This window comes from Tauraco erythrolophus, chromosome 8 (genome assembly GCF_009769465.1).
Source record: "Tauraco erythrolophus isolate bTauEry1 chromosome 8, bTauEry1.pri, whole genome shotgun sequence".
Classification (NCBI taxonomy): domain Eukaryota; kingdom Metazoa; phylum Chordata; class Aves; order Musophagiformes; family Musophagidae; genus Tauraco; species Tauraco erythrolophus.
In genome coordinates this window covers 9,257,131-9,401,309 of record NC_141472.1, presented here as the reverse complement: position 1 = coordinate 9,401,309, position 144,179 = coordinate 9,257,131, and the positions used below count along the sequence as shown (strand labels likewise).

The 144,179-nt window shown below is 38.6% G+C and overlaps 1 protein-coding gene across 1 annotated transcript; it reads left to right on the top strand.

Moving 5' to 3' along the window:
• The first annotated feature begins 68,830 nt into the window (after nt 1–68,830).
• On the top strand, nt 68,831–132,245 carry COL5A2 (collagen type V alpha 2 chain). Its single transcript, XM_086615872.1, is given in 58 exon segments — nt 68,831–69,033; nt 69,951–70,012; nt 77,595–77,839; nt 79,325–79,336; nt 81,734–81,766; nt 82,414–82,446; nt 83,103–83,156; nt 86,946–87,056; nt 88,783–88,860; nt 90,517–90,524; nt 90,875–90,911; nt 91,432–91,447; nt 91,450–91,467; nt 91,470–91,483; nt 92,080–92,133; nt 93,595–93,648; nt 96,088–96,141; nt 96,871–96,924; nt 98,042–98,086; nt 99,236–99,289; nt 100,157–100,201; nt 102,940–102,993; nt 104,653–104,751; nt 105,222–105,266; nt 105,372–105,470; nt 105,882–105,935; nt 107,018–107,125; nt 107,588–107,641; nt 108,366–108,464; nt 109,171–109,224; nt 109,693–109,791; nt 109,901–109,954; nt 110,050–110,103; nt 110,603–110,656; nt 111,239–111,292; nt 111,620–111,664; nt 112,113–112,211; nt 113,080–113,187; nt 113,312–113,365; nt 115,243–115,296; nt 115,415–115,468; nt 116,511–116,564; nt 117,390–117,497; nt 117,605–117,658; nt 117,856–117,909; nt 119,086–119,247; nt 119,349–119,456; nt 120,449–120,556; nt 120,708–120,761; nt 121,075–121,182; nt 121,281–121,334; nt 122,653–122,760; nt 123,664–123,717; nt 124,418–124,525; nt 126,560–126,851; nt 128,983–129,170; nt 130,991–131,215; nt 132,099–132,245. Coding segments are annotated over 58 exon segments (4,665 nt in total).
• Nucleotides 132,246–144,179: the final 11,934 nt, after the last annotated feature.

The following is a 144,179-nucleotide window of genomic DNA, read 5'->3' as shown; positions in this document are numbered from 1 at the left end:
ACCTTCTTGCTTACTCTTTTACTTACATCTAACCCGGGATAGTGCCTATGGCTTTCATCTGATTACCAAGGAATGGTGTTAGGATGCTGAATTTCCTGGCTCCAAGTCTTCTTCCATCACTAGCTCAAATAAAAGTGAATTGCTTCTACATTATAAAGAGTATAGTATGTGGGCTTTTTTATTTCTTTTTCAAGACGTGTAACCAATAGTGCTAGTCATACAAAAATGTTTCTACACATTTTGAGCTTGCACATTCAGGAATGATAGTGTACCTAATGTAATAAATGGTGTTGGCTTTGCTTTTTGCCTACTGCTGGCCAGTTCTTTTATGCTTTGCCTGGTTTGTGTTGTTTTTCAGTGTAATGGTTTGACTTTGCTTCTGGACTATCAAGTGCATTTATCATGCAAATGTAAGTATTTGAACTTTTCTACACAGGTGAACTGATGAAACTCTCTTACCTCATCTGTTTACATTGGCAAGCTTCAGTCAAAGTATTGCTGATATTCCATCTGGTTTGTTATGATCTGTCATGATATCTCATAATGTGATTTTTCCACTGTTTTCCAGCATGTCATCTGTGACTTCTTATATGCAGGTCTTAGTTATTGCTTGCTTTCTCTTTAGGTAATTGCTGATCAGTGAAGTCCATATTTTTGGATGTTACATTATGCTCGAAGCTATCTCCACATTGTAACTAAAGTAATTTTAAAAGATTGAGGATTGTTATCACTGGCAATAATCTGAGAATCTTTTGACTACATCTAAATCAAACTTTATTATGGATATTGATAAGTGGATTGTAAGTCTGTTTATTTTTTGAAAAGCTCTTCATTCCAAAGAAACTTTGCCTTTTGAAAAGAAAGCTTCATTTTTACATGTTTTGTGGCTCAGTTTTACTAGAACTAATTGAGGTTATAGTAATAGCTGACTTAATTTCTATAGTAATGGAGTTGATAATTAAGAACTTGGATATAAAGAGGAAACTGAAAGTAAGGCGTCATTGAGCATCAAGTGTAGATTATCGGCTTGGTTGGGCTTCTTGTAATACCAAACTGCATTAACAAAACTGAATTAGGATCAAGGGGAGAGAGACTTATCCCTACTAATGTGTGTCTGAGTTTCCCTACTGCAAAGCAGGTGGCTGACTAGTCCACATGGATTGGTAACAACGCAGTACTATTCTAGATACTGTCAGACACCGATGGATTCAAGGTCGTGAAATTGCTGGGACAAAGCTTTTTTTTGTGGAATCTGTGCCGTAAATGTGTAAAGTGACTAGTTCTGGGCACCATACAAATGTAAGGAATTGTTATTTAAATCAGTACATTTGTTACTAGTTTTCTCTGCTCCTGCAATACTTTACTTCCAGGAGAGAAGTACTGAGAAAAAGGGGATGCAAGACAGGCATTTCTGAGTTGTCTCCCTTTTTTTTCCCTTCCTCCTCCTCCCTTACCTTTTTGAAAAAAAAAAAAAAAAACCACAAAAACCAAAGAACAAACCACAACAAAAAAACACTTGTAGTGAAGTTTGGAGCTCACTGTACGTTCACCATACTCTCTGTAGTGAAGTGTGGCCCTTTTTCCCCACAGTCTCATTTTTCTGGAAAATGTGACTAAAGTCACGTTAGAGAGTTCTCTTTGGAGAGGGAAACTTCAGTAGGGAGGTAAGGAGAGAAGGAGGATGAGATAAGAGTAGATTAAAACAATACAGTGTAGAAATAAAAAGCGTATAGATTGGAAATCCTGGTTAGGAGGCTAAATGTATGTTCTTTTTGTGAGTATATGCAGTAGCATTAGGTGAAACCATAGGCATAACAAAACCATTGCTATTGCTGTCAGTAAGGATTTTCCCTCTTCAGTGTCTTCCTTTCCTGTTGAAAGTGAGATTCTGTTATCTTTTTGTCCTTTCCCCTGCCTTTGTCCTAATAAGCTTTTTTAACTGTAGTGTTTCAGTGTGTAGGTATATGGTAAACTGATATATGAGTACCAGTTCAGTGCACAGGGTCGAGACTTTTAGGAAGGATAAAAAAATCAAGGAAAAAGTGTTGGACTGGGAAAGCTGGAGTTTTTAGTATGCATCCGCTTGACAGCTGTGGGCAGAAAACAAGAAATCCTTGCCTGTTTTCCAGGCTATTCTGCTGATTTATGTGTGTGTGTTGGGAGAAGCTGAAACACTTTTATCCTAGATTCGAGGTGCAGATACCAAAGCATGAAAATTAGGGAATAAAGTAATTAGCGAATACATAAGCATTGCATGGAATAAATAGCATTGCGCAGTATTATAAGAGCAAGCTACAGAATTGGCCCAGGTATGCAAATATATTCAAAAGTAATTTTGGTTAGGTAAAAAAATATATTGTGCTCTAAATACAGTATTTTTTTTCCCCCTCAAACATGTTCAACGCTCCTGAACTTGGAGGCAAATAGGACATCTTTTAAAAAAAAAAATATATATATAAAGGAGCGTGACCATGCACTAGGAGTCTCCACGTAAATCATGTTTTCTTTCAATTTGGGTAGTTTTACATAATCTTGTGCTTAAGCAACATCATCTTTATGCCAAATCACTTTAGTTGACTTTTCTTGAATTACCCATGGAAACTGCACGGTTCAACAAGAGCAACTGTGTCGTAGTCTTTGAGGTGACATGATGCATCTCAGATTGACATATTTGTCAAGGCAACAGGTTTGCAATTACTTCAGTTGCTTTAAAAAAATATTATTTGTATATTATCTTTTGCATGTCCTCCGAAGATGAAAAGCTTTGAAATCTCATTTTTAGCCATTGTTAATTCCTTGCCTTTAAACCATGCTGCTTTACTCTGGAACTGTCTCCTCACTGAATGTTAATAAAAACAATTGCAAAAATGGAAAGCAGGCTGTAGTTTTCTCTCTTGTTTGCTTTTTCTCTCATTTTCACTCTCTTTTTTTTCTTTTCATATAACATATATCTACCGGGTTAATTAAAAATAAGGATTACTTTTCTGGCCAAGTAGTAGACCATGTGTTAAATTTGAGAAATATATTGGACGTGCTTTTACAAGGTTTGTGTCATTATTTCTGCAAATTACAAAAGGTACCATTATTTTTTCAGAGCTTTCTTGAAGTCAGGAATACCTAGCCAATGAGTCAGAACCTGTTCACATTTCGCCTCTTAATAATTTTCCAGTTGCAATGGTTGTCTGTGGTGTTTTTTCTAAACCCCATAAATCAAAAAAAAAAAAAAAAAATCTAATTAAGTGAAAACAGACTGAAATATGACTCATCCTACTTGTCAGGGATTGGTTTGCTGATGTCATTTCGCTTTCTGTAGCCAAAACCAGGGAATAATTGCAACTAGTCTAAAATGATATTATGTTTCTATTCAACTAAATCAAATCTCAATACTCTTAAAAAAAAAAAAGCTTTCATAGGAATTACTTTCATTCAGTCCTTCTATTATTAAGTAAATTTGAGCACTCCCCAAATCAGTCCTGCACTCCTACATGTCACATGAACCTCTTATTAGAATTTACAAATCCAGTGGGGAATTTTCAAGTGAAACAGCAGCTTTTATGCTCCATCAAGAGGGATTCCTAGTAGATGACTGTGCAGCTGTAGTAATCTCATTGTTCAGGGCAAAGCGAGATTCTGCTTAGCATAATGCTGGATTTCCAACTTCCCTCTGTATTTTCTGGGGAACTTGGTTAAGAGACAGAAAAAAAATATTTTTAATGTTGCATTGCTTAAGAAATACTCAGGAAGTTAATTTTTTAAAAGTTATAATTTCTTTGGTTCCAAAATGCCTTAGCTCAAAGTCTCCTTGCTTGCTTTATTATTTTATTAGCCTTGCTGGGAAAATGGAATTTTAAGTTCTTATGGAAAAGGGGAGGAGCAAATACATTAACATCTGAGAGAGAATTACAAAGCTGTGAAATAAAAACAGTTTTTGAGACACCACTGTGAAGTCAGTCATGCATTTGGTTAGGGACTCATTGGAGTAGGACTCTGTAAAGGAGACAGCAGGCTGCTGAGAGATGGCCTGAAGGGGAAAGGAAGGGAGAATGATTGGCCCTCTGATGAAAAGAGGAAACCTCGGGTGTGTCTGTTGCTTGAAGAAGACGGGATGTTAAAATGGGATGATGTATTTCGCGTTTCTCACCTCTCCTAACCTGGCCACAATTGTCTTCCTTAGAATTTGTAGACTTTCTAATGTCCTAAGCTGGATTCCTTCACTTAGCCTGCACGGGGAACCTGTCTTTGGAGCAGTAAACCTTGACTCTGTGCTAGCTCAGGTACATTCACAAGGGAGGCACATGTCTCCATTCTCTTTTTTCCTTAGCCTACCTTCTGCACATCTCCAAGGTGAAATCTTACTCCTGTGTGTTCATTTATACATGCCTTACTCTCATGATCCAGTACCCTTCTCAGCCAGGACATTAATCCGTGTCCTGCTATTTCTCTGGTCCTTTACCATGCAACCCCATCTGGCACAGAATACAAGTTGAAGTCACTTGTACAGCATTAGTTGTAGAAATAAAAAACACAGTTTAGGAATCCTCTTTAGCGAAGTTGAGAAGTTGTGTTGCTGTGTCGCAGCCACCTTTGTCAACTGCAGTACTCTTTAAGTGCCCGACTAGCCAGAAATTGGGACACATCTCTGCCTTTCTTTTTAGCTGCCACTGTTGCTGCAAGCCAGAACGCTGATACAGCTGGAAAGGAGTGGGTGGAAAGTGGAAGTTGAAAGGGAGATACACAGTGGAAGACAAGGTATGTGTGTGGCAAATACGGATTGCAGGTACTTTGCAGATATATACCATCTCCTTGCTATCGTCTCATGTGTTGCTAAACAAAATGTCTTAAGATTCAACTTATGTATTTGCAGAAATGGCAAATTAGCACAAAGTTGTGAAATTGAATTTTCTGTTCAGGTGATGACTTTCAAAATATTATTACATGATACAGCATTGCTTACTAGAGAACAGGCAAATGTTAATTGCTATTCATTAAAGTTACTTAGCTGTCCATACACTCTCATAACTCTGCAGATCCTGTCAGCTGCCCAGTTCATAAAATGGAACACATCTTTTATTCACAGAAATAATTATCTTTCTTGACATATTCCACTGTGACAGAAAATTTAGGCATGACTTAATATGACCTGAGATTATATTAAGTAATGTTACTGTATTCTTAATAAATGGTATAAAAAAAGCAATACCACACATTCAACACCTATTTTCTTTACAAAATAACGATATAGCTCACTTTTGGCAAATGTTCAAATACTGCAAGATGGAGCAGGTGGTAAAGGAATGTGAACAGAAATATTATGGCTGAACATGTAACGTATGATGTGCAGTCGAGCAGGGCAGTAGAGCAGGATGGACAGGCAGGAGATGGACTATTGATTCCTTGGTAGCTGACTCCTCAGCCTTGTGGGAGTGATGTATTCCTGTGTCTGAGATCAGCCTGTGACCAATTCCCAGGACTGTGCAGAGGAACTAGTCATGGTTCCCCCTGTTCTCTGCTTGGCTGTGTCCTAGCCCTGACCTGCTATGAAAGCCCTAGCAGCTTTCACAGCAATTTAAACTGGCGCATTTGAAACCCTAGCCAGAGGTAAAAATGAGTCCCAAGGAACATCTGCTAAACAAGGGATCAATTGTGTCCAACCCCTTATGTTGCTGCATGAGCCCTTCCTGGATTTCATCAATAGCTGCAGACAGGAGAGCAGGTATGCTCATGCCCAGGTCTCCTCTTTCTGAGCAAGTGGGCAAGCTCAGAGAGCAGGAGACTGAGCTGCTCAAACGCCCCCTCCTTCAAATTGGTGCATGTTGAAACTACTCGCCTGAATCCCTCGCTGTCCCCCTGGCAGCATGTAGACAACTGGAGGAGCTGCGATGTTGTTAGCCACAGCTGTTTGCAGCTCCATATCTCATAGCCAGAGCTAAGCCTCAAGCTAACACAAGCCCAAAGCCAAAAAAGTTGATTAGTCTGCTGAAACATACTACAGTTTTTGCCATTTTAAAATGTAATCTGGCCTACAGTCATAAAAAGCCATGAAAATCCACAGTCATGGAAGAAGAGCTGCAGCTGTAGGAAAGTGTGTTTTGCCCTCAACAAATGTGTCTAATGTCTGTTAAGTTTAATGAGACTTACACAGATGCATTGATGACCTTGGGATTTCAAAATATTTTATGGTTTTTGTTTGAACACTAGTGACTGAATTTTTCTAAGCCTGGCACGCAGCTGGTTTTCCTACAAAAATATGTATCTCTGGCTAACTGTTTAAACCCTTCCTCATTTCCACAATGGGGACAGAGGATTGCACAGATGAAGAATTGCACTGATTTTACCTGATTTGCATGCACAATTTCTGTAATTAATTCTTAAGTTCCTGAGTATACACATAATTATAATGCTGACCCATTTTACAGAAGTTCTGCATTCATCAGTTTAAATGTGAAAAAGTGATATTTACATGAATACTTTGCTAGCTCTTGCCTTAAAAGTACATTTGCTTTTAAAGGGATACTGCGGCAGGGCTATAAGGATACAAAAAGATATCTTTTTTGCTCTTATTTGTTCCAGCGCTAAGCAAGGGAAGGGCTCAATCAACGCAACACTCTACACATCAGACTTACTCTCACAAATATTAAATATTCTCAATTTTCAGTGGGAACTTTGAGCTCTCAATTTTCAGTGGGAACTTTGAGCTGGATTGCTAAATGACAAATTACTGAAGGGCCTTAGCCTTAAGTTTTGCTTTCAGAGATGGAGGGAATAGGTTAATTCTGAGAATTCCAGGACCAACAGAGATAATTTGCAGAAGGTCCAAGTTTCATAGGCCTGCTGTAGCTCATAAATGTTTGCTAAAGAAGCAGAAGATTAAAATTTAGTTATATCTGTCCTCAATACATAGATAAACTCACTCCTAAATAAAAGTAAGACAAAACATTGAGAGCTCACCTATCAAGATAAATGTTGGGGACCTGTAGACAAGCCAAGCTGGAGGATTAAAGCATTCCAGTAGCCCCTGCATAAATGTGAGTAAACAAAAGACAGAACTATATTCTAGAATATCGTTTTATAGACAGTGGAGAATGATTTCGATGAAGACTGGTAAGTATCAGAGACTTAAGTTTCAATATCACTTAAAGTATTCATTTCTGCGGTTTCTTTGAATCATTTCTCACCATCATTAGAAAAGCAGCTTTGGCTTTGGCTTTTCTGACATTCACTGACCTCTGTGTTCAGAAAGGCCACTGAGTGCTGGCTTGAATCTGACTGTGAAAATGTGACACTAAATGAAGCTTGGAAATAAAAAATTGCAAACGGCCTTTAGATGGATCAAAGGATTTTACTGAAACATCCGCTTTTGTAGAAACTGGTGGCCCTTTGGGTACAACACATGATATCTATCTAGTTTCAAAAACTTTACAATAAACGCTGAAGGAGCATGCTGTTGAAAATGATTCAACTTCATGAAAATAATCATTCTAAATTATGTATCTGTTCTTTTCTTTTTATGTAGTATAACTTGGAGTAATGGTTTTGGGGTGTTTTTTGAGTTTAGATACTTTAGGTCCTGTAAAAAGTGCAAGATTCAACTGTGTTCCTGTTTATACAGACTTATTCTCTGTCAAAGAAAATATTCATTTGTGTGCCACCTTAAGTAAGTACTTCCCCTAGTCTATGTGTGTGTTAAGATCAGCTTGGTCTTCTGATGGTCTGCTGTAGCCTATATGTAAGGTGATAGGCTTTTGAAATTCTTTGGTTTAGATATAGCAGGAAACATTCAAATAGCCATTACGAGACTATTATAACAACAGTGTATTGTGGTCTCAGCCTCAGTCTGTGTTATGGAGAATGTAAAAGGCTCCATCTGCCTTATTTTTTGTCCACAGAATCTGTATTTCTTTATTTCACTGTTGACACACAGGTTGGTTGTCTTTGACCATGGTGGAAGTCCTTTTCGAGGACATGCTTTAGCAGGTCAGCAGGCTGAGTTTCTTCTCCTACTGATGTTGAAGCTGCAGTGCAACAGCCCTCTGTGATTTTGTGTATTTGAGAAACAAGTAAGTTATGCTACTGAGGAAATGTAAAATGATCTTTAAGCATTAATAACTCTCCTATAAAACATCTCAGGCTCATCTAAGCTATCATTCTTTAAAAAGGGTAAGAGACTGGTTTCCATACGCTGTGGAAGCAATCAGTTGAGGCAAAATAAAACATGCTGGTGAATATGGAGGGAAGGTATTCCTAGAACAATCTGTTTCAGCCCATTAACCAGATGAAAATCCACTTGCTGATGGGCCATAGCTTTGAAAATAAGCCTACCTCATCAAGAGTTCTGAAATAAAATTTTTAAAAAGGCTCAGTTAACACATTTTTTAACAGCAAAAATTAAATGTAAACTTGATGGATTGTTTCTGAATAAACTATGTTTTCAATTAGCACTTTATCTTTAAAGGCAGTGGGAAACGTGCTCCACACGTATTCAAATCATAGTGCAATGCACCTCATAAAAGCTATAAAATGTTGGAAAGAAGAGAGCATGGAAAGGAAATGGAAAAGTAAAGGGGCAGAATGAACTTTTCTCCTTAAAAAATCTGTTTGGCATTCTGTATTTCAATCTAGCAGAAGTAACCAGGCAACTGTACGGACATTTATCTAGTGCTGTCCTGGGCTTATAGTTCTAATAGTGACATCAAGACCCACAGTGCTAGAGTTATAGCTCTCTTAGACAAAATTTTTCTTGTTTTATCTTTGTGCGAGTGTTTTGCATAAATTCAAATGTGATATCCTTGGCTTACACAAATGCTGATTTCTTTCTTGCTCTTTTTTCTCTGTTACTTCCTTCTGCTGTTGTTGCTCTCCCCCTTTCTTCTGTTAATCATCCATAATTTGGTCAATTTTGACAGTTTTTCCCTTATTGTTTCCAAGAGAGAGATAGAATGTCCATGTCATATTTTAGTATTTTCCATGTTGACATGTTTCCCTTCTTCATGACTTTTTAAAAATGCTTTTAAATTGGGTTTTATTCATTCCCTGGTTTTCCATTTATCCAACCTTATTATCTGATAGAAGTGGATCCTATTTTCCAGGAGAGGACTCACTTTTGAGAGAGTATATAGTCAGTTTATAAGTCATGTTTTCCTGCTGGAAGAAAAGTAATGCTGGAAAGAATCTAAAAAGATCACCTAGACTATTCCCATCCTTTAAAGCAGGATAAACCCTATCCATATTATTCCTGATGGGTGTTTATCTAACTTTTTCTGATAGACCTCTCATGGTGGAGCAAATGCAAGCTGCCTGTCACTGTTTGTCCCTCTGGCACTGGGGAGCTGGTCCGTGCATCGAGAGAAGTGCTCCAGATTCTGCGTGTACAGAGAAAGACCACACTTCATACAAAAGAAACCAAGATGCACATGGAACAGAAAGGCCTACAAGTAGCAGAAGTAGCCATGACTTGGCTTGCTTGGGCTGCCAATATGCTGATGAGGCAAATTTATAGTTTCTTGTATTTATTAGTCTGCTTTTGTTCCTCACCTCAAAAAAAAATTATATGATTCTATATTCTCATTCTTTTGAGCGCTCAAAAGGGACAGAGTAGTGTAGTAAAGGATGACCAGGGACACCAAAGTACTATGAATGTGTGCTCGTGCTGAGGGTTTGAACCATAGTTGTGTCTACTGCTTTGATACGGTGCCAAGGATACCTGCCCCAAAATTATTAAATCTCTTTCTTCTTTCTTATTCTTACAAAATACTAATTAGAGATATTAAGTAATGTATTTTAAGAAGATTATCTTATGAAAAGCACAGCAGCTCCAGTAAGATGCTCTGACCAAGCTAAGTTCCTTTTGTCAGTGGAGCTGAGGCCTTTCCCAATTTTAGAGAGCAAGTAAAATCAAATCCAGGACAAAACCAGTATGACTAAAAATGGAGATTTTCTGGTGAATGTACATTTAATGTATGACGTTATATTAAACATTCACTAAACATCTGCCAAGGTTTTTTTTACATGGGAAACAATATCCTGTGTAAATGGATCCCTTCAGTCCTACTTCATAGTGTGTGTAAATTCACAGGCACTTTGTTTCACATGGATGTAGTAATGAGTATGGTTTTTGGGCGGGAGTGTGTGTGGGGAATATTCTTTAGTTCAGCGGCCCTTTCCCTTGTGAGAGGGGGAATTCTCCTTGGACCCATCTCCACTTTTGGCTTGCACAGTGCCTCATCTGCTCAAGATACTCCCTTCTGCAGACCACCCAGGGTGGTTACCCTGTAGCTCCTGGCAGCCAGCAAGCTGAGGCCAAGAGCAACTGTTGAGAAAGTCTCATGTTTAAGCTAACAGACAAATTTCAGTCCGTTTGGTTACCTTAAGGGTCTATCTCATTTGGCAACTTAGTCTGTACAGCTTGATCAGTAACTAGCTTTCCTTGGACTATTGTATGTATTTTTTCCTCTAAGATTAATTTTAACATACATACTGTGAGTAGCCTGGTGATTCTAAAGTCCTTCCTTGAGTTCTGCTGCTGCTTTAGACATTCTCAATTCAAACTCTTAACTGGCATGCTGTGTGTACAGGTTTTTTCAGCATTTTTATTTCACTGGGAAATAAGATTAACTTGGGAGCAGTGTGATGTGTAAGGCTGAATCCTGAACTTCTTACTCTTGTGAGAATTTTAGTAAGAATGTTTGGTAAGAATATTGCTACGGACTTAAATGCTCTATTCCTCAGGCCTGTCTCAAGTAAATGATTCTGTCAGCTCTGGATATTCCACAGAATTAACTATAATGCTGAAGATTAATGCTTTAAAATAACAAACAAAAAAAAAAGGTGTAATGATAGGGAAAAGAAAACAAATGGCTAGTTTATTTACAATACTTTGGTCAAATAATATGCAGTCTTATTTACAGCTGATGTTATATTAGTCCATGAGACCAAAATGGAAACCATGTGCTCTTTTCTTACCCAAACTGAAATGATTATACAGTAAGGAGAGCTGAACATAGGTCTAGGCAGTATGTTGTGATAATACGGCTATTTTACTTCTGGTAGTTGAGGACACATACTCTTAGGTCCTTAGCTTGCAAATAAATACTGGGGAATATAGGGTTCCATCTGCATGCAGCTTTTGATAAGGGTATGGGCAGTAAGGGTTTAACTGATGCCCACATCATCTTCCTGTCTTTTCGATGGTGTCATTAGTGCTCCTTACATTTTGTGAGAATCAATTCTGTAATATTTTTGAATATGTGAAACCTGCAGTAATTGCATCCATTTAAGTAACAGCAACAGATTAAAAAAAATTCAACAACCATGGATAAAATAAATATATAAGACTTTAATCATGCCCTTAGTTAACACAATTGAAGGTCTAAATGAAAGATGTAGTATTTTGTTTCTCAAAGGCATGATATGTTATACAAGGACATGATGACAAGTTACCAAAGGGCTCGGTTTGTGTTTGGGGTTGCACAGAGCATGTTAAAGCACAGTTCAGTGATCTGATATCTGTGGCAATAAGACAAAATAGATCTACGTAGTCTGAGACACAGGTTTTTAAATAAAGGAATGCCAGTGAAATGAGTATAAAACAAACACTGTAGTATTCTTTTAAAACTGTGGATAAAGCTTTGAGGTGGTGATTAGGTAACCCTGAGCCTCAATACAGCTTATAATGAGCCTTTTCCTAAAACAGAAGAGGGCTGAAAATGAACTTTTAGCCATATTCCCTGTTTACAGTCCCATTGATTTCACTGATTCCCTGGGTCAGAAAAATGATTGGACTTTAACTCTGCTTTTGCATGGACCTTCAATGAAAAAGTACAAAGTAAACTATCTGAAGGTCCCAAGGTAAATGAATTTAATATTTAAAAAAAAGAAAAAAGTGGAAGCCTATCATCAATTGGGGCCTATTTGAATTACAGATTAGCATTTGCCCTTGCCATCTAAGTGGGTAGCTTGCTGTGACCCTTTTATGTTTTCACTTAATCAGTTTAAGTTCTTAGGCAGATGAAAACTCACTTGACAACGAACTTGTAATAAGCAATGAAACAATGATGCTGTTTTTCTTGTTCTAGGTAAAGAATAAATGTAATTTACAGAAGGACTTCATGCAAGACTTTCCCTAATTATTCTTGATTTTTTGCTTAGACTAATGTTGAGTTTAATTTAATTGAGGCGCTCTGAAGGAAAGGCTGCCAGTGCTAACAACCTTACTGAGCTTATTGGGTTTGGAATTGCCCATAGCACAAGCAGATTTATGGTGACGGACATAATCCAAGACCCCGCACTAGCAGTTTAAGAGCAAAGTACCATCCTGCTTCCCCAAATTAAAACTAACTGAAACAACATTACAAAGTTTGAACGTAACTAAGAAAGGTATGTTTCCTCCCTTTTCTCTATAAGGACTAAAATTAATTTCTTAAACCTTCCTAACTGAGAGTTGATGGGGAAAATTCTGCAAATGGGCAGTAGCATTGTTTAAATTTGTAGCCAATCCTAGTATTTTGGTGGATTTCTCAGCAGGAAGATTAGGATTTTGAGATGACGCAATTTGGATTCTAGGCCATTAAAAATGTCATTTAAAATAGTGTCATTTCTTCTCTTTATATTCTCGCCAATCTCTGTAGCTTCCTATTACATTTTCTTATTTTAAATAACGGAATTTTCTGTCCTTTTACTATGTGAAAGACCTGTATAAAATAAGAAAACTGATTCCTTGTGCAGTAAAAGGTCTTAAAAGTGCAAAGTGAACACACTTCAAAGGAAAAGAACTATTTTTCTCTTGTATATTATTTCAGTCGTGTTCATTTTAATGGTTAATTCTAAGAAATAAGAGTAAACATTTTATGTGGACTATATTTTTGAGAGTTTAAAATGTCATGTCCATTTGTTGCCTTTTTTTAAGCTAAGTGTGTGATTGAAGAACTTATACAAGGTGGAAATTTCAAACAGCACTTAACCACCGATTTAACTGCCTACATAAAATTTGATAGCAACTCTCACATTGACTTAAGCTCACTTTGGTGAAACCGCACTGCTTTTGAAAATCTTGCTTGTTTTTGAACAGATACTTTGTAAATTCAAGTACAGCTTCTTATCAATTTTCATGATTCCACTGATTTCCTATTGCTGCTAAAAGACTGGTCCAGAATCTTTTTTGTAGCAGATAGCTTGGTCATTTATGTGAAGGCATTTTTTTGTCAGCTTGGTACAAATTAGTTTAAAAGAGGGGCACTGTCACACTGTATGTAACAGCGTGAAAGGTCATTAAACTCTTGAATAGAGACCCTTATGAATGTTGGAATTTTATTTACTCATATGTATGCATGCTTTGAAGCATCCTAAGCTAAGAATTGTTGGTTTATTTTCTGGCCTAATTTGGAGATTTTGAAAGGTGTAAGCTTGTGAATTATAGTTTCATGTATTTCTGAGTCCGCACAATCACCTAATTGTTTTCCCTAGCTTCATCTATTACTCAAAATGCTTTTGGACTTTTGAGCAACTTTGGATTTCACATGTAATTTTTAGGTCAAATAACGTACAGTCCCTAAAAATTGGCTAAAACATAGGAATGGATATCGACAGACTGGACTTTAGGGAGTATTTAGATACATTTTTTTTCCAGAGTACTGTATCCTACGTTTCTAGGAGTGTCCTAGTTTTGAGAACAGCTGTCATTTCATGAAGACTTTTTAGAGCATATCATAAAGGAGCACACACTGCTTTCCTGTGAAGATTTTCCTCTTGTTTTATTATTTCCCTTCGTTTGATATAAAGATTCTTCAAACTTAAAAGTGTCTGGTTGCTCTAGTGTGAAGCATTGAGCATTAGAAAGTGATCTTTTAATCATGGTATCACTTTTTCATCTCCTGGGAGTCAGAGATCAGCCTCATATTGGTAGCTGAGACCGTCCCAATTTAAAAGAATCTCCTGCTGGTAGAAAGAGACAGGTTTTGTGTCTTGCATTTCCAGATCTGTTCATCTGCTGAGATGGACTAGAGAAAGAGAAAAATATTCAGTCCTACCGCTCCTGCAGTGGCTCTGTCTACTAAACTTTGATCGTTATGTGCTATAAGTTTAGTGTATAACAATGAGTAGACTGAAGGTGCGTTGGAAGGGAATCACCTCCAGGAGTCAGGGCTCTGGATTCTCCTCCTAAGGAATGTTGATCTTGTGTAAGTTTTCCTTGGCACAGAACAGAAACGAGCTCCAAAAAGTCTGTATCTGGCGTTACTTCTACTGAATGTACGATCTTAGGCTAGTTTGCTAAATTCCACATTCCTCTGTTCTTAAAGAATTCTAAAATCTATGGAAAAAGTGAAAAACGGTTGGAGAGAAGTTACTGCATAAATATACAGTATTATTCTATGCAATGTTGGTTCCTCCCCTATTGAGAGGAGGAGGTGACACTGAGCATACTTGGAATTATTTATCTGCCCACTCTTAATTGCTTAGTCTGACTGTTTACAGTGGTGCTAACTAAAGAATTTCTCTCACTGGTATCCGATGTGATGCTATCAAACAGCTCAGGCCTAGAATTTAATTTGTTTAAATGAAAAATGATCGACTTAATGACTACTTATGATGCTTGTAGTAAAATTGAAAACCTCTTTACGTGCAGATCCATGGTGAAAGGAAGCATTTATGAGGAGACATAAGAGGATGGATTCACTAAGCAATTTATATCCTTTTCTATTCTGTCGTTCATCTGTTTTAGTAATGTGGCATGATTTGTTGGTGAGACCAAGGCAGAAATAGATTTGAAGGGCAACTGTTAGATACTGCTGTAGGAATCCCTCCAAAGGAGAGAGTAGGCTTGAAATGGCAGAAGGTACCTTTGAAAATCTGAGTCCTCAGAAAAAAGTTCCATTGAAAATGGTAAAAGAGGTCCTTCTGATTTTTTTTTTTTTTCATTTTCTTCTCTCCTTAATGAGCTGTTGAGGGGAAAAATGCATCACTGTAATTCCATACTGTTCTTGTTCTGGTGTTTGTCTCAGAGGCTGTAAGAGATAACGATTGTAGGGCTCATTCTTCCTGTGAATACCCTAGGAATATACCAACCTGTTGCAGAATTAAGACTTGGGGAAATAAGTGTGAGCACTTGTTATCTAATTTTGAGGACAAAGTTAGCAACTATAAAGGCAAGTTTTACCAATGTGTGGCCATTTCTATGATTCTGTGGTAGAATTTGAGTCCCTGTGGTTTCATTGTAGCTTTCCCCAAGCTGCACGGAGGACTTTCAGCTGTGAGTTTTCTGAGCAGTAGTCAGCTTTGTTATAAGCAATTTCACATAAATCCCCTCTGGTTAGTAGCATATAGTTCAGAAACGCCTACATGTCTGGGGTAATGGTTTTTCATCAGTGAGCACAGGAGACTTTTCAAAACACTGTCCACATTCTCAGCCTTTCTCCTCTCAAATTATTAGTAGTTCTGTACTTAATACTGTAAGTGACAGGTTACCTCCAACTGTGTGAAACTTGGAGTGGCAGGGTTCTTAAAATGTGTTACTTTCCTTTTCTAATGTATACAGTGGTTTTGCATGGTGTAATTTCATGTGACGATTTAGCAATGGCAGTGTGCTGGGTTATGGCTGTAAGCTTGCTTTCTTGCTGCTTTCTCATGACTGTCGTGGGTTAGGCCGATCCGGCAACTAAACCCCATGCAGCTCGCTCATTTTTAGAGATCGGGTCGTCATTATCTCATCTACGCCCTCACTTCTCTGGGGCAAAACAGAACGTTCCCGCTTCATCTCTCGTGATGGGCCTGGTTGCTCTCCATCACTAGCTAATGTGTGTACAGAACGGTGCAAATGGCAAAGGTCAGATCCGGTTCTAAACTAGCTGCTCATCTAAAGCACCTGACACTTCCAGCCAGCGGCATGTAACGTCTGCTTTCCAAGGGAGATTTCCTGGGGTTCTGCTAAAGTATGATATCTAAGACATACGACTTTTGAGACTAACAAACCAGTGCAAGTACTTGTGAACCTGTCAAAACAGAATTTCACCTATGACTGGGCAGGTTAACAAACATTAACTTTCGTTTTTCCAGTTCTGAGTTTCTCAGCTGATACCTACCAATGATTATGATTGCTTTTCAGAATTAAATTGCAGTGGCTTGCACAGCTTCAGTATTTCTATTCTTTCTCATAGTTACCACTGTTGAGCAACAGGGGCTGTGGGATATTATGCTCCTGCAGTGAAACCCTGCAAGGGTTTAAGACTGCTTGGTGCAAGGGAGCAGGGAATTTTGTTTTTGTTCTCTTTCAGCATATCTTTACTGTTAATCTCTGATTTTGCCACTAGTAGGTATGATGTACCATTGCAGTGCTATACAGCTTTTTGGGTTACCTTTCTTCTTCTGGGCGTGCTGCTCTTTTGAAGAGACAGAAGAAAACTTCACAGGCTTTAGGATTCTGCATCACTGAGAAATGCTAAATCATGCTGTGATGATGAGAGCATTTCCAATCTGCATGAATCCAGGCAGAGACATTTACTTGTCACCATATTCACTTTGAATGAGATTGTTCTCAAGCTTGAAATGGCTGAAGATAGAAAACCTTCCAACAGATGAACCTGTGTTTCCCTGAAACATGTATAGGTGACCTCATTCTTAGCAAACGAGGGGATTAATGATTGAGCTTCCTTTGCACAGACCATAAATGCTGTGGGAAGAAAAAAAAATCTAGCCAGTTGCAAGCGATCCACAAAAGACAGATTTGCTTAGTGCTCATAGTAGAATGCTAATTAAGGCGCATTGTTAAGGGCTAAATACAAGGCTGGGGCTTAGGTAGTTTCCAGTTTTCAGGGAACAGGGATGGAGAGCCTCGGAGAAAAGCAGGTAATTGGGTAGTTTGGATCATCATTCTGATGTTAGAAGTGTAGAGCGTCTTCCAGAGATTTGCAATAGTTTTCCCAACTGCTAGGATTGACATACAGAGCACGCTAAACATTCTTCAGAAGATAATTTGATAAAGATTATTCCCCTTTGGCGAGAAAGACGGTTATTTACAGGTTCCTGAAACAAGCTGTGTTGGGAGCCCTGCGGCCCCTCCTAAGGGACTGGAGTCATGTTTGATAATGCAGCTACAGCGCGAGGCAGGCGGCAGTTGTCGAGGGAGAGGAAGAAATCCTCCTCTCCGCAAGCTGGAAGGGATCAAGTTCCTAATAAGGGAATCGGCTCCAAATGGGGCTATACTCTCCATTCCCAGGAAGTGTGGGCTGGGTGAGTTAAAAGCAGAGCTTTCTCTCCCTGACAGCTTCTTACGGAACTATGCTTTTGCTTTCTTAACAAATGGTCCTGGCACAGCACATCCACTGCACAGCAGCAGGAAAATATCCTGCAAGTGTACTCGTAAGAGAAAAGTTTAAGGAAGAGCGAAGCCAGCTCTGATTCGGTTCTTTACCATCAATCAGACTGTTGCTTGGCGGGGAGTGGATGATTAGGAGCCTGAACGAGCTGAAAAGGGCAGGAAGAAAAGTGGAGGCAGCATTCTTCCTATTTAAAGCTGCATCCCGTGAAAGGAGTGTTTGCAGACTGCGCTGGAGCTGGTGCTGAAAAAAAGGGCTCGCAGACTTTGTCCTGGAACTGATGCTGAAAGGCAGAAAGACTCCCCAGCTGGCTTCATGGTGCTAAAATAACCTTGCCTTCCTGCACTTTTTGCTGCCCAGGAGGATATATGTCTAATATCTAGGCATGATGGCAATCTGGGTACAAACGCGAACTTTTTTCATCCTTGCTGCTTTAGTAGGGCGATTTGTAATTGTAAAGGCGCAAGAGGAAGAAGAATATGACGGTGGTGAGTTTCTCTCTCTCCCTCTAAAAAAAAAAAAAAAAAGTAATTCCCCCTCCTTGTATGCAGTGTGCTTATTGCGTGATTGGGATAGTAAGTGGAACGGAAACCTCTGGGGTGCGAGAGTGACGAGACTTTTGCTTTCGGGCAGCGAGGCTGTGCTTTGGGCTGAGGCGGAGGAGGCGGAGGGAGGGAGGGAGGCTTGACCGGCGGGGCCACCCGGCGCCGAGCGCTGCCGCGGAGCCCGCGGGCCGGGCCGCGCTGCCCGGCGGGCTGGGACGGCGGCCGGGCCGGGGCTGAGGGCAGGCGGCCGGCGGGCGAGCCGGGCCGGGAGAAGTCAGCACCCAAAGCTCGCGGGGCGGAGTCGTTTGCGCCGAGCTACATCTGCCTTCTCACATTCTTTGTTTTAGAGAAATACAGAAGCGTTAATTTCCCTTTTTCCTCCTTTTTTTTTTTTTTTTTTTGCCCCCTCTTCCTTTCTTTCTTTCTTTCTTTCTCCGTCTCGTTCCCCGCTCTGGCTCCCGCTGGAGGGGAGCGCCCTGACGCCCCGGGGCAGGCTGCGGTGGCCCGCAGCCCTCCCCTCCGCCCCGCTCTGCCACCCCCGGGCTCGCTCAGCGGGGCAGCGGCGGTTTGCAGCGAGCGCCGCGAAGGCGGGAGGGCTGGCAGAGCTGCCTACCTGCCCCGTGCAACCTGAGCTTCCTCAGGCTGCCTTATACCCGGTTTTATTGAATATCGTTTCAATGCCTGAGAAAGAGAGAGAGTGATGGTCAGGAGAATGCGTGGTGACTGTCTGCTTTCACCAGTCTGGATGGATGTCGTGCTGTATGTTGGTTTCCTGAAATATGAGAACACTGGTCGTGGGACAGTCTGCAGCTATTGTAGTCCTGAACGTACTTCCTAGGCTTCTCATGGGTGACATCGGCTTCTTTTCCAAATATGCCCGACAAAGGGACTAGTACGTTACCTTACAATACAGTTTGCAATTATTTTATGGTGTGTTTTCAAGAGTTTGATTTTTCTTGTAGCTGAACTTCTCTGGTAATGTGCTGCATTACACAAGTGAGGAGGAGTCAAAGCCTAATGAATAAAACAGTGCAATAATTCTGAAACTTTTGTTCTACAAAGCAAAATGAGACTGTCCAGACTATGTACGGCTGTGTAAGGAGTCCCATAGAGGGGGCACTTTGTATGATCTTGGGAGTACAATTCATATACTTTCCATAAAGGGAGGCATATAGTATGCATTTTTCAGCTACATGTCATACCAAAGAAGACACTTGTGAAAGTACTGATTTCAGTTTTTGGTATCGGTTTAGTAAAAATGATCACTTTTTTGTGATTAAAAAACCGGCAAATTTTATATGAGATTTTTGTGAGGTTATTACGTGTCACTTACTAGTTTGTTGCTATTATGGAAATTATGGGATGAGCCAGTAATATAGCAACACCTTCTGGAATGTGTTTCCCGTACCCTGATGGCTGAGGAAACTGAGCTGTACGTGGTAAGTCAGAGAGTAAAATACCTTGTAACAAATTAGTGTCATCTGTTTGTGCTTACTTCACTTATTCATCTTCCTATTTGAGAATGTAATAGATTTTTGCACCATACATAAGAGGAAGTTCCTTTTCCAATGTTCATTATATAAAAAAAACCCCAACACAAAACAAAACAAAAAACAACAACCGAAAAACAAACCCCGAAGCTATTTGAATGTGTTGTGAGGGATGGTGCACAGTGAGGAAGAAGGGAGGGTACATCCCACACATTGGTCTGATTTAATTGCATAAACGAAGGGTTTGAATTTTTACTTAGTTCCTGACTGAAGCCCACAAATGCAGCAGAATGGGCAGATTTTTACTCTTAGTTTGTCTTGGGTTTAGTACTTGAGCAGAGGTCTAACATTGGTGTGCACTGTATTGTACTGCAGGTGATTTTGTCCATAAAGCTGCTTCACTTCTCCCCATTCAGTTGAGCAAATATGTCACTTGAATATAGGTAAACAAATATTAGAGGTATCTGAGGAAGCAAAGAAGGCACTTCAGGAAGCTTAGATTAGAAAAAACTAGCAAACTTTCAGAAAGTATGTAAAACAATGTTTTACCAGTCATTCTTTCATGCCAATCCTAGAAAAATTGAGAAGGATTAAACACTAGTTGTCAACCTCAACTCCAGTGGAAGAAAGAAATAGCTTTTGCGGAAGTATGTTACAGAATTTATCATTATAAGGGTAAGTGATATTGATAAATAAGTTGAATCTAATAAAGTAGGTAAAATGGTTTAAAAAACAATTAATGAAAGAACTGGCATACTTCTTCAAACCAAACATAGTGCTTAAAAATATTATTCTTTTTTTGGCACTTACCATTGCTGTGCTTTTAAGTAATGCCAGTTACTATATTCATTTTTTTTTTTCTCTTGGAGCCATTGCAGATTGATTTGTTTTGCTCAAGAACATTTGACTGGTAGTGCTATATAGTACACACACTTAAAATGCATGTAAAAACACGAAAAACAGACGCTTTCAAGCCTGGTGCAGCAAAACTGGTCATTTTGAGACTAGTTGTTTTAAATGTGCTCATTTAAAAGTTACTTAGGAATAAAGTCAGCACTGCAAAATCCTACAGACTGAAAGATCTTGGGTTCAATTTCTGTTTAGGGGCCCAGACTAGTTCAGAAATGCAGTAGGGCCAAAAAGTGCCCAGGACATGGCTGAAATTATGTGCTGTTTAAGCACTGGATACTTTGAAGCCCCCAACGTTTGGTGTAAGGATTTTCACACACTGTGTAATCTTTCCTTCGGACTCTGGATAGAGAAAACTACTAACAGAAGAGAAGCAGTGCTGGGATCCTTTCTCATCCACTTGTAAGTGTAGATGTCATTGCTTTCTTCAAAAAAGTTAGTTAAGGAAACTAGAAACTCATCTTCAGTGGAAAATTACTCAGTAAACTTGAATCAGAGCTAAAATTGTGGGAATCACCTCCTTCAAGAGGATTTGTCTGTGCAAATTCCACGTGGACATGGCAGTGATGATCTATTGGCACCATCTCCCATATTTCTCACTGCAATCCTATACTTGCCTTTAGGTTCTTATCAGTTTCTGCAACATGCCCTTGTCTGTGAATTTTGTGGTAATTTGTCCTTCCCTGTCCCAGTCTTGTGATGTCAGCCCTACTTCAGCTGAGATCAGTGTGAGCCCTGGTATTAATTCAAAATTATCTAATTTGCTGTGTTTGACAGCGTAAGCAAGCGAAATCCAAACAATGGTCATTCCATTTGAATTCATGATCTGATTCTTTTAATTCTGGAGGTCTTTCACTTTATTTGGAAACCATACAAAGGAGAGAGGAGAATGGACTGGCCTTAACGAAGACAGAAACAGCTCAGGTGAATGGGGGCTATTAAATATGTCCCTTATCCTTGCACTGATACTAGAGATAGTAGAGATACTTTAGGGAGAAAAGAGGTTACTGCATTGCACAGTCTCTTTACTGGGGCAAGTGTTGGGGAGTATGACGGTGAGGGAAAGTCTGCTGTGGCTATGAGGAGGTAAGAGAATTATTGAGTGTTTGTGTGGGATGCTTCTTTGGTTTTTATGAGTAATCTTTGTAAAGAGTCCTCAAAGCTCCTAAGAGAATGATATGAAAGGGGGGGAAAAAAAAATCTGTCTTGCTAACTCTCACAATTCTAGCGAGGATCTTTGATACTTACAATCGTAGAATCGTTTAGGTTGGAAAAGACCTTGAAGATCATCAAGTCCAACTGTTAACCTAGCACTGCCAAGTCCGCCACTATACCATGGCCCTGAGCACCACATCTACATGCCCTTTAAGCACCTCCAGGGATGGTGACTCAACCACTTCCCTGGGCAGCCTGTTCCAATGCTTGACAGCCCTTTTTGGTGAAGAAATTTTTCCTAATGTCTAATCTAAACCTCCACTTGTGCAACTTGAGGCCATCTCTTCTTGAACTATCACTTGTTACTTGGGAGAAGAGATCGACACCTTACTACAAACTTCTTTCACGTAGCTGTAGAGAGTGATAAGGTCTCCCTTCAGCCTTCTTTTCTGCAGGCTGAACAACCCCAGTTCCCTCAGCCACTCCTCATAAGACTTGTGCTCCAGACCTTTCATCAGCTTCGTTGTCCTTTGGACTCGCTCCAGCATCTCAATGTCTTTCTTGCAGTGAACTGAACATGATATTCCAGGTGCAGCCTCACCAGTGCCGCATACAGGAGGACAATCACTTCCCTTAATCTTGCTGGCCGTGCTATTTCTGATACAAGCCAGGATGCCTTCTTGGCCACCTGGGCATACTGCTGGCTCATACACAGCCAGCTGTGAAACAATGCCCCCAGGTCTTTTTCTGCCGGGCAGCTTTGCAGCTGCTCTTCCCCAAGCCTGTAACATTGCATGGGTTGTTGTGACTCAAGTGCAGGACCCAACACTTGGCCTTGTTGAACCTCACACAATTGGCTTTGGCCCATAGATCCAGCCTGTCCAGATCCCTCTGTAGAGCCTTCCTACCCTCAAGCAGATCAACACTCCTGTTCAACATGGTGTCATCTGCAAACTTCCTGAGGTTGCACTCGATCCCCTTGTCCAGATAATTGATAAAGATACTAAGCAGAACTGGCCCCAATACTAAGCCCTGGGGAACACCACTTGTGACCAGCCACCAACTGGATTTAACTCTCCTCCCTACAATTCTTTGGGCCTGGCCATCCGGCCAGTTTTTTGCCCAGCAAAGAGTACACCCAACCAAGCCATGAGCTGCCAGTTCCTCCAGGAGAATGCTATGGGAAATAGTGTCAAAGGCTTTACTAAAGTCTAGGTAGACAGCATCCACCACCTTTCCCTCATCTGCTAAGTGGGTCACTTTGTCATAGGAGATCAGGTTAGTCAAGCAGGACTTGCCTTTCATAAACCCATGCTGACTGGGCCTGCTCACGTGGTTGTCCTGTACTTAATTCTTTTTTTACCCCCAAAGTTCCAGATCCGAAGATCATTTGCTTATATGTGTACCACTACTTTTTTAGTGAGAAAGCGTGCATGTGTGTGCGTGAGCACGCGTAGGTATCTATGTTTGTGGGTCTAATCACAGCAAGTAACTCAAAAATAGAAGTGATTATAGCTCTAAACAAGCAGAAAATGAGAATCCGTTATTTATAAAAAAAATATGTCACAGTTCTTTGGAGACTGACTCATGACTTCTGAATATTTGTGGTTGGCTTCCCTGCTTGTAAAAGTGTGGGAAGGAGATTCTACACAGAAGTTTCCAGCAAAAGAGTCCTCAAGAAGATTCCTCCTGCTCAGACTGAGCAAACTTTTGCTCAAAATTATGGAATACATAGAATTGAGGGTCATGTTAAGCTATCCGTATTAGCTTGGTTTTTTTTAGAAAATACCTTATGGTTGAAGAATAATTGTGTGCTGTGGTTATTAGTGCAGGCATTTTTTTGCCATAGCGTTTACAAATATAGATTATTGCCATAGAAACCAAATGGTCATTTCATGCTCTCATTCACGTTTTGGCATGATCACACTTTGTTTCTTGGTGAAATACTTTCATCTTTGCCATTTGTTTCAATATGATAATGTTCTATCGGGTTGATTTGTTCATGTGAAATGTTGCAGGATTGATCCTGATTAACCGTACTGTATATTAACATAAAAATAGGCCTTTTTCAGTTTGCTAACTCTTTCGAAGTTTTCAGAAAAAATAAATGTCCACCAAAACCTTGAATTTATTATAAATTTACCTAGGAAACCCTGCTTAGGAACGTGATGTTTAAGTAGTAGTTACTATTTCTATCTGGGTTAACTGGAAGTTACATGATTTTTCTGTAGTTACAATTAGAACTGGTCAACTCACCACATTACTTGGTTTTTGGTGTTTTGTGAGAAAAGAAACGGGGATTCTTGTGTGTACGTGTGGGGAAGCAGAAACTCTGAAGGCAGACCATGCAACACTGTGATCCTTTAAAAAAACCCAAGCAGATGTTCATGGCCTGGGTGCAATTATTTTTCCATATACAGAGAAAGGCAACGAACTCAGTGCCAAAAAAAAAAATTAAGTAATAATAAAAAATAGTCAAAATTCCAACTGAAGGCATGTGATCTATCCTTATATGTACACTGATTGTGTCATCCATGTTTGTCTTTGTGACCCTGCACATTTTTGTGTGTGAAGTCCTGATGATATAATTTTTTTTTTCTCAGAAATTCTTCTTAGAAAGAATAAATGAAATTGCCAATGCAGTGGATTCTCAGATGAGCCCGGGGAGAGAGACTGGGCTTCCACTTCAACTCATTTTATAGACAAAAGAACCTATTCTTAATCTAATGCACAAGGCGAAAACAAGTATCCGTTAGTGTAAAATGAATAAATTAATCAGATTAACTTGGAGTTTCGGTTTTTGACAAAGGCTTCTTGGAGTTTGAACTTTCAGAGCACGAGGAAAGATCATTGCACTTGCTGCCCGAGGTCTCTAACTGCAACAGACCCACCTTGTTAGACGGCCCCGGTGGGACTGTCACGTGTAGAAATTCAGGTATAATTTCAACTGGAATGTCTGCATTAATTCAAAACATAATGAGAAGGGAATGAGGAAAATGTGTTTGTTTCGGTAGCATAAAGTAAGTGTTCTTCAGTTATTTAAGAAATGAGGTATTTCAAGCTGAAGGAAAGTAGCTTGTAAGCCACGTAAGACTTTTGAGGATGAGAGGTACCTCAGAGGTGACATAGTGTACTGTTTACATCTTCAATGTAATCAGTACGTTATGTGTGTACTCTACAGTTTTTGTCATGTTCTGTTCTATGATTTCTGCTTTTCCTGACTTAAATTCTGAGAAATTTGAAGTGTTAGTGCTGTCGCTGAACTACTAGAAAGGATAAAACAGTGTCTGTAGGAAGGGACACAACAATTTGTTAATGTAAATTCTTGGTTTATAGGTTGATTTATAGTTATAAAACAATAGCATGCAGGAAGCTTTGGATGCTGATAAGCACTCAATGCTGTGGTAATTAAAATATCCAAACCGTTACTTACAATTATCTTGTCTTAGTAAGCAACGTACATTTTTCATAGCCTGCTGTGCCGTCTTTTATTCTTGTAGTGAGAAACAATTCCATTATTCTGCTATCCCACCCGCGTTTGCTGTGGAAAGGTCATGTGTTATATAAGCACGAAGACTAAGAATGATTGTCAGAGGGCCAGCGATGGGATGCTCTCTGTACAGGGAACCTCTATTCATGCAGACCCTTGGGATTCTGTTTTTATTAGCTGCTGAAGACAGGTCTTGTCTTTGGAGAGCTGATCTAAGGTTGTTCCTTGGCCATGCTGCTGCCAGCTGAAACTTGATTGGAGTTTTGGAGAATTTGTATTTTTCTGAAGCTTTGTGTAAATGGTACAGTTGGGAGAATGATATAATGGAGTTAGTTTTATACTGAAAAACTTCCACGGTGTTTTGTGTCTTCACTAGTGTTCATTTATAGCCTTTGGACTATGTAATGGTAGCATGGGAGGACTAAAGAATTAATTTGAATCTCTCCGCCCCTGTTCTGTGGATAATTTGACTGAATAGAAACACAAGCAGCGACTCCGATACTGCTGGCAGGAATTCAGAGTTTTGGACATGAACTCATTTAGAGTAGGAACAGAAGAGTAAACTGTCTCACTGAGGCCTGTTCCCTGCTGTGAAGTAGATGTCTGGCTGAGAAGGTTTGTACAATATCTTCTCCAAATACTCTTTGGTCATGAAATGCTTGCCAGCATCCTTCAGCAAGCTGACCGTCTGAGGTGAAGGATTAAAGGCACGGTGATAGTGTAGTGCAGGAAGAGATGGAGATTAAAGGTGTCATCATGAGTCTGTCCTGGTCCAATTGCTCCAAGATTAATACTGCGTGTTAGAAAGGTAATGAAAATACAGGCTAAAAGCCAGGAAGAAGCTTCCTCATTTGCAGAGAACTTCTGTCACCTGTCCCTGGATAGCTGTATTGCTACAGGTAATCTCGGAGGTTATGCTGAGAGTTTTGTTTAAAGCAGTCCTCTCTCTCTCAGAGATCATAGAAGACCTTGATTGATTTTTATTTTTTTTTAATTATTTTTAACAACTTCCTAGTCTGAGGTCTCATGTCTCCTGTCTTGTTAAATATCGCAATAGCCCAAGAGAAAAATATTAAAGGAAAAAATTAAAGCAGAAACCATGAACAGAAGCTTGATTGCCTCTTTTCCACTGACTTTCTTGTAAATATTTTCTTTACAGGGTTCTGCCAAATCTTTTGATGTAATGAAAATGTGATGTAATACTGTAGTGATTGCTGTCCCATGATTATTTTTGTCTCATTTTCTATCTTGAAGTTGTTCTTTTCCTCAACTGCAGTGCTTTAAGTTTTCCAAATACTGAACCTCATATGTTCAGTGATTGAATAACAGCATCCTATAGCACATTGTTGGGATCAATAATTGAAATCTCACTGGCAAGAGGAACTTCCTTTATACTAGGATATAGGATTAGGTTTATTAGGCATAGGGACAACTTAGCTATCTTTAAGCTATCAATGATATTTTAGGGAAACCAAGTTATCATGAACTATGAATATTCAGTTATATTGTTATATTATTCTTATAATTATAAATTATAATTTTTAACAAATAATGTAATCAATAAAACATGTATTCCTTTTAAAATAAAGTATGATCTATCTTTGGTTTTCTCATTTACATTAATGATGAGCCTCCTGGTAGGGAGGATACCATTGAGTAGCTGGGTCATCTCACTCTTCCTGTAAAACTTCTGAAGGTTTCCTGAAACTCCTCTTCCAATCAGAACAAGAGGAAGTGGGTATAAGCTTAGTCAGGGGAGATTCAGGTTGGATGTTAGAAAGTATTTCTTCTCTGAAAGGGTTGTCAGCCACTGGAACAGGCTGCCCAGGGAGGTGGTTGAGTCCCCATCCCTGGATGTGTTTAAGAATAGGGTGGATGATCTACTTAGGGATATGGTTTAATGGGGATTAGGGACGGTTGGACTCGATGATCTCTAAGGTCTTTTCCAACCTAGAAATCTATGAATCTATGAATTTATGAATCTTCACATGTCCCAAAGGTAGCGATGTTTTGCACAAGAAGTTAAGGTCAAGAAAAGAGAGCGTTCTCCATGGTAGCTATGACCAGGCCCACAGAAACCTGCCAACCAAATCGACTGAAATAGAGATTAACCACTGATGGTTCCAGCGAGCAAAGCATGTTGTGGTTCTGGGGTTGTCCTGGCCTAGTGCTGCCTAACAGCGTGGCTGCTGATACTGATCTGGCTGGAGGATTCTTAAGCTGTCAGGTATTATTTCTACAGGGAAAGGTCATTTCTTTTAGTTCTGGAAAATTTGTCAATCAGGAAGTTTGAAAATCTAGTAGACTTCAGGTCTTTGGAGATATGGACGCATCTTTCCAAAATATTGAGGGGTCAAACTTGCAGATGGTACTGTTGTGTCTCTGTGTCCCTTAAGGGAGAACTTTAGCCTCATTCATTGTGTGTACTGTTGAATTGTAATTTTCATGGCTGTTGTTACGGGCCAAAGACACTGCAGAGTCCCCCCACTGTGAATTTTAAAAAGTTATTACCTGGTGGCTTTATGCTGTGTTGATGTAAAAGCGTTTGACTGCTAGTGAAGTATTTGGTTCACTGCCTTATGCAATCTTAAAGCTAGTATTGGCTTGAATGTTGCTGTTGAGTGGTGGGAAAATTAAAGTACATGATTAAGAGTGATATATCTTTATTGTGGATGAAATCTCATAGTTTCACAGTCGTCTTTAACATTCTAGATCAGGAAACAAGCAGGATGTCAACAAAATCCACAGGTGATAATGAGGAATTAAATAGTTGCCATCTATGCAAAAATATGGGTAAGAAATGCAAAGAAGAGAATTATCTTTAGAAAAGTGTAGGCTGGAGTGATGATAACAACAGAGTTTGATTCGTGCTCTGTGATCAGAGGAGGCTAAAACTACAGGATGTGTTTCTTTGTCCCATAGTAGGACTTTATGAAGAAAAATAGAGTTCTCATGATCCATTAGGCAGAAAAGCACGAGGAAAAGAATGAGAGGCTTTTGTTCATCCTTCAGTGATCAAGTCCAATGTCTGCCTAAGTGGTAATTTATGGGGGAAAAAAAAGGGATGTTAAAATGGAAATTTAGGGGACCTAGACTTGAATAGGATAGATATTCTGAAGATTGAATCTCATATTCAAGGTGTTTGCTATGTGCGTACCTGCTAGACTGAGTAATCCTCTGTGTGTCCAGAGCTCTGAGAAAGGAACATGAAAGGAAGCAAAAAAGGCAGGAGCTTCCACAGAAGTGTTGGCTGTGAGGTGGGCCTCATAACTCGAGGAGCGCTTGACTCGGTATGACTGAGGCATTATTGCCTTATTGTGACTTCAGGCTGTGGAAAAGTGGAAATAGTTTGCATTTTTCACTCCTTCAGAGGCATAGGCAGAAAGCAGTATCTCTTTTCCTCTGCATTAATTATCCATTGAAGGAGTGGCTTTTTTTGTGATTAAAAAACCCCCCGACAACAAACCAACAAAAACCAAACAAAAAGACACACCCTAATGCATGCATTGAAAATCTGTTGTCTTCTAAAAGAAAAGGTAATCATCATCTTGGCTTCATGATGCAGTTAAAGAACTTCCGATGTTGAAGATGTATTTTCTTTAACTTATGCAGAACATGGAAAAGCTTTTCACATGCGATGTGTCAGTCTTGACAGTGTTTCTTTAGGCATGTGAGGTTTTAAGATAATGTTTTTGACAAAGGGCTTACAAGACAGAATTGTTGCATTATGCATCCTTCATATCTATGACATACACATAGTATTTGAGTTGTTACCCATCCTTTGTTTTATAAAACTGAACCTTTAAAAATAACTTGATTTGTCTGAGTAGTGAAGGGGAATGCACATAGCAGCTTCTGAAGAACACAGTTAAGATTTTCATAGGCCCATCATTTAAGTCATAGCACTTTGATGTCCTCTATGCAGGCAGATCATACAAAAGACTTCCAGTTTTACATGTGGAATCTTATTTTGTCCATTAAGGCTTTTTTTTTTTCAGGAAATCTTAGTGAAAATGTTATAGATTTCAATTTCAAATTGCATGCACCAGAAAAAGAACACATTTCTGAATGTAATGTATTGCTCCATATTTACTTTAATTATCTGTAATTTAGAACTCTCTCAAATCAGAACTCTTTTGGGCTGTAAAGCTACCAGTATACATGCTTAAATTTAAAAAAGAAGTAATGTGTGTTTATAACTTACTGCATATTAAATAGTGTAACATATGTGTTAGATATATGTAGTGCATCTTATATATATATTAAAAAAATGTGATGTCTTAAGACATCAGACATTCCCACTGTATGGAAACTACATTGCAAGGCAGACGCATCTCACTGGTGAAAGTAATGGAGGATGACTTCCAGATGTTTAAAAGCTTGCTTTGGCAAGAGTCAGAAAATACTGGAACATGCTTTGGCAACAAAAGAAGGAAAGAACCTGATGTAAGAGACATCGAGCCTGGTGACAAGCAAAGCAGAACATGGAAAATGGAGCCATGGGGGGAAGGAGGAGCCAACACGACAGTATGGCTGCTATGACCGCACTGAATATTGGAATTACACCAATGACAGGCAGAGTGCCAGAAGCCTACTCCAAAAATTAAGACTGTGGTTTGACAAATTGTCCTCTACTCGTTTTTCATTGTTGTTTTTTTTTTTTTTTTTCTGGTCAAAACACATGCTGTAGTGATAGAAAATTTTATCTAAACCTGGATACTGAGATCGGGTAGCTTGGGCATGGCTTGATTTTGTTGTTACTGTATAGTGCAGGGCCTTCTTATGAATTTTTGCAGTGCTGAGCACAAAGCATCCTTGATCTCAAACGAAGCCTTAGGGTACTACTGTAATATACATACTGAGTCATTGTGCTAATAATATATTTCTTGAATTGCGTGGGGTTTTTATTTCAAATAGCTGACTAGTTTCAGAAGTGGAATCTGGCTCTGGAATCTTCCGTCTAGAAAGAAATCTCTAGACAGTGAATCACATAAACTGTTGCTTGCTGTAAGGTTTCAGTAAGCGCACCCCTCTGTGGCGTTGGCCTTCCTTTTACTGCACAGACCAAAAGTTTGCAGCTTTCCCACATTGTATCATAAATTTCACACTTCTTGGGGTTATTTTTTTTAGGTTTTTCTTTTTTTTTTGAGAGGGGGGAGGGGGCAGGGTGAGATGATGAGGAGAGAAGAGTTATGTCTTGATCTCTTCAGGTTGTGCATGTTTGCCCTTATGAAGTATGCCAGGGCCAACCAGTGTGAATTACACTGTTCTAGTTTTTATTAGTGATATCTTCCTAGTGGTTTTAAAATTTTCTAATGGCTTTAAAATTGAGGATATGGAGCACTTAGTTTTTTGGTGCATGGTGGCATTTTCTTTCTGTCTTTCTGTCTGTCTTTCTGTCTTTCTGTCTGTCTTTCTGTCTTTCGTTCTGTCTTTCTTTCGTTCTGTCTTTCTTTCGTTCTGTCTTTCTTTCGTTCTGTCTTTCTTTCGTTCTGTCTTTCTTTCGTTCTGTCTTTCTTTCGTTCTGTCTTTCTCCAGCTGTTCTCTGTTTCTTTGACCCTTCCTGGGTTTCCTAGGAAACCTCTACAGGATGGAATTTGTCTATTTTACAGGCTCTGTGCAAGATAGGCAGTTTATTTTGTTTGTGTTTGAATGTAGTGAACACAGAAAAGTAAATATTTGGTGATTTAAATCTTCCATTCAGGAGAGTACTTTAGAACCTAACTTGAAGCACATAAATAGCCTATTTCTTCTAATGAGATGACTTATACCTAGTTTGTTTGCCCCTTAATGAATGAAAACTTATTTCAGTTTTTAATTTAAAAGAGGGCAACAAATATCAGGATCTATTCACCTGGAGTAGGAATTAATTAGGAAAAATAACGTAGCAGTGAGTTGCTTGTGATAAAAGAATAGTTTTCTTAGAAATCTTTTAGCAATTATACTGAAAAATGTTAAGTGCACATAGAGATTATTTTCATATGAGCAGGGTTTTTAAAATCTATCACTGGAGTATTAGAGCTATGCAAACTTTTTGTAATCATCCCCTAGATTAAACCATGCTGAAGTTTGCTATCTTTTTGCACAACTTAATGTGATTTTGGCTGAAGATTACTTCCAGTCATGAGTAAACGTCAGCACACAAACACAGCTTGGTTTCTGGTTTCAGGGGAACCAAAGGAATCTCAGCATCTTCGATTTGTTTAAGTTTGCTCCGTACTCAAATCTGACACAGAAAAGATTTTTGTGTAATCTCAGTGCAGAAAAACAAGCAAGTTAAGGCTTTCAGGGTTCTGAAGATGATCTGTGTGCTTACTCTGATAGACAAACTTCTGGTAGATTTTATGTGAAGCTACAAAATATTCACTAAAGACTAAAGTTTGGGACAGAATTAAGCATACCTAATCTGGACAGCGATGTGGTGTTTGGTGTGTGCAATATCCTAATCTGTAGCTCTGCCTGGAAGAATGCTTCGGGAGCCCTGGGCTGGAGCGATGGTAATAGGAGGGAATGTGACTGCGCCTGGAAAGGGGAGGCTCCTATGGTCCTGTTTTCTAACAGGATGCAGCTGTGGCTTAGTCTAAGTCCCATAAATGTCAGTGAGTGTTGACTCAATGCCATGAGAAGAAACTTTTTGGTATGATAGTTCCCTGTCTTTCTCTTACTGGGACAGGAATCACAACTAAGCAGTTCATGACACGCATACAATTTCGAAATGCCACGCAAGAGAGAGAGATCCTGCTGCTGCTCTTCATGTCAGCATCAAATGTCCCTGCTTTCAAAGCCCTGGTTACTTCATTGGTATTACTTGGCAAGTAGAGTTCTCTTGAGAGAACGAGTAAGATTTTTGCTTTTATTCTATTTATCTCATAAGTTAAACATTTAAACTGAAAAAATGATCCTGAAAATATAGCTAAAATACATCACTGCTTTTGAGGTAAAGCTGGTCTATGGACTGAAAGATGATGAGTTGAAGTGAAAGCAGAAGCTGTTGGACAGTATTGTTATCCTAACTTACTAGCCACCGATGCTCAGATCAGCTGGAACAGTCTTAGGATCCAGGAGTGTAGAGCTACATGAAATCAGTACTTAAGGGCTTTCTTCTTGGCATTATTTTAATGAATTACAGTATAAGTATAGGCTGTTTTGAGCCCATGTGTAAAGGCCGTTCTCTAGTTTGTCGTTTTGTTTCCACCCTCACACAAGAAAATTGTAGCTTTTATAGGTCCCTATTATCTCCTAGTATGATCATATAAAATTGAATCTGGTTAGGATTAATGGAGTCGTTCATTCTTATGAGCCCTTTTGATACCTAACAAACTATAAAGTTTGAGGCTAGATCTTGCTTAGGCCTGGTTCTGTTAGTTGTCTCATTATGTAGAAGGTGAGGGTATTTTTTCAGGGCTGGTGGTGGTGTAGGTTTTGTTTGGTTTGGGGGGAGGGCATGGTACTGTTTGTGGTTTTTTTTTTTCTTTTCTTTCTTTTCTTCCCCCTGGAGTTATCTAGTTTAAGTAACATGGGGATTTGGCAAATGATTTTAGAGCTAATGCAAGAGAAGCTTCTTTTGCACCTTCATGTGTCTCATAAAAGCAATTCTTCTAGTACTGCTAGCCTTGCTCTGAGAAGACAACAAATAATGGTACCACAGAACTCTGGTTAAGGCAAGTTTACTAAAAGGAATTGCATATGGTTCTGGCTAACAATAGCCTCTGTCATACTGAAAAACTTTGCTAATGTCTTTGGTTTGATTAGGTATAGCAAAGTCAATTTTTCAGGAATACAGATATTGAAAAGAAAAAAGCAACTGCTCTGTTACCTGTAGGTCATTACATATGCTACATGATTATACCAATTATATTAATATTTTTTGTGAAACGCATCACCATCTCTTCAGGCATCCGAAATGTTTCTTTCAAGTCTTAATGAACTAAACATATCCCTTGTTCCTAAGGGTGTTGTAGGCGTTTACCATTCTTCATGTCTAGCTATACGTTTTCGTAGCCAGGTAGTAGATTTGGAGTTGAGACAAATTGCAGATCTGGCCATTATCACTACTGATGTGCTACTGAAGAACACAAAGAATTTCCTCCAAATCTCTTTCCTCTGTTCTGACTTACACTAGTTTTCTTGGGTTTTATTCTTTTTTTTTTTTTTTAATCTTCTCATCCTGTGGGAAACATGTAGGAACCTGCTACTAGACAGCCCTGGTTTTGGAAATGGAATTGTCTTCATGCAACGTGCCTGAAGGGCGATGTTTTTATTTCAGTCTAACTAAATGCATAAAAAGTTTTCCAGCACCTGTGTTAATACTTAACTGCTGTATTATGAAGAGTCTGGCATGCTTGCAAAAATTCAGGTTTTTGTAGCCTGTGAAATTTCTGGTGTGTCATATAGAATCATAGAATCATAGAATGGTTAGGGTTGGAAGGGACCTCAAAGATCATCTAGTTCCACCCTCCCTGCCATGGGCAGGGAAACCCTCCAATACAACAGGTTGCCCAAAGCCTCATCCAACCTGGCCTTGAACACTTCCAGGGATGGGGCATCTGCAACTTCCCTGGGCAACCTGTTCCAGTGCCTCACCACCCTCTGAGAGAAACATTTTTTCCTTAGATCTAATCTAAATCTGCCCTCTATCAATTTAAAGACATTTCTCCTAGTCCTATCACTACATGCCCTTCTAAAAATTTCCTCTCCAGCTTTCCTGTAGGCCCCCTTTAAGTACTGGAAGGCTGCAATAAGATCACCCCAGAGCCTTCTCTTCTCCAGGCTGAACAGCCTCAACTCTCTCAGCCTGTCTTCGTAGCAGAGGTGCTCTAGCCCTCGGATCATCTTTGTGGCCCTCCTCTGGACCCGCTCCATGTTCTTCTTGTGTTGGGGACTCCAGAGCTGAATGCAGTATTCCAGGTGGGGTCTCACCAGAGCAGAGTAGAGGGGCAGAATTGCCTCCCTTGACCTGCTGGCCACGCTTCTTTTGAGGCAGCCCAGGATACGGTTGGCTTTGTGGGCTGCCAGTGCACATTGCCAGCTCATGTTGAGCTTCTCATCCAACAGCACTCCCAAGTCCTTTTCCTCAGGGCTGCTCTCAATCCATTCTCTGCCCAGCCTGTACTTGTGCATGGGATTGCCCCGACCCACGTGCAGGACCTTGCACTTGGCCTTGCTGAACTTCATGAGGTTCTCACAGTCCCACCTCTCCAGTCTGTCAAGGTCCCTCTGGATGGCATCCCTTCCCTCCAGCGTGTCCAACACAACGTCTCAAGTGAAAAGGAAAGATTTGGTGAAAGCTTGAACAGGCTGGTGTATATGTTACTCAGGCTGCATAAGAATGTTAAGAACAGAACAGAGAGTAGAAAAAATGTAACCATACTACAACTCCCTTTGATTCAAACTGACTTCGCATTTTGATTAAGGAGTATTCTCTCTGAGTCATCGTGCATTTGAATTCTCTATTTTTATGACATGTGAGTAGTCCAGCAAGTATCTGAATAATTTCAGTTCGTTGGTTGTGTAGGAAAGTTTTCCACTCAGTTTAAGATGTTACATACCTTCATAAGAAGTTAACATTAAAAAAGATAATACCGAGACTTCTGGTGCTTGAGGTCTGATTGAAAGGGAGTAAGTTTCTAAAGCAAGTTTTGGAGCTTATGTGAAGCATAGTCTAGCTCCTATGCAATGCTGAGTCAGTATTGCAAGCTCTGCTGTGTGACTTGGCACTAAAATGTCAAGGCAGCAACACCGTTTTTGTTCTTCAATCACTGATAGAGTTTTAAAACAGGAAATAGAAAGCTGAAGAGAAATTTTTCTCAAGACTTATCAAAGTGCCTCATTAATCATATTTTAATATTTCTGTATTAGCTGGGCTTTGAAATGGATTTTATTTCTGGATCGTTTTGGAAGTATCATATTGCTACATCATAGTAAAATGGCATCCCCTTTCAAAACATACCAATGCGTTGTGCCGAAATTCTTCATGCATTAAGGATGTTGCACTGCTTATAGGTAGGGAAATAGAAACACAGAGTGATGAGACACCTATTTCTAGCTGTCTGCTGATTCTGAATGTTCCCTTCGGATACTGAAGGGGAACACTCAGTAGGGAAGGCTCTCCCTGCAGATTTATTCATACAGTGACCACCTTTTGGATAAAGGTGTTTTCCAGTGAGCTCTAGACACCTATCTCAGGTCAGGAATGTTTAACTGCATAGCTCAGTTATAGGAGGATGTCTTGGAAAAGACTGTTATACGTTTTCATATGCTGTCCTGTTTGGAAGAAGATTCTTCTTTTACCAGAGCGATGATTTACATGGATGCTATTCTGTTCTTTCATTGTTTAGTACCAGATGTACATCTGGGATTTAATTGATTGCCCTTGAGATATTCTGAAGAGTAATTATGTTCTGAATGAAGCAATCGCAGGCTTTGTACCTTAGCAGTTGACTCTTCTGCCTCTGTGCCTGATCGCTGGGCTCCTCAGAGTGTATTCTTTTTGGAGAGAGCTTGCCAGTAATGAATGAGGCCTGTTTTCCATATCGACCTCAACTGTACATAATTATGTAAATCCAGCCAACCATAACAATGAGGTGCGCATAGAAAGTATACTTCATAGAAGGATTTTTTAGAGCTTACAGTGCAGTTAAGTTGAAATTACATGGCTCTTTATGGGAAATGTATGGTTAGTTACGCCCTCCGCTACGCCTTCCCTCAATTCTGCGCCACGCAAGAAACATCATCTGTATCAGCACTGTTGTGAGGTTGGCTGCTTCCACCTTTTGGCTAGAAACTATATTCTTGAACAACAGCAATGGCTTTGTTGCTCTTTAATAGGTTTACAATAATGTTCATTTTCCAATTACAGAAATTTTTGCACAAAATGAATTTATTCTTTGATATTTTTAGTTGAGTCAATCAAGAAATTAACTACTCTATTTTAAACATCTGCCCATTCCAAGCTTGATCGGGAGCCTGTTACTTAGCCCTCAGTTAAGGGCAGGGTGTTAGGAGACTTCAGAAGGTGCAGTTTCTCTCTGGCAATCTGACATTTACTTAGGGCAGCGGAGCAGGATTTGGACTTGCATTTGACTGGAAAGCCGCGCTGCTGAGCTGTCCCCTTCTTAGGGTGAGAAACATGTTTTGGGCAGGGAATTCACTTTTATTTGACTAAGACATTGAATTTCTTCATTTCTCATGCCAGTTTTCCTTGCTCTGAGCAAGATGAACAGTGACCATTACGCTCCTGCGCCTTCCTCGCACCCCGCCTGGCCTCAGCCTTGTCTCTCTGGTTGTCGCCTTCCAGCACTGCTTCAAACTGGGAATTCCTAAATTCTTAATTTCTTATTCACTGCAAAATTCTTTTCATTGTAGGTGAATTACTTTGAGGGTGAGAAGGGAGAATTGGTTTATTTGACATATACTGATTCCCATTTGTGAAACAAACAGAAAAAATTTGAAAAGTTGAATAACACGTCTCTTTTTCTTGTTATTCTTGATAGATTATCATGAAAGTAAACAAATTGATTAATTTCAAATGAATGTTTCAAACAGTGGAATGTTATTCTCACAACTAATCTGATTGTGAAGTGGAAACTTAACTATGTTTGATTCTCGTACGACTCAGTACTGAGCTAGCAACCTCAGATATTTTATGTGTAGTGGAAATATATTTCATGCAGTAGATGATGAAATAACTTGAGGGAGAGACACCTGTGTGAATCTTGTGTATAACTGAGATGATAAACACTTCATTTGAACGTGTTGTTAGAAAGTTTATTTGCACAAGAAAAAATTGGACTGAGAAAAAGAGGACCAAAACGTGTCTTTTGGGTGGTTTTAATGCAGCTCTCAGAAGGTTCACGTTTTATTGATTTTTCCTCTGGTCTGCAGTATTTAATGTAAGTTCAGAGTTTGGGAATGGTCTTAGGAAAATTGCTTGGAGATCAAAATCCCTTTCACGTGAAGAGATTGTTCCTGGAGTCAGTGCTGAGACCCAGGAGCAGTTACTGATTCAGGGGTGGCAGCCAGACTGCTGCTGCCTGTAATGATCCTGCTCCATTCTTTTAGGCTGGTACTTTTAAATGCTAAGCGAGACTTTAGTATTTCTGAAATCAGCACAGAACCAGTGAAATAAAGGCAAGCCACCGTTTATTTACTTCAGCTTTCATGAAGGAGGCCTATCCCAGGCTCTAGGCAACCTGCCATCAATTATCTACACAATTCATAATAATAAAAGCAAAAAAGCAGCAAAGCATACCCACGTTTGCCAACTGCCTTAGCTTAGGGGAAATGAAATCATCCAGCCCCTCACGTTCCCTTAGGCCCTGCAACTCGGCCACTATCAGACTTTTGCTCCAGAAACAAGCTATGTCTCTGTTGGGAGTTAAAAATGTACATGTTAATATATTCAAATGGATCATGAAATTTCCTAGCTTAGAAAGCTGGCTGCGCCAAGCTCCTCTTCTGTAGACTATAATTTCCTTTCTGAAGACAGAAGAAGCATCTGGACCTACTCAGTCCCCAGCGCAGTATTCCTCCTCCACGTCAGCAAGCTGGAGCTCCAGTGTGACTAGCCAGGGTCAGCTGTGGACTGCCTGGAATCTTCTTATTAAACAAGACCGAGTTTTGGATCTGGACCAAACCCCCAGAACTGAACACACTGGGACATTTGAAAAGTCCTATTTCTAAACCAGAACTCAGTTGCAAAAGGTCATCGATGCAGGCTGGAGACACTTGCCTGTGTTCTCTGAGTCTCAGACCTCAAGTGCAAAACTTCGTTTCAGTATAGCTAGGATTAAAAACCTTATTAATGGAGGACTCTGCTTTCATTCATCCATGCAATGGACAAGGGAATAAGATACATTTAACTTTTTGAGATCAGGATCGAACTGGCATTTTAGGATTAGCTCTGTTTACTTAGAAAAATTTGTTTAAAACTTATGTGCTCAGCCACTGTCCCTTGGTAGAAATTTTCCAGGAAATAAACTCCTGTCAGAGGCCATATGTGAATAGTGATAGTATAAAATTATAATGTAATTGAGATGATTGGTAGGTTATTAATTTAGGGGAGAGAATGGTGTGACATCTCATTTCAGTCCTAGTTCTTACTAGAGTACTATTCTTCTGACGTCGCTAAGAGAAAATACAGTAACATTATTCTTGGCACCAGATTAACCTGCAGATTGTTGGCTACTAGCATGCTAGGGTAGATGGAGATATAAAAATGGGACTCTCAGTGCACATTAATCAGGGAGATAGGAACAAGATGCTTCCAGTGGAGAGGAGATGTCTCCTGACCTTATTGCCTTAAAAAAAACCACAAACCACAAGCTAAAAACCCCACGCTAAAACCAGTACCCACACCCCTCCATCCCCAAAAAACACCAACACCAAACTGAGTTTTCTGTTTTTCTAGATGCTGTGAAGCCAACTCCCACCCAACACTTTTCTGAAAGGCTTAGTTGAAAACTAGTGAAACTGGTCACATCTGTAGTGAATCCTTTGGGGTTATTTTTCAACACTGAATAATTTTGCAGTACGTTTTTCCTTTGATTGCAAAGTGATGCTTAGGTAACTAATGGATGAAAAAATGCACTGTCAAGTCAGATCCTTTTACTTACTGTCATGACGTTTCTGTTTGGAAGAGACAGATCTTGGAACGTATCTTCCTCTGGTGTAAATTACAGTGGTTCCATTACTTCAGTGGAATAACTTACGCAAGCCAAAGGTCTGCAACATTATCCAGAGACCAGGTGTGCCACATGGGTGGTTTTTTTTTCCCCATTGTATGAAAAAATCATAATTCCCACCTGGAATACTGCATACAGCTCTGGAGTCCCCAACACAAGAAGGACATGGAGCTGCTGGAGCAGGTCCAGAGGAGGGCCACAAAGATGATCCGAGGGCTGGAGCACCTCTGCTATGAAGACAGGCTGAGAGAGTTGGGGCTGTTCAGCCTGGAGAAGAGAAGGCTCTGGGGTGATCTTATTGCAGCCTTCCAGTACTTAAAGGGGGCCTACAGGAAAGCTGGAGAGGGACTTTTTACAAGGGCGTGTAGTGATAGGATAAGGGGCAATAGCTTTAAACTGAAAGAGGGCAGATTTAGATTGGATATAAGGAAGAAATTTTTCACTCAGAGGGTAGTGAGGCACTGGAGTGGGTTGCCCAGAGAAGTTGCAAATGCCCCATCCCTGGAAGTGTTCAAGGCCAGGTTGGATGAGGCTTTGGGCAACCTGTTGTAGTGGAGGGTTTCCCTGCCCATGGCAGGGGGATTGGAACTAGATGATCTTTAAGGTCTCTTCCAACCCTAACCATTCTATGATTCTATGTATTAACAATGAGAGGGTTTCTAGCGTGATGCTGATCTGTTCGTTGTGGTGTGTGTAGCTAACACTAATCATAGTCAGCAATTGTGCATTGAAAATGTTATCCTTACTAAGCTTAGCTTGCATATAAAGCACATCCATAAATTTGGAAATATTCCCTAACCTCTGGGCTATAATTTGGGGATAGGAGAAACTCCTGTAATGCACACACTTTTAAACTGGAAAAACAACAAATAAAAATGTAACAATTCATTGTTTGCTACTTTTTGGGCCCTCATCCAAGGCAGCCCAAAATGTCTGAATTAAGGCTTGGATTAGGGCCCCGTTCAGTTGTTGGGTTGTTGTTACTGAGCAGTTTCACAGTTCTTTATGTCCTAACTGGAGAACGTGAAAGAGACCTTTTTTTCTCTCCTGGATGAGAAGCTGGGCCCAGTTTTGACCTTATGAGTGGTCAGTTGATGGCATTTCAGATATCATTTTAATGTTACACTTGAAAATGGCTGGGTTTAGAGTCCTGTGAAGCTTATGTCAGAGATAAAGACTACAGGCAATGAAAGAGGCAGGTTTCAGTGTATTAATTCCCAATCTGTAGTAGATTACTTGGTATTTCCACTGACATCACTGTAAGCTTTCGGGGAGAGGACCAGGTAATTTTTGCCTGATTCCTCAGGAGTTGGGTAAGTCCTCTTTGGGGCTCCAAGTGTTGCTGTAAAGTAGATTATGATGATACTAATAAAGCTACTAATAATACTACCTAAAAATAGCCGTAGGAGGCTGGTTTGTCTCCTCCTGGCTGGAACGTGTATCGTCAAGCTTGTGGTCCAGTAAAATGGATAAAATTAAGCAAATTATTTATGTCCACGAATAACCATGTCGTTATTTCCCATATTTTATGTCCGGCAGAAATTCTGATAAGAGTAGCATCCAGATAAGCTAACTGTATTTATCCGCACTTCTTGAGATCATGTCATCTCCTGGAAGCACAGAAATTCCCTGACTGCTGTGTGGCACTCCTTAATACAGAAGTGTGAGGGAAACTATAAAGCACATATAAAGGAATCTCTGTATACATATGTGGGACAAAAGTAAAAAATGTTTATTATGTTGATGAATGAGTATTAGGGTGTATCATTTAAAAAGAAAAACAAGACATTTGTGAATGTTGGCATAGTGAGATGTTGTTTCTTTTCTTTCCCAACTTTTATGGGAACATTTAGGAATAATTTATGCTTTAAAAATTCTTTCTCTTGTGGTCAAATTACTGTATTTCCAAACAAGAGGCAGAAAATAATATAAAATGAATTTAACTTGTCTTGAAAAATTAAGCTTTTAATTTCAGCAAACTTTATTTACTAGAAAAAAAAAGTTACTTAGACATCAGGCTTTTTACCACTGGGAAATTTCTTTTCCATGTCTGAGTATTCCTTAAAGCAATGAGATAAACTACCCCCAACTCTACTGCACACTCTGTATCTGCTGTCCCCCAAAGCCAGGACGAAGTGTCCTTGTGTGAGCATTACCATGGATGTGTCCAGTATTGCTAGCTTGATTTGACATTTGTGTAGACTGGAGAAAATGGACACAGGGCCAAAGAATTCACAAATCATGAAACTGGAGCGGGGGAAGAGACAAGTCCCATGTTGGGAGGAGACAGTTGTTGTTTTGCTGGTTCCTTGCTCTGCAGGATCATGGGCCAGAACTGAAATGAGGACGGAGGGAGGGAGAAAAAAATACAGGGTAGAGAGAAGTATACCTTTCTTTCAGCCTTGCTCTCAATCAGCGTGCATTTGCATTAAAGCTTAGGGGATTTTTTGGTTTGTTTTTTAAGATCTTCGATTTCTGTGTTATTTAGTGTGCTCTAGAATTGACTCGAAGCTAAGTGATTTGACTGAATGTAAGTTATTGTTTAATATTATGTATTAGTTAATAATATACCTTGTGTTCCAGAACAAAAATAATCAAGGAAATGTACATAACAAAGTGAATTAATAGCATGACCTACTTCTGCAGTTAATGGATTATCATAATGAGATGAGATATGATTTGGTTTTTTTCTTTAAATCATTCTCTTCAGGTTCGGTTCCTCCCACCCTGGCTTAATAAACATAACTGAAAAAGCCTGGATTAGTTTGGGAAAACGGCAGTACAAAGTATGACACTGACATCAGCTTTCTAAAATTCCATTCTGACAAGCATTTTCTTTAGTTGCATTAGATATGGACACAAGTGCAATCAAAATATTTTGTAGCCAGTATGAAGACGCAGGAAACGGTGTTAATCTTTGTGGTCTGTGGTGTTTATTTTTATAGCTATGGATTAAAGCAGTCTCATATAGTTGGTATGTCGAAGCTGAGGAGACATCTGTTTGATAATACCTAATAGCTTGACATCACATCAGTTTCCATAATTGCCTTTTCTTGTATTATGCTGCTGCTTTTTCTTTTCCACTGAATTAGATATTGCACATGAGGACATCAGTTATGTGAGGAAATGGGACTGTTGCACAGTGGGTGTAACGGTGGCAAGTCTCCTTCAAGCAAAACAAAGAGTTGAATTTCACTTTCTGTATATTTATAAATGAACTCAAAGTACAAAGTTTCATTTATTTGCTTATTTATTGTTAGAGCTAATTAGGACGTTCTTTGACTCCAGTGCTATAGAGTTCTAAATCTGAATGTAAAGAGTGTAGCTCTTCACTTACAAATGCTTCTGAATTTACGTATGTTTGTCACTATGGTGTAAGGAAAAAGGATGCAGGTTCTGGCTTATATTGCTGGAGAATCAAGATAAATGCTTAATTAAAAAAATATTTGTGCTTTCTTATTGTAAGTGATCTTTGGTTGTGATCAAGGCAGTGTAAGTAACTGTGTGTAGCGGTTGATTCCCTTTCCTGACTATGCTGACAAAGGTTTAATGTGGAGGAATCCCATTTCTCTTAGAGATATGGAGGGGGACTAATGATAATCAGACAAAAGTTTATAGAGTAGAAGAAATAAGAAAAACTTACTATGTAGTGTTTAAGAGTAAAATCTGTTCAAAAAGTGTGTATAGCAAGTTTAAAAACCACCTGTGGAGTACGTGCTTAAGTATGAAAACCATTGTTTCCACCTAGACTAAAACTAAGCAGCTTTGATGCAACAAGAAGCTGTTTTTTTTCCAGCTGAAACAAACATGCCGAAGGATGAAATGTCCTTGCAAAAGAACTGGTTTAAAGAAAAGACAAGGAACCAAAACCATGGGGACTGGACGTCTTTATTTGGACTCGACAATGGCATTGCCAGCTCGTAAGAAGAAATCAAACTGAAGTAGTACATTGCTTAGCTGTTTTCCTCTGGCAGTCTCAGCTTCAGTTCGTTGAGCGTGACAAAGCGTGACATGCAGTGTATTAGAGACTTTTGGCTGTGAAGGCCATGTATTGGGTGCTTTCAGGTAAAACTGAAAAAAAAACCCCAGATACTTGTGGAGTGTATTAGAAAAGAACTGATGGATTTTTTTTTCCAGTGGATGAAAGGTTAGTTCATCCACTGGATGCATTCTTTCAGTAGTACTAGTGTTGTTAATGTTGCATGAGATGTAGCTGTATTTGTAAGTAATAGATATCTCACTTAAAAATCTTTAAAATGCTTTTAAAAATGATTAGCAAAATGTACTCAGCGAATTTAATTTTGTCATTCATTCTTGCAGTATAATTAATCTTTTTGTAGCCCATTTCATTTTTATTATAGTTCTTTAATTTTTATTTTTTTTTTAGTAAAAGTGACATGAAAGTCAGATTAGTGCAAGAGATAAACTGGAACTAAAATGAGTGATTATAAAACAGCCAGATGAGCCTGAGAGCTCTAAAATGGCCTGCTTCTCCAATGGAGTAGGAAAGACTTTTCTGAGGAATATAGGAGTGGGCTCTATTCAGCTTGCTGTCTCAGATGGACTCACTTTACTTCAAAAGCAGAGGAAAATGAGCCCAGTTCCCTCAGATGTTTTGAAGCTGTAGCCAGAGAGGCAGGCAAAACACAGTATCACCCTTGGCAAATTCCAGGAGCAAATTCTTTTTCATGGAACTGAACTGCATGTCTTCTCACAGTATATGGTTAGGAAAGCAATGCTGAAAGAATCATAGAATATGGCGAGTTGGAAGAGACCCGTAAAGATTGTCAAGTCCAAGTCTCACATTAACATATTAATGTTAACATCAAAATCAGTATTGCTAGTGAGAAACGAGTAAACTGAGCAAAGTAATAGATTTCAGTTTGATATTGAAAATGCTATCCAATTTTATAAAAGCCATTAATTTGCACAAATTAGGTGTTAAATAGAATCTAGTTTAAAAAAAAAAAAAGTGATCTTATCTTTCCAACTTAGTGCAAACAAGGGTCAAATTTCTGAAGAGTGACCTCTAGTTGGCCAGCTAAAAAATAAAGGAAGGAATGTACTTGGTGAGTAGCTGTCCTCAGACTATCTCAAGATGAATAGGCCTACTATTTCAGAGGGGTAAAGATTTCAGTGTTCTAAATTGGGAGACTTTTAGGCCTGAATTTGAAAGGAGCAATTTATTTGCCCTTTTTACTTCAGGTTGAGTGGTAGTTGTACATCATTTCATTAGAAAACAACAATAAAAGAAATTTTTCCAGCTCAACAACCAGAAACAAGGGACAACTTTCAAATATTACACATTCCTCAACTGTAAAAGAGGAACAAAGTAATATTATATAACCTAGTTTTTTTTTTTTTAAACTTAAAGGCCTTTATAATTCCATTAATATGGAATTAATTGTCTTTAAAATATTTATGTAAATTGAATGCCATCTTAAAATATTTCTTTTTCGTGATATGATGGGATAAGATCTCCTTAAATTAACAATTTCACAAATAATTCTCTTGCATAATATTAATCACAACTCTAAAAATATAGCATCTTCGAACTATATGTACACACTTCAAATACTTTAGAATAAATACATAATATATGTATAATATAGAATTTATGTAATGCAAAGGTAAGCATCCTAATATCCTTAAGAAGAGATTGTACAGATTGTACATCAAACATAGCAGAGTCTATCTTCTCTGGATTCATTCAATGAACAGAAAAAGAAATCAGCAGGAAAAAATAAATTTCAAAAGAGGTATCTGAGTATTATTAGTATCAGTAATTTTTAAGCATGTTATCTGCAAATTGCGCCCCTGATTGCATTATGTGTGATGCTACAGCAGAGGTTTTAAGCACTTCAGAATTAGCTAACAAACTCTGTCCGTTCTCCTGAAGGAACTACATATCAGCAAAATATTTCCTGCTTCATTAAAATTTGCAGCAAATGGTTTATGTTAATTATGCAACCTAAATACCTGGTAAATGATTTTAATGTTCCTAATACAACAAAAGACAAAGCATGGCTTAAGGGTCTAAATAATTTTACAACTAGAAGATTACTTAATAATTCGATTTGAATTCAAACATCATGTTTTTGCAAAGCCAGACATGTGCAAGCTGAAACTGGAGTTGAGTCAAACCAAAACACAAGTTACTCTACAAATATTAAAAAACTTCCAGCCCTGTGCGTAGGTTATTCAAAAGTAGCATCAAGCTTGTAAACTGGTGCCAACTGTGATCCTGAATATAAGAGCGTGACCGAACCTGCCAGGGAAACTACGTGACAACATGTTGGATGCACACAGGCATTTGCACTCCTCCTCCTTGCAAAAGACGTTTTCTGTAAGTCAAGACAGAACTCTAAATACTGCAAGTAAATTGAGGGTCAATAAATACACCCACAAGTGAATTCCTGCTTCTCCTTACCTGACTCGAAGTGGTTATGCAAACATATATATGTTTATAGTGGATTTATCTCACTTTAGTTATTTTGACCTTTGTAACTGTTCAGTAAATTTATAATATGCAAAGAAGCATAATTCCCACCAGCTTACTATTTTGTGGATGCAGAAAACAAATATGATCTGGTAAGGTGAGGCAATTAAATAACATGAATATGTAAAATTAAATGGACCATTACTCACTTTAGGTATGCTGTATGGACTCAGTCCCAGAAGTGCTGAATTGGTTTTCCCAGTCAGAGCAACCTACTTATTTTTATTCCATCCAGCAAAATATTCAAGGGTATGGTTTAGTTCAGGGTCATACTGATATGCTGTGCTGGGTCTGGGGACACAACAGTCGCCTAAACATAGGCATCTAGGGCCATTTGAGAAGCTGTAACAGGTCCTGCTTTGCCTTCAGTTGCTAGTCCAGAAGAGCATGGGTCCTCCTCTGTTCTGCATCGTATCTGCTAGTCCTACTTAGACGTCTTGCACACTTTGACATCTAAAATATCACTAGATGGTCTATATTTAAGTGACTGAATCAAGCCCAATATGCGTGTGCCTGCACTAAGTTTTTCTTCTGCACTGCCTGTATATGTTTTTGTGACTGTCTTGCACTCAAAGTAATATTCAGACTTTAGTTTTGTCATGTGCAACCCTGCAATTGTTTTTGGAGGGGTAATTCACGGACTCATTTAAGTTACTAATGCATTTAGTGAAATATTTTAAATCTTACAAAATGGCAAGAAATTCCTTGGCTGAAGCATATATTTTACCCGAAATTTTGAGTGTAAAGAGTTAATTAGAAAATTAGGCAGCTAGTAACAGCGGTGCAACTACAGAATGAAACCAAGCACGCTAATACTTGCACATGCTAAATCAATATTGAGAGGGTAACAGTGAGCCTATAGAAGGTTGTAAAACGTCATGAAAAATGCAGCCCAGAGCAAGGCACTCCTGAGAGCTAAGGTCATTGAAGGAAACCAGGGTTATACCAGTCCAAAGGACCAAGGAAGAGGAGTCCAGGTTACAAGGCCGATGTCTAGAGCAGGAGAGCAAGAAGCCAGAGCAGGAGCAGGAACGAGGGCTCAGGAATCCAGAGTTCAGCTGTACCAGGATGTGTATCAAGCAGAAAGTAAAACCATTAGCCTTCCCTTATATAAATAGTGTATCTGACATGTCAGGATTTCAGTTTGAGGAAAATTGACTCTGAGTATTGCAGACCTGCCAGAACCTGACAGTAAACATGTGACCGGTGGCAGGCTGGGGCTCATCAGTGAGGTTCTCCATACTCATGACCTGGAAAGGATTTTACAGCAAAACACTTGAGCTCCCTTTTATTTATAATTGAGTTGTTTTCTACAAGGTGGGAAGGTAAACTAAGTTCAGACTTCTTGATAATGCAAAAAAGGAGTGTCCTCTCTGATGTTTTTCAATCAATGAATATGATGAATGCTTGGTACTCTTGAAGCTGAGTAAACGTGAATTTATTAGCTGTGGGTTGCTTTTATGTTGTTTTGCATGAGTATGTAGATGTTTTGTGGGAGGAGGATGTAGGAGCAAAGATAGGATTTGGAAAATGTTTACATGCTTTCTGATACATATAATGCTGATGTCAGGCTTTTCTTGGAAATGGGAACGCATATGTGATTAATTAAAGCTTGGTTACTAATAAAGCATTTTGAAACGGAAAACTAGAGCTAAACAAAAGAAGGAACAATCTGATGCTGATAACAGTAGATGCAGTTAATGTCATGAAACTGAAATGCAGTTAGTGGTGTGTTGCTCATGAAGATCTCATCTAATTTTATGAGAAGTTAGCTGTTCCAAATCTAAAACGTGACTGGATAGTACACTTGTTGCCAAAGATGACCGCTATTAAGCCTGTATTTTATATGTAGAAGACTGTAACCTCTCAGAAACAAGAGATTAAATGTAGCCGAAATGTGGGAGGATGTTTTCTGTTTACGTGCAGGGCAGATGAGGCAGACTGGATTATAAACACGTGTGCAGTTAGTGCACTGACGCTCCCTTCCCTCCGCGAAATCTGCGTTTGAGTGTACAGCTGCGACCTCCGCTCAGCACCGTGGTTTGTATGGATTTGGGCCTGTTCGGACAACTGATCTGTGTGCCCAAAAGGGATGTGTGTGCAGCTTCTCAGAGGAAAAATGTGTTAGCCCATATGGAAATCTGTACTGCAAGGCCTTGCTTATGCGTGCGGAGTTGATTAGCTGGGATTTCCCAGTATGCTGAAAATGGCAATGGTACGCAAATCTGGGAGGATTTAGCTGTACCAGTTATGTTGAAGCAGGAAGCTATAATAGCTTGTGATGCCTCCACTTGCTTTTATTGTTTTTGTTTTAAAACTTTAGAGGGACTGGGTACTCTGTGCGAAATGCTCGCAGGAGGGCTGTGGCAGCTGTCGTGTCTGCCGAGACTGTGAAACGCTGCCACTGAGGTAGAGTCATCCTGTACTCACAAATGAAATGGCATCGCAGCAGCTGCTTCACATCTTTCAGCAAGTGAAACTCAATGGGAGCTGGCTGGAGTTTGGTGATCTGATTTTTCATCCCTTGCGGGCTATGGAGGGGCCCTGGATCTACTGAGACAGGTTATCCAGCCACATCACACCTGTTTAAGATGTAAGTCTTGAACTCTGGGTGGCTCAGACCTTGCTGGGAGGTATGATCCAGTCACCACAGCCTTAAAAGCTGCAGGACATAAAATGAAGCAGGGAAGATTCAAGATAGGTAGAGTAAAAAAGCCTCTCACACAGGGATGGCTCACATGAAGGAGGAGGAATTCAGAGTTTCGAAAATTTTACTTCATGCTTCGTTCTTCTGCTCTGCACAGCTACCACTGTGGTGGCAGCAGGCCAGCGTACTTGGTCTTCCTTATGGCTTGTTGGCACATGCAATCAGCTAACTACAGTGTTAGTGCACAAGTTCTGGGTACTGGATGTCTTTTACTCCAATAATAAGGTATGGCACATATTGTTTACAGTTTGCCTCATGCATTATTTTTTTCTTGCACAAAAACTGTCAGTGTGTTGGGCTGCAGTGGTGGGAACGTAAGAAAGGTCTCTTTTTCAGAAGGTCAAGATAATAAACCAAAGCAGAGTCTTCCTGAATGTTAGGAAATGAAGAAATATAGAGTTAAGGACACACTTCTATCAAGGGATAGCTATAATTCAGGAACACCTTGATAGACTACTTCAACTTTAGAAGAACTTTTCTATAAATTGGCCTGAAATTTTTAAAATCGAGATGACTTTTTTCTAGACTTTAGATTTGAGTGGAAGCCCATTGAGTTTATGGTAAAAGGCAAATATATGCTTGTCTATGAACAATTGCACTTTTTCCTTAATTTCTAGATTTTAGATTGATATTCTTTTCTGCTTTAGTCTTTGTCATAAAATAAAATTTTATGAGGGGAAATTAATGAATAAACTTGTGTATAATGGTAGTGAGGCTATTTTTATAGATGTCCTTTGTCTATTTAGTTTCAGCTGCTTAAAACCGCAGTGCTTTAATGGTTAGCAGGTGTATTGATAATTAAATAATTCAGCACTAATTAACCAAAGGTGCTTTTGGATTGTTATCAGCCACCAAAATGAGAGTTTGCATATTCTAAATGAATCTATGACTGTTTCAATAATATGAGATGAAATCAATTCGGAAACTGATTTTGTGCCAAAGCGAACAAAAAAAGATAGCTTTGTCCTCAGTGCCAAGAAGATGTGTTTTCACCACGAGATAATTAATATGCATTTACTCATGCCAATGTAGAAAACAAGCCTGGATTTTACTGTAAAGTAACTGAGTGTTACTACAGTGATGGTTGATCTTGTCTCCACTGGGATTTTACAGTGTGTTTTCTATATTAGTTTTCCCACTGTAAAAAAACAAACAAATCCACCGGCGCAAAACCTAAAAATAACTGTCCTGCTCCCAATAAAAGAAATCGAATTTGTATTTATATATATATATATGTTTTTAGTAAGAATTATCTCTTTATCTAGATTTATTCTTTTCCAACCAACCACAATTATATCAGGTAAGGAACACGAATAGAGCAGGAGCAGTTTGAAACCTCGTAGAGATAGAGAGGGAGAGAGCAGCAGAGCTTGAGGTGATCCTTTCCTTTTTGAAAGGTCAATAGAGAATTTAGGAGACCATAAAGGAATATTTTAGGAAATGAATGGGACTGAAATTTAAGAGACAGAAGAACATACTAAGATTTGGTAGAAAGGGTATGCAGTCCTGAATACACACTCCTAAAGGAATTACTGGAACAGAAACGTATCAGATTTCTAATCTAAAACATTATAAAATCATTAGTCATGTTAAAAATAATTTTAAAAAATCATAAGCTTATTTTTTCAGTTACTTTCTGCATTTGTTTAGGTCTTTAGGCTCCTTCCTCCCCCCTGTTTTTTAAAAAAAAAAAAGTTAATTTCTGTTTTAAAGCTTTCTTCTGCAAGCTTGGGGCTAGAATTATCTCTTTCTTTTAATGACAGCTTAAATCCTCATAAATTATATGACCCAGAATCTATAGTTTTAAGAAAAATGCCATCATGAAATCATGGGGATAGATAGGGTAACACATCTCCTATGCATGACTTCTTGGTACTGACATGTGATTATGTTTGGATCATATGTAAGGTAGAAATATGTAGAATTATATTCATATTCCATTTAATAATGGAATAATAATAGTCTTTGGAAGGGGTATTATTATTGTTATAATTACAACAAATGTGTTCTCGTTAATAGCAGGAGAAATAGACGATTTCCTGAGTCATGGTGAAAGCTATGAATGTCTAGACTAGTCATTTATTAACTCTATATAAATTAAACTTGAATTCTAAGTGAAGATTTTAAAACTTTGACTTTATTTGTAATGTACACACTTTATTTGGTGTTTTGAATTAGACAGGATACATATTTACTCAAATAGGAAGGATTTAAAACATATAATGCATTTCTTTGGTATTCCTGGAAAGGTTCAACCAGACTAGAACTAAATACAACATGATGTAATACATTTTTTTAATGAGTTTTGTACCATTGCTCTTCGAAATCTCAAAATCTGTTCAGTTATGCTATTTCCATAATGGAAGATGATATTGACCCATCTTCAGAAGTAAATGATAGCTGAGAAATAAGATTCAATAGTTTGTGAAATAACTGGTCTGAAACACTCTCTGAAAAAGATACTTGGTACTGCACTATACCTTAAATTGATTTTGTGTGAGAGAGAGAGACATGGTCTAACAGATATTTGTCTAAATCAATTCTAAGAGACTATTCTCAATCTGTGGCTCTATCTCAGAAGTAAGCTTGTCTGCTGTTCCTAACCACGCTCATAGATCAGATAAAAGAGCTCTTCCTACAAGCTGCCCCAGGGTGTCCTTGCTTCTGTGCTCAGACCATGTTAGCTAAAACAATATAGCTGCCTTTTCCTTTTTGGTAACGTGGTGGATTTCTGAAAGCTGCCATGGTGGTACAGAGATGAGGAGTATGTGATAACCTTTCCCTTGGTGTAAAGCTAATGCAGATAGGAACGGATAGAACAATAAGCATTGGAACAATGATTTCTGATAGCATTTTATAATACTATATTATTTTATAATACTATATTATCATAGTATTATATGATATAGTATTAAATATATAATATAGTATATAATATAATATAGTGTTATAATACTATTATATATTATTTATACTATAGTATTTTATAATACTATATTATCATCCTTTGTATATGAAACTAAGTCCATGGTGAATAGGGGATTAATACTGATTTGCCCCAGTGGGCTTAGAAGTTTCAGCTCATGGGCTGAGTGCTGTGGCTGGTGGTGTTGGGCTTCTTGGATGCACATCTTTCATTAATGTGAAATAATGTGTCTTCACAGGAAAAACTTTGTAGGAATCTCTAAACCAGTGTAAAGACACAATTATTAGAATTGTGTGGATCTGTCTCCTTTTATTGTCATTGCTACCAATGTATTGATTTGTGCTTTAATGCAAGCTAGGTGCAATTTTTGTTTGTTCCTACCTCCAAGTATAATATACATTTTATTGTTACAAGCTGAAAGAAGAGGAGGGAACTGATGTGATCTTAGTTGTGCTACTTCATTTCCAGTGGAAAGAATTACTTTTATAGAAAAAATGCTTTTCAGAAAGCCCTAGTCCATTTGCAAGGGACCATTTTTGAGAATTTTGCCACTCAACGACCCCACTGACTTGAGTAAGCTCTGTGACTAGTAACATGTACGATTCTGTGTCAGCGAGCGCCATGTCTCAATAAACATGAGCATTTTACATCTAGTCTATAGTGATTAGTGACACTGGAAGACTCAATGTGCGAAGATCAAGTCCTAAACGTTTTTAAAAATTTAAAACCTGAAGTAGTTGAAATTTAACAGGCAGCAGGAGACATTGCTGAATGTTACTGAAAAGAAAGTGCTCCACACGTGCTCGCTTTTCATTTTCCAAACACGCTGCGTGGTGAGCATGCAGACACCTCATTTAGGAAACACTGGAGTACACTTGATTTAAAGGCTCTTTGGAGCTCCCTCCTGCAGAACCAACGGGGTGGGCAGTTTATACTCCAGCGTGGGTTTCTACAGATATCTGGCATTTCTGTGCGTTTTCCCATGATGCACATTTAATTGGCTTTATAAATTAGGTGTCAGTTAATGCCCTATATGCCTGTGAAAGTGATGTCCTCTCACCAACTGTTTGGTAGTGCTTGCTAGCCATAAACTCTGCTCCCCATAAACTCCACTCTGGTGATATGTTGGAGATTAAAACAGAACAGTGCCAAGCAAGCAGCTGAAGTATTGCTGAGCTGAATGATGCGTCTCTGCTGGATTATGCTTTTCTCTTGTGATGAATGGCACCATTTCAGGTGCCATAGCCTAGATCAGGACTTCTTCTTTATTTTGAGTAAGTCAGGGTAATAACATGAAACAGAAAGAAAGAAATGCGCAAGCAGTGATTTGTTGAGTGAAAATGGGAAGGAAAATAAACTCTGGCCAAGGTCTGAAAATGAATCTCATCAAGCTTTGCACTAACCTGGGCCTTCAGCCTGATTTTTATTGCACATTTTTGGATGTAATCTGTCTTGGGATTTGGGAGATATTTTTAAAGAAATCGAGTAGTTTTCTGAACTCTGGAAGACTGAAGGTTTTTCCGTATGAAATAGCCTCCCTGACTATGTCTTAGGTTATTTAAATACTGGAAAATATGCTTTTGGTCTTTTGTACTATGATGGGATGTAATCAATTCTAAGACACATGCCATGTAGATTTTTTTTTTTTTTTTTTTTCCCATGCTTGTGTTAGTAACTGTCACTGTCAGGAATTTTAACCTTATCAATCTCTTGTTACATTTATCTAGTTCTCTGCATACAAAATATATCTAGGGTACAAAATACATGGGTACTGCAGCGGAGGGGGCACAGTGACTACCAGAAAAGAAACCCAGGGAGATTTGCTAAGAGCAGCTGGATCCTTAGGATAATGGCTTTTCAGCCTTTTTAATATGTGAGCCCTTAAGAACATTGGGGGTGCAGTGTACTGTAGAGCACTATAAGTCTACTAATGACATACTTGCTTTTCCTCCATCTTTCTTTAAACCGAGGGCTGAGGTGCATATCCTAACTACATCCTAGTTCCATGGTGGCAGCAAAAGGACAATTTCCACAATCCTGGCCTGCCTGTTTCTTTTTGTGCCCTGGTTTTGTCAGTAAGAAACGTTGAAGGACGGCTTAGAAGGGAACTCTGATGCCCTCTAGTCAGGGCTCAGGTTTGGAATATCAGGACACTTGGGACAGCTGGAGCACACTGCTGCATCTTCATTTTATGCACTTCATACATAGTTGTAGTTATCTTCGTGGGCCCTTTTTTTTTTTCCTAACCCAGAGACCACAGATTCAAAACTACTTCACTGAACTGTGCTAGGGATGCTATTTTGAGAGAATTGCCAGCATCTCTGCCAAATAAACTAGGAGAAAGCCTATAACCTATTCATCATAGAGAGTTTATCACACAGAGAAAGTAAAATACTGGAGGAGACTGAGTGAAACTATACTGAACTATAAAATCTAAGATTGGGCAGGGTGCTTAGTCGTCTATGTGGAATAAATTTTTCTAGTACTTCTTGCATCCTGTCATGGTTTGATTGGGGGGGGGGGGGGGGGGGGGGGGCAGGCAGTTCTGGTGGCAGCAGAGGGGATTTACTCCCTGTGACCTCCCTGGTTTTGGAACCGGGTCAGACCTGGTTCTGGCCACCAGATCGGACTCCCATCCCCTTGGGTTGAGCCAATCAGCGCCTCTGCGAATTGCCCTATTTAAGTCGGGACAAAAGAACTGGAAGGTGCTTTGCCCAGGAGCGAGGAGAGAAGAGGGGAGGGCACTGCACTGGCTGGGGAACCTCGGGGAGTGCCCCGCTCCCGGGGTGCCCACTGGGCCAAGTTCACCAGAGAGGACTGAGATATCTGAGAGAAACAGCCGCACCGACACCAGGTCATGAGGATGGAGCGGGAGAGGTGTGCCGGAGCTGAGTTTCCCCTGCAGCCAGTGGCAAGACGGCAGGTTGGCCCCTGCAGCCAGGACGGCCTCGGTGGAGCAGAGACCCACTCGCAGCCCATGGAGAGAAGATGCCTGAGCTGAGGACGGTGTGTTGGGACACACGACAAGGTAGAGAGGCATCTGGAGTCTGCGTGACGACCCACGCTGGAGTGAGTGGCAACAACTCCCTAAGAATCCGAGACTGTGGTAAAAGCCCGCACTGGAGCAATCCGATGGGTAAGGATTGCATCCTGCGGTAGGACTCATGCTGGAGAAGTTTGTGGATTTTCCTCGTGAGTAGAGGATCCACTGGAGCAGGGGAAAAGGGTGTAAGGACTCCTCCTCCTTTAAGAAAGAAGCAGCAGTAACAGCATGGAATGAACTGACCTGCACTCCCCAGTCCCTGCCCCCTGTGCTGCTGGGGGGAGGAGGTAGAGCCGGGAGGAAAAGGAAAGGGGGGGAAAGGTGTTGGTTTTAAGATCTGGCGTTGTTTCTTTTACCCTCTCAAGTAACTGGTTTTGTTTCCCTTTGTCCTTTAAGTAACGGTTAATAAATTGTTTTGTTTTGAGAAAGCCAAGTCTGTTTTAACCTGAGACCATGGTTGTGGGTGCTCCCTCTGTTCTTGTCTCGACCCTCAGTCCCTTATTACATTTTTTTTTTTTTCTCCTCTCCAATTTACTGTAGAAGGAATGAGAGAGTGGCTATGTGGAGTTTAGTTGCCGGATAGGCCTAAACCACGACACATCCTAACGAGCTTGTTTGTTGCTGAGCTCTTACTAGGTCCAGGCTAACTGCAGACAGCTCAAGGGAATGCTGTAATTTTGAGCATTAGACCCTTATACTCTTACCTCACTGAGAAAGCAGAACCAGATATTTATCCATGTTTCAGATGACTGGATGGATATCTCCTGGCACGAAGGAAATAGTTCAAAATACATCTGGTTCTTTGAGCTGGAGCTACCTGGCTGGGAAAATTAATACTGAGGCACAGTAGAAATGGAGACTTTTATAAGATAATATTTACCATTACTACTCATATAGAGATATTCTGTGATTACTGTGCAGTTTAGTAATGTTACCATGAGCGGCTGTATATTATTTCTGTGCGCTATACATTAACATTGATTACATGAAATCCATTTGGAAATATATTTAAGGAACTATGTAGATATTTGAATTTAAATATCTTCATAATATCTTCATATTGATTTATATGTAATTTACAGTATATATTTAATATACACCATGATTGATAGGCAATTCATATGCAGTGCTATATAGATGATTTTGTGAATTCAGGTTTGGTAGACACATTTGTAATGGCTGTAGAGATTACAGTGGAAAACTGATTGGAAGGGATTGCATGATTACATTAAGAAATGTGTTTGGACTTGAGTATTGGTAGAAATTGATGGCCATGATAGCAACACCATCCAAACACAGGAAAAAAATATATTTTCTAAGAATCCCCCCAACATCCTTGTTTTCTCTTTCTTGGAGGGATGTTTCCAGCCTGCTATACATTAATCACAATGTATCCGAGATTTTTTTCCTTGTACAGCAGTCTCAAATATGTTTTATCCTTGTGACATACAAACAACTGATTTCACACAGCTAAATGATTGCCTCTGTATTAATGCCTCTTTGTATTGCTACACTTTAATAAATAAATAAATAAAAGGACAGAGAATGATTAACAATAATGTTGTCTAGTTCTAATCAAACATTTTGAAGCCTACTCTCGAATCAGTTTGAATTTTTTTTAGAATGTAGACCTACCATCCTAAGCTGGTATGGTCTGCTACTTTATTACAATGTCCATGTTTTAACTGGTAAGAACATATACTAAATATCTGTTAAGTGTAGTATGTTGAACCTGGTGCATTTCCAGACTGGACTATTTGAAAGATAGAAAGAAATTCCAGACGTATAAGTCCATCAAAATTCAGAATGAATGAAGTCCCAGAGTGATTGTGTCTGTTTTCCATTCATTGTGTATACTATCCAGCACAGAGCAGGATGTTATAAAATAATGCAATGCATAAGACATAACTAAATTTTTGGGAGGGATTTTAATTAATGAAAGTAAAAAGGAAACTAGTATTTCAGACTGTGGCTCACATTCCTTGAAGTCGCAGACTCCTGAACATGCCAGAAACTGAATCCTCACCTAGGACAATCAGAACAGCAACGTTTGTCGTAATGTGGTGGTGAACTGGCTACTCCAAGTGAGTAAGTACCTAGAAGAGATTTTGCAGCTTTCAATAGTCTGGCCATGTTTATATCTTTTGGTAAACAGTTAAATAATGTACTATGTCCAGTAATTTAGATTTTCAGTGTTCAGCTTGCCAACAGAAGTTAGTATTTCAGGTTATTCAAAACTGAGTAGTTAGGCTCAGATCCGTATTTTCAGAATTTCTTGTAAATGTGAGATAATACTTGATTTAGTTCAAAATAGGAAGAGAAAAGAAATCTTTTGTTACTTTATGCTGTTTACCATTGAGACAGATGTCTAAAGAACTAAACTGACTTTTAAAAAGCAGTTGAGAGAAAACTTCCTAACAGATAATAGATCTTGAGCAATGTGCTTGTTAAGTGCAAGTGTGTGTCTTGCTCAAAACCATTGAGCAATGGAAAAGAGTGCTATAGGGTCGAGTCTCTGGTTCCCTGCAGCAGGATTGTCACCATCCTCTGGGCTGACCAGAGTCCTGAGATGGAATGACAGAATCTGTAGCCTGGCTGTGATCAGCAGCTAGTGTCAAAAGGCAGTAAATAGCAGCAGGACGTATTTCAGCTCACCATGTGAGAGACAGCAGTTGAAAGGCAGTGCTGCTAGTAAACTGTAAATAGAAGAGTCTGGAAGATAATTTCTGCAGCGTCGTTTTGATTTTGCTGTGTGTCTAAGAGCTTTGAAGTTGTTCTGGCAAGTGATGGTTTAGTTGTTGTTGTTAAATATCTCAACATGTATTCATTATGCTTTCCCAGCAGAGATGAAGATTGCAAAATAAATTGAAATAAACTATTTAAAAATATGCTATGTGCTGTAGTCAGTAGAAATTTGAGGAATGCATATAATTTAAGGACTTGCCACCTGTTTGCAGCTGATAGATGCTGCTTCCTTTTTGACTCTAAGTTATAGCTTACTTCTGAGGAAGGATTCCTCTAACGTAGAAGTTGTCTATGTCTTGGGGCAGATATTTTCAAAGTGATATTTCCATCTCCTTCATACAAAAATAAAGGTAAACGTTGCTTGCTGTAGTCAACTTCTTAAATTTTGCTTCCAAATATTTGGTATCAGCGAGAGAGTTTTGCTAGATATATTTATTGCACTTAGTGATGAGTTAACTGAATCAATCCAAACCTATAGGCAGAGCAAGGAAAATGTAGATAAAAATGTTGTTAATAGTTTGGTTTCTTACCCATCAGCTTCTGGCAATATGCCATTACAAGGAATTCTCTTGTTTTAAAAAAAAAAGAAAATCCAAGACTAAGCAGTAGTAATGGTCTGCAGAGGTATATTTTCATGTATGTTACTATGAACAGCTGATGTAGAAGCAGAAAATGGGATCGTGCTAAAACTTGAGGCTGCAAAACTTAGATCAAGGGTTTCTTAGGTAGAGAGCTTGATATTTGTTAAACCATAATTCCTCCTCTGGTTGTTTTGAAGTGTTCACCATGAGAACTGCAGTATGAGTGGGTGGATCTGGCAGGAAACTACCACTTACAGCCTAGAAAAATGAGCTCCTAAGATATAAAAATAGATATAAAACGTGGCACAGAAGCTCTTTTGTCTCTTGAGATTGGCAGGCTTTCTGTGAGAATGGAAATTCATGTGAAAGTGCTTACTGGAGGTATTGATCAGAGTTTTACTAGTCATTTGGTGAAGGAAAAGAAACAATAACTGTACAGTGCTTTTGAACCAGTGGATATTTGGGAGTCAAAAGACACATCTGCAACAATGGAATAGAAGTCTAATCATGCTGTAAATTGAGCTAATCTCACCTTAAACAACACAATTATGCTATTTTGAACAAAGCTTCGTTACTTCTCAGAAATACTTTGTTAGAGGATTCAATTTTAGTTTAAAGCTTCAGAACAGATCTTTATGAAGCTCGAGAGAATCATTGAAGAATAATTAAGACAGATTTAGGGTCTGGTTGAAAATGGACTCATCTGTTATTTCATTAGAGCAGTTTAGAGGACAATACATGGCCTTGTTTTGTATTGGAAAGTCATTAGTTATCTGTGTCTCATTCTTGTCAGTTTCTTTCAGACTGCTTTGTGAGATCTGGAGTTTCTGATGGATCTTAGTAACCACATGACGGTGTTTTGGTTTTGGATTTCTGTGTACCTCTATGTTTCAGAGTTTCATTAACTCAATGCTTTTGAGATGAAAATATCCTACAAAGCATATGATGACAGTCTAATCAATGTAACTTTTCTTGAAAATCACCATTTTCTGTATAATGAAGCTTTTGCAAACTGAAGTGGTAATAGGCATCTGGGGCAGGGGGAAGTACTCAGTCTAATTTAGTCATTAAATACTAGTTAATTTATGAAGCTTAGTGAGCTGACTCTTCCAACTGCTCCATTGATGCAGGCATCCCAGCAGTTTCCAGAGTGAGTGCTGACTTCAGCAGCTCCTGGATGCTCGCTGTCCAGGGTGACAGCAGGGCTCAGCGTCCTGCTGGCTCTGTACCCTTCTGGTCTTGTTGGAGGATCTGCACTTGAACTGCCCCTAGGCTCAAGAGCTCAGCCTGTGAACACAGCGAAGGTGTGTTTGAAGATGTCTATGGAGAAGCTCCATCCGACTGACCAGGCAGAACCTTCTTCTGCAGTCCTTGAAATACCCTCCTCTGCTGCTCTCTTTTGACTCATCAGGAGATGAGGCTTTATTGTTTAGGACTGTTTCTTTAGCCACGATGAATTAGGTTCAAGTTAGGTATCCCATAGTGTCCTGTGTGCTAAAAAATGCATAGAAATGAAGAAATAAGAAATGCACAACTTAAGAAAATGCGTAAGAGTATCACTCATGGCTTTTTTGTCAATAGCCTGTAATGTCCCCAAACCTTACCTCGATTTCAAATCTTGGAGGATGTGCTCTCACAGTCTATTGTGATTTAGTAAAGTTTTATTTCCTTGTGTTATTATCTGAGATGGAATCGCTGGTGCTGAATTAAAGTATTTTCCCCCTTTGTGGAGACTGGAAAGTTCTCACATGTTGAAAGGAGCATTATAACATAGATATAATAAGGCTGGTTCCTACACTATTTGAATGACTGCTTAATATCAGACTGTGCTAGATATGTTGAGTTCAGGATGAAGCAGAGGTTTCAGAAGGGCAAACATGGAATAAACCTTGCTCAGTTCTATATATGGTAATAAACATATAGGGCATACACACTGAAAGCAAAAAATTATGAGAGTCCTTGTGTATTTACTTCTTTTAAACCTAAACGTTCGTTCTGTCTTGAAGAGGGATTTCACCACTATGAAGAAAGAAATATGATGTTAGTCTGCAAGCCACGAATTTCACCCCACAACTTTTCTCTGGTATTTAGAGAATAATTCTTCCAAAGTATTTAAGTGATCTACTTATTCTGTAGCACCAGTATAGGTCCCTATAAAATTATATAGTTTGGAATAAAAATAAGTAAATCATGTTGTCCAAATGTAAATATGGATATATTGATAATAATTTCTGTAGCACCTTGTTAAGTTTGTGAAAGATTATTTACTGGATTCTTGTATTTGGAGGTGAGAGTGACTGTTAGACTGTCTATTCTCTGGCTCTCTGTATATCGTACTTTGTTCATTCTCATCACTCTACCCTTGAGCCCATATTCTGTGTTCGACCAAACTATGCTTTTATTGATTACATCATTATTAAAAACTTAGTGTGCCTCATTCTTCTGGTTTCTCAAGAGTAGTTAAGATACCTTTTTTTTTCTTTCTTTTTTTTTTTTTTTTTTAAATAGTTCTTCATCTATCTAATTGGAAAATGCAGTCTCTTAGACCCAGGTGAGGTTCTTGTGGACATTTGGTTCTCATCTGTGCTTCTTGATAATGTCAGTGAGGTCTAGTATGTCTTGTGAGGTCTAACATCTTGTCTAAACATCTAAATAAAGATATTTAATATATATCTTGTCTGTTTGCGTATTGTTGGCAGTCTTGGAATCTCAGCATTTGCTTAGTATTTAAAAAGATGTATATTGAAATTTATCATCTTTGTTATCCATTGTTCCATTCCTACCATGACATAATCTTTGTTATTCTTTCAAGAGATAAAAGCATTGAAGCTCAACAGTTATTTTTACCACTTAGAGTTTGAAAATTGTTACGTTATATCAATATTCATATGTACTAGAAATTTAGTCCTAGTGTTGTTGGATTTTTTTGAAGGCTGACTGTAATGTAGTTATTGCAAAATATTGGCCAGGGATCTGGAGCTGACCCCAGTACAACTTAGCGGATTGCAGTGCCTCTTACAGAGGATGAGAGGATTCCAGTTAGTTTCAGTATGATCTAGTGAATCTCCTTCAGTAATATTTAGCTGGGTCTGGGAAAAGAGCTGTATCTGTAATGGTGGTCAGACTGGTGGGTTTTTTAGGTTTTGGGGTTGTTTTTGTTTGCTTTCATGTACACAGATAAACTCTATTACAAATAACTTTCTTTGCCTGTGTAAAAGTCCCGGAACTGCTGCTAAACCAAGTGCAATGAGACACGAATGTGCAGGTCTCACAAGAGATCTATCTCCAGAGATCGACCTCTGCCTCTGCCTTCTGTAATTTTTGTAACTTTTCTTCACTCTAATTGCATATAATGAAGATAATTTCCGATGGGGCAAACAAGTCCTCAGGCAGATTTGTAGAAGGGTTCAAGTAAATTACATTAAATCATAGATGCAATATACGAAAGTATGTACGTAAGTTTAATAAGCAAGCCAACTAAGAAATTAGAAGGTTGAAATTATTTCTGAGACAAATAATTTAATATGTCCAGAATCCAATCAGTACACTTAGTTTTAATTACCTATTTAATATTGCTTCTTTAAAAATGAGCAATATTTGGCCTACTAACATAATAAAGAAAAGACTAGATTAGCACTATTAACTGAAATATCACTTGAATCAGATCTTGAAATGTAATTACAAAATGCTGTATAGTCCTTGTGGAGAAAATTATTTCTGTGGCTGTTTCTAATATTGTACAGAGCTGATATGCCAAAACAAAGCTTTAGTCCTTGTGGCAGGTTGTAAAGTAAAATCAATAAATGCCAGTGTCTAAGAATGATTTTACAGTGTAATAATTTCAGTTTGATAATTTGCAACCATCTCCATGAAATCATATTTTTTTTGTATTTAGAGATTGTATACTTTACTGATGAACAAATAGCAACTAACAAGTGGAAGTGTTTCTGGATTTTGCATTCAAAATTGAAGAATATTAAGATTTTTCAAGAGTTTCAATGGCTCAGCAGATACAGAAGATTATTTTTTAGAATTGACTATTCATATTTGTTTATTATTACTCTTTTATTAGTGTCATAACTGTATCTCACTTGGTGGTCACCTTTCTGATTTGTTGGAAAGATTCTGTAAAGTACAACGAGCAGTCTCTGAGCTATGTGCTTTTTAAGTTGTTATGTTTGAATTATAGACAGTATTGAGTGTAAACTACACTGCTCTGCTTAATATCAAGAGTTTAAGGGGCCTTGAAACAAAAAGGCTGTTTATATTCAATGGTTGATATCCAAGGAATGCCTCAAAGTGAGGTTTGCTTCTGAACACAATTTATTTATAGCTTTCTGTTTGTTAAAATGTTGCAGCCAAACGTGTGGAACCCTGCTTTGTGGGTCAGCCTTGAAGCTGTAAATCTCGTATTGTTCTTCTAATACATGGATAGGATATTTTGTATCCAAACCTTATTGATGTAGGTCTATTGAATCACTGTCTTCTGAAATACAACTAGATAGTTAAAAAAAAAAGAAGCTATACATTGTAGTGTCCAAGGAATAGTCTCTCTTTTGGCTTAACATGTTTTTAGCACTAAGTCAGACTTACGTTTTCACCTCATGTGTTTTCTTCTTGTAGAAGAAAATTAAATCAGAAAAACTGCAAAATATACTCTATAGTTTTAAATTACTGGATATCTAAATCGGTGACTATTGTATTTAAATTAAATCATAGCCATTTCTATACGAGATAGTAGTTAATCAGCTGTGCGCGGTGGGTGCATCTCATCTTGGAAGTAAACTTCTCTCCATTTGACCTACAGTATATGAACTGGGAAGATTCACTCTGTGCCCCAAAGGAAACACAAATTTATGTCAGTTTCTTATGTTCACACTAGTACAGAATTGTACAGGAGGCTCCGCCCCTGCCAAAATACCACAGAGCTCAATGCTCAGCTTGATTACTCATTTACTGAAAAACAAAGCCACAGTCTTCAAGTTTCTAAAAATTGCCTCTTTGAGGGATTTTCCAGACACTTAAAAGCTCTGTTTTTATATCTATATATATATATGCACACACATATATATTCTATTTATATAATATTATATAGTATTTATATATATAAAGCTATTACCTGGGTTTAGGTGGGCGTAACCTTTGTTGCACTTTGTGCATTCTCATGTTTTATGTATGAGAGTAACTGCAGTAGCTCGCAGCATCTGATAGAAATTTAATCTGTCACGTTCGCAGTGTTTAATTTATTATTCATTTCAGTGCCTTCCACAACAGTAAAAAAAACGAAACACAGCATCAACCACAAATAAACCCTGTCAAAAAGTCCCCTGTCAAGCAGTGAGCCAATTCTTTGTCAAGAAAGGATTTGTGGTCCAAATATAGGAGGAAATTTGAATACCCTAAAGATTCTAGGACAAGAACAATGGAGAGGTGGTCAATGTGAAGTGAATTGTGTAAGCGTACAAAGGACAGCCTGATCCAAGTTTAATGAAGTTAAAAAATGTTTTTGCGATGCTTAAATCTAAACTATGATGTTAAATTCTGGGTTGGATCCAGAACTGAGTGGTAAGAGAAGCATTGTTATATTTTCTTTTTGCATAGGTCTTAAAAAAAATCTGTTCATTTTCAATAGATACAGTTAGCACACATGCATTAAATTATCCTAGATAATCAGTTCTAGATCAAAGCAGTTAAACGCTTTTCGGAAGGGCAAAACTGAACTAATGTTTTCTGAAATGTATCTGAATGTTGTTTGTTAATTTGGGGGTTGCTTCAGCAGTAATGAAATCTGTGATAGCTCATCCATTAGACAAAGACTACTATTTTTTTTAGGACCTAACCTTTTCCATCTATCACAAATAACTATTTTATCTGTGTTATTTTAGTTTCTAACAGGTCTTATCCTTGGTTTACAGCTATTCATAAAAATATATATTGTATATACGTATTTGTACATATATGACACAATATTTGTACCTATCTGACTGAGATGACATGTGCCATGATTATCCTGCATCAGTGAAGTCACTGGGGTTGTGCCACGAACATCCACAGAGGCAGACTGAGATATGACCTTGTGGAGTGACTCGTTTCTGGTAGAAATCAGTAAACTGCTGGGATACTATCACTTTCTCTGTCAATCTGCCCTCACAAACACCTCCCTTCTCTCTTTTCCAGTGTTAGCTCAAGAATATCTTTTCCTCCAATTTTTCCAGGTTGCTCCTGAGATTGTATCTTGTTAGTTGATATAGAAATGTTGCCTGCCAGCTTGAAAACTGCTGGAAACAGGGAGGCCTTTTATGGAAATGCTGACACAACTTTATCTATAGCATAGCAGTGTAAACCATCTGTTTCCAATCAGGTGGTGGTTATCTTTTGTTGTCAAACTTATCACTATAAAAATATTTTGCTCTCTTCTTCGATGTCTGTAATATACAGGAACGCAGTTACTGACATGATAAGAATGAGCTTTATGAAGGATAGTTTTCCCTTTTGATACCATGCAATTAATATATCAACTTATGCATATATCCTTGCCAGAGGCAAAAAGCTATATTCATTTTTATATTCTCACAGTTCATCAGTTTTGGTAGTTCTTCAGGGATACAACACAGAGGACCACACTTAGACATACTTCTCATTCTGCAGCTCTTAAAATTGCTACACATCCACTTGTTTAAAAAATGGTGCAGCCGATGACAGAAGCTAAGGGTGAGGTTTTGTACTTTTAGCCTGTGAAAATTTGTCTGCTTTTCTCTTTTGCTCATTTAGTGCAATTGTCTTTTGTCTTTGTTGCATGTAGTAGTCAGATTCATGACAACAGGTAGGTGTTAGGAGACTGTAAGCCTTGGAGGGTTTTGCTTTATACTCTAAGTAAGGGCCTTGTGAGTAAAAGTGAAGAATGAATTCATGCTGTGTTGCCCAGTTAGTGCTGAAGGCCTGCTGAAGGTATGAAAAAGTCTTGTGGGTGGTCTAGGAGTCTAAAATAAATTTGTTTTATTACATGCATCTAGCATTCTTTGCAACATTACTGAAAGTCTGACCTCTTACATGAATTTTTGAAAACAGCCAGGCAGCAAAGCACTCTATCGAAATGTGCATTGGTGTGTTAGCAGTTAATTTTTAGATCCCTCTTTTCTGTAAGGGGAAGTTATGTTACTCGAAGACAGTTAGAAAGCTGCTCTTGAGTACTGGCTGTTCGTGGAGTATTCGGAAGGTCTGGGCGCAGCACACATGCATGACCTTTCTGCCTGGCAGGAGATACAGAGCTTGGTCTTGCTGCACGTACGATACAGAGTCTGACTTGTGGTTCCTGTCTTGCCTCCATGTATGTGCAGCTCAGTCGTGCGGCTTGTGCATTGTAGGTCTGCTCTTGGACACCATCCCCAAGGGCGCTCTGTCTGTCTTAGAAAAGCACTAGTGTGCATCTTCAGTGTCTGAAATAATCTCTCCTTATTTCTTGTAGTGCATTTTATTTCAGAAAAATTATATCATGTTGAGAGACTATTAGTGAATTTGATTCTAGGTACAGCCTACTAACCTGGTAGGATTAACAATATTTTAAAAATAATATAGTGATGACATATTTGGCCTTATTTGCATGAAAGATTGTTGGGAGTAGCTACATGAGCACAGACCACTGGTGGAGAAGGCGTTAGTGAGGAAGGACACTGGCAATATTACATTTCTTCACTAGCGTGAATTAGTTTAGCAATAGGACATTTTGTTCTGGAAATTATCACAAACCGCTGGTGTACTTAGTAGATAGATGCTAGCTGTTTGTAATCCCGTGGGAACTCTCTTAGAACAGAATGATAGATATCTATGTAAAAAACAGATACTGACTGAGGGACTGAAAGTCAAATCTTTAGTTGACGTAAACTGGAGAAGATCCAGTTTACTGACAGCTACTGATTTTTCAGAGCTGTGACTCTTTGAATCAGCTGAGAATGCAGCACCATACGTCCAGTCTGGACTTGTATCGTCTTTGTGTGACAAGCTGCTTCTTCAGTCACAGAATATTGTTTAAATGCAAAACCTGCAATAATTCCCTGTTCAAGTAGAGCCCACAGGGCCCTAAAGGGAGGACCTTCAGGCCCTTTATGAAAAGTCCTAAACTGTAAGGTTGAAATAAGTATTTGGGCTGTTCTTATTGTTGCTTGTATTGTGGTCTTAAATAGTGTGAAAGATGTGATTGTTGATGCATTTCATGTACTACAAATAGTTAATTCTAACAATCTACTGCATTGGAGAGGAGAAAAATGTACTGAAAGGGTTTATAAGGAGCTGAAGCATGCGATGTATCATGAAATTTCAGTGCCTCTAAATGTAACACAATAACACCGTGCATGGGATTGGAGGCAACTGATGTTAATGTGTGTCTTTTGGTGCCAGTGGCTCTGTCCCCAAAGGCTCATAATTTAATAGCACTGAAGACTAAGTAATAGTAAAAAAGGCAGTCTGCCCCCCCCCCAGCTGGGTGTGTACTACTATCATGTAATTTTGGATATAGGTAAACTAGGACACGTATTTGCACTGCTACTGAGTTGAAGGTGATGTTCAGGATCCCTGGCTTCCTGTTGATGATTTCCACTTCAAAGACCAAACTGGCTTTGGTCACATAAGAGCCCAATTCTTAGTCAGGGTTCCCTACTTTGTTTACAATATATTTATTATATTATAATATTATATATTATTTATTTATAGTACAGATTTCTTAGTACAATGAAAGATTGAACATTTACACCAGCAGTGGGGCATAGTCACACCAGAGTGCCCACGTACCCTGAATTGTTCCCTAAAAGTTGTCTTGAGTCTAATATCTAAGCATGGACACTTCTCTCAACCGCACACAGGTTTTCATTCTTCTACAAATGGGAAAAAAAAACAGCGTTTCTTTATTTTATGCATTGACGTGCACCTGATGGCAGCTCCTAATGCTGCTGTGAGAGTTAACTGCTGCGGAAAGATGTCAGTGTTCACAGAGCTTTTGCTTTGGAAAAAAATGTTCTTGTAACTTGGATGCTGCCTTCTTGGACTTTTAAAGGCTCATATCAAAGAAACAATAGTAGGATAAAATTAAAAAGATCTGGAAAATGATAAAGTAGTTTTGAAAGGAGGAACTGAGGGAAATAAAAAGTAGATTAAGTTCAAAGCAAACAGTAGCTGGAGGTGATGACGGCTGGTTTGTTTTAAACTATGCATCCCTACTTGAATTTTAATTCATTCAAAACCTTTTTAGTATGGACTATTTGCCTGACAAAATTTCATAATGCTTCATCCCTGAAGTATGGAAGGATATCCAGTGAATAAGAGCAGGAGAGCCTGCAGGAAAGCCTTTCATTTCCTCTGTCCCAGAAACCATAATCCTGCAGGAGAGCAAAGTAATGGATGGTATGTATCCTTTTAAAGAACATTTATCAATGTTATGCATTTAAATGACAGGGTGGATAGAAGTTCTGCTTTGCTGACTTCTTTTTTAACATTCATTTTCTTTTTTCAACATTCATTTTCTTTTTCATGTTCATTTTTAATATGTGTGGACCAAGAAGTGGGAAAATACCAAAGCCAAGTTAAAAATGAAATTAATATTAAAATATTTAACTTCATTTAAATGCAGAATGCAGCAACAGAGAGTCTCCAGATAGGCAAAGATACCTCTAATTCTCCGTTCACACTGGATTTTTCTTACAATGCCTTATTAACATTACTGTTATCATTTCCCACTGGTGCATAAAGGTAAAATAAGAAACTGGGTTTTGTTTAAACATCCTTCTTAAATTTCTTGAAGTTATGCAACACTCTGAAAACGGAGTAAGGATATTCTTCCTCTGGCCTAGCTCTGTTGTTCTAGTAGGAATTAAATGAAAGTACGTTGGTCTGCAAATGTGAGAGCCTACTTGAAGACATCTTGGGAGTTGCAGTATACAACCACCAGCCTGTGCCAGAGAGGAAGCCACTTACAAATATCTGGGTTTTCACTAGCCGGTCAGGGTGAATTGAGGCAACTTTGAAGAGGTCTCATGCCTCAGTAGTAATGAAAAAGATAGAATTGGGTCAGGTCAGTGAAAACGTTTTTCCTCAATTTGGATGTCTGTTTTCTACAAGGCTTTTTTGGTATAAAGATCACTCTAGCAGACCTCAATGTTTTCTTGACTGAAACAGGGAATTTCAAACATCCTGAAAATGAAAGGAAAAGTTTTCAAGTGGATGTAACTAATAAAAGCACCTTCCTTGGTATTTCAGAAATTCAATATTTTCCAATAAAAAAAAAAAATTGTAGAAAAATTCCTGACCAGTGCTAATTGTCTTTTACGTTCAGGCTTGAGGATTTTTCATCCCTATCCTTTATTGAAATGAACTGAGCTCTGCTTGCTTGTTACTTACTGGCATTGTTATTTTTAGGAACCGAAGTCCTGTATCTGTAAGTAAAAATAAGTTTAACTTGTGTAGAAGTTGAGCTCTCTCTTGGGCATGAGACACACCTAAGTCACTGTCTTTTCCTCACGCACGTGAGTGTGATTGACTTTACATTACACCTAAAACTAGGCTGCACCTCATGACCTTCATCCCTGATGCTGTGCAGAAAGCAGCTAGGACGTCCTGAGGGCTGCCAAAGCCTGTTCCATGTCATCTTAAAACCAGAAATGCTGACTGAGCTGTCCGAAATGTGGTAAAGGTACTAGTAACAGAAAAGAAACAGAGGCTTTGTTCCTGGAATTTTTGCAGACTTTCTTGCTTACCATTCTTCTTTTTTAATTTGTCAAAGGCCTAAAGTTTCAGCAAATGAATAGCTTTGCTGTACAAACAGCATATTATGAGTATAGCTTTCCAGCAGTACCTTCCTACTCCACCCAAACACTGGGTAGTTTTCACTTCAGTTTGAAATGCTGAGCCTGTTGGAAGGCAAGGATTTTTAATTATGGAATTGAATTTTCTTACTAATTACAAATCTTTATTTTTAGTTGAAAAAGCAGATTATATTAGCCACCAAGGGTGCATTTAGGAGATTACACGAGTCCACTTTGCAAACCACGATGTAGAGAAGCTTTGTGGAAAAGGCAGTGTGTAATGATAGGTTTCTCTTGAACTTTGATGTGTATGGCTTCAAAGAATGAGGCTGTTTGGGCAGCAGCAAGTGTGTTTCTCTTAGACGCAATAAGAAAAGACAGCCATACACATTTTGTCTGACATCGAAGGAGCTGAATCCTACAAAACAAGGAAGGCGAACCAGTTGTGTTGCAGTGCATGGTTATCAGTTAGACTTGTATTATAGTGCATGTGAAACTAGAACAGTGGAACTTGTGAAAGTCTGGATAGATGGGTACAGAGAAGATCAGATCATACTGCAGTTAGGGATTAACTATTTAATGAATATTCTCTTTGCCATTAAATTGGTTAAATCTGGTTGACTTCTACAATGAGATAACTGGCTTGGTGTACAAAGGGAGAGCAGTGGATGCTGTTTGCTTTAGTTTAGCAAGGCTTTTGATGCCATCTCCCATAGCATCCATAGGCAAATTAGAGAATTGTGGGCTCAATGGGTGGACAACAAGGTGAATGGAAACCTGGTGGGGCTATCGAGTTCAATGAGTAATGGCTGGCGGTCAAAGTCCAGCTGGTGGCTAGTTCACAATGACATTCCTCAAAGGTCAATTCTGGGATGGTTATTTCAGAACCTGGCTGACACAGTGCAATCTCACCCTGCACAGCTTGTTGCTTGGGCAATTGTTTTCTGGCTGGCTGTACAGCCAAGATGGCTTCTTGTGAATCACAGATAGATTTACTACAGGAATCCAAATGTACTGTGAGTGGAAACCATGTCCTGCTGATACTGGCAAAGGAAGAGGCTGAGAGAATATTCTTCGCAGCCAAAATGCATTATTTTTTACTGATGCACAACAGTCCAAGACTGGACTTTGGAACAACCAAAATCAAACATTCATGGATTCCAGAACGGTGAGCCAAAGTAGACGGTAGAAGAATATTACATTTTCATTGTAATGTTGCTATTTTAGACTTAAGTTTCAATACATTAAGACACAGTTCCTTATGTCCTGATCAGATTTGCTTAAATTTATAGTAGCTGCAGGTTGGGCAGAATTCTCACTGTCAGGACATGTTTACTTCCAGAATGAAGCCTCTTACCTTTTAGGAAATGAGCTAATTGCAGTTTCAATTCTATTTTAATTTTAAAGACAATGCCTATATTGCCAAACTTGTGAGTGTTCAGTAGTGCTGAGCCCTGGCTCTGTTCTGCCACCACTGCTCTTGCAGCACATCGTTCTCTTTGTATGCTCCCCACCAAAAGAATCTGCTGTTTCAATGGGACTAGCCTGTCTTCATGCAAATGAAAGTGATTCCGCTTAAAAATGTCATCCCAGAGTCAAGAATGTGTTCCAACACTTTGCTTAGAAAAACAAATGATCTCTGTTGCCTCAAGCCTCTTCTGAAATAATAAAACATAATAATTGACCATGATAAGAACACTTTTTGGGCTTTTTCTGCCCTGAGTCAGGACCAAAACTGTGGTGCAGGCAGCTATAGCTGAATGGACTTCACTGTAACTACCTTGAATGACAAAGTCCAAGCAGGGCGTTTGCGACCATGTGGGCTCCAGCAGAGACCAGGCACCCAGCTACAGACAGCAGCTTTGGACTGATTCGCTCCAACTGCTGAAATCTGTGACAGTGTTTTCTCAGGCATGCCCTGAATGCCTCCTCATTACAATCTATGCGCAGCCTTAGACATTTGGAAGTGATTTCATTTCCCACTGTATGCTTCAGGCTTGATTGCTGTCATATGAGAGTATTTGTATAAGCACTGCTGGCAGATCAGACTCTTCAAACTCCCTCTTTCACTCTCTTCTCCTACAGGCACCAAGCAACATGTCCAGATATCCTACTTGTGAACCAGAGTAAAAACAGAGAAAACCAAAGTAAAAACATGTTTACATCCAACCTTTTTCATGGGATAACTCTTGTAAGTTAGTTTAACTAAGTGCTTTCGAAGTACGCAAATCCAAGACTGTGGAGTAACCATCAGAAAGGAACCAGCCTGACCAATCTTTCAGCCAAGTGTCGCTGCTGCACAGTTCCCTGCCGTGTCCGTAGCGTAAGACGGGGTGTTTAGAAGGGCTGAGTCTTGTTCAGGAGCTCAGGAGCAGTGCGGTTAACATGTAGATACGACTTCAACAGATTGAAGGGAATTGAATGGTGTAATAAACACTGGATAGTGCTGTGGGACCAGCGTGGTAAATCTTTTTTACTGGAAGGGGTCTCAGCATATTCTGCCTTTGTTTCGAGCATATATTGAATCTTGTAATAAAAACATTGTTCTTGATGGTTCTGTGTTGGAAACTAGCTTTATCTATAAAAAGACAAGCAAAACTTCTATTTGCACTGATGGAGACATAAATGCATGAACTTGTGAGCTGGGGAAATATGGACTACCAAACCAAATGTAGGCTACTATTGTTTCCATCCAGTTAAGGAAACAGTGGAGAAGCAGTTGTATGCTTTGGATGTTAATTTAGAATTCATTCAGAGCAGTCTAACGGTATCCTAAGCATAGTTTTTCCTTTTCGGTTTTCCCTATTCAGCCAAATCTAGAATCACAGTGCTGAGTGGAAAACAGACCTATTTATTTTGGCACAATTTCCTGGAAGAGACAAAACCTAGTTGCCAGATCACACTCAGAGCCCTTTACCTGGGAGATTACCTCTTCTGAGTCAGGGTATATTGTTTTGCTGTTGCTTTCTGCCTCTGGATTGTCATTTAGAGCTTGAAGGTTGGATTTTTTGGTTGATAAATCTCAGAGGGTGAACTTCCACCCCTCAGTGCCCGCCAGAAGCGACTGCCCAGCCATAAAGTATATGTTTTTAGTAAGGCTTTGGTTAACTGCTATAGCAATTAAGTCTCTGCTTGGGAGCTGACTTCCACCTTGATACTTAGCAGTGTTTATTCATACTTAACATTGTTTGTGGACTCTGCAGGAAAAACAGTTGGGTCTGTAATTTTCCAGTCCTAAAATACGTGTTTTAAAATTATCTACATCATTTAGGAGAACACCCTGGGACTTTTCTACTTCTGAAACAAGGCACAAAGAGTTGCAGCTCCCTGTCTAGAGGGTTGACCCCCTCGATCACATTGAAACTCATTTGGAATTAAGACTGTTTACCATCTTTTAATCTGTGGAATGCTTTTAAAAACATTTTTTATTGTCAACTTTGCAAATTATCCTCTGGGAGTTTTTGAAGCAGGAACTCTGCAGGATGGATTAAAAAACTTCACCTCTTTTCCTAAGAAACAGTACTGATGAAACCTGGTTTGCTACAGGTTTGTGTTTTAAACTGTGTGCCTGTGGGTGTTCCCAAAAGTATAATGAAAGGGATTTGTTGTTATCCACTTGTTTTACAAGGGAGCCTTGATGGGGCACTAACGTGGAACTTCCTTCTCTTCCTAACTGTGCCTGTTCACAAAATTTGCAGGAGCACAATTGTCTTAGTGACCTGGTCTCTCACAAGGTCTCTGTTAAATTTGGCTGAAATCAGCCACTGGAATCAAATGGGCTTGGGGACACAGATGTCACAGTGCAGCCAGTATGATCACATAAGCCTAATTTCATTAGGAAACCATAGGGAAAAGGCAAAATTAAATGTTCATCTGGACCTTCAGCTGGCAGAAAACAGCACAGAGCCACAAGACTTTGATAAAGTCATCTTCTTTCAGACCAATGAATGTCTGTGCTAGTTATTCATCTACACAATCCTGTAATGAATAAATCCTCTCCATGATACTCATGATGAATCTGTACACGTCATTCATTGCTTGTTCTCTTGGCTATGCAGGGATACTTAAACTACATTTGAAGCCACCAAGGGAACATTCATCTTCTGTAACCCTTGGTGAATTAACAATGTGTTTCAGACCTTGTTAGTGGTCGGTGTTTCCAAAAGAATGCGAGTTACTTGGGTTTAAGTGCATTGTTGTATTGTAGCTGTTAACTAAAGTTCAATGAGATGTATGATGTGTCTGAATGGAAATGTCTGAATGCAAATTTGATTTCAATTTGACAATCAAATATTTCACATTAAGTGAATTGATTGAGTGAATCAGTTCAGCCTTTGTTGGTAAGGGATTTCAGGTTCATCCTCGTGTATGTATCTCTAAAATACTTACATAAACTGCATGTTCTTATCTTTATTAACAAAAATTGTTTCTGTGCAATAAATGCAAAATAGGTTTTGTATTTATCAGCACTCCTGGAAAGTATCTAATTTTCAAAATAATTGGTGTTTACATTATAATTTGCATGGCACAATAATTTGGATAATACTTTATTTACACTTCAAAAAAAGTTATCAAAAGGTAAACAAAACAGGCAGTCTGATTCTTAGTGGAGTAAATGAGAGTTTTTTTCCATTGATTTAATGGGAACTGGATCAAGCCCTGTATTATTGTTGCAACAGTCTGACAATCAGAGATTATTAACACCAAGCTCCTCTTGTCCCTCTCTTGGCAGTCTGTACACATGCACAACAGTACATCTGCAAAATGGTTGCTAGCGCATATCGTCTTTCGCTTTGATTTACTTCTGCACCTCTGCTTTGTGAGTCAGCAGGATTAAATTTGGGAATTCATAACTTGAAACTCAGGATTTCATACTCTAGAATTTTTTTTTAAACGTAAGAACTGCCATATCTATGTGATCTCGTATTTCTTTGCACTTTTCACAAACTAACGTCAGGATGAGAAAGAGAAGTTGAGAAGCTACCTGCACTAGTAGTTGGTTTTGTTTCCAACCCTTCTTCGTTACATACCTCTTCTGTTCCAGTCTTTTTATGTTAAGCAATGTAAAAGCATTGGAGTTTAGTTACAATATGCATCAAGAAGTCCCTCTTGGCAGGAGAAAGAATAAAACTGGCAGACTGTGCCCTCAATACCAGTTGCCATCTTTTCTGCCTTTAGTGGACTGTGTTCTGTCCTGCTGTAGGTCTCTCAGCCTTTAGGCTCCTTTAGTTATCGTGTTGGTAGGACTAGTGAAAATGCCATCAAATGGAGCTGCTTTACTGTCAAATCCCTTGCTTTCCCTTACTGTTTCATCTATGAACCGAAGTAGTTAATGTCTGCAGAAAACCTGCTTGCCTGCAAATTTTGCTCAGGCCATTTTTTTTCCCAAGTAGGGCATGGAGAGATGTATTCCCTTCCATCGTATACCTGTCTTCTCTTCAGCTGAGGTAATGGCGGTTGACTGCTTCCATATTAGGTTGTCCGTAAGCAGAGACGGGGAGCCGGAGAATATAGTTTGGGGCTTTGGGGACATTTCTGCAAGGAAAAATAAGACCTTAGGATGACAGCTTCAGCAAGCCTCCCTGTTTGTACGTGTGGAGTCATCTTTCTTTTCTCCCCCTTCTTATCATTTTCTTTTAAAATCCTTTAGCTCAAGACACTGTTATACCCTGCTCTGCTTAATATTCTCTTTTTATGGTGTCATTTTTCTTCTTTCTTTCTTTTTGTTCTACCTCGTTCCTTGTCCACACCTTTCCTTGTTCACATGCAAGGTGTGAACCAGAAGTCTGGGAAAGCAGTAGGAGTATAATAATGAGGAGTAACTTTAAACAGTGAACGAAGCAGCAGTGAATTTCCAGGTGTGGATTTCAAAACTATGTATATCTAGTGGTGCCAGATTGACACGGTTTCATATGCTGTCTTTTAAAATGCTTGTCCTGTTGGTGGCTTGTTGAGGAGTGGAATTAACCTTGAGGCAAATTTACTTGAAAGGAAAATGAGCTCAGCACAAAATGCCCAAAGCAGGGTGTGCCCTGCACACCTTTACGCTGCAGGAACTTCTTTGAGGTTTGATTGTGATGACTGACGGGCTTTGACAGCCATCTAGTGGCTGGGCTGGCGTGTGTTCCGCTCCTCCCAGTAATTAGTTCGATATCAGTGTCGTCACGAAACTGGGCCTGAATATGTCAGTGCTTGATGTGATTTTTACTTCCAAACTGTTGATGCATAGTCTCTGAGTATGATGGTTTAGTATATTAGCTATAATCGACTGTTTGACTTCTGACCAAATAGTTCCTTAAAGCAAAACTGATGCCCTAACAGGTCAATTATAGCAGAAAAATAATTGCATTATACTCACTGTGCTTTTCATTGAAATCCTCTTTCACGAAGGTCCTTTGTACAAGCTCACGAATGAATGAGTCCTTAATATATCATAGGACATTTCTTCTCCCTTGCCTTTTATATTTGCAAACTGCTTTGAAACTCATTCTCACCAACTTCAATGGATTCGCAGCCCTGTAGGTTCTCTGGTCAGGTCCAATGCCAATTAGATTTGTACCTTTTGTTGGTAAGAAAGGAATTGGTAAATGGGCCAGCAGATCCTTTTGCCACATTAAGAATTTCCAAAGCTGCTTCTAAAGCTGCTCAGCACCCTGTGTTACAACTGCAGAGGTAGAAAGAACATGCGACATGTAGAGTTTGCGACTTGGTCTCTGTAATCAGAAAAACTTGCATCCAAACCAGGGAGTAAATGGTGGAACGGTTTCCTTTGTTGCCTTTCCTGGTCTGGGTGTAGATGGATAACATGCGTGCAGTTCAGGTCTGAGAGTAAAATGTCAAGATGTGCTTGTGGGATGAGTTGGCTTTGAAATAGCTGCTCTTTTCAGATTGCTCGCTGAGTGTGATGCAGTCACAGCAGAAAGGAAAACTAGAAGCACCAAACGTAATCAAAAGATTTAAAATTAAAAATGTGTTTTCCAGAAGTATTGTGAGGTGGAGTTTTTGTTTGCTTGGATTTTTTGTTTTGTTTTGTTATCAGCATAACTGCGATCTGATAGGAAAACAGACTTCTTAGTACATTTCCAGAAGTTGGTATGTGCTTTTTTCCCCTGCCTTTGTCTACCTCTTTCTCAGCGGCTGAGCAGGACCCAGGCAGAAGCTAGTCACCATCTGGCTCAGCTCTGATTTGCCAAAGCAGTTGCTATGTGGTTTATTTGAAGTTATGACAGAATACTGACTTTGGGCTCAGGAACTTAGAAGTTTCATTTATGCAAACTGCTGCTCTTCTGAACAGCACGATGAGTTCTGCGGGTGATACACTAAGGAAGACATAGACCATATGCCAGACATCTGGGGGGAAAAGGCTAAATATGTCAGACAGCACGTTATGTCATGCACACAAGGGAGAGGTGGGAAGAGTGCTTTCCAAAATACGATCTGCAGTTTGGAAAATGATTCTCACAGTGTCATAAATGGACTGTGCAGTACACTCGGTTGATGTCTTTACTTCACACAGAAAACATTTCCTCCTGAGCTTCTGCAGCACCCCTTCAAGTCATTTCGTGGTTGGTGTGATAAACTGATTGAAGAGAGGAGCTGACCTGGTATAAATTTAGATTTCAGTTTCTGTTAGAAAGCTGCAGAAGTCAGTGATGGCAGGCAACAGTTAATGACACATCTGCTCCATTTCTCTGGGCTTTGACATTGATGGAGTAACTGGCCTTGAGTTAAGGCATGAAACTGAAATTCCAAATCTGGTCATACTTATTACTTTGTGATTTTCTGTTTACATCTGGTTTAAATTTGGACAGAAATGCATAGAACAGTGATACTGTCCCTGTGCTTAGAGCTGTTAATTTTTACGCTAATAACAGGTTTTCTTAAAAAAATAGTGGTCATGATCTTTGACTAGTGGGATATGTCCCCTCTCTCTGTCTATATATACACATATAAATTGCCCCTATTCCTAGTCTTGTATCAGTTAGAAATCAGGGTTGTTGGGAATTTTCAGATCATGGTTTTGACTGAATTGTGCAGCTTCAAAGACGTTTTTGATAGGAAGGTTTCTGTGATGAGAGGGAGCTACCACCCAGGTAAGCTTAATCCTCTCCACAGCATCCCAGGGGTTAGGAGAATCACTTTGGACTGCATGTGACAGCTTTGCTGGTTGTGACTCAGAGGGCATCTTGGTACTGGGGTTCTTGGTTTGCGGGTTTGTGACCCGTGTGTAGGGGCAGCCTGGGGACAGTTTATTGCTTTTGCGGGCTCTTCTGTTCCTTTAGAGGATGAAATATTCATTAGGCCAAAGTGAAAAAACCTTCTTTTTGCTGATAAGGCGTTCTGTAAAATGTTGGATACCCAAAGAAAAGTTTTCACTTTATTTGATTTTTTAATTCTCTATGAGACATATTTTTAGGGGAAGATACTGAGATATACTTACCTCATGATTAAAAAATAATCCAGATATTTGGCATATTTGCCTACAGAATAGGAAGAAAACAAAGGTAGAGACTTAATTATGGATAAGACAGTACCTAAACAGATGGTTATGTCCCCTTAAATGCTGCTGTCAGTCAAATGGGGAAATTTTTGAAATTTCTAAGTTATGGATTCAACCCAGAGAAGTTCCACCTTGGTGACAGTAGATTGGTTGGTGAGGAGAGAGCAAAAACTGTACTGAATGGATTTATAAATAAAAGAAGAAATCAATTCTAAATTGGAATTCAGGGAAAAAGAGAAAAGTGATAGTTTCAAGACAAGAAAGAACGTAAACCTTCTGTAAATGGAGTAGATTAAGTTAAAAATGACATATGCAACATCAATAAAATAGAATGACCTCCGTACAAATGTGTGAATATGTCCATAGACAGGACATACGTATAGTCAGTCAACGCAGTTCCTATATAAATAGCCACATAGGAGAAATATATATAGGCAAAATATTTAAGAGATATTTTGTATGTAGTTAATATATCCATAGCAATAATTTATGTGTGTGCTGGAGTAATTGTGTAGGGCCATGACCAGCTGGATTATAAAACATGAGCAAAATAAATAATTTGAGGATCCTCTCTTCACTCAGCTGGAAATGCTGCTGCAAGTACCTTTGCGATGGAGATTGCTGTTGCCACTGGACAGTGACTGACTGTCCTGTTTGGAAGATTTGATTCTCCGTGTTGGTATTACCTTACACCAAGACCCCAATAAATGAGGTTATTTTCATTTCAACAAGGACTACCATGTCTGTTCAACGCTGTGATAAGTCTGGCTGTGTAAGCTACCTGCGGCAGGGAGCAGGCAGTGTAGCCTGTTTCGTACAAAATCTCTCAGTTTCTTCTCCCCAGTCAGATGTCTCTTAATGCCCTGTGCTCGACAAAGAGCAGGCACGTGGCAGGAGTTCCTCAATGCAGAGTTAGTACCCCACTGAGCAGAATGACATCCCAGAGGCTCATGAGGCAGTGTTCATTGGATACTGTGGTGGGTTTGTGCACTCCATGGTGACTCTATTCTACTTCTTTCTGATCAAGAAATAAAGTGGTAAAATAAGAAAGACCTTTAAGATGACATTTAAAAGTCCTTTATATTAATTTCAGCTATGCTAGTGGGCTGTTTTCTTCATGTATGTGATGCTGCTTCTCATCTCCAAATATGCTCTTACCTTACCCAGATCTACCTCTCGTTTGATTTCACAGTTGGAAAATGTGTTGTATATTCTCTCTCTTATCCCAGGGGAAGATGTTGAAGAAATAGCCTGCACTCAGAATGGCCAGATGTACCTGAACAGGGACATTTGGAAGCCCTCACCGTGTCAAATTTGCGTCTGTGACAACGGAGCTATTCTTTGCGATGAAATCCAGTGTCAAGATGTGCTGGAGTGTGAGAACCCGCAGGTGCCCCCGGGAGAGTGCTGTCCTGTGTGTCCCCATACAACCCGCGATTTTGACACCGGCATTGGTAAGCTTGCTTTCCAGATCGTTATTTTGAATGGAGAGACAGACCAAAGGGCTAGGAACCTCATGTTACTGAAATTTCTGATAGTATTTCCAGGGTAAAAGTTTAAATCTGAAGATAGGAGATACTTGGCAGTTATCTTTCATCTTGGGTTGCACCTGAGCTGGCTCTGAAAACAATTTTCTTCTGACTATCAATCTGATATAAGCCCAAATGGCTTTTTAACTAAAAGGTTGATCTGAATTCCATCTTGATATTTCAAGGAGGTTGAAATCTTGCTTCTTTTTGTGATCCATCTGGAACTGGAAGACATATCTATAAAATATATTATATAAAAATATATTTATTGTAGAAATATATATAATAAATGTGTGCGTTAATAGAATACTTGGATTGAGGTATCTCCAATAGATGAATAAATGTTACCATTATATGTAAACAAAGCGTAAATAGTATAAAATATTTCCCTAAAGTGGAAGCATGGGTATGTGATCCTCTTGTAAGACACAAGAAAAAAAGTTAAGGTGAAGTATTCTTAACTCTCTGTTTGCATACTTTCTGTGGTATGCCTTAAAGATTATGTCTTTACCAGTCCATTTCTTTTTCCTGGAGAGTCTTGGATGAAGCAATCCCTCCCAGTTTTCCTAAGAGAGAATACCTTGACTTGCAATTAACATTCATTAATACTGTGTATTGCATTATTTGAACTCCATTCTATAGATAATAATTAAAGCAATTTCTTCAGGAGTTATAATTGCTGTTGGTTATCTTAATATAGAACAAAGTAGTGATAAAAACATGTAGTAGGGAATTGTGTAATGGAGCAATGGAGCAAGATGTGGCAAGCATTAATAAATAGATGGTGTGTCCTGCTGTGTTTTGTGAGGCATTAGGCCAACACCAACAAGGTACACCCGACAAATCTAAAAGCAATATGGATAAATTCCAGAATTCCTTACTGTTATTCAAGGTATTACTAAAATATTCCTCTGAAGGATTTTGTGGATATGAGTGTGATTATAAGTCTCTGAATTCAAGCACATGGTATTGCAGGTTCTTTTCAAACAAGAAAAGGTCAAAAAATCTGTCACTTACCTCTGTCTTTTGAAAAATACCATGTAGTATGTTTGGATCCATCAACGTTGCTTGTATTGAAGTCAGCAATAAGGCTTCCTTTGACTTCACTGTCAATCATTAGGCCAGCTTCTGACAGTTCCTCACAAGATATTCTGCTTTCCTAAAGTGTTTTTTCTTAGTCTGTGCAACGCTGAAAAAGGCTGAGAATTGGGGAACTTCATTGCAAACCGTTCTGATTCTTCACACTGAACAAGGGAGCACGTGTGTTCCTGGGAACTTCCCCAGCTCCCTGTCAGCAATACACCATCTTCTGTGCATCCAGGATTGGGGATGACTCTAGCTGCAACAACTTCATTCGACTCCTACTGTGCTCTGTCTCCAGAGTAAAAACATTAATTTCCTCTCTTTTCTTCTTTTGTCTTTTTGAATAGGTAGGAAGAAAGGTAAGATTTCCTTTCCTTTTTATCGTAAATGTATTACAGCTGTTAAAAGAATCTCTTGTATCTCCTTGGAGCACTTCACAGAAATTAATATAACCTCCGTTAAAAACACTTAATTCTTTCCTCTTGGTCTTCCTCAGTGGCTAGGGAGATTGCAGTCCACATGGAAAATATGCTGGGATGCAGGCAAAACTACTGGTCTTAATATAGAGAATGCCCTGGCTGAAAATCGCTGCTGCCTACATCAAAGGAATTCCAGTTTGAGTAGTTTAGTTGTTTCCATCTCTAGCAGTGTCACAAAAGGAGGGAAGGGACCACTGGGTCATTAGAAGACAAACTGTTAAAACTTTCATCTTTTTTTTTTTTTTTTTCCTTGAGACAGCTGCCAGTGTGCAGTAGGTAGCACAACTCCTCAACTCTTCCTGCTGGAGTTGTTAAAACTTTGTGCAGGAGGCATGTCTGTATTGTGGTGCAAGGCATTACTACATCTTGTCTCGCTGTCCTTGCACTAGCTTTGACCTACAGCTAATTCAGGTATCAATCAGGGGTGGCTGTTGCACCACTGCCCACAGGCTGGGGCCACCCCTGAGGTGTGACACACGGCTGGTGCATCGGCCTTGCAGCCCGTCTTGCTCTGAGGTCAGGTGTGTTTACAGGAGCCTAAGTGACACCTTTGGCTGCTAAAAACTATTCTGCTTTCTAGCTGGTACCGCACAGCATTGATGTGATGAGCTCCGATTCAGTTATACTTAGAAATTCAAGTTTTTGAAAATATTTTATACTGCTCTTTGATCTGAACAGTGTTTTTAATAAGAATTTTGGTTTTCTTGCATTTGCTGCAGTTGTAGTTCATTATTTCATGTACTTGCCCGTGAATCACTGGAGGATTGCACAAATATAAAAATACTCAGCCATATTTAAATGTGTGAAGCTGTGCTGAAAACAGGCTTTTGGCATCCTTTCTGCTTTCTCTGTGATAATAGTTCAGGCTGCCCAAGGCAGCTTGCATATCATCATGGCCGTGTTTGAGTCAACGCTACGTAAAACACTGGCAACCACTACCCAAGTACCTGTGAGGGTCTCTTACAACAGGAGGCTCTGCAGGAGGTGCATCTGCCGGAGCCTGAGTGCTCAACGGGGACGCTTGGTCTGGGCATTATTGAAGAACCAGGATGATCTCCCAGTACCTAAAGGGGGCCTACAAGAAAGCTGGAGAGGGACTTTTGACAAGGGCGTGTAGTGATAGGACAAGGGGTGATGGCTTTAAACTGAAAGAGGAGATTTAGATGAGATCTAAGGAAGAAATTTTTTACAATGACGGTGGTGAGGCAGTGGAACAGGTTGCTCAGAGGAGTTGTGGCTGCCCCATCCCTGGAAGTGTTCAAGGCCAGGTTGGATGAGGCTTTGAGCAACCTGGTCTAGTGGAGGGTGTCCCTGCCCATGGCAGGGGGATTGGAACTAGAGGATCTTTAGGGACATTTCCAACCCAAACCGTTCTATGATTCCATGTGTTCTTGTACAGAGCTACACTTCTGTGCGCAGTGTGTCTCATAGTGTGCAATTAAACAAAGAGAATCTATTCTTACAGAAGAGATTAAAAGACATTACAGTAAATGAGCTTCTCAGATACTAAGAAGGTACGAGAAATAATGGAAATAATTTGTAGGTAATCAAATATATATGCTCAGCAAAACCGAGTAGCTCTCTGTACAGAGGTACTTTATGGAAATAAATGAACTGTGACCAGCTTATTGCTACTTGATAATGAAGGCAGGAAATTTTTTATCTTTACAGAGTCCCTTTTTTCCTTTAATAAAACAGCTTCCACCAATAGGTCTAAACCCAGTTATTTTATGTAACATGTAATCATTGTCAACATGTTCAGCTCAAAGAAAAGGCAAACGGCAAACGCCGTGTCCTTCACTCTGAAGCTACACAATATTTAGTATCCTGTCCCTACGCTGCAGATGGTCATGCAGGTTTTTTATGTCCATAGGTTTAAGTATATGAATCTTAATTTAATACCTAGAAGAAATGGAATCTGAATGCTGCTCTGGGCTCTGCATTTCGTATGAATCAAATCATTCAATAAGTGAAGTTCAACCTGTTTTCTAGTACTTAAATATCATGGTACTTTTTAGTTTGACTCTTTTTTCAGCCAGTATGTTACACAGTTAGAGAAAGTCTGTTAATTTATAGCCTTCATTTAACCAGTGTCCATATTCATTAAAAATGGTATGGATTAGATATCGTAGGTACTTTAATTTAGTCTCAGTTGTATCCTTAGAGCAGTCTTAGCATTTGTCACAGTCACAGGGACGGTATTGGTGAAACTGGTGCTGTTAATTGTACTTTCACTAGTTTTCTGCCCTCTGATGTTTTTGTATCTTTTTCCTACAGGGACAAAAAGGAGAACCTGGAATAGTGCCACCTGTAAGTCCGTTTTTTTTTTCTTAATTTATCAGCACGCCCTAGAAGTGTACATTTTAGTCCTTTCAAGCAGTAATTAAGGAAATACAACAAAAATATACAGCCCAAGAATGAAGGGAATGGAATTAATTACACTGTTTCACATATCTTACATTAGAAATTCCCATCAATTGCATTTTGGGAAAAAATCTTATTGCGTTAACTCTATCATAATCTTTGTTTTTAGTTAGAATTTTGTGGCAGTATAATGGTAAAATAGTATTTGGAAAGTGTAGAGATACTTGAGAAAACTAGTGAAATAAATTGTCACTTTTTATCTTTATTATCCCTTTCTAGCATGAAGACAAACAAATTTAATGAATTGATAAGTTGAGACTAAATAATTGTAATTCACTAGTTTAATCTTTTTTAGAATAACAATGATACTTCCAAGATTTTGTTCATATTGGTTATAAAAAGACTTCAAACTGGAAAGATAAACAGTGGAATTTTAATTTTTTTTTTTCCCCTAAAAATGTCTTACAACTTGCCTGGTACTTCAGTTTTCTCTCTTGCTATTTACTTTTCAAGAACTAATTTTCCATAGCATAGTCATGACAAATATAGCTGTAATGTTGTGTGGTAACTTTAATTTATATTCCCTTATTTAGGTTTCAGGAATACGAGGCCGCCCAGGACCCGCCGTGAGTGTTTATCTTCTGTTTTTCTGATGATAGCGTTTTCCACTTTCTGCCATTTCTCTTTTGTACTGTGAGGATGATGTGAAGGGGAGAACTCTTCCATGCCTGTAATGGGTATTCTCTGCAAAGCTGCTGGATTTGAGCAGTCAACAAGATTATGGGATTTTTCAATAGTCTCAGGTCAGCCTGTGCCCTGAGTGAATGAATGTGTACTTGTAGTACCTACGTGCCTGAGGACCTTTGTACAAGGCTGATGCTGGGGAATGCTTTTCTAGCAGGAGTAAAGGAGATGCAGTATCCTCCCTGGTTGTGGCTAAGCAGAGAGCAGTTCTCGACTAGCAGGAAGGGTGTCTCAAACTTGTACATCTCTGAATTAAGAGCCTCCAGCATTCAGAAAACCTTTGGTAAATTAAACTGTGGAGCACATGAGAGATGAAATCATTTTGTAGATCTCTGCATCCTAGTTCTACTTCCTTCAGGCAATGTACAATTGAGAGGAAATATTGAATACTTGATGATTGTAGCTGTGTTCTTTATGGTGATGTGAAAAAAAGTCCCACAATTTAATTTTCAAGTAAGCATTGTGTTTCATATTTGCAGAGCTTTATTAATCATTAGCTAGTTTAAAAGGTACTTAATATTTCTGATCTTTCTTTTAGGGACCTCCAGGCTCACAAGGACCACGAGGAGAACGAGGACCAAAGGGAAGACCTGTAAGTTATTAAATATCTCAAAAATCAAGTGCTGGACTAACCTCAAAAGGTTAGATGACTTGAAACTGTCTCCGTGTCTTCTAGAGTTACCAGAACTTTCCCCATATTTTTCAAGAATCAGGTAACAAACAGAAAAACGTTTATATCTCACCATTTCCTGGGTAAATTGAAACCTGAATGTTTTGAGATAATTGACAGAGGTTTAGCAGTATTTTCACTAAGAGCCATACTTTCTCAAGAAACTTTCCCAAAGTAGTGTGTGAGAGTACAGCTTTCTTCAGGACTGAAAAGGAAAAAAAATAAGAACAAAAGTGGAACATCACGTTTGCCTGTTTAAGAACTTGCTGTCTTTTTGCTGATTACTACTGTGCATCAGAAGCAGTGAGCTGTGTGGCTCCCAGTATTTCAGAAAAGACAAAGCTCAGGAAGTTAGCAGGAGTTAATACGTGACTACATATGTTGGTATGCTGGTGAATAATGTAATCAAGATTGCTCAGTGGAAATACAGACTTCATAAGGGATTTTCAGTGTCTGCATGTGGAGAACCACAGAAAGGCCAAAAGGGAGTGCTGGAAATACCAAAGACAATGCAGCACGTTCCTGTTGAAAAAGCTAGGTCAGACAAAGCTGCTAAAAGCAGATTTTAGAGTTGTACCGTTGTAATTTCTGTGTAGATATTTCCCTATCCCTCAGGACAAAGCAAGCCAATACTGAGTTTAGGCATAGGCCTAAAACTGACTCCTTTGTGCTGTTCCTCCGTATGTGCCTGTTGTCCGTAGATGGTAGTGACACTTCTAAAGCACTGGAGCAAGTGTACAGCCTCTTTGAGATGGATGCCAAGCCACTGCTGCTCTCTAGACCTAGATGTTTGTCTATTGAATGAGTATCAATATGCTTAAAAGAATTCTGGGAGAAATTCTGAAACCTTATGATGTGCAGAGGAATCTTGACTGTGTTCATAAAGATGTCTGAAGAGCTTTCCTAATGTGCAATATTACCAAGGAGATGCTAAACAATTTCTGATTCTGTGCCATGCATCCCTTGTATGTCTCTGGCTGGAAGCACCTAAAATACCAAAAGGCCGTAAATAGTTTTGAGTTCTTTTCACACCGGTTCTTACACTGCTTTCAAGGGATTAGGCCAGTCATCTCCTTTGAAAGTGTTACATCAAAGATTCTGGTGAGCTGTGGGTGTGTCAGAATGTAGGTCTGAGACCAAAGAGCACTGCTTTTAAATACAGAGTGACTGCTAGTGCTGGAGTTTTTATTTATACTTGTGGAAAAACAATGTTAGCTCACACCTGCAGTTTATATTATGAAAACCTCTCTGCATAGTGTTTGCAGTTGGTTTAAAATACCTCATGGAGCAGGTAACCTTGTACAGACACCCTTCGTAAAATTAATCTGGGTAAATACATTACTGACTGGTGATATTATAAAACCACTAAGCACATTTCCAAGCTGTTTGTTTCTTTGGCTTATTTTGTTCTTTAAATGGGCTTCTACTGACTAGTGAGCAGAAGGAGCTCCAACCTTGGTATGGATGTCTGCCTTTTACAAAAGCAGGACCCTTGGATGTAAAATGAATTCAGGAGTATTAGCATATTTCTTACTTCACATTCTTTGTTAGTGTAGCAATGAGAGAGAAACAGCTAGGGAATAGCATGTTTGCATTTGCAAAATACATCTGGGGAGAAGTTTTGGAGCTTGATGAAATTTTAGGTGATCTTTTGAAATTATTGTTGAAGACAAAATAAGGTTGAGCATCCTCAGAACCATCCATATGTTTTGTTTCAATGTGGATTTACACTCGATTGTAACTGCAGAAACAGTTAAAATAGATAGTTTGAGAGTGTTCTACCATGATCTGCATTTCCTTTTATCCCATGACAAGCAAACCCTGTAATGTTTTCCCGAGCAGCAGCAGCAATGGGCCAGACTGAGGAACTGGCGTGTTTAAACCGTGCCACCTCGTGGCCTGTGTGAGAAGTTTTTTCCTTTTTATCTTTTTAAACTTCGCTGATCTTAAGCTGGTGAAAGAAAATGAAAAGGCTTTTTAAAATATACATATAAAGAGATAAATAATATAAAATAAATAAAATTATAATCAAGATTTTATTAAAAAAAACCCCAAACTTTTGTTATATACTGCTAATTTGTTGCTGCCTACAAATACAAACATGCTTTTTGGGGATTTTGAGGTGAGGAGTTACAGTGTTGCTGTGGAAGCAGGTTGATTTTTGGTGACTAAAAAGTAGATCATTTTCTTAAAAGAAATGAAAAAAAGACCTTTTTCTGGATCAGATTTGGTTAAGGTGTTGTGGTTTGGATATTGAAAATCAGTAGTCGTATAGAAACTTTCTCAATTCTTTATAGGCAACTGGTTTTTCCTCTAGTGCTTAGTTTTGTTTTCTTTTTATTTTGAGAACAAGTGAAAGCATGTAACTCATTCTTTTCCTCCTTTGGACAGTGTGCACTTTTAGGTTTGGCAGTGCGTAATTCTGTTTATAATAGAAATACTAAACGGTAAAGTTTTCTGCTAGAACCTTCTGCTTCCATCCAACATGCAGAAATCTTCTCGTTTGTTTCAGAATACCACCTATTCACAGCTCATTCTGTGAGTAGGAAGGAGGGCGTGTGTACATGTATGTCTGATAAGAAAAAGATTTTCCCTGATTTCTGGGCTTACAGGAATTTCAGACCGTAAAGATAGATGGAGAATTAAGAAATCTAGCTCGTTCACTGGGAGTTTCCAGGAATCCTATTGTAAATGCTATCCCAGTGTAGCCCTTTCCCAAGGGAATGCTTTTTCTTTAACGTGCGAACCATGCTAGTTCCAGCTGTACTAGTTCAGACATAAATTCCACTGAAATGTGTCGCAGACTGCAAGGAAACACAGTCCTCGTCTCATGGAAACACAAGCAATCTGTCTGATTATAATTGTGTTTGTAAAGATGACTCACTGAGCCAGGCTTCCAGAGTTTTAAGGATCCTTAAAGGAGAAGAGCTCATTATATAGAATGAAATTTTTCCTCCCCATAGTCAAGCGTTTTATTCTAATGAAGGAAGCAGTAGTGACAAGCACTTTGAAGTCTGTGTTCGTGGCTGAGTATATCTTTATTGACTCTGTTGCTATCGATTTTGTCCCACTAATGTTTTATTAGCTGCTTCCATATTTAATTTTAGTTCTGATACAAGGTAAGATGAATGCAGTTTAGGAATCAAAAGAGGATGATGAAAATAGGAGCAATGGGATGACCTAGCCTATCCTGCAAAGACTTGCTAAAGGGAACATCGACACCAAGGGAGTTACTGTGCGTTTTTGGCAGTGTAACTGCATTGAGAGCTCAGCAATACTACAAGCTATCTAAACCATCCATAATGTCAGGAGGCTGTAAAAATCCAGCCTTACACTGGGGTTTTCTAAGCACGTATATGTATGTACACTAATCCAAGCTGTACGTGTTGTAGAAGTAAATTAGTGATATTCCATATTGTGTGCAAAGTCAAATAGTTTTTCAGGTATAGTGTACTCTAGTATGGAATGAGAGGATGCCTGAATTTCTGAAAGAGAGAGGAATTACTGCAGTTTACTTGTGTGTTGGATCCGTGACTAATTTTAGCCAGTGCTTCTGATCTGAAAGCAGGAACAGGTCTTGAGGAAAGTTTTTTGTTTGAAGATTTTTCTGTAGAAGTACAGATTTATCACAAATGACGCAGCTGTTTGCCAGTTGCAATGATTTTATTGAATACCTTTGCACACTGTCGGCGTTTCTGATTTCCTTTCCAGGGTCCTCGTGGTCCTCAAGGGATTGATGGTGAACCTGGTATCCCTGGCCAGCCTGGTGACCCTGGTCCTCCAGGGCATCCTACCCACCCAGGACCAGATGGACTAAGCAGGGTAAGTTTTACACTTCCTTTAGTAGAAAGTGAAGCGAGTGTTGGGCCAGATCCACATGATACACAGTAACTTCTCTTTGCGTCAGTGAACGTGGAATGCTGTGCCTGCAGTTCCTGTCTCCCAGTCATGAGAGGCAGCAGCTAGCGGCAGCGCAAGTTCTGCCAAAAATTGGAGCAAGTTGAAAACCTTGGAAAGGACACACCTTTCGCAATAGGTTTTAGCATCTAGAAAAGCCAAGATGTCCACATCTAAAACCCTCAGTAGAGTTCCATGACTTCCAGCTGACTTAAACCCAAGTGTTCTGAACAATAATGCAGGGAAACTGTTGTACCACATTAGGAATGCAGAAAAGAAAAAATCAGATTAATTATAAATAACATAACTAATGAAAGACATTAAAATGTGGTTAAGCATACTTCTTGCTGGAATTGTTTAGACAAACACTGAGAAGGTTAGGTAAGGAATTGTTTGTGAAAAATAGTGCTAACCAGCTATAGATACAGACAACACGTTCTGCAAGACTCCCCTCCCCCCCCCCCCCCCCCCAAATTCTATGGAGCACTAATTACGATTGATAATGAAATACATATTTGAATTTCTCGAGTATATTCAGTTACATACTCATTGCTGTTTGGAAGAGATCTGTTTTGATTTCTCACTACGTCGTTCCTGTAACATTACTGCAAAACAATAGAGTTATACTGACAATAAGCTGAAATATTCATGTTAGGCCAACAATTTGCAAGCTTGGGCAGCACTTCTTGACTTAACCACCTTTCCAAACAGTCCTGAATCCAGCAGATTCAGCCCCAGTAAATATCTTCAGCACAGAGGAATCCCGTAGAAGCCCAGGAGCACCAGGATGGGTGTTAGACCACCATCCTTCATAGATTTCCACAGAAAACATGAAAGAATAGGTGTGGCCAGAGATCTAAGACATTTTTGGTTTGTATTCCTGTCTCTGAAGTTAGGCAGTCTCCAGCCTTGCAGAATATGTGTTTGGGGACCAATCCTGATGTGGAACAAACTATAAATCTTAGAAGACTTGAATGCATGTTTGTGCTGTTACTTCTCAGCCACTGTGAGCTCTGGCCTGCCACGAGTGAGGACCTGGCTCTGAACAAAGCAAATGAAATTCTTGGTTTCAACTATGTGCTTGCAGAAGAAGGGAGGGCACTGAAGGTTAGTTAGGGCAGGGGCCCTAACTCATTTGTGAATTGGCATGGACAAACAGTGGCCTTCAACTTTGCTGGATAAAGGCAACGCGCTTAAAAATTCTAATTTGAAATCATAAAATCAGCTACCTTTCCATTTACCTGAAGATTTCTGAACTTGAAGCACAGTAAGTGAAAACAAAAGAAAGGCTTAGAAGACACAAAGGAATATTGCAGGTGAAGTTAAGGTGTGATTTAAATTTGAAGGTGGTGAAAGAAATCTAATCAATTTCACAGGAAGCTTTCCTCTTTTTAGGTAATTTTCTCATTTGTTTAATATTCAAGTGGAGGTAGAGTCAGAATAGAAGGCAGAAAATATGATGCATTTGACTGGTCTATGAAGCCTAAAACCACCTCAAATTTACAGGAAAGATGATTTTAATGATTAAACCAATAATTTCATTCCTAGTGCTGCAAAGTCAATGTAAACAATGAAGATTTAGTTGCATGGATTTTTCTTTATGATCCATCAAAACGACTGACAGCTAAAGTCACCCATGTTATTTTTTCAGCCTTTTGCAGCTCAGATGGCAGGACTGGATGAGAAATCTGGACTTGGTAGTCAGATGGGACTGATGCCTGGTGCAGTGGTAAGACCAGATTAGCCCTGTGCTGTAGAATAGGGTGGAAGTGGAGTACACACAAAAACCCAAAGCCTCTTTAACCTATGCTTCTAGAACTTGGATACACAGTATGTCCTGTTTTGCACAGTACCTGGAAAAAAGTGAAAAAATATTATTCTGTCAAAGTGAAAGCTTTTTTTCCCATTCTAGCCTTCTTATCTTCCTTCCCTCCTTCTGAAATATATCAGCTACTAACAGTAAGGTACAGGGGAAAAAAAAGCTCCTGATTTTCTCTTATCTTGAGTCACTGCAGAATAACTGAAAAGTGTCAAGCATAATGCAAAGCAGAACGAACAAACATGTAACTTTGAAGGCTTCTTTTTACATTTGACATCAGAGTTATTTTTGGTAGTAATTTAAAAATTATTTCTGAAACCAGCTGTTAACTGAAAGCTGTGCTTCATTTTTAAGACAGACGTTCTATTTCTCCAGTAGCTTCAGTTTTATCATTGACATCTCTCACTGTAAAATGCCTTTTACTATCTGAAATATCGTTTCACCATCCTAAGCTGTCTCTGCTAGAACTCTTGGTGTTGTTTTTGAATATTATCTCTTTTCACTACATGTATTTGTCACATTGTGCTATCTTGAATACACTGTTACCCTCTTTGCTGTTATTTTAAACATTCATTCTTAAGGAAACCATTCTTTAGTGATTGTACTGTCTGTGAGTTTGCCTACCTGAATCTTATCCCTCCAAGTCACCACTACTAACCTTAAAATTCAGTTTCAATGCAATTTGAAAGGTTCTAAATATACTCTGATGTTTTGCCTTAGGATTAACTTTTGCAGTCACTTCTTCAAAAATCTTTCCTTTTTTATGACCGTTTCTCTTCAGTGAATTTTCTATGCTCACATGCAATGACTTGTTCCACAAATTTGTCCTACTTACTTTGTTGCCCTCCATTGTTTTGCTTAATCCTTTCACTCAATTTGTCTTGAGACACTGCATCTCTTGTACTGCCTCTTTTTGTCCTTCTCAACTATGATTTTTTTAATATTGATATCTCTTTTAAGGTATTTTTCAATATCTAGGTCTCTGTAAGGCCTTACACAAAGTCTGCTAAAGTCAATTGATGCTCACTGACTTTGGATTGATTCATCATGTTCTGTGATATCCTTTTCCCTTTCCTTGTAAGCTGAGTAACTGACAGTCGTTCAGCTGAAACGTTGCTTTTTGTTTTTAATGTTGCTTAGAATTTTTAAATGGCCTATTACTAACTCTTCTACATTTGCCATGTAAAAATTAGTAAAAATTAATTAATTATGTGCAAAAGACATAAATCTTGAGCCTCTGTCAAAATGCAAAGTATTGTCTGCTATAGATATTTTTATATTGCAATGAGCAAGAGAATTGCTTTCAGACAAGATTATGTTTACTTCATGGCATAAGTTATAATTAATGAGATTTTTCCTAAAAATCCCATGAAACTTTTTAAGGGGAAATATGAATTTTCTGCAACAAGCCATAACTGCTTGGAAGCAGTTTTGGTGGTTTGTATGATTAATGAAAATACGTCTTTCCATTGCCACTTGTCACTGTTCATGACTGAGAACAGCCGCATGAATTTATTTTGTCATTGATTCCATGAGATTAATCTGAGTAATGAGATTCCTTTCAAGGGAAGACTGTTGCCCCCAACTCTATTCTGTTATTACATTTTTTTTTCAGTGGAGCTCTGCAGGCAGCCCAGTTATTCTGACTGATTCCAGAGACTGTGAGGTTTCAGAAAGCAAGAAAGCCCAGATTTTCAGCTGTTATTGACCTTAACGCTGTGGCTTTTTGAGTTTTGAAGATTTTCCATTCTATGTACTTTGTATTTCATAACGTCAGCCTCCTGAGTAAAAGCCTTCAGAAGGCTTGACCATAGAAATGTTATCTGGAGGTTACTATGAGGCCATTTTGCTGTCTTTCTAGGATGAATGTTGGTTGGGGAAGGTGTTTTCTGGGGTGTAACAAGTTATTTTTTGATAGGTCCAGTGGGTCCAGAGGTCCTCAAGGTCTCCAGGGAAAACAAGTAGTACTTCATCACAGGAGACTTAAGATAATGGCCAGAGATAAAGGCAAAGCCCATAGGAACTGGTGTGTGCAGCATCTCTGAGGCAATGTCCATATCTTCAATGATGCATGGATGAATGCATCTTCATTCTAGAGGTGAATCTGAACATGCGACACTCAAGAGCTCTGCTCCAGATGTACTCTATACACAGAATTAACTCACAAAGAGCAGTTTATTAGACTGTTACCAAGGGTTTAACCCAACTCACATTTTTTTATGAGGAACAGCAATGAAAATGGTGTCTGTTCTCGTTCAGCTATTGGGATGACATTAAGTTTCCAGTGGGATTTGTATATGGCACAGGACTTATCTAAAGCTTGAGGGATTTTAGTATCCAACTTTCACTTATTTGCAATGTGAACTGGTTTCTGAATTAGAATCCAGACTGTGGATTTTCCTGATCATAGGATTTTAATTTATATCCTTATATTTTTACTTTTTGGAATTTGTAACCATATTAATCTTTGGTTAATTTTAGGGTGGTGCGGGCCCCACAGCCCACCTGGTGAACCTGGGGACCAGGACCTATGGTAAAGACCAATAAATACGAACACTTCTACAGTAAAATTACAAACATAGAGTGTACCTTCTTACTTCACCCTTTTTTTTTGGTATTGTCTCAGCCAAGCTATTAAGTAGTTTCAGTCAAGAGTTGGACAATCTCAATGCATGTTGTCCTGAATCAGTGAATTTGAATTGTTTTGAACATACATACTAATGATTATGTTATAAACAACCATTATTACTTTTCCAGCACAGATCTGAGAGTTGTTAAGCACTAATAAAACTATACCTGTTAGTATAACTTACAACAAGGATGATAGAATATTTATTTTTTGGAAGTGATAAATGATTCAAAAGTAAAAGCAAGAGCCAGAGATTTGAACAACAGCAACTGTGATTTTTAATGTGGTTTATTTTTTTCTCCTAAAGAATCCATCCTGTATTTTTATATAACATAATGCAGGTTTCTTAGGGGCAGGATGGTTAGAAATTAAGCAAGTGTGCCTGGGCATAAAACCATCCTTTTTCTACACCTGTCTTATAAAACCTGACTTTGAAATGGAGCAAATAGATATTTAGTGATGGCTAAATTGACTTATCAACAAATGTATTTATTTCTTAGGGTCCAGTTGGTTCTCGTGGACCAGAGGGACCTCCAGGCAAACCTGGTGAAGATGTAAGTTTCTTAATCTTTGTATCTTGTTTTATTGCACAAAACAAATTTTGGCATCCTGTAAGACAGTGATTAACCAGCAGATGTGCCTGTTGTAACTATTTTTATCTATTTACTTTTCTTTGTAATCATACTCCTTATTAAGTGCGGTGTCATAACTATAAATCTTTCAAAACCCTCCTGTCTTTTCCTTACGTGTCGCCATCGTACTTAAGGTTTAAGCACTGGCTCTTTATTATTTCTTGCCTCAGCCAGTTCTTCAACTGAGATGTATTTCTTGAAACAAACATCATAATGTACCATAGTTAGCAGGGGGCAATTGGAGGCATCTTCTCTCTTTGGGATTGCATGATGAGTTACAAGAACTGTAATGGTAACATTCACCTGGATCTGGACAATAAAATTTTAGTGTTTATTTTTTGTTAACTTTTTAATAGTTTATTATATTCATAACTGATTTCATGAGTCTATGTATTTACACATAAATGTAAGATGCATGTATTATACATATTGCAAAAGTATACATGTATTGCACAACAGTAGCCTAAGAATTTACCGGTAGACATATATTATTTGTTTGCAAAGCACACTAAATCTGCCTGAATTGTAATTTATAACTTGGAAATGAGTTGAAAACTGTAGTTGGGGGATATTTTAATACAAAAATTACCATAGCTTGTGTAACGGCTGCTTTCCCATTAAACTGTACAAACAGTTAGAAGAATCTTTGGAAACAGTTAACTCTCAGTGCAGCGAACCCAAATCTTGATATTACTGGAAGGAACTTCCTCCATTTCCAATGTGTGTATGGGTTTCTTTAATTGCTCTTCTGAAGCACTTTACCTTCTCTCTGTCCAGAAACTATTTTTCTGAATATTTAATATTCCTGCAGCCCAGAGTCCTGCATGTATTTAAACTGATTCATGCAATAAAAAGGAATGTTTGGTTGTGATTCTGGGAGGACTTTCATAGCCTTCAAAATACACTTCTTTGGTTCTACTATATTTTCTTTCCTGTGGCATCATACAGAAAATAGTCACTGACTAGAATGAAATTATACACATTTTAAAACAATTGAACAGAAGGAGAACTAACAAGCTACAATGCAGGCAGTTTTAGATTACTGTTCCTGTGGAAAATTAATGTAATTTGACTCTCTACATGAAGATGACAGAAGCTTACCTCATTAATTCCCAGGAAAACTACCTTGCAGCGCCATCTTGTGATGCTGAGATGCGTTTTGGACTCTCTTCAGTTCCAGCAATTCTTTGTTAGAAACCTTTTTAAGTAATGGCTAATGCACATTGCTAGTCGTATGTGCGATTGATTTATATCACTGAAATTGTTAAAGAGAAGAATCATAATGCTGATGTGAATGTCCTTATTTGTTTGAATGGAAGAATAATAAGAGAAGTTAATTTTCACATTTGCTATTTCATGTGTTCTTTTGTTTTCTTTTCTTAGGGTGAACCTGGTAGACCAGGACAATCCGGTGAGCCTGGGTTCCCAGGATCTCCGGTAAGAGCATGATTATTTACATTTGAGCAAATAATCATACTTGTGTCATGACTATCATCTTTTAATAATGAGTGCAAAGCTCTGCCATTCAGTTTCCGAAGTACTTGTGTTAGCTTACTCTAATGATCCAGATCAGTGTGATAGATCAGAACCAAACTGGTGATTCGAAAGTCCTTGAGTTAATTCTGAGAGTCATTCACAGGTGCACGTTTCAACTGTTTCATAGACAAGGAATGCATAAAACAGATGACAGTACGTACAAGTTGTACTCCATTTCCCAGTGTTTCGCATGGTCATTCGCAATCCTGTGCAGGAAAGTGCTCAGACACTATAAAATGACGTCAGGTTAGGGCGGCACTGTTTGCCCTTGTAACAGTTAGTCTGAGGGCTGGGGAAGAGTGGATTGTATCACGGACATACATACTTTGTTTTTATATATGTTTTCTATAATGCAAACGTGATTAAAGTATTTTCAAATATCATGTACGTGTACTGCAGAGGATACACATCATGATTTTCTCCAGAAATAAAAGAAAACACGTATATCTGATGATGAAATGATATCATTTTGGCCCGTATTAAAGATTTCTGCCTTTGTTAGCCAAGTTTGTGTAACTGGAAGGGAGCTGTAGTGTGGTTGAAAAGGGGACAGATAATCCCAGAACTGAAGCCACATCCGCTCTTAAGCTGCCTCCTTTCCTTTTAAGTGCTCAGTTCTTGTCTGGTGATTTTGTTAGCAACTGGAGATATGATCTCTTGAAGAGAGAAATGATTTTTTAACAAGGCAGTGTTGTTTCCTAGGCTTTCCGTCTAAGTTTTATGGGTCAGAGACAATGTTTTGTAAGCTACTTGAGGCAAATGTAGTCTACAGAGTATTGGTATTGTTCTGTTCAGATCAAGCTGCTTTGTTCAATAAAATAATCTTCAGACTTTCTAATGAAAAGAAGTACTGCAGCTGCACACACACACACAAAAATCTCATGAAGTTTGCTGCAATACTGTGAACACCATTGAATACCCTGATAGTTTATCAGAGAAGTGTGTCAGGTCTTGAGCAGTGACAAGGCCCATAGACTGCTACAGAGATACGTGATGGCTGTTTCCCCTTGTACAGGAATTGCCTCCTTGCTCTGTGACTTGTTGCATGTGCGTGCTTCACGACTTGATTTCCCTGGTTGTATAAGCTGATATATATATATATGATATATGTATATGTATACATGTGGGATATACACACACCCCACACACACACCCACCCCCCTCCCCGCACTGAGCACAGGCCAAACAGGTAATGGGCCACAGTCAGTCTAAACAAGCAGAGTTTGTACAATTTCGAATTTATATGCAAGACCTTGTATGACAACAGAGATCATCCTTCACTGAGAAACTCATTCAATATAAATAATTTTAAGCAATCTAATCTATTCATATCAGAAATTTATACTTTTATAAAGTAATTTTCCCTTTAGGAGTCTGCCAACTCTGCAGTAATTTCCCACTGAACTTTATGATCAAACATGATCCATATAATTGACTATGGAAAGACAAGACCTTTCTTATCATTCCTTGATGTTAACAAGGAAACAGCTTGTCTGTATGTAAAGTTCTCCTCACTAATGCTGAGATTTCAGATGTTCTTTTTGCTCCTCTAAGTATCAATGTTGCTTCACAATGCTTCATTTCCTATCATGTATCTTCATGATTTGTTGCTATGCCGAAAGGTATGAACTGTAATCTTTCTGAGAACTTCAATTCAGAGGTACCACAAAGGAAGAGGATTATATGTTTAAATAGTTTACTGAGTTGTTGTCATCTGAGAGTATGAAGGTGTTGATGTGATTTCCGTTATAAATTCATGTGACCAATATTCTAACATGAGGCATCTAGCGCCCTTCCGTTATTTAGTCTTTCCTGAAAGAGAAATTGGGAAACTTGTTAGGAAAATAAGAGCAAGGCAATTTTGGTTTAGTTGTTAAATGTGTTTTTATAGCAGTTGTTTATCATGTTACTTGACTGACATATTCTGAAAGAACATGTGCAGTTTGCAGTTTAGTCTCAGTTTCTATTTTATTTTAAATGATAGCTCTGATTTTGATTTTTGATCTCTGTTTAATTAAGGTTTCTTCCTATTAAGCTTCAAAACTTGATCTACCACTAGTCATTACTTCTACTTGAGGTTTGATCATACACTGATGTAAACAAAAAAGCTCTTAATATCAGTGAAAAGGTGCCTAATGCTGAGACTGTCTAGCTTCATAGCAGGTTGTGCTGTATCACCTCTGTCCCACTCAAATGCTATGCCTCACTATATTAGTCACCAAGGTGAAGGATTGTTAGGAGTATTGTATTAATGCTGCTACTCTCTTCCCTCTTAGCAGCATTATCACTAGGTTATCTGAGAAATAAGGATTTTACTTGTTTTTTTCTTTTCCTACTTAGGGGCCTCGAGGCTTTCCTGGTGCTCCTGGTCTCCCAGGTCTCAAGGGTCACAGGGTAAGAAACTAGATTTTCCCTCTCCTTATAGGTGATGTTTCCAGGCAGTTTCAGTATAAAGATACTCAACTTTTTTTGTATTAGTGGTGAATTTGACTATGCTTTTAGTCCTGCCAATTGCTGCAGAATCACTAGCTTTCGAGAGAAAGAGGGCCTTGCAGAAAGTCAACGCCATTCCCCTTTAAGCTGACCTCTGTGTTGTATTCTCTAGTGCTTTCTTCACTCTATTTTCAAATGATCTGGGAATCTGGAAGGAGCTTGTATGAGCCCTGCCAAGCTTCAGGAGGCACAAACCTGACAGTTCTCTCACTTTCTTGGCAAGTCTTGTGTTAGGGTGGGGAACTTAAGAGGTGGATATGTTTGCAACATGGAGTGATTACAAAATACCAAGTTTTCTGGCCAGAATTTTACTTTGGGGAGGAATAAATAGGTTTCCTATGGCTTAGAGCCACCTCCTTGTTGTTTTAGTTTTTTTTTAAAACATTCTTGTTTTAAAAAGGAAACCAAATCCAAGGAAATGTACCTTGTACAAATGGTTTCCATTTAGGAATGTTTAAAAACTTTATTCCATCTGTTTTTTTTCTTCATTTTTTTTTCCTTTCTTGCTCTTGCCACCTCAGATCCATTCTTAACACTTTAGTATCGAGTTATTTTAACAACAATGGTGGGAACGCTCTGTGTGTGTGCATGTATAGATATAATTTCTCCATATTTTTATAACTCTTACAGGGACTGAAAGGACTTGACGGTCCAAAAGGTGAAATTGGAGCAGCTGGAGCAAAGGTATTTTCATGGCCCAAAGAACTAAATGCTTAAGCATGTTTTCTATAATGCCAAGGTAATGAATGATAGTAGATCTTTCAAAATGCAGCTTTGCCAGTCACAATTTCAGCTGAGGCTCAGTTTTAGACCTGAAAGGTATCACTGGGTGAATTGATTGTGATCTGTCTGCAACACTCATGCAATACCGAAGACTACAAAGTCTGTTAACAAAGACCCCATGTGCATCTTGCAATTTTCCACTTGGCCAGTTTGTGGTTCTTGTTGGCTTTATGTGACCAATCTATGACAGGAAAAACAGCTTTGTAACTTTTTATTATAAAATAAAATATTATGATAATAATAAAAAAGAAAGAAATAAAGCAATGCATAACTAAAACCTGACTCTTCTCTTTGGATTACCATACTAGAGATTGGCTTAAAAGAAATAGGCATTGAGAGGAGAGAGAATACACTTTATCAAACTGACTATTTTTCACCTAACAATTTTATTCTCTTAGAATTTTTGACCCTCACTGCTACTGCAGCACCCTTGTAACTTCAGCTCAAACCGTTTGTAGGACAGGATAGCCAGCTGAAGACAATCCTTTCAAGATGTATTAAAAGTTATTTTAAAAGAGCATAGAACACTTTTTCCAGGCTATTCCACATTGATCAGTGCTGATGCTGGAACATTTTTGGCCTAGTGTAGGCGGTAATCACAGGTGGGACAGAACTGTTCCTTTAGATTAAAAACGTAGTAAATGAAGTGAATCTTCCAAAATCTATACTTAAATGTGAAATCAGTAGTTAAGGAGAGTTTGTGTAAGAAAAGATTTCTTTCTTGAGATCGTCTACCACTTTCTGTGGAGGCAACAACAGCAGGAGACTTGGTAGAAACAGTGCAGTAGTTGCAGTGGGCTATTAGCTAGAACAGGTAGGAGTTAAATCTGCTTCACTGAGAGTCTGTAAATAACAGTGTTTTCCATCAGTATGGGGATCAGTGCCCTTGATGCACAGAGGTGGCTGTGCAAAATTTGCCTCTTAGGTCTAACGTAAGCGTAGAGGACAGGGAGGAAACATTTAACTCCACTTTTCTCCAACCCATTTCCTCTAATTGTCATTTCATTTCCATTTCTAGGGAGAATCCGGACCAACAGGTGCCATGGGTGCAACGGGTCCTCTAGTGAGTGTCATGCACATTATTACCAATAGTAATTTTACTATTACCAATAGGAATTCTAAGGTTTTGATATCTGTACTTGATGTCATGAAGCTGAACTTTCTCTTAATTAAGGCTTTTTTTTTCTGTTACGCTAATAGTGAATTTTGTCCACTGTAAGCTGTTATTCTTCCAATTCGCAGAAGGCTCAACAGAAACGGGAATGTAGATTTTACGATTATTTTGTTGGAGATGAGTTTATTTTGTTTTGTTTTACTTTTTTTACATGTTGATGCTTCATATGGAGTGATTTCAATAGGAGAAAAACTGGATTAGGTTGCTCTGAGATAGAAATGGAATAATCTAGGTCAGAAGTGTACTAGCTAAGAAAACCATGGATTTTGGAGTTTATGGTGAGGATAAGCATGCTTGACATGGAAATGAAACCGAGAAACTTTTTCTTGGAGTAGTTTTCATTCAGATGTGGTTTTGGGCAACTGAATACTTGTTAGCAGTGTAATGTGCCAAAAATTGACTCTTGGCAGTGCTTCTTGAAGTAAAGCACCTTTCTAATATCAGATAATGACATCTCTCTGCGAAGCACTATCTTGTGTCATGCAGAATTAATATCGCTGGAGTGGAACCTAGTTTGTGAATGAGTCTTAGTAAATGAGATTGCATTGTTGACTCTGGTGAGTGTTTACAGAATTTTTTCTATGCTGTTAAAACTAGAAATATTGTTGGAACAGGAACAGAGAAATTAGTCTATTAAATTTCCCCTGAGCAAGCCTGTGAGGCTGGAAGAATTTATGTAAGCTGTTATTATTCCTGCTATAGGACAAGATAAACTACACCTGTGAGAGGAAAAAAAAAAAGGCTTGGTTCTGTAACTGTTGTTTGTGTCATCTGTCTTTATCATGCTTGTAGTCTTAGTGAACCTAATCCTGTTCTTGTTAAAAGCAAATAAAGAAGACTGAGCAGGAAATCACTGAAGAGCGGTACAGTGCAAAAATTATTTGAAGCAAAGAAAAAGAAGAAAAGGAAAAAAAAAAAAAAAGAAAGGGTAGAGTGTGTTCCCTCCACTACAGGGGGAAAAACCAAGTGAACTATGTAACCCGTTTTGTTATGCTGCCATGATGAGCTCCTAAATGTACTTTTTATTCTCCCTTCAAGGGACCTAGAGGAATGCCAGGAGAAAGAGGTCGAATTGGACCACAGGGTGCCCCTGTAAGTAGGATCTTCCTTCTCTCTCCTTGTAATTCTTCCCTTATTTTACTTAAATTTAAATACCTGAGCCTGAAAGTGTTTGTTTGTGTGACTGTTAGTCAGTTCTGTGGCGTGTTCTGCTGCAGCTTAAGAGAATTAGAGCCTGAGCAGTGTTTTGTGGGTGAGACCTTTACTGTAAATTCAAAAGTCAAAAACAGTTTTAAAAGGAGAACGCTATCTGTATGGTAATTTCTCATACAAGATCTGCCCATGAGGCCAAATACTCTCACACCGCTTTTTTCTGTGATACAAAAGTTTCTTCTTTGTTTCTGTGAAATTTCTCTTGAGAGACTATTTTCACCAAAAATTATTGAACTAGAAATAATATGTATTGATTTTGTCTGGAAAAAGATTTTGAAGTGAAAATTTAGACATTTAATTTAAATTAAATCTTGCAATTTAATCCCAGGTAATAAAGCTGTCATCTTAAAAATTATTTTGCTTTTCAGCAAAAAGAGGGATTAGCCTTGACATGAGATCATATTTAAGTAGAAATTTCTTTCTGTTGCTTTATGTCGGGTGTCAAGTGTTGTTTTTTCTGGCATTTCTCCCAATGACTTTTATGTTCTCCATTCACATTATGTGTTCCATAGAATTACACTGTCAAAATATTGGCCTCTCTGAAAATAGAGAAATCCATTTACTTGAGTGGGAGAATAATTTCTTCCAGAAGTTTTCCATGCCAGTGTTTGGAGGGCTCTGCAATTCAGCATTTCTTTGATTGCTTTAGTATGTATAACTGCTATCACAAATGTTGACAAAAATAATAATAAAAAATTAGTTAGAGTTCTGATAAATATTCTGTCTTGTCTGTTTTTTTATATTTAGGGTGGACGTGGCCAGCATGGCATGCCTGGGAAGCCAGGACCAATGGTAAGTTTCTTTCTTAATCACCTTTTTTTTTTTCACCTTGTATTTGCCACTTGCCTTTTGACACTACCAAAACCACAAAAAACTGTTGGCAGTTGCTGGTAGCAATAAGTGCACCTGGAATTATCTGTAAGGGATTCCTAGTTCTACTCATCATAACTTTAATGCTGTTCTCTGAGAAATCATACTCTGTAGTTTACTTCATCTAAAGGTTTTAAGTTGCAGAGGAGTTTAAGCTGCGGATGTCGATGTATCAAAGGGTGATGGTTTTACTCCTATGATCCAATCTCACTGTCAAATATATTAGAGTCAATTTACATGAACAAATGTATTAGGAAGCCAATGGGATTATTCATGTACATATAGTTAATGATTTGTTTCTTTTGCAAATGAAAGCTTATGATGGTTTTGTGCTATTTGTGCAAGGCCATCTTCCACCTTAAAAATGTAGTGGTGGTTTGTTTTTTTTTTTGGCTTTCTTTGAAAGCATCAATTCTGGATTGTGGTTGACAGTTTCTGCCGATTCAGGCAGCCGGCATGAACCTTTACTGCTGTATGATATTCAACTTTAAAATAAAAAAAAACAAACCAAAAAAATCAAAACCCACCACCCCCAAAATAAACCCTTCAAAACCCTAGACCACACCTGCCTGCAATTAAAATTTTATTCTGCGCATGGTCGTTGTTTAATAGTGATATGTCTTGAGAAACATTCATTTACCTGTGTCATCTTGAGGAACAGTCTGTTTTATTACAAAGTTTGTCAAAAAATAGTTAACTGTACTAGTACAGTACTTATTAACTAAGCTCAAAAAATGAGTGTGCCTAAGAGCTGCAAACTTCAGTTATTTAGGTATCATGAAAGAAGGGTAACTCATTAGAAGAAACTTTGAAACAAAAGATTTTCAGTATTGAAAACAAATTATAAAGTTTAAAAAAAGCTGGATCTCAAGCAATGAAATTCTACATGGAGCTTGAAATTTTATTTGGCGTAATGTATGAGCTCAGCTACACTGGACATAATAACTGATTGGCTAAAATTTGTGGAAAAATCCAATGTAGTGTCACAAGGGAGATACTGGTACTTAATGCATCTGTTTCTCATTGGAGGAGGTGTTAATGAAATGCATTGTTGTTTGGGTCAATGCAGTGGTATACCATAATTCTGGAATTCTTCCTGCAACAAGAGAGAGATTTGGCAGACATGTATTTGTGATCCAATAAACTAGGACACAGGTTTTCAAAAATATACTTAGCGAGCTGTTACATCAGTTCTGCAGAAATCCAGTGCAAGGTCATGGCAGAAATGTTGTCTGTAATTAATGCTCAGTGGGACAGATTGTTCTTATTAAGTTTGTCAGCAGAGCTTTATTACATAGAACATTTTTTCACAGTATACATCATATTTTGCAAAAAAGAGAGAAAATCAGAAAAAGATAAAGAGGAATCATCTGGAAACAGGATTGTAGTGAATATTCTTAACCACTGTGTGCCGCCATCCAGGGAGCTTATAATACAGTAGAAAAGTCTTCTGTTGAATGTCTTATTCAGCACAAGAGGCATTATGAAAATGGGAACAATTTACAAATTTACTCTAAAGCCCTTAATTGGAAGTCTTTCTGTTTGGCGAAACAAGGTTGGCATCGTATCATACAGGTATATTCAAGTGTATACACTTGCGGTTTGCTTTCTGGTGAGTTTGGACACTCTGCTATGTAACGCAGCCCTGGCTGTTTGCATCCCTGCCCAAACTTCATGTCCTCACAGCCAAATGAGGTGCACCTACACTCTGCAGTGCGGCGCACCAAGAATTTGGCTCTAGAACCAGAAATAGTGTAGCCACGTCAATACTACGGTCTGCTCAAGCTGTCAGCCCTTCTTAGATACAGCTTTGACTGTCTCAAGATACTACTACAGTATCTTCCAAGATACTATAGTATCTTGAGACACTATATACCATAGTGTGCCATAACCCAGACTTTCCTCTGCTTCCTTTTTCAGAAATACCTGCCTATCTCTGAACAAAGATTCAAGTAATAAACTGTCTCTACTGTATGTCTTTGTCTATACAGCCTTGCAAATTTAGTACAAAATCTGTGTTTTAAAGCTTGCAAATGGATTTGGCTGTGAATTTGGGAATCTCGATGGGGCAGAAAAGTAGGAAGCAGGGCATGTTGTTGTATAGCCTTTAATTATATTTTTGCTCGACCTCAAAAATCTTGTCTAGCAACCCAATTGTTTCAATGTAGACATGACTTGTATTTCTTTTTTTTTTCTAGATTGCTATTTTAAGTTTAAAATAATTGAAACTCTCCTTTGCTACGTTCTGTAGGGCATATTGTGGTCACTTAACAAATATCTAATCTTTTCATTACCATGCCACAGTAACGTAGACATAAAAAGGGGTATAATATTTTTTAAAAAACTAAAATTGAAAAACAATTGCTGTAGTAATTGTCAGCTGAGTACATTGCAGTTTGTGCATCAAGCTGCAGCAAGAACTGTAATTTTACTGAAGTCAGTAAATACATTATTAAAATAAATACTGCATCACAATTCCGTAAAATGTATGTATATCATTTAGAAAAGCTATATTTATAGTTACTTTGGTTTTGTTATGAACAAATGTTTTATGACTAAAAAATACATTTAATCTCAGAACCATATTTACCCAATGATTAGATGCTAATCCGTGTGTTATAAACTGCAGAATTATAGCTTTGTGTGTCTGTCTTTTATAGGGCCCACTTGGCATAACTGGTTCTCCAGGTTTTCCGGGTGCTCCTGGTGTAAAGGTAAGAAAATAAAATATTTTTAGTATGTCTGACAATACAGAATTAAAAAATCTGCACTAGGCTGCACAGAGTTCAGACTGACTGATGTATAAAGGTCACTAAAGGTTGCTATGAGATCAGTTTTGATCAAGACCTTGAGACAGAAAATAGAAATCAGAAGCCAAGTAAAGCAATTGCAATTCAGCACAGTTAGGATACTTCATTTGCTTTCACTTTCGCTTGAGCTAAGGGGCGATTCTAAGACGACTGTCATGCTGCTCAGGGGTCTTGTCCAGTATATTCAAAGAATGACAAGACGCGATATTACAAGTTGCAAGGACTAGTCTAAAACAGTATGGAAGCAGTACCTTCTAGCACTGAAACTTCCAATTTTGGCCAAGAACACTTTTTGAGATGACCTAGACTGGCAGGGAAAATGCCTGAACGCCAACAGAGAGGTACCGCAGTTCATTGCAATAGAGCAAATGATGATTACTGCCTTTTGTGGCTGTCTGTGATTGGGCCAACATGGAAAACTTTTCATTGGCTGCAGAGTTGTCTTTGTGGGACTTTCCTCTTTTGTTTTTCAAGGAAGTGCTTGATTATTTTTTTTACTAGCCTTGAGAATATGTCTGCAAAGATAGAAAAGACAACTCAGGCAGCTTCCTTATACTACTTCTACTTGTCCTCCACCTAGTTGCTCCTCTTTGTTCCTTTGCACTCTTAAAACATGATAGGAAAAAATTATACAAGAAGCAGCTCTCAGGTAGCCAAGTTCAGCAGATGTTTTGTGTTGTGAAGCTGGCAATATTCACAAAACAATTTTTTGGAAACAAGTCTTAATAAGAGTATTAACATAATGTATACAATTAAATGATAGACCTTGTAGTGCATAACATTAAATTTGTTAGTATGGCTACGCAGTACTTACTACATAAAAAAAAATGTTTGGAGAAGCTGTCACATGATGAATCAATTGAAAGCTTTTGAAGAAGAGGAGCTACCTTCAAGTTTGATCATCAGATGATGTAAAATTGGAATAGCTGCTTTGAACTCATAAAAACTAAGCAGACTATACAATGAAGATGTGGACTTCAATTATGAAAATGTGATATTAACAGCCATCAGTTCCAGAAGGCAAATTCCTATAAAAAGATAAAATTCAAAGGAGATGCCAGGGGAAATTTTTTTATTGGAGTGTCCAGTCCAATCTTGCAGGGTTTTTATATTTATTGTAGTGTTGCAACAGTGAGTTAATCTGTACCGTGTAAAAAAAGCCCCAAATGTGATATCATTTCGGAATCTTAAGCCTTAGCTGTTAACGAAGCTAAAAAAAAAAGTTGTCAAACTACAGATACATACTGGGATTTTAGAGAGAGATATCTATCTAAAATATTTGATCTGTTTTGGGCCACTGGATATAGTGCTGCTCCTCTGTAGAAAGTTTCTGTGACCTTGAAAGCATTGAGGAAAAATTTGGTTTGTACTTTTAAAGTTTGCATTCTCATAGAAGTAGAAGAAGCAGAATGAGGTAAGCAAAAATATATTTTAAGGATAATAAACTCTTTCAAAACCTGAATTATTTTTCTTCTATAAACTCAGTATTCCTCCTTAGTTACTTTGTAACGCTATTTTTTAGAGCAAAATAATCTACTGTTTTTTTCTCTTGTGAAATCTTAGGGTGAAGCAGGTCCAACAGGTCCTCGTGGTCCTGAAGGTCCTCAAGGACAAAGAGGTGAAACAGGTCCACAGGGCCCAGCTGGGTCCCAAGGTCTTCCTGTAAGTACATTAAATTGAGTTCCTCAATGCTCAGCTTGCACATGTTGCCTGTTTATAGGGAACTTTAATACTCCACTTGATAGAAATTGATTTTTGCTCAAATTACTTTTTTCCCATGAAAGAAAAGGTCTCATTGATATGTTTTGTGTGTATTCTGTTGAGAATAACTTTTTATTATTTCATTAAAACAACTTGGAAAATTGAAAGTTACACAGCTTGATACAGTCTCAATCCTAGAAGTCCTTTAAAGCTTAAGCTTAAACATAAGATCTTAAAGATCAAAAATCACATTAACTTGCATGCTTTGTTACCCATACTAGCATTTGCACAAGTAGATCGTATGTTGCTGTATTTATTTAATAGCCTTTATTGTCTGGTCTTGTAAAGTGGATAAAATAACTATCTTCTGCTTTGGTTATCGATACCTTCCTCATTAAAATTAATTTTAATGACTGGTACATTATCTTTAGGGTGCTGAAGGGACAGATGGTTCCCCAGGTGCTAAGGGCCCTACTGTAAGTAATCATATCACCTGTTGAAGAAATTGTGTAAAGTGAATTTATTTTATTTCCTTATTTTTATTGTTTCCTTACTGTGCTTGCTGTTCTTTCTGTTTGTAGGGATCTCCAGGCACTGGAGGACCCCCTGGTTTATCAGGTCCACCTGGTTCCCCAGGACCACAAGGCAGTAGTGGCCCACCTGGTATTCGAGGCCAGCCGGTAATGATGTCTTTGTCTCTGTGGAAATTGTAGTGTCTTGCAAACGTGTCACTCTATGAAACCAGAACAGTGATTAGCAGTGGGATTCCTTTAAATGCATCAACAGCATCCTAGTCAGTGTGCTGAGACTCAGATCTTGTGAATCTTCTGTGCATCCAAAATACTGGTTTTGCTTTCTTAAAGGTCTAAGAAAGAAGAGTGTCTATATAAAGTTGAACGAGCAGTAACAGTTATCTCCTGAAACAAGCATGCTAAGGGGAAAGGCAAACCGTTATAAGCATCCTTTTATATTGCCTACAACTAGTTACTAAACTAGGAAGTGTTTTTCTGTTTCATAGCCTACTACAAAACAGTCAAATAATTTGTGCAGAGTTTTAACCTGATGAGTGTTATTCATGTGTTTGTTTTCAGGGAGACCCTGGTGTCCCAGGTTTTAAGGGAGAAGCAGGACCCAAAGGTGAACCTGTAAGTCTCCATGTGCTTTGTAAGATGAAAAGGAATCACAAAGGCTTGTATGAGTATTTCGAATAGCTTCTTACTGTTTTCAAGACACTTCTGATGCTCATAATCTTGAGAGTAATTGTTGTGTAAGACAAACCACAGTGAACCTGGCTAGGCAGTGCTAACAACCAATGGTGAAGCAGGTCCCCTGTTATAAATCACCTACAGGTGAGACCTTACAGGACTCGAGGACAGAAAAGTCAATTAGTGCATGTACAGATGTTTCTGTAGCACAGAGAATGAATGTATTCTAATTTCTTCATCTCCTATGAAATGGATCCATATGATTCTAGACATTTAAGAGCACACAGGTCTGTGTGCTAATTATAATAGAAAAATCCTTTTTATTTTAAACTTACATTTAATTCATTTTATACTTACACAGTTATGTATATATTAATTAGATTTTATTTATACATTAAAGTAATATAAACATACATTTATGGTATGAATAGCTGTTTAGCCCACAGCTAACATTTGTGAAAGATTATTTGGGAACATGGCTAATTTAATCCTGTAACCATGTGAATTTTGGAAGAAAAGTAATTCTGCAGAGTTGGAGTCATTTTGACTTGTCAATCTCTAGTTTTTCTTTCTCACTAGTTAAATGGTCATGTAATAACTGACAAAAATGTACAGATTAAGTAATGGTTTCCTTACCACTGACTGTCTTCTCCTTTAAGCAATTCTACTAGAGTCTCACTGAATTTTGAATCCTTTGCAGCTTGTCCAATTGATAATAATAAATACAAATTATTGCGTCTGAGCAACTAGATTGTTAAGAAGCACTGTACAGCTGAACTGCAGAATTACAGTTTATTCATAGTGCATTTCTTACTGAAATATTAGCTTATGAACATTGCAAAAGAGAAAAGCTGATGCTGAAATGTTGCATTTTTTAACTAATTCAAAAACCTAAGTTGTTTATTTTTTTTCTCCGTTATTCGGAAAAATGTTTATCATGTTTAGAAGACAGTCTGTTTCAATATACCTGAGAAGTGATAAGCTTATCAATGGTTCTTAAAAAAACATTTTACTTTCACTAGGGCCCACAAGGTCCCCAGGGTCCCATTGGCCCTATAGGTGAAGAAGGGAAAAGAGGCCCTCGAGGTGATCCAGGGTCAGTAGGTCCACCAGGTCCTGTTGGAGAGAGGGTAAGCAATCTAAAGGAATAATATGTCAAGAGATGCACTGCTAAGCTGTAAAACCTCTTAACCTCCAGTTTTCTTACAGCTTGGTTGTGAGTATAGTCAAACTTCATTTTCCTAACAGCAGTTAATACTACGGTTTATTTTTTTACAACTGTATATTTTCATTTGTGGATTATGGTACAGGATAGTATGATAGGAGAAATGATGGAGATATGATGATCTAATCTGCAGATTTTGTACTTATCTTGCTTTCAATGAGACTGTTCACGTAGAAGGAGCTGTTCAGCATGTATGAATGAAACATTGATATTTTTACCACTCCAAGTGGTAAAAAAAAAGGAAAGTATTGAAGTAAGAAAGTTGTAAGGAAATTAAATGAACCCTCAAACCATAAATCTAGTACTTTATTTGCAATTAGTTATGTAAAAATTAAGATAATCATCTTGTATCTATGGCTTTTTCTAGGGTGCTCCTGGTAACCGTGGTTTTCCAGGTTCTGATGGTTTGCCTGGACCAAAGGTAAAAGAAATAAAGTGTCCAGCTTTTATTGGGTCATTTAAAAAAATTTCATACATACAGATATATAGAAAGTAAGTATTCCATTATAAATATCTGCTTCTTCTTCCTCGAAATCACTGGAAGCAGTATCAAAAGGAATTTACAAATGCCAAAAAGGGGTCTGAATGTTTTGAGACTATAACTTTTTTGGGAAAAGTAACTTTCAATTCCTGTGATGTTCAGCTTTGCTTGCTTGTCCCTGACTTAGTTCTCCCTCATGCTGAAATGTGAATAGATAAGAGATGTTGACTTGTTCTATTACTACATTGCTTTATATGTTGCTCTGTAGTAGGTAACTGTCTGAAAAATGGCCTTTTCTTTGTATGTGGTGTGGTTTTTCTAGACTTGTCCCTTGAGCAGATGGGCTTATCTGTCTTTGGCTTTCCTAACTGCTATAACACTTCCAGGGAAGTGACTCGCATATGTATTTGTCTAGTGTTTCTGTAAATTCCTGACTTTTTAGGAATTTTAAAAATACAGGGATTCTAAAATTCTTATATGAATTTGCTATATGGAAGAGGCAACTTTGAAGTAATAATTTGGGAAAAAAGTAGTAATAATAGAAGTATTAATGATTTGGAACTCTGCGAAAATAGGTCCTTAATAGAAGATACCTGTTTTATTTAACCCTCTCTTACTGTCACTGTTCTAGCTGTTAACTAGTAGCCCATTGGTATCTTTCTAGGGTGCCCAAGGAGAGCGAGGTCCAGCAGGTTCTTCTGGTCCTAAAGGAGGTCAGGGAGATCCTGGGCGTCCTGGTGAACCTGGCCTCCCAGGTGCAAGGGTAAGGAACTAATAGTGGTATGCTATAAACAATGACATTTTTCATTTTCAAAAGGCAACAATGAACTTTGCAGGATTAAGAAGCTGTTATACAAGGACAGACTTGTTTCAGTGGGACTGCTTAAAGGGTAAAGGCCGAAATACCTGTCTTTTTTCCTGTTGATGTTGGGAAGCACAGGTTCCATTTGCCTTTGAAAAAAGAGAAATAATGCAACTAAAGGAAGCATGCTTGTAAAGCACATAGTTGCCACAGATAACACAAATTGAAGGCCAGACCTTCATCAAATTGGTGATTGATAACTTACATAGTTGAGTGATGCACGTCATCTACAGATTTTTTTCAGGAAAAATATTTGGGGGAAATTTGGAATATCACAAAAGGAGAGAAAAGAAGCAACAAGTATAAGATGTGGTATAGATCAATTACTGGCTAATGCTGACAGAAATAAAGATGAGCCTGTGAGAAGCTCAAGAGGTGTAACCGCAAGAAAAGGAAGAATAAGAAAAGGAAAGATCAAAGAAAGTGAGGGATGAAGCTGTCAAGTGGAGGATGAGGACCTTTGATACAGAGAAGATACTCTTGTGTAAAGAATATCTTAGTGTTCATACCATGGTAGTAACTGAGTGTATCTTTTGGATTTATTTACATTTCTCTATTGTTCTGGAATTGCATGCACAACTTAACCAATAATTACTCCTGCTTTTAGGGTTTGACAGGAAATCCAGGTGTTCAAGGTCCTGAAGGAAAACTTGGCCCCTTGGTAAGTGACACAAAAATAGTCCTTTCAGCAAGGAAACAGTAACTCAAAGGTCTCAACTCATTGAAATTACTTTTATTAACTTGAATTTTCTTCATTTCTAAAGGTTCATCTTCTAAGTGTTCACTTTAGAGTCCCAACTCCAAAATTTGTGCAGATAACGTTCCTTTAATTTTGTCTGTGTAGCAGTGTCTGTTTAGCAGCTGCTGCAATATTTTTAAACCATTTTGAACTAAATATCTTTTCTAAATCTCTCTTTAAGGAAACAATAAAGTATTTGTACATAATGGCTCCGTTATGATAAATTGCGTAGTATTTGGTTAAATTCAGCAGTATGGCTAAAGCTATGTCTGCTTTAAAGATGTTTTGACTGATAACCGTAGTACCAAACCAGATTAATGTCATTTTTATATATTTTTTTTATATAGAAACATGTTCCAATTTAATGTGGAAAATGCTTTTTCTCTGTAGGGTGCTCCTGGAGAAGATGGACGTCCAGGTCCAGCAGGTTCAATAGGAATCAGAGGTCAGCCAGGCAGCATGGGCCTTCCTGGGCCAAAGGGTAGCAGTGTGAGTACAGCACCTGATACCCAAGATCTGTTTAACTTTAAACATTTGCATATGTTTTAATGGATGAAAACAGTGTCTAAAAGTAGTAATTTTTACTTCTGCAAATTAGGGTGATCCTGGCAAACCTGGAGAAGCAGGCAATGCGGGTGTCCCAGGACAGAGAGTGAGTGTGACCGTTATTTGCAGTGATTACAGAAAACGATGCTTTTCTGTTTTACATGTTCACTATACAAGACTTCTTCCTATGTCCCTATTTAGGGAGCCCCTGGTAAAGATGGTGAAGTTGGTCCTTCTGGTCCTGTTGGCCCACCGGTAAGTCAACTTTTACCACTTTGCCTGCCTGCCCATCACTCCATCCATTCATTACTTTTTCTGCTTCTATTTTTATTTATCTTCATGCCAGTTGTTGATTTCATACAAAAAATCCCAAGAATGTTTAAAGAAAAAAATTTTCCTATAAAAATGGGAAGCTTTGAATTGAAAAAAAGCCCACAAAACTAGTAGTCTTACTGCTTTTACTAACCATTACAGAAAATAGTGCAAGGTGCAAAATCTTCTCATAGTTCATTTTCCTAGCTTCCTTGGTTTCAATGGAACTGTTTTTCTGTCAGCACAGAGTTTTGGTGAGGGGGATCTTGAAGAAATATGTACATCTTATTACATCTTTTAGGTAGGGTATGTCTTGGCCTGGGTAAATAAAAATGTATAATAAAAAAATACATAATTGAAAATATACATATTCAGAGAGAAGAAAAATCGTGGAGCCTGCCTATATTCTTCTACTGTGTACTTACTACTTTCTTTCGTGTAGGGTCTGGCAGGAGAAAGAGGAGAACAAGGCCCTCCAGGTCCTACAGGGTTTCAGGTACGTGCATTCATTTTTTTTGTTTTTTAAAGAAAAAGATAAACAATCATGTCTTTATCAACTTAAATTGGAGAAATTCAACCAAGTGGTGTTTAACAAAACACAAGCTCAGAACTGAGACAGTCATGCTCAGAATAATTAGTGATGCTTAGCTTTCACATCAGCTGTGCACTAAATTGAACTGGCAAAGGCTTTGATACCAGCTCTGTAGCCCTTGAGAAAACCTTTGTTGGTTTTCAGTTTTAATTTGAAGATCTTCCAAAGATGTTCCAAATACGAAGCAAAAGAATTGTTTTGATAATGAAGTATTAATTAAGTTATGTCAATCTCTGTTTATAGAGAACTTTGTTTTTAGGGCTGATATGCGTGTGTCCTACAAATGTTAAAGAAGGGCTACCATCTCATTTAGAGGGAGGAAAACATTTGGGTGAAATATTCATGTAACTATTTCGCTTGGGGATCTCTGAAGGCATGCTTTTGTACTGAGTATAATACTACATTCATATTCTTGGTGTCTTAATTAAATATGGATTTACGTAACTTTCTATCGTGATAGTGACCATTTTATTTACTTTTTTACAGGGCTTGCCTGGGCCACCAGGTCCTCCAGGTGAGGGAGGAAAGCCAGGTGATCAGGTAATTTCTGTGTAATTTAACAAGAATTCACTTAATAAAGTAGTTTTACCTTTTCTTCTCTTTGTAATTTCATTTCCCACTCTTTAGAAATATGTACTGATGTAGTCTGCAAGTTATCTGAGAACTGTTTTTGGATAAAATGAATACTAGGATCTGACCATCTTCTTGGACATAGTTGGACTATCCTCATGTCATGGACAGATAATATTCATAACTAGCCATCCACATTCACAGTACTTTGGAAATGAAAATGTTGAATTCTGATTTGCATAGCTATAAGGCTACGGATAATGCTTTCTTTCTAATGGTGACTTCTGTTCTGCTTAGGGTGTTCCTGGAGACCCTGGAGCTGTTGGTCCTTTGGGCCCTAGGGTGAGTATTTTCTTTCAGAGTTTAAACATTCATAACAGTTCTCTGAGGTTCAAAGTTGATATATAATATGGACTTTAACAACTAAAATGAATATTTGACTTTTTTCCCACCAATAAAATGGTTGTGAACATGGATATGTTTTAAAATGTTTTCTGTAAAGTCTACTGCCTTTAATGGTTTCATCGCTCACCAAGTGGTGTTGAGTACTAACTGCTACGTGATTTGGTTTACAGCTGTGAAATGACAGGTTTTAGTTTGCTGAGCAACATTCTATTTCCCCTACCTTTAACAGTAAAAGCATAAAACTTTTTTATTTGATCACTTCTCCCATAATTTGTTCACGGGCTCTTTGTTCAAATAGCAGTGCTGCACTTACAGTATATTTAGGATATTTTCTACCAGAATTGTACCCTGACTTCTAAATAAATAATAATTTTCCATTTTGCAGGGAGAACGTGGCAATCCAGGGGAAAGGGGAGAACCAGGTGCATCAGGACTCCAGGGTGAAAAGGGTATGGCTGGAGGTCATGGTCCTGATGGTCCAAAGGTAAGCTGAATGGAGATTTGTGTTACTGCAGTGCTGTAATGTGTAATTCTGCTCATTTGCACAAACATAAGAGAGAGATTATGTTTATTATAAAAGGGATATATTTCCATGAAAGATGTCTTGTTTATATAAGGTTCTAGGAGGACATACAAGTTATTCCGGTATACAATATTAATAACTTGCAAGATACTAAAATCTTGAGAAATCACATTTTAAATTAATTTATGTAGATCTGAAATTTAAAATGGTTTTTGTGTTTCTCAGTAGAACAGGGCAAACCATTTCTGAACTGCAAGAAACCTTCTGGAAATGGCTCTGTACCATGTCAGTTTACACGAAGAGGCTCGACAGGGTTGAGTGTTTAAAAGAAAATACTGAAACCTGCATGTCTTCCTTTCACCTGAAGTTGATATAATTGGACCTAGGAAGGTCACCCCAGGTGGGAAGTGCCTCTAGTAATGCAGGACCTGTAATGGACATGAGCTGTGAGAAGCAAAGCATAAATAAAGCATCTCTGCCCCTGGCAACTTCTACCTGTAGCTACTTTGTACAATAGACCCATGTGGCATCAAGGTCAAGTTAGAAAGATGCTCAAGCTTGGTTTTTTGGCCTGTTCTTATTCCCGGTATGCACTGAGTAAATACTAATGTATTTGGAAGGGCTACAGTATGACAACTGAACTTCCTGAGTAACACAATGGGAAAAGTAAAGTATTTGGACATGAATAAAGTCCAAATTTAAGAGAAAATTATTACTTAAAACTGTACCCCAGAGACTTCAACAGAGGCACAGCATGTTCTGCAGCCTAGAGACAAAGATACTTACTTCTCAGATGAATAGACAACAACTTGTTCTTTATTTGTTTCAGGGAAGCCCAGGCCCCAGTGGGACACCTGGTGATCCAGGCCCACCGGGTCTTCAAGGTATGCCTGGAGAAAGAGGGATCGCTGGAACACCTGGCCCCAAGGGCGATAGAGTAAGTCTGGCTATTTCTGTTGTGCTGTGTAGACTCACCTGTCTCTTAATACTGTAGTTGTTACAGGGTATGAACTACTCAGCATTCAGTGTCATAATTGAGACCTTCTGGGTATTTTCCATAGGGCGGCATAGGTGAGAAAGGTGCTGAAGGTACAGCTGGTAACGACGGGGCAAGAGTAAGTAAATCTATCACTCTTTTTAGACCTACTCTCCACAGAGCAGGTTGTTTGTTGGGCTAGAGCTACCTAGCTCATAGAGTTAAACCCTACTCAGCTTGGTGATATCACGAGTCGACAGTCATTCTCATTCTCCCTACCCTTCAAGTTTGGTCTTTGAGTTTTTCAAGATTGCTGTACGCAGTGTTTTAGGATGTCTGTGTGCCAAGCCTGTGTTTTGTATAATCAATAATGGGAGCTAAGATATCAGTGGAAAGGGTTCCCAGAAGTAGCATGTTCATTTGGGATTCAGCTAAGCTGACTATGGTAAAAATATGAAAAAAGGGACAGGAAGAGATCAATAGCCAAAAAGCAAACCCACCAGTTTTGACTTTTGGATTAAGGCAGACGCTTCCTTATTGTTCGGATTGAGCTGCCCACAATCTGTCCTGAGTTTCAGAGGTGAAAATGCCTGTAAACGTACTGAGCCCTATATCAGCAGTATGTCGCTGACACTTCTGGAAAGCATTGAACCTCCTCCTATGCATAAATAACATGACTGGTCTGCTCACATTCAGTAAATCCAATATGTTCGAGGTGTTGCATGCACACTACTGCATAGATAACTGTCTGATAATCCCAAATGTACTGGGTTTGCTCTGTATGCACTGACTGTATTTTCTTTCTGGAAACTGTTTTAGTTTTTAAATAAATCACATTATAGATAACTGTCTGATAATCCCAAATGTACTGGGTTTGCTCTGTATGCACTGACTGTATTTTCTTTCTGGAAACTGTTTTAGTTTTTAAATAAATCACATTCTATCTGAGATTCTTGGTGTTTGCAAACCAGGTGGAGTACTAACGGCTAGGCATTTGGAAATCTGAGATGCATACGAAAGATGGGGATTCTCACTGGAGTAAATTTCTAGTTAGAGAAGTTTTTTTGAGAAACCCTAGCATACAGAAGCACTAACAATTAGCAGCTGTGAGCTGGAATTTCTTTGTAGGTTAGATAGTATCCAAAGATACAGAACAATTTTAAGACAAGTTTATAGCTTACAGTAACTAATAAAGTAATGGTGAACCAAATGTACATCCGTCTTCTAAAGCTAGGTATTTGCAGATATCTCTGCTACCTATCGCTAGAGCATTGATGGTCATGCAGTGTCCTTTGTTAATGCTGTCTTTTTTTGTATTTCTCTTCAGTTTGAACTAAGTTACAGTTCAGATTTTTAGGGGAGAGTGAATTTTGTTTGAGATAAACTTGGTGCGAGTTCGTGGTACTCTGCTTCTAATGAAAGAGAATTGTAACTGAGATGTCTAAATATTCAAGAACGTAGTATGAATCGTGCTGCAGGATCATTACGTGCAGTTAATGGGTTTGGATGAAGAAATTGGAATCTATTTGCCTAACTGCCCTGTGAAAAGAAAAAGGATGCTTTTGACGATTTTTCAATATATAAATTAATCTTCAGAAGAAATAATCGACACATTAAAATTAATTTAAACAATGAAATACTGGCATAAAACATATCAAGAGCTTCTGCGCAAGTGGGGAAAAAAGGACATAATTTCCTTCTGAGAGAGCAAAATAAAGCCAAGGCTTTTTTAATCATTGGCCTTATTCATAAATGCTGCATAAAGTAGAAGATAAAGTTAGTGAAAAAAAGGAGAATGAATGAAAGTAAAGCTTTTGAGATATGGGATTTTGGTCACTGGGAGAGGAAATGCAAGTAAATCTTAGGTAAAAAAGACCCAGCCAGATTTCAGAGATAAAGGAGAAGAATTTAAAGGAATAAAAAAGCATATGGAAATAGTAACAAATGAGAAGACTTAAATTAACCGTTTTGAAGTATTACTTTTTAAACTTCCTTTTATCTTTACTTGTTCAAAAGGGTCTCCCTGGTCCAATAGGCCCAATGGGTCCAGCAGGTCCAACTGGCGAAAAGGTAAACAGACTTTTATACCATTCCCTTCTGAAGCTTCTTAATATTATCATACTTTATTGGCACTTTTGCTACTTGTCTAATCAGTTACTTGGGAAATAACCTTTAATTTTTTTTTAAGGGTGAACCAGGTCCTCGAGGTCTAGTTGGTCCTCCTGGCTCCCGTGGAAACCCTGTGAGTAAACACATTTGGGTTTTTTTGTGTGGCATAAGTTAACAATATTTAACACTGATCCAGACTCCAGGTTTTGTCTCATTTGCTGATATATCTTCCTCTTTTTCTTCCCCTTAGTTTGTAGCCAAAATCTCTAGTTCCTATCCTGATGCTGTGCACTTGCAAAACTATTGGCAGATTTTGTTACTCTGTCCTATGCTTGTTTTAGGGCAATCTTAACATAGAGTTACCCTCATTTACCTCACTCCTGAAATTATGCCATGACTTTCAATTGCTTAAATCTTTTTAAAAGCATGCCAATACCAGGTACTACTGTAGCCATACAAATATTTAGATGGACAAAGCACAGAAGTATATCATAGTTTTCATCTAATTATGCTAACTCTTATCATCTTCTATCTATTTGTGATTTTAAGAATTTTAAGGGTTGACTTTGATTAGGGAGTTAGAGGCTCAACCCTTTTAGATCCTTGGAATTGATTATGTTTCTGTCATAAATGAGAACAGCCTTATTTCCAGTGTAAATTGGAATAGCTTCCACCCCTCTGGGGAGTGCTGGAGCTTGGCAGCCTTCATCTCCTTCTTTTCCAAACAAAAGCTGTGTGGAAAGCTCAGTTGAAGCAGCTCATAGCCCATCCCGACCCTGTAGAGAATACATCTTGGAACTCTTCTTTTTTTTTCCCAGCCTATCTGATTGGAATGGTAGGTTGCATAAAGTATGTGCGCTTCGCCTAATCCTGCTCTCACTGGGAACGGTTGTGAGCAGAATTTCTCCCATTGCAGTTTTAGTGCTTGCACACGCCTGCCATCTTTAAGTCCTGCAAGTTTACATATAGTCTTGGACGCATGGCACATCTTAATATCATATTTGATGTAGTTTGTTTTGTGATTAAAAGAACATTTGATTCTGATTAAGAGCAAAAGTATAATCGCACTTATGACATTAAATAGTTAACATATTTTCTTATATATTTAACTGAAAGGTATACTGTATAGAGAAAGACTTTTATGTTAAATACAGTTATTCTAAATTTTTTACCAGGGCTCCCGAGGAGAAAACGGCCCAACTGGCGCTGTTGGTTTTGCTGGTCCTCCGGTATGTGTTTTGTAACAGCGATGAGTTCCTTTTAGTCATGCTTTGACATAATTAGTTTCCTTCATTACGAATAATACTGCAGTGTTCTGGAACGTGAGTCACATTTTTTGTTGCAAAAAGAGCTGTTTCTTTTCCCATCAGTATATCAAGTAAAGAAAAGGGCCAATAAATACCCTAGACAGTTGAAAAGTGTTTTTTTGATAAGATTATGTAATCATTCACCAGATTTCATATTTTCATGAATATGCTATATTGCTCCTTTGAGATTAAAATGAGGCAAGTTATAAAGTGTTGTCTACTGAAGGTAGCAAAGATTGGCTCCATGAGTGGTGAAAGCTGGAATGAATTGATGGACTGAATGGAAGGTCAATGAGTTTTCCAGTGAATCCCCCAAACTTTCCCACAGCCTAAATATTGTGTTTCAGACCTTTCACAAAGAGTCAGGCACCTGCTTCCCTTGGTGGGAAAAAGAAGCTTATAAAAGATGAAGTTTGTTCAGTCTCTTTTGCTTTTATGTATGCAGTAGCTACTGAGGAAAATAGGAAATCTGAAAGAAAGAAAAATGTGAGCTAGATAAGAAAATATTTTAAATGGAAATTCTGACTTCACAGACTTCAGAAAATCCCATTTGTGATATTCTAAAGACTCTACTGAACTGTTACAGTTCTCTTGAATGGAACCATTGAGCAAACACACTGTTTTCTGGGCTAATTTGTTCTCCTGTTATTTTTTGCCTTTTAGTAATTCCCTACAAAATTACTTTGTTAGGCTGGAAAGATTTGATATTCTCTGACCTGATGTCTCTTCTGAATATTATTTCTATAGGGCCCTGATGGTCAGCCAGGTGTGAAAGGTGAACCTGGAGAACCTGGACAGAAAGGAGATGCTGGATCTCCAGGACCACAGGGTCTTGCTGGGTCTCCTGGTCCACCGGTAAGTATAAATAACAGCGTCAGAGAATCGGTGACATAGGCTGATCTTGCTTACTTAAAATGTCCTGGGTGTTCACTATCACCGCCCTCTTTCTCCTTTTTTCTTAGGGTCCTCCAGGTGTTCCCGGTCTGAAAGGTGGTAGAGGAACTCAGGGTCCACCTGTAAGTAGATTTTATTTTTTGTAACCTGACTGCAGATAATCTAATATTGAAATTTTGTTATGTGTGTATCATTCCTCATCTCAGCTTGTTTATCGCAGTCTGTAATTATACGATTTGCTCACTAATTCAGCTGAGAACATTTGACATCACCAGTGCTGTATTTCTTTCAATAAAGTTGGCATTAAAATGTTTTTTAGGGTGCTACTGGATTCCCAGGATCTGCTGGAAGAGTTGGGCCTCCAGGACCTACTGTAAGTCAGTTGTTATATTCATAATAGGTGTGTTTTATACACTGGTCATTGATAACCTGAAGACTAAATAAAGCAGAAAAGATGAAGCGGTGTTTATGGCCTGATGCTATAGGAGAGAACAATTTGTCAGCACTGACTTCTGTGACTGCATGCTTACACGGAATCACACAGAATCACAGAATGTTAGGGATTGGAAGAGGCCTCAAAGGATCATCTAGTCCAATCCATATGACTTCATTAAATAAAACTGGGTCTTGGGCTTGATCCAGTGTCAGTGTGTACAAATTAGTGCAAGACTTTTCACTGGGTTAAGTAGGCTTCGAGCTGTTCAACCTGCACTAATGACTTCATTGCTTACAGAAACAAAGCAACGACCTGTATCCTCCTGTACTTTTTAGTTCTTTGGCTCTTTGGTGGTGGCTGAAGTTAGGAGAGGTTTTGGAAAACGAAGAAGCCTTTGCTGGGTTATATCATTGGTGGAGTTACTCATAAGATCAATAAAATAAATTAAAAAACCAAAAATGAACCACAAAATCTCTCATGTCTAAACACTTTCAGAAGCACTAAGAAAAAATAAATAATTAGCTGTGGTCGACAAGTGAGGATTTAACTCCACACAAAACTGTGTCACTCACTTCATGTGCTTTTTGAAGTTTTGATGAGAAAAATAACTTGCAGTTGTTGTGAGTTTATCAGAAGGTGAAGTTTATGGAAAACATAATATGAATGTGAAGTCTTTTAGAAGTATTTGAGAATTGAACAAATATCCATTAAAACACTAATTTGTACCATGTGAATGAAAAGTGAATATGGACTTTATCTTGATGGTATTGGAAAGAATGGCAAGGGTGAGTTTTCTAGCAGTAGTTGTACACCTGAGGTGTAAAAAAAAAAAAGAAAAAAGAAAAAAGAGAGAGAAAAAATTAATGTGTCTTTTAAAGGAGGGAGTTTGGACTTGCAAATTGAGGGGGGTGGAGCTTGGACATAATTTGATGAGATTTTTATTTAATCTCATTTATTTGATCATAAATGAGGTGATAATAGATCTTAGCTCATTCAAACTTTGGGTCTTCCTTAGAGTATGCATATTTATAGTTAATCAAAACATAGTCCTCAGAATTTAATTGTCCTGATCAGAAAAGGGTCCAATGTAATGAAGTGTTTTGATCTTCTTAGGGAGCTCCAGGCCCTGCTGGGCCTATTGGTGAGCCAGGAAAAGAAGGTCCCCCAGGTCTTCGTGGTGATCCCGGTTCTCATGGCCGTGTGGGAGATCGAGGGCCAGCTGGGCCTCCTGGTGGTCCTGGAGACAAGGGTGACGCAGGGGAAGACGGGCAACCAGTATGTCTTAGTTCTCCCTAGACCAACTCTAGGCTTGGTCTCATCGTTACTTATTGCTGCTGAAATGACAGTAACATTGTTTTATCCTTTGTGGATTTCAGGGCCCAGATGGTCCCCCTGGTCCAGCAGGAACCACTGGTCAAAGAGGTATTGTTGGTATGCCAGGACAGCGAGGGGAAAGAGGCATGCCAGGGCTGCCAGGTCCTGCAGTAAGTAATGGCCAAGTCAATATGACACCAGCTTGGGCATTCTCATTATCTTTTTGGGATTCTGAGCATAATGTCCCATAGCATGAGGAGAAACTTGGAAAACTCCAATTGCAGCAACAAATATAGAGAGCATAGTGAATAACTAAATTTCATGCAAACATGAGGTGGGAGATTTTGTTTCTGTCATAATGGAAGGTCTGAACCTGAGTTAAGAGTTAGTGGGTAATAGCATTAAGAGTTCTGGCTAAAACGTTCCTATTTGACTTAAAACTAGATCCTTGAAAAAAACAACACCAGATTCTTCATTTAGGTTCCAAAAAGTCACTTGAATGTGAGTAAATACTTTGTAACTGCTATTTCATAAATTATGAACTACAGTCTTCAAAACTGCCATTTGCGCTCTCTTTGCTTTTATGTAGGATTTGTAGGTATTTATTGGAAAGCCTAATGATCCAGGAGATCAAGTCATTAAATAGACTTAGTAAAAGGAATAGTGTGGAGGATCTGCTATTACCACTGGATTCATAAAGTCAATTTATGATTGAATTTGACCAGAAATTATTCCAAGCTAATGAGATTTGTTGATATTGAGACAGAGAAAAAAAATTAAAAATTCTGTTACTTATTTCAAACTGCATTACATTTTTCCGGAGTCAAAAAGACCTTGCCTATTGCAGATGATGCCATCAGACATACTGATGTATCAAGCGAGTGTGTGCTTCAGAGAATTGCTTCTAGATAGACTAACTTCAAATTAGTCAATAAAAGCCTATTCAAAAGCAACTAACACGATTAAACTGCTTAAAAATACACAGTGTATTAAATATATAATAAAAATCTGTAAGAACTTTTTCCTTGCTTGTCAGGTTTTGGAAGTCACAACTGTTGATGGTACTTCAGACTGGATTAATAAGTAGTGTTTTGCAGGCAGCAGTTTTTTTGTGTTTTTTTTGTTTTGTGATTAAAATTTTGACCTGATATTTCTTTTTTAGGGTACACCAGGAAAACAAGGTCCCACGGGGCCAGCTGGTGATAAAGGTCCCCCAGGACCTATTGGCCAGTCAGGTGCCACTGGACCAGTAGGTGAAGCTGGTCCAGAAGTAAGTATTAGAACCTCGTAGCATGCAAAAAAGATAATTTAGTGGTTATTCTTCTTGACTTGAAGATAGAGGTGGAGAACAACTTTCTACTTCTTATAAATGTGAGATTACAGAGCTAATCAATAGCCCTATTTTTATTCCACAACTCTAGGGACCTGCTGGTAATGACGGTACTCCTGGACGAGATGGAGCTGTTGGAGAACGTGTAAGAATATATTGTTTTCTTCAGTCATTTCTGGAAATCTGCATTTCATTATTGACTTATTGTAGATTCATTCAGTTAACTTGAATGGAGAACTTGTTCTGAAAGTGTATCACAGCTTTGAAGCAGTATCTCTCAAAGCTGAGGAAACCTGGCTAAGAACACCTGCCTCCACAAACTCAGACTTGTGTCCTTACAGAAGCAATATCGTTGTAGGTTGTAATTGCTAGGAAATAGATTAGCAATGCTAGAGGCCTGTTGCTTTGGTCTAGTCCAGTCATCTTTAGACAAATAACGTTGAAATTATATTTTGCAGGGTGATCGTGGTGAACCTGGCCCTGCAGGCTTACCAGGTTCCCCAGGGGGTCCAGGAACTCCAGGTCCTGTTGGCCCTCCAGGAGATGCAGGTCAAAGAGGTGAAACTGTAAGTAAGATTTTTTTTTAAATACTTTGTTTATCAAACAACTATTGTGTATGCTTTTGTGCATTGCTTCACATATCTTCTGTGTGCAATCTTTGTAGGGTTCTCGAGGTCCAATGGGTCCCCCAGGTCGTGCAGGAAAAAGAGGTTTGCCTGTAAGTTTGGTCACTTTGTTTTTTTCTGAGATACTTTTTACAGGAAAGTGTATGAGAAGCTGAGCCCAAATTAGAATGCTAAAACAGGGCTTCAACTTTTAGTGTTCTGACTGCACACTGATGCAGGTGGTCTTCTGAGCTGCAAAGTTGTACGAATCTGTTTGGATATGCTGGTATTTCTACACTTTCTTTAAAAATACTGTGCAGAGAAATAACAAATGCTTTGGAAGCCTCTTTATTCGGAGTGTGTTGCTGTCCGGATGATGGTAGGACCTGAATTAACAAACGGCTGGAGTCTGTGTTTGGCAATTCAAATAAGGGGTAAAGAAATGTATGCTGAAAAAAGGCACATTTTAAGATAAAAATGGCAGAAATATAACAAAACCACCTGTTCCCATGAAACTGCCTTAATTCAACTCATGAGATTCTGACTTCAGTCCAAAAGGAAAAACAAACAAAACCTATCTTTTTGTGTTACATAACTCTTGTATAATCCAAGCTTGGAACAAAAAATTAATTGCAAACTTGGGAAATTCAAAAGAATGTTGTCCTGTCCCTAAGCAGATGTCGTATGAGAGACAGGAAAAGTTTATTGAGTAGTTAGTGATAATGATGCCATTGATAAACTATTTGAAATCTGGCATTGAGAAATTTAGCATGCAATTTGAGCTGAGAAATATAGAATTGAGAGCAGAAGCCATTTTTTCCAAAGATTCTTGAGTTTTTATGAAAAGTTTGAAACGATCAAAAATACCGAGAATGAAATTGTGACAGTAATAGGACCAAGATTATTGTACTGGGGAGACGGAACGTTGTTGTCTGTATTTAGGGAATGTAACTTCAGTTATACTTCAGTCATAGTGAAAGTGAAAGGAGCTGTGAGAAGCAAAGATGCAACATGATTTCATACTGAAAATACGTTTTATCAATATGAGTCTGTGAGAGATCCACAATATTTCAATCTCATCTACAAAAATAATTTGCTGTATCCAGTAAGGCAAAGAAATTTCTCAATCTTAAAAATTTTGTTATGTAAATTACTTAGTGTTGTTATTACAAGAGTTTTTTGACTGTACTATGAAGCTAGATAGACTGAATTTACCACAACTATAATTAAGCACAACAGAGTTTTCTGTGATTTTTTACTTATTCTTTGGTAAAAAATTAAGATTCTTGGAGCTGCCCTAGCATCACTTTCTTTCTAGCTTTAGAAGTGAAGGAGGTTTGCATGCAGTGTCTAAAAGCTAATTAGAGGGTTTTGAGGTTGGGTTTTTTTTTTCCAGTTCAGACTTTTACATTTCGTCACTGATATTTACAGGGTCCCCAAGGACCTCGTGGTGACAAAGGTGACAATGGAGATCGAGGTGACAGGGGCCAGAAAGGACACAGGGGTTTCACTGGGCTTCAAGGTCTTCCTGGTCCTCCTGTAAGTTGTTCTGTATTTACTGTAATTTTGTTTCCTTGATAGTTAAATAATATCTCAGGAACATAGTTATTCAAAATGAAAAAAAGAGCAAACATGAGGGTTTGTGGTTTTTTTTTTTCCCACAAGGTGTTTGTGAGTGACCTGGCTTGTCTGTACTTACTAATATTTCTAATGTAATTTTAACAATACTATATTGCATGATGAGGTAAAGCAATGCTTTGCAAGATATGTTTTCTCCTACTTTTGTTCCAGTCCTGCAGTGACTGATCACTGACAGTCTATGACCTGCTAGCACAGATGATAACAAAAGTTGATAGTTTCAGATAAGCACATTAGGGCGTGAAATGCTTTTTGCCAGTATTCGAACTCTTTACAGTCAAGGAATTAAATGCAAAATCCCATGAGGACTGTGATAGTATCTCTCACTAATATTGGCAAGAACTTCATGATTTCAGTGACAATTGCATGGAAATGCCATAGAAAACTTATTTTTTTACATTTGTTCACTGATCCTGTGCTGGAAGATTCAACATGCAGGAAAAGAGTTGACAAAAAAAAAAAATACCTGACACGCAAAGCATCTTTCCATTTTGTAACAGTGCTGTTAGTTACTCTTTTGTAAGCCAGTCTGAATGTAAATGTCATGAAGGCAAGGCAGAAATAACTTTATATATAGCCAAGCACCAGTAAATTCTATTAATCTGAATTGTGGTTACACTTGTTACTCTGTGACAAAAGAGAACAATGGAATGAAAATTAATCATAAGAAGGAAGGGTACTACCCATTGTCCATGTATATTATAATCCTATTCATACAGAATTGTGTATATCACACACAAATTATTTAAAACTAAAGGAATATGCTTGAAACGTCACAATGATACAATAATTTCTTCTCTTTAGGGTCCTATTGGTGAACAGGGCAGTCCTGGCATTCCAGGCCCATTTGGTCCTCGGGTGAGTATAATGGTTTAAGTTTAAGATTTTTATTGCTTGTTTTTTTCCACAACCAGATTTCTATTTCTGCTTCAGTTTTATTTCACTGGTTTTTATTGACTTCAGTATCATGTGGTGATTACCCTGCTATCTTTTGCTGAGAGACATTACCTTGTTTAATATAGTAAATGTTTGACATAACACTAGTTTATAGCTAGATAAAAAGGTCAGTTCAGAATAGCTACGGTGCTACAGTCTCTTTTCACAGAAACTTTTGCTGCAGCTGATGCAGCCAGATATGTGACAGCTCTGCTAATTGCTACTCTGCCTTTCACACCCCTACATATGTCATTCACCCAAAAGTAAAGGAGAAGTATGACTCCCTTGGATGTTCCCAAGTGACAGTATGTCTCCAAGTCTGTGTAACTGTGGGTGTACAGCAGCTACTCCAGGCTGCATAACTCCTGGAGTTGAACCTACTTAAATGGTTTAGGAAAAAAATATACAGCTGATCCAAGGTTTATTGGCTGAGGTGATTGACTTCAGAAGAAAAACATTGAAACTGCCTGCTTTTAGAAAAGAATGAAAAGAGTGATTTTAAAAAGTTTGGTAATAAACAAAAGGGTTGCTTCCTGAAAAGATACTGCTTGTAAGGGGCTGTTTTGTATAACTTTGTTATTAAATGCTAAAATACATTCCTGCTTTCTCTTATATTTTCTAGGGTCCTCCAGGTCCAGTTGGTCCTTCTGGCAAAGATGGAAGTCCTGGTCCGCTTGGGCCAGTTGGGCCTCCTGGTGTTAGAGGGAGTGTAGGAGAAGCCGGACCTGAGGTAAATTGGTGGGAATATGGAGGGAAAAGGTTATCTTCAAATAATGAGATTTTTTACAGTCCATTGCATCACTTTTTCAAACATCCATGAGCTCAAGACATCTGGTAACATTTGATACTGTTTCTCCAACAAATGGCTTGGGTAACTGTGTATTGAAAGGGCTCATTTCTTACTCGTTTTCATTTTCCGGACCTGTAACAATCCCAGTTTCATCTACCTATGCTCTCCTTGGGCCAACCTGGGGCTACTTCTGCAGTTAGCTCACTGGATCCTGCTGGATCTGCAGTTCAGCGTGGCTATTTGGCAAGTTGGGTTCTAAAATCTCAGGCCTAAGCATGGTTCAGTTGGTACATCTGGAACCAGCAGCAGTTTAGAGTCAGTAGTCCCACAAAGGTGGCACTGAATTAGAACAGCCGTGTGACTGATTGCCGGCAGCATATTCCATCATGCCTTGCATTTAGGAAATCCTTCAGTTCAAATGAACAGGCCAGACTCTAACATGCAGCTCAGCTGACCTTCAGCCCGATCAGAGGTTTACAGACATCAACCATGAACTGATTCGCAACTGATGAAAAATAGTTTGACTGTTTTGGAAAAAGTCCTAAACTTTGGCTAAACGCCCCAGGCATATTCCACATTTACTAATTTGCAATACCCTAAGTAATAAAGCCTAAGTTGTGCTATCCTAAGGAAGATGAGTTAGAAAATTAGGGAGATTTGAGAAAACGGTTATATGCATGATCCCATGAAGAATTAAAAGATGGGTGTTGCTTATTTCAGGGAAGAAGTGGAAAAGGTAGAATAAAATAATGAGCAAGACAGAGAAGGCAGTTTCTGCTGTATTTCCCTCTTGTAAGACATGGTGTTTCCTTTGTTTGTCGTGAGCTAGTACTCGCCCTACTGCATTTGGATTTCTGCCAGTTATCAGTATCTCCACTTCTGCCAAGGCATCAAGACTTGAATGAATAGTCTATAGTAGAGCGTAAGAATGTAAGTTGTATCAAGATCCTTCATCTGTGGAATGAGACAGTAGAAGAAATATTGCATACCAGTAACTTTAGTTTTGCTTTCCATGGCGGCTTGCTGCAACTATAAATCGGAACAACAAATCAAGAAATAAAAGTTAAGATTTCATTTGTCAGATGCAGAATGTGTTAGTTTGGGTGTGTGCTCTGTAGTAAACACTTGGAGCACTAGTGTATTCTGAAGTAATTACTCTCAAAGGAAATGCCACGTTCTGATATACCATCCAATGCACCAAAGCATCAAATGTAGAATGAAGGTATGTTACAGACTTTCTGCTGCCAGTAAAGAGCTGGCAGAGCCTGCAGGTGGAGATAAGTTTATTAGCAGATATATTCTGTCTCAAGACTCAGTTACCTCCCCAAGTGTCACAATTCAGGTTGACAGAAGGGCCTCATAACCCGTCATTCAGGAAAACACACTTAGTCAGGAAAACACCTGCTCTGCCAGGTAAGGATGATGTAGATTCTCTCTCATGTACTTGTGGCCAGAAAGCTCAGCACTGTGAAGGATAAATGTAAAGATATTTATAGTGCCAAATTTTCCATCCAGGCTTTACTAATTGAAAATGTGCCCAAGGCGACCCAGGGGAAGCAGGAATTTTAGATTGCTCTAAAAATCACTTACAGCTGTTGGGAATTTTAAAAAATGAAGTTATTAGGTGGGGATTTGAACAAGGAGGAACAGATGGCATGAAAAAATTGAATGAGGTGGCCATTCCTTGATGACTTTTTCCAGCTGTAAAGTCTGAAATCAGCAGTAAGAAAAAGTTTAGCAAGGTATTAAGACAGGCAGAGAGGGCATGAAGCAGAGGGAATACCTCATATGACATTCTAATCTCTCACCCCTGTTCCTGGAAATGTGAATTGTTTATCTGTGTCTGAATTTTCCCTGCATATTGGGGTGACTAGCTGTGAAGTTTTGCTTTTTTAGCGCCTGGCTTTGCTGTCATTTTGTATAGTATTTACTCTGCTGTGCCTTTATTGCCTTTTTTTTTTAAATTTAACCTAGGGTCCACCAGGTGATCCTGGCCCTCCTGGCCCACCAGGACCTCCAGGCCATCTCACTGCTGCCATTGGTGACATTATGGGACACTACGACGATGCTATGGCAGATCCACTACCAGAGTTTACTGAAGATGAAGCAGCCCCAGATGACCATAATAAAACAGACCCAGGAGTCCATGCCACGCTGAAGTCACTAAGCAGCCAAATTGAGACTATGCGCAGCCCAGATGGTTCAAAGAAACACCCAGCACGGACTTGTGATGACCTGAAGCTGTGCCACCCATCCAAGAAGAGCGGTGCGTATAAACGTACCACCTCCTGTACATGCCATTTAATTTTGTCTTATTTCCAGTAGATACTTGCTCACTGGAAAAAATGTGTAATACACATTTTGATGGTCTAAACTAACATTCACACTTGGAGCTTGAAAACTTCTTTGTGCCAATGAAGTATATCACAGAATCACAGAATGTTAGGGATTGGAAGGGACCTCAAAGGATAATCTAGTCCAATCCCCCTGCCAGAGCAGGACCACCTAGATCAGATCACACAGGAACATGTCCAGGTGGGTTTTGAACATCTCCAGAGAAGGAGACTCCACAACCTCTCTGGGCAGCCTGTTCCCTTACTGGGAAGAAGTTCTTCCTCATGTTTAAGCGGAACCTCCTATGTTCCAGCTTATATCAATTTCCCCTTGTCCTATCATTGGATGTCACTGAGAAGAGCCTGGCTCCATCCTCATGACAGTCACCCTTTACATATTTATAAACATTAATGAGGTCCCCCCTCAGTCTCCTCTTCTCCAAGCTAAAGAGACCCAGCTCCCTCAGCCTTTCCTCATAAGGGAGATGCTCCACTCCCTTCATCATCTTTGTGGCCCTGCGCTGGACTCTCTCAAGCAGTTCCTTGTGCTTCTTGAACTGAGGGGCCCAGAACTGGACACAATATTCCAGATGTGGCCTCACCAGGGCAGAGTAGAGGGGGAGGAGAACCTCTCTCAACCTACTAACCACACCTCTTCTAATACACCCCAGGATGCCATTGGCCTTCTTGGCCACAAGGGCACATTGCTGGCTCATGGGTCATCCTGCTGTCCACCAGGACCCCCAGGTCCCTTTCCCCTGTGCTACTCCCCAACAGTTCAGTCCCCAACTTGTACTGGTACATGGGGTTGTTCTTCCCCAAATGCAAGACTCTACACTTGTCCTTGTTGTATTTCATTAAATTTCTCCCCGCTCAACTCTCCAGCCTGTCCAGGTCTCTCTGAATGGCAGCACAGCCTCAAGGTGTGTCAGCCACTCCTCCTAGTTTAGTGTCATCAGCAAACTTGCTGACTATGCACTCTATTCCCTCATCCAAGTCATTGATGAATACGTTGAACAACACTGGTCCCAGTACCAACCCTTGAGGGACTCCAGTGGATACAGGCCTCCAACTGGACTCTGTCCCATTGACCACTACTTTCTGGCTTCTATCCTTCAGCCAGTTCACAATCCACCTCCCTACCCGATCATCCAGACCACACTTCCTCAGTTTAGCTGTGAGGATGCCGTGGGAGACTGTGTCAAATGCTTTACTGAAGTCAAGATAGACCACATCCACTGCTCTACCATCATCCACCCACTGGGTGATGTCCTCATAAAAGGTTATGTTCTAATGTACTCCATATTTATTTCTTCAGTATTTCTTCAAATGTCTTTTAAAATCTGAAATATTTTATACTTTCATGAAACACTACTTCTGAAAGTGTTTTCCCCATGGAGTACCACGTGTGTGAATACAGAACTAGGTTGGTACACCAGTTGTGAATATTTGCTTAATTGCTATTAGCTCAAAACGTTACCTGTGCGCTGATAATCTGTGAGTGTTTTCCATCTGGAATTCTCTGCTGCTGCTCCATAGTGGCAATTCGTAGGTGGCAATGTGCTAACATGTCATTTAGGACTTTCCCAAATTTATATGGGTTGCCAGTGATAAATCAGAACAGACTGAAAGGTAAAGATAATTTGTGGCAGGCCTTACCAGATTTGTCCCTGTTTTGTGAAACTTTGCCTCCAACATCAACATTGGGAGGAGCTGTCATTGGTTTCTCATTTATAAGGAAAACTATCTTCTGGCCATTGTGTATTCTTTATGCACTTGGAGCATCCAGGAGCTTTGCAATAGATTTAGACAGTCTTAATCTTAAACAGCTTTCAAGTCCGCATTGCCCAGTTTTGAAATATTTGAAATACTGATCAGCTCGTAACTTGAAGTAACATTATAGCGTATACCTGACACACACATGAAAACATGCATCACGTTATGTGAAACATGTGCCTGTTTTCCTTGTGTTTTGTACTGTAATGACATACTTTTGCTTACATCTCCCCAGTTATTTCCAGAATCTCAATATTGTAATGCAATCACATTTTATGTTCTTTGTAGGTGAATATTGGATTGATCCTAACCAAGGATGTGTCGAAGATGCTATAAAAGTATATTGCAACATGGAAACTGGAGAGTCCTGTATTTCTGCAAACCCGTCTACTGTACCACGTAAAACATGGTGGGCCAGCAGGTCATCTGACGTAAAGCCCATTTGGTACGGCCTTGATATGAACAGGGGATCACAGGTAACTAAATATATTTAATGTCAAACATCGTTCTGGTTTAGAACTTCATCTGCTATTCTGAGCAGATTCTGCTGCAGTCAGAACATTATGACTATTGATTATATATCAATATATATTCAATTGGTTGTTATCATACAGTAATTATAGGACAGAGCTGAGAGAAACAATGCAAGAGCATCTAAGGCAGGATTTGCTATAACTATACCATTGCTGGAAGAGGTTTATTTCTCTCGATTCCAAAACTCTCAACTTCTCTAGCGCTCTGCTTCAGTAATTCACTATCCTTGTCCTTAACAAGTATACTTTTACCCTAATATATTAGGAAAATCACCGCTGTTTTAATTGCATTCTCCCTGTATTTTCAGAAGGCTCTTTACTGCTAAAAATTACAAAGCTTGCTTTATAAATCCTCTCAGCCAATCTGTTTTTTTAAAAGAAGTATTATTGTTATCATATGTATAAGAATGCTCCATGCTGAATCCATCAGTCTCCAGCAGACAAAAATTCCACTCTTACCTTTCTGTTGGGTTTTCCCTTTGTGGTAACTTCTAAAAGTAGGCTTAATGATCCTGCCAAACCACAGAAGTTTATGCTATGCAAAGTATACAGTTAATTAACAAGCTTTTGCCATTTTTATTCCTAGTTCATCAAATCAAAAGCTCAGAAAATATTTTGAATTGTTATTTCATAAGAGGTGGTTAAGTATCTTCAAAATAAGTATTTGGTGTGTAAAAATAGTAGTGCTGTTGTCAATTGGATTCCGTGTTCCAAGACAGTTCAGAACTTCAACTATTGAGAACAGATGTGATATTGATTGCTTTTACTGAGATGCTTTCACTTATTATTAAACTCAGGAGAACTTGCCATGACCCAAGATGTCATAGTTGATGTTTAGCTGCCTGCAGAGCTACACATAGGGTTTTTGTAAGTCAGATGCTCTTTGGAGGAAGACATTATCTTCAGGAATAATATAAAAGAATATTTCATTTTTGAAAACAGTCAGATTTGATAACTAATAGTATGATCTGTGTAACAGTCATAGGCAGTCCTTATAGATTCTAAATAATAAATATGTCCAAGATTGCTAAACAGAGATGATACATTTTGTAAAAAATGGCAGTGTCAGTACATAAGATTTTCTTCTTGCTTCACCAGTTTCAGAGAAATGTATACCTTTGTAGTAATTCATTACTTTTTTTTTTTCTCCCCAATGATTCACAAAGCATGAATAAAATGAAACTTGCACAGACAGGGAAAATCTCTCAGGAATTTTAGAGCTTTTGTTACTACTAGAAAAATTGATTCTGTTTTTTATAGAAACAGTGGCACATTTAAAGTATTTTTCAAACTTCTGTGTAGGTTAATTAGTTGATAAAGTCCACATGCAAATCTCTAGTTATTTTTATATAGTCAAACTTTCTATTTGCAATGCTTCTAATTATGATACAAAGCCTACAGAAAACAAGCTGCTAAAGTTGCAGTGTACCAGGTAGACTATAAAAGGGTTTTCTCTGCTTAATGTTTCTTGTGTAGTTTGAGGTTGCGCTAATGCACTATTTTAAACATAAAGTTTAGCTCCTACTGAATGCCTTTTTGAAAGAAGACAGAACTCATTCCAAAACTTGCCATGTCTGTGGAGACTCTTTCAGTTGTCCAGCTACAGAGCTTTACAGTCTAAATTGTCCAAAATTATCCCTGTTACAGGATGTCTACGTTTCTTGTGTGCAAAAGGTTACGATAATGAACAGTGTTTCTAAAATTCATGAACTCTTACATGAAAATTCATTAATATACGTCGATCTGTTTCTTTATCTTTGCAGTTTGTGTACGGGGATACAGCTGTCACTCAGATGACATTCTTGCGCCTCCTATCAAAGGAAGCTTCCCAGAATATCACTTACCTTTGTAAAAACAGTGTTGGGTACATGGATGACCAGACTAAGAACCTGAAAAAAGCTGTGATTCTGAAAGGGGCCAATGACCTGGAGATCAAAGCGGAGGGAAACAGCCGATTCAGATACACTGTTCTGCATGACAGCTGTTCTGTAAGTTTGGAGTTTTTGTCATTCGTCATGGAGAAAAAGGGCTTTTGTCTTCTAATGGTTTCAGTTCTTCCTTCATTTAGAAAAAAATCCATAGAATGGGGTAATTAAAACGCTGCACAATTTCACCCTGAGTAGTAGAAGTAACCGATCAAATAAAAATTTTAGTACGATTCTAGCTTCACATAATAGAAGTCTGCACTATTTAGAAGATGTTTACAAATTACTAGTTATTAGTGAGCATACTGAGAGACATATCTTGCCATTTTGCATTTTCCAGTATTTGCGTACCTCTGTGTGGAATCACACAAAGAGGCCAGATACCCATCTGGCAGACCAATGCTTCAGGTTAAGATTATTGCAGTAATACACTGGAGGAAACTCATTGGTACTATGACTGATTGAGTTGGAAAGGAAAATATTTCCCCCAAAATTCTTAGTGGGCATAAAAACAAGCAAGTAGTAAATTTCTTTCACGTTCATTAGCATTCTCAGCCAAGTCCAAGATAATGGCAAGATATTTCTAAAATTAGTTTTGCACTTCAAATAAATCAGAGTACTCTCTGTGCTTTAAAGTAATATAGCCCAAGATTACATGTGCAGGCACATATTAACACATAGAGAAAATTGCATAACATAAAGAAAAATCAGTCCAGCTCAAGGGGGAGATCGTGCTGTGTCAATTTGACAGGTCTGTTCATCAGTGTAAAAGCAAGATACATACATTTTAAAATAACCAAGGTGCAGCACAGGTGGGGGTGTGTTGCTCCGTGAAGATACAGGGAGGTCCTTCTGAACTATCAGACAACTGACTCGCCAGCTGGAATTCAGGCTGTTTCTGACATGAGCTCTGGACTAAGTTTTTCCTTTTTTTTTTTTTCTCCAGAAGCGTAATGGGAACATTGGCAAGACTGTCTTTGAGTACAGAACACAGAACGTGGCACGCTTACCTATCATAGATATTGCACCAGTGGACATTGGCAGTACCGACCAGGAATTTGGAGTTGAAGTTGGGCCAGTTTGCTTTGTGTAAGAGGAAGGGGGGAAATTAACACACTACCCAGCAACAGCAGCAATTAAACACATGAACTTAGACTGATTGAAGTTAATCCTGAGACTCTTGAAGTAATGGCTGATATTGGATCAGCATTGTATATACAGTTCTTTTTAAATGCCCGGCCTCCTTTTGAATATTTATTTTACTTACAAACCTTCCGTTTTAAATGATTGAAACCAACTGTTTAGTATAACAGTACAATTTTAAGAGGATTGATGACCACCTTTTGAAAGTAATATGAATCTTTTTCCTCACTTTTGGTTCAAATTATTTTGAAATTTACAGGTATTCAAAATACATAGTTTTGATGTGGGACTATATAAAGCTCTAAGGATTATTTCTTTTGCTTGGATGCATACTGAATAACAGAAAAGTAGAGCACTTTTGTGAACCGTTGGCTATATTTCAATCATACCTACTCCCTCAACCCCAGTTTGTCTTTCTGTGGTTTCCAATATGATAGTTATTAACAGAAATCTGTGTCTTTCATAGAAGAAAATCTCTTAAGACAAGATCATCTTAATTTGGCGTTGTCTTTCCTGCACTTTCCGAGGAAATAGTCTGCTCAGAAGAGTATTCCAAAGCCATGATTAATTTATGAAGTAAAAGTACTACTGGGGTAATAGGAGTTTTCACTAGACATGTCCCATATCTTAAATTTTAAGGCCAGACTTATTAAATTATCCTTAACCTTCAAAATGCATCTTAAATCCAATACTTGTTGATTTTCCAATACTTGCCCATCTAAGAAGCCATTACATATCAAATTATACAGATGTCATATATGGTGCCAATTTCTGTATGTTGCAAATCATTCACATGTATACCAGATCAATTGCTAATAAAGAGAAAGAAAGTTTAGAAATTCATTGTTTCTAGCTGACATCCAGACATGCATCATCAGTAATTTGATTTATTGGCCAAGGCAAGAAAATTCCATCATTTCTTAGCATAAGCTACCTCATCTCTGGAAGTTGGGATGCATTTAATATTCCTATTTTTATTTTAGATATTAAAAGGTGCTATGCTTCTGTTGTTATTTTGAGAAAGGAGATAGGCAGGGCAAAAACAACAAAAAAGTGATGGTGCTAAATGACTCTGTAGAAGGCTGATAAAATAAAGATGCCTACTGTCAATGTCATTTTCAGAGCTTAGCTGTTAGGCTTATGGTGTTTGAGAGAACAATGTTACAGTGCATTTATTTGTTGGTCATACAGTATATAGAATGTTTTGTACCACTAACATGCTTTATTTTGTAAAGTATGTGGGTACAAACTTACTTAGTTTTTTTTTTGTTTCTTTATTGCATCTGTGCTTTTCATGTTTTTTTTTGTTTGTTCCTTTAAAAAAAACAATAAACAGCTGGGGCCATCCCTAAAGAAAGTCATGCACATAGCTTTATTCATGTATCTTTGAAAAGCATTTAATTAAATACATGCTTCTCGCTATGTAAGTGGTTTTCTTTTTGTAGAATTCCTTCCAGTGTGTCCCATCAGTTCACTTCCAGAAAATTAAAACCAGAAGTATTTACTTTTGTTTTATGGCTATTTGAATAACTCATTTGCAGTGCATTCTCCTGAAGTATTTTATACATAGGAATATAAAGATATTTTGAATAATGCCCTCTTTGTGCTAGTTTTTACAAGACAGGTGTCAATTTGTATGAAGTAATAACCAGCAACCCTAATAAAGCTACCTAACTGCTATTGTTTGAGACTCCAGAGAAAGAGAATTTTTATTGAAGGCTGAATAAAATGCGATTTAGCCAGTTCTCAGTGTCAATGTAAGTTATCGCTCATAGAAAACAGTTTCTGGACAAGCCATGAAGTTGCATTGTAACAAGGCAGAAAAGAATTTACATTCCTTTTCTCCTTCTTGAAAGGGCAGGAGCTTTGCAATTTTCCAGTTGTTCATATGCATGTCCATACAGGGTAGGTAGGGACTGGGAACAGCAAAGTCAACAGGTTCATGCTGATGTTATCTGTTTGCTTGTGTTACCCAAGCAGGAACTATTTCTTTTTTACTAGCATGAAATAATTTCTATGAATATGTGACTCAGGATTTAGCTTTCCATATTGGATCCTTGAGAAGTTTTAGATAACGTCACTTTCACTGAATAATCTGAGGTGTAATGGCTCGCTCCAACACGTTCATGCAAAGATAGATATCCAGTGGCTGTGATCATACTTTTAGAGAACATTTATCCAGAAGCACAAAATAACGTTTGGAATATAGGTACATATTTGAAACTTATTTTTAATCTCTGATTTTCAGCAGCAGAGTATTATAATCCATGATTAGTTATAAATATTTTGTGAGGTGGTTGAAGGAGAAAAGTATCAAATTATGAGACATGTTTGTTCTTTTTTTTTTCGTTTTCAAGTCTCTCTGCATCTCCGTAAGAATCATGCAGTATTTCCTCAATCAGGTGCCTTGAGCACTGAAAAAGTGCTTTAATTAGAAAGCACTCTAAGGTAATGTTGTCTAAAAACCATTGCTGGAGAATCACTGAAGCAAATTCTCACTTGAAATCTTAGTTAACTGAGGAGTCTTTGTGTAATGCAAGTGGTTGGACGTGCTTTTTTTTCCTTCTCTTCACTAACTGTTCGTAGCATACATGCATATCTCTTTCCACGTTTAAGCATTCCTCAAAGTATTGTAGAATCTTTTTAAGCAAACAGAACAAAACAAAACAGAGGTGGGGGGAATTTCACTGCTTTAAACTGCTTTACCTTTTGTCCAGGCAATGCAGCATAGCCTCATGTAAATACAGCTTTAATTTCATGAATCTAGAATGAATGAGCTGATAATTTCCAAAGGTCAGTTAATTTATAAAGTAGCATTAAGTAAATACCAGCTATTTATGACACTTTGCACAGTTTTGTCTTAGTTCCAAGTGGCCTCAGAAATGGTAGAAAAGGCACTTCAGAGTGGTTAAGACAATGTAACATCAGAGACTGCATTTAAATTAAATTCCAGTTATAGGAGTTAGTTATTGCTGTTTTCTTCCATGGCTGACCTGTCCTGTGGTAGTTTAGCTTTTCTCTTGTTTAGAGAAAAACATTTGGATTCTTCCATATTTCGATTTTAACCAGGTCATCTGGATTTGGAATGTTTGTTCTGAGGGTGCTTGTATCATCACTGTCATGCTTTTATCCCTGTACCACTGAACTCTAGATATAAAATAACAGACTTTGTATGTAATTACACAGCTGATTATGGACTTGGGACCAGGCAGAGCTAGTGTGAGGGGCCCTATCAGTGGAATGGGAGCCTATCCTGTCTAATACCTCACTGAGAACCAAAAAAGCAGCCAAGCATGAAAAGCAACAGCTTTGGTCTATACAGCTATGAGGTTTTTTAACACTAGTTTTTCACCTCACACCTTAGATTTTATACAGCTGTACAGTAGAATCCATTTTGGATTTCTTTTGTCAAGCAGTGTCTCCTAACACTGACCACTTTTTACAGTGTATTTTACTTTTAGATTTCTTTCAAGTTAAAACTTTGAAAGAATACATTCTTGCTGAGAGAGGAAAAAATGTGAAAGATCTTTCAGATACGCTCAGTGAGCTTTGAAGGTAACAATAAATGTTGCCAGAAATGAAAAAGCTTGTTTATCTGCAAGCACAATGAACAAAGAATTGAGATTCAAGTATTGCCGAGCATATTCTCATTTTGCTATTGACTTCTTTTAGTGATCTTTCACCTTTATATTAAATATATATTATATTTGTAAGGAGTTAAATAATGTGTTCTCCAAGGCTTTTTCTCTTGCTCCTGCTTGACATTTTCTCTTAAGCTATTTTGACTGGGAAGAGATATAGCAGACAGTTTATTGGATACATCAGTGGATTAGCTGAGCAGAATTAACATTGGTTTATATACTGTATAATTAAATAATATTAGTATTCATAGAATCATAGAACGGTTTGGGTTGGAAGGGACCTCAAAGATCATCTAGTTCCAACCGCCCTGCCATGGGCAGGGAAACCCTCCATTACACCAGGTTGCCCAAAGCCTCATCCAGCCTGGCCTTGAACACTTCCAGGGATGGGGCATCTACAACTTCTCTGGGCAACCTGTTCCAGTACCTCACCACCCTCTGAGTGAAAAATTTCTTCCTTAGATCTAATCTAAATCTGTCCTCTTTCAGTTTAAAGCCATTGCCCCTTGTCCTATCACTACATGCCGTTGTAAAAAGTCCCTCCCCAGCTTTCCTGTAGGCCCCCTTTAAGTACTGGAAAGCTGCAATAAGATAAAAAGAAAAAAAAAATCTTACTTCTGTATTCCCTAGAGGAGCCAAACTCTGAACGTGTATGTCAAATGTGATCGTAGCCTCCCTACTGTGTCAGAGCCTTCTTGCAGCGAGCCCTTTATACGGAGCAGTTCTGGATGCTTAAAATGTAAGGCAAACAAGGAATTGGTGTGAATCCTCCCTGAACAAGGCTTTTTTTCAAATCAGTTTTGAATTTATGCACCCCAGTCTTGGAGCAGCTATGAAGAGTTTACATTTGGGCTGAATGTTTGCTCTTTTAAAAGGCTGGTGATGCAGCTTAAGATGCAACTCCGCCACTCGCCTTCCATAGAGACCTTTTCCTTTCTCTCCTGTTTTGGTACTCTCTTCTAGGTCAGTGATTATTCTGTTGTTTCTGGGTGCATGAAAGCGTAAGTTCAAATCATGGCCTCTCCCTCTCAAACTCCTTCCTTGTCTATCTGTTAGCTTCCTTGCAGCTATTGGAAATACTCAGCTCTAGGTTTTTGTATAAAAGAATCTACTAGAAAGATTCTGTAGACCATCAGGATTTACTACGTGCAGTAGACAAATGCATCAAGTAACACAGAAATGTAAGAAACAAAATGTCACAGCATTATAGCTAGAAACAGCACAACCAAAGTCTACGAAACACAGCAAGCAAAAGAAAACGCGGAAGATTTTTTTTTTCCCCTCTAAGAAGGCAAGTAAAAAGTCTAAAAATGGGTTAAGAGCAAAAAGCATTATTTTTCTTATCACTGTAGGTTTCTTCCATCTCCTGTAGCTGCCTGAGATTGAGCAAAGTAGTTATTAGACTGCTAAACACTCAATCTATGGATTTGTTTTGTTTTTTCGGGAAATTAGAGCTATACTGAAGGTTTAATACTCACTAGGCAGTTGGTCTTGCTGAGAGGCCATTTCTAAAAAGAACAGGAAAACAGAGTAAAACAATTGCAAAAGGAAAAGCAGGAAATGTAGGAATGGTAATGGAAGAAAGATTTTCCTGCAAGCAGGCAAATACCATAGAGAAAACAAGGTAAAGACGATAGTATTAGACAATGATGGTATTATCAAAAAAAATAATAATGACAAAAGGTAAAACAGAATCAGCAATTCAATAGCTGAAATAGAAATGCCAAAGAAACTGCAAACCTATGGACTCAGTTGGCTAAACTATGTGTTTATGCTACAGAAAAAAAAAGCCATTTTGATTCTGGATTATGTCCAGTGGATTGCAATTTGCTTGCTGGGAGTTTCAAGGTTTTGTTTAATCATGTGATTTCAAGCATATTCTGCAGAATTCAGAATATCCATAAAAGGACTTGAGCAAAATTGCTAGATGGGTACCGGAGAGCTAGAATTAGTTTCTTAAAAGGTAGAATGTTTTTAGCCAGCCTGTTGTACCTGCTGTCATGCTATTCAGAAATTCATGTTAAAAAGTCAGAGGTAATGCTTATTAATGTGTCAAATTGAGATTGTGAGAACCATTGTGAGGAATATGATGAATTATGATTAAGAATCACTTGCATTAAACGCTGTCTGCCCAAAGAGAGCATACGTATAATCACAAAGAGAAAACTAGGTATGAAAGACCAGCTTTTGTGTGAAGTTACTGCTCATTTCTATGAGATGATTATTGGCCAATACCTTTAGGAATAGTAAGATAAATGATGTGCTTTTTCCACATGCTGAAGAAGAAAGGACATGGTGGAGCTGATGATTTGGACAGTGTTGAGGAGGACCTCAGCGGAGTGATGCAAAGATTAAAACCAAAATGCCTTCTAGATTTACGCAATATGGGAGAAAACTCAGGGAACTTGATTGCCAATGTATCTATTGTGGTATCAGCATTATATTTTATCATTTGTTGGGAGAAGGTCTGGAAAAGTATTAAGATATCAGGTAACACTGGTTTGTGCCAGATGCTAGAAGAGTCAATCTTTTCCTCCATCCTCCACATGTTAATTTCTTGCATATTTTTATTTCCTTGCTGTAAGAGTAAGAAAACGTCTTTCTATAAGCTCTGTCTTTAAGGCTTCCCTAAATAATATTTCATAATCATTATGATCTGTTGTGTTCTCAATATCAGAGAATGGTGCACTATCAAATTGCAAAATTAGTTCCTCAACCGAGGTATTACTATTCATCCTCCAGAGAAGATTGCAGCCCTAATTTCAGGCTGTTTGTGCAGAAAAAGAACATGCAAGTTCATGTCTGACAAAGCTTCACAGAACTGCTTTTTGGTCTGTCATGGTTTGATGTGGAGGGGGGGGTGGTTCTGGTGGCAGCAGAGGGGCTTTGCTCCCTGTGACCTCCCCGGTTTTGGAACCGGGTTAGACCCGGATCTGGCCACCAGATCGGACTGCCATCCCCCTCGGGGTTGAGCCAATCGGCGCCTCTGCGAATTGCCCTATTTAAGTCGGGACAAAGGAACCAGAAAAGGTGCTTTGCCCAGGATCGAGCAGAGAAGGGAGGAGGGCACTGCCCCCGCTCCCTGGCTCCCGGCCGGGCAGCTGCCTGCGTCGGGCCGGCGCCGCCCACAGAGAATGGCGGCAGTGGAGCCGGCTGGGGAACTCGGGGAGCGCCCCACTCCCGGGGTGCCCACTGGGCTGAGTTCACCCAGAGAGCACTGAGATCTGAGAGAAACAGCCGCATCAACAGCAGGTCAGTGAGGATGGAGCGGGAGGAGGTGTGCCGGAGCCGAGTTTCCCCTGCAGCTGGTGGCAAGATGGCAGGTGGCTCAGCCTGAGGCTGAGGATGGTCGTGTTGGGACACATGACAAGGCAGAGAGGCATCTGGAGTCTGCGTGATGACCCACACCGGAGCGAGTGGCTACAACTCCCTAAGAATCCAAGACTGTGGTAAAGCCCACACTGGGGCAATCTGTGGGGAAGGATTGTTTCCAGTGGGCTGGACTCACACTGGAAAAGTTTGTGGATTTTTCCTCATGAGTAGGGGATCCACTGGAGCAGGGGAAAAGGGTGTAAGGACTCCTCCCTCTTTAAGAAGTAACAGCACGGAATGAACTGACCTGCACTCCCCCAGTCCCTGCCCCCTGCGCTGCTGGGGGGAGGAGGTAGAGCCGGGAGGAAAAGGAAAGGGCGGGGGAAAGGTGTTGGTTTTAAGATCTGGCTTTGTTTCTTTTTATCCTCTCACTTAACCGGTTTTGTTTCCCTTTGTCCCTTTAAGTAACCGTCAATAAATTGTTTTGCTCTTAAGAAAGCCAAGTCTGTTTTGCCTGGGACCATGGTTGGTGGGTGTTCCCTCTGTTCTTGTCTCATCCCTCAGTCCCTTTATTATATTTTTCTCCTCTCCACTTTACTGGAGAAGGAGAGACTGTGTGAGTTTTAGTTGCTGGATCAGTCTAAAACCACAACAGGTCTTAGTCAACTGAGTGAGAAATCTGATACAAAATCAAGTGATTATAACAAAAGAATATTATTACAATTCTAGAAATTTCAGTAAAATATTTTTACATGTTTGGTAGGGAGCAGTCTTCCCTGCAACAAAGAAACACAACATTGACAGAAGATTGTGACAATTGTAGGAGCCACAGTTGTAATTTAGGAGCCTTTGCCCTCTTAAAAACATGCTGTGTGATTCTACACAAAAATCAGAGTAAGCCAAAAGCATTTCCTGCTGCCATAGCAATTCAGCCATTTCCTGATAGAAATTTTAATCTCTGCTTTGCAGATGCTACTAAACTGAGAGGAGGAATGAGGAGACTTTTTCAGGTACCTTGGAGTTACTGTAACAAAGGTAGTAAAGCTGAAATGTGAGTTGTGATAGGAACAGTCACAAAACCCCACTGAAACTGGAACAGCTCCAGTGGCTCCAAGAAGATCTTTTACTGACTGCCTTCTCAGTGGATGTGGACACACGGATTCAGCAACAAAACTTAAGTTTTGACCTTTAATCCAGAGATGACCATAACTAAGAGTCTACTGAAAGGAGGTCTTGCAGTTTCTGATGATTCTTCCTCTGGCAGAGAGGAATTTTAGATAAGCATAGCTTTGCTAGGGACAACTTCTGGCAAAAAAAGAGAAAAGGTTATGACCAATGGCCTTCTAGGAAAGAGATGTCACAGTCAGGAGTGACAGAAGACATCCTCTAGGCTGAAGCTATTGCGTGACAAAGAACAGGTGTGAAAACAAGACCACCAGGATTTTGTTTTAGTGGACTTCATTCCTCCTGTAACAGCAGTCTCTCGGTGTAGGGTGAACTACGTCTTGCCTCCTCCCAGTAAACAGGTAGGCAGAAACACAGAAAGTATCTCTTCATCTCCCAAATCCTGAAACCTCCTGCAAAATTACTTTCTCTTCCAGTACTTTAAATCTAGGCTTCTACAGATTATGTTTAAGAGCATAACAAGATATAATCAAGGACATCCAGTTACCAGCACATGTTGAATTAAAGTGCTAAATCTTAATAAGAATACTTCGTGCATTACTGTAGCTTAAGATTTATTCAACAAGTGTCTTATTACTCACATTTCCAGAAGAGAGGCGCTTGGTTTAAAAATCGGAGCCTGCCAGGCTTGACTTCTTTCCTGGTGAAAAGAAATGGATATGATTTTTCAAAGAACCATTAGGGTTTCAGTCTTGGTTGAAATGGGTATGTTATCTGTAAAAAGAAATATATTTCTATTTGGTAACTACATTGAAGTTGTGTTTCTGTCATAAATAATAAGTCCTCCAAAATAACACATTTTCCAGCTTATATAAGTACTATGTAGCTGACAAGGAAGACTAGAAATTGAATATCTCTACTAAAGCTATGAGGACAGCCATAGCATTGCAAAGTGTGCGTTGGAAAGATTTTTCTCCCCTTTATGAATTCAAAATTCTCATAGACAGCTCTTCTTCCAAGTTACTGGCCGCAAATAGAGTCTTAAGAGTATTTAGCTGATGTCACAACAAAGTGAGGGTTGCAAATTGTGCTGCTGCCTATTTCAATGTCTAGCTGCCTTTTTTTAGCAAGTCAAGTTGTTGATAATCAGCCAGAGCGCAGAAAAAATTTCCTAGTAGCTATTCGAATTCAGAAATCCTGACAACCCCCACTGTAAGCGATTGTTTGCCCTGGCCTGTTCTAGCTGCAAACTTACCACGAATGTGAAGAACTGCAGAGACACAAACTTGTTGAATGGATCCTCCCTTGCCAGCAGCAGGCCCTGGGTGGTTACCGTATCAGGGAGGATTGCTGGAGCCAAGCTGCTTCTGCAGCAATTTCTCACCCTGCACCCACCAAGGGCTGTGGAAGTGTGCTTGTGGGGCTTTTAAAGCAGTGCCTGGAGCCATGCAGCTGCTGGATGTGATCGCCGTGGAGAATGCCTTGCCTCTTGCCCAAAGAGAGGTAAGGTTGAGTGAGTGAGTGAGTGATTCACAGGTGTTTATAAATGGTTTAAAATTAAGGCCTGATCAGATAGTAAAGTTTTTCTGTTAGAGGGGTTTGCTGAATTATTGTATGTTTTGGGTTTTTTAAAACATAATTTCCTTCAAGAATGTAGAAAGTAAGTGTTGAAATACTCCCTATGCAGCGGACAATTGTCAGGGAGTGCACGTTCACCAGTAGAAAAGCTCTGTTCTGTGAAAGAGCTACACCTTTAGGTGATAACCTCCAATCAATTGGAAAGGTGAAGTTCTAGGGAAATACTAAAACTTAAATTAGTGGTACCTTAAAGCTGTTGTTATGATTTGGGAAACTCTTTGAGGTAGGGTTTTTTTGGGCTATTTTTGTTTTATTTCTTTTCTCATTTTCCGCAAAGAGCCAGAGTTATGTGGTGCTATGAAGTGTGTGAATATCAACTGGTGTAACATATGACTGAATAAGCAGCTGTGAATCAGATTGAGAAATTTCTTCTATCAACCTTTTTACTGTGTGGGCAACTTCTTGTTCGTTCATGCCTCTTTCAACTTCATGCCTCTCTTTCAGCTATGTAAACTCCAGTTTTGTGTTTGTTTTTTTTTTGTTTTCTCCAATACAACTTTAAATTTATAAGCCAAAGGAAGAGGCACTTGAATATGTGTCTAAAATCAACTTATCTTAGAGCTTGAAAGCAGGTGTTGGTGTTTCCATACAGCCTTGAAAGACCTCTGTTAGTTACCTATGTGAAAGGGGGTTAGTCCCAGAAGTGCTGTAGTCTATGAACTTGATATGCTGCTCTTTAACAGTGAGTGATGGTGCCGCTAGCCTGAAAGTGTCAGGTAAGAGATTTTTTTTTTTGAAATTGTATTTCCCATGTAAAAGAAAAGCTAGACCTTTTTGTAGGCTGATACAGTACGTCAGAGTAAAAAAATACCAGGATTAGTATCTGAATCTTCCACAGGCTAGCCTTAGTTTTTAAGATAATTCTTGTTTGTTAACTTACCTGTTTCGTATTTCTAGTATTGCAAAGACCTTTCTATAAAAGTACAGAAGTACCAGAATCATAGTGGCTTAATAAATGACCATCTGAAAAAAGAAGTTATTTGGCTCAAGTAAATTATTTTATGGTGGTCTTGGCTAGTTCTGTGTGTTTTCTGCAAATGTTCCAGTAATCACCTTTCATTAGTAGAAATTATTAACCAAAGACTTGACAACTATATGTTTTCTTTAGAAAAAAGCCCCCAAACCTTCAGTTTTAAGGTTGAGTAATTGCTACCGGTCGTTCACTCAGCCGCAGTATCACTGGAGATTACAGAGGCTGTTTTTCTTTTTTGCTGTGTGGATTAAGAATAGGTTTTTCCAATGCCTTTTTCCACCACCCAGCATTCTTACCAGCTGCTTTCATAAAGTTTCAACTCCAATCAAAAGACCTCCTACCATGTAATTTATATCAGATTAATATTATTATGTACAGATAATTCTCACCTTTCATAAACGGTAGCTATTTTCACCATAAAATGAGGAGGTTTCCTGTGAAAGTCAATGTTTTTTATGAATTGTTGGCACTATTCTGTCATGTTGCAGTAAGTAGAGTCATGCCTGTGTTGATACAACTGTGTTGTTAAAGTCTCCCCAGACCCTTACTGTTCTGCTTCTGCGTGGGCACATTCAAATTCTGTGCTGCCAGAGCAGGGCAGTGTCTTGGCTCAGGCTCAAATCTAGTGAGGCTTCTAAAAACCATCATTTCTCTGCCCAGTTTTCCAGCTTGGTCTAATCCAGGAAGTATTCTCAGAGGATGCATGATCTATAATCAGCAGTGACAACCTTTAAGAATCCGTATTTTTTTTGCTCCCTAATTTTTGTTGTCTGACCATGTTGTAGAGGATCTTTAATGCCCCTGGGCTGTGGAGTAAGGCGTGGTGGTGCAGTAATGATGTGGGGGCAGGCTCTTGTATCTTCCTTCATGGGAAAGACTGAGTAGCAGCTATCAGCATCTACCTCTGGGAGAGGTTTGAGGGCCTGGATTCTCGTGTGTGGCTAATTTCCTTCTTCTGGCCTGAAGCTCAGGCACCACCAAACTACTGTAGTGATTGCATCTCTTTGAATTTTTTGCTAAGATCTGGGGAGGACTGAGTTGTGCAGCTTCTGTGGCCATAGAAAATACCACAATGCTTAGATTGTCAGCTTCATCAAACTACTAGTGTCTCTAGGGGACCCTTAGGCTGTTTATTTACTCTGCCATCTGAAAGGATAGTGGCATATGACTGCCTATTTAGATGGAGGCAGTTTTT